Source organism: Podarcis gaigeae (genome assembly GCF_964106915.1).
Source record: "Podarcis gaigeae genome assembly, chromosome: 14".
NCBI classification, from domain to species: Eukaryota; Metazoa; Chordata; class Lepidosauria; order Squamata; family Lacertidae; genus Podarcis; species Podarcis gaigeae.
Window position 1 is genome coordinate 37,155,627 of NC_139690.1, and position 144,179 is coordinate 37,299,805.

The following is a 144,179-nucleotide window of genomic DNA, read 5'->3' on the forward strand; positions in this document are numbered from 1 at the left end:
CCCTGGTGCATTTTTCAGAACTGCAAAGGATGGATCATTAATGAAGAGCCTCTCTGCACATGTTCCTCCCTGTTACCCCATCTTCCTTTACGAATCCACACCCATCCACCCGCCAGCATTCAGCAGATGAAAATTAAAAACTTACTGTACTTATCAAAGTACAAAGATAGCCAGATGTTAGCAGATTTGGCTCAGCTGAAGAGAAAAAGACAAAGGCACAAACCCTGCCCCTAAAACAAAAATGTTTTGCCTTTATTATGGGAAGAGGAAACCCATACGTTCTGCAGGCAGAGCAAAGGAAGGAAGTCTTGCAGAGTTCCTGGAAACTTGTGGTGGGATGAGAAAATGAGAAAAAGCTTGCAGTGGAGGTGTGCTGGTGCACAACAACACAAAGGAGCTAATACATTGCTCCGCCTCATGTCTCTTTGTGGCAGGGAAGGGTTTTAGATCTGACTCCGAAGAACTCAGGCTGATCATTCTGCTGGTCAAAACATTCTCCATTCCCTTGCTGGTAAAGGTAAAGGGACCCCTGACCATTAGGTCCAGTCGTGACTGAGTCTGGGGTTGCGGCGCTCTTCTTGCTTTATTGGCTGAGGGAGCCGGTGTACAGCTTCCGGGTCATGTGGCCAGCATGACTAAGCTGCTTTTGGTGAACCAGAGCAGCGCACGGAAACGCCGTTTACCTTCCCGCCAGAGTGGTACCTATTTATCTACTTGCACTTTGACATGTTTTCGAACTGCTAGGTTGGCAGGAACTGGGACCGAACAATGGGAGCTCACCCCGTCGCGGGGATTTGAACTGCCAACCTTCTGATCGGCAAGTCCTAGGCTCTGTGGTTTAACCCACAGCGCCACCCGTGTCATTGCCAAATGGGCTTGCGCTGCTCTGGAGACTGGAGCTCGTCCCTGCCTGCCTCAAAATGCAGTCAGCAAGGTTTAATGTAATCCAGGGTTCAGCCCTGGGGCTACCGATGTAGTAACTGAGGTACCTCTGAGCATGTGCAGAGTGCATTTCTCCCACGAACAGGAAACCTATCCTCAAACGCATGTGGGCTTAGGGGCAGGTTGTCTAGATGAGAGCAGATGGCATCCTAGGAAGCCTCAACTCCACCTGCCCAAAATAGCCATCCTTTTACAAGGTCCCTTCAGCTGGAGCTTCTCCAGTCTGGTTGGCCACCGTGAGAGGGGATAGGGCCATAGCTCGATGGTAGCACATCAGTCTTCCATGCACAAGGTTACAGGTTCAACTGGCACCATCTCTGGGTTGGGCTGGGAGATGGGAGATCCATGTCTGAAACCCTGGAGAACTGCTGCAAGTCAGTGTAGATGACACTGAGCGAGATGGACCAGTGGTCTGACTTGGTATTAGGCAGCTTCCTGTGTTTCCTATAGATTAGATGGGCCTTTGGCTCTTGTTAGGTTCTCAGGGCCCCTGCTGAAGCAGATTGAAGCTGAGCTCCAGCTTCTGATACTGCTAGTGCCACCTTTTGGGATAATTTGTGTTGTGTGCCTGCTGGCACCAAGTACCAGTTGAACATAATCACCCCTCTTCTTATCATGTGTTTCTCACATTTATGATTGCAGGCTGATTTCATTGCTTATTCCCAAACACTTTATTGGGAAGGCTCATCACAACCCGTTTGCCTCATTTGAGAAGTGACGCTCTCGGATTTGCCAGGGAGTGCTGAACTCTCTCCCCAATTCTGAAATGTGTTAACAGTTTGGAGAGGGGGAGATGTTGTGAGATGCAAAAGGGGGTGCTCCGAAATGAGAAAATGGACCCTCTGGGTTCTCTTTTTTAGAAGGGCTGTCATTCCGTGGAAGAGCTACCAAGCATAAACTCCAGTTAGGACTGGGAATGTTCAGGGACAGAGAGCTGTCCTCTTCCTAATAGTGTGAACAATGATGGTTATTGAAATAGAGAGCAAAATCTCCACACATTTAAATTTTAAGGTGGACATTTTGCAGCCAGGGTGAGAAATCTGTGGTCTTTCAGATGGTGTTGGACTCCAACTTCTTTCCCCATGATCTGTGGTCCCAGGGAAGATTATGGTCTTCTGTACCTAGTGCTATTTAAAAGAAAGAAAGAAAGAAAGAAAGAAAGAAAGAAAGAAAGAAAGAAAGAAAGAAAGAAAGATGCATTTTATTTTATTTTATTTAACAAAATTAATATACCGCATGATTGCAATGAAACCTCTACGTGGTTATATGCGTGTGTGAGAGAGATCACTAAAGCACAGTTTAAACAGGTGCAGGCGGTGACAATTTTGCGTGTGTCCCATTGATGTGCAACCGCTGACATGCGTGGCGTTTGTGGCCCCGGAAGGGGACGGATCAGAATGGGCTTACATGTGACCGCTGACATGTGCAATGACCTGGAACGCAACCCCTGCACAAACGGAGAGTTATCTATATTTTAAAACATTCAAAAGATCATTTAAATTAACAGAAAGCTAAAAACACATGTCAAATTCCACATCCCAGGATAACACTTAAAAAGTGTTTTAAGCAGGTGCTGAGAAGAGTGCAGCAAAGGCAGCTGTCTGGTGTCAATAGGCAAGGAGTTCCAAAGTGTGGGTTCTACCAACACTAAAAGATTGATTTCTTGCAAGTACAGAACAAGGATCATGTGAAACTTGTAACAGTGCCAGCTCTGCAGATTGAAGTGGTAGAGTGGCTGTGTATGGGGTAAGGCAATCTTGCAAGTGAACTGGTCCCATGCTATTAAGGGCTTTATATACTAGTACCAACACCTTTTAGTAACACATCTGGGTTTAAAACACAAAAACAAAACCCAGATGTAGCTGCCAGCTACACAATTAAAGTAATATCTACTTTGTCCCTGAGAGAGACAAGCGAGCCTTTGGCGATGCATCTACCACCTGAGCTAGCATCTGTTGCAATTGTCCTTGCATCTGGAAGCGAGATAAGTGGATGGAAAAGGCCCCCTTGGCACTAATCCAGCTGCTGATTCATCTGACAAAGATAAGCACTTAGGGGAAAGGGCTGTAGCTCAGTGGTAGAGCGCATGCTTCGCATGCAGATGGTCCCAGACTCAATTCCGGGCATCTCTGAGTTAGGCTGGGAAAAGACTCTTCTTGCCTAAAGCCCTGGAAAAAGCCACTGCCAGTCAGTGTAGACACTACTGAACCAAGTGGACCAATGGCCTCACTCAGTATAAGGATGCAGTTGTGTACAGCCTGCAGACGTGTTTGGTGCAATTTTTGTGGACACTGTGCAGGAGCTGGCATGTGAACGTCAACAAAGGCATTGTGCCGGCTAAACGGGTAGTCAGTTCACTGGCTGATTTGAGATTGGCTGTTTCCCTGCAATATGTCTTTCTTAAAACAGAGGGAGCCAATGGGCTTTCTGAGGCTGGTTGTAATTGCATGGTGTTAGGCTAAAAACACTCTGTTGGCGCTCAGAGATGCTTTAGTCTTAAGTAGTACTTCAGAAACCAGTGGGGTGGGGGTTAGGGATGGGGGATAAATCTGGTCTAGTTCACATTGAAAGTCAAACCTACCTAACCTGAACATTCTGAAACATTATGTGAACTGAACCACAGCTATCCTTCAAAATTCGTACTTCTCCAAACCTTGCAATGCCATTCTCCAGCCAAGTAGTGGGCACGAAAATCCACACAGTAGGGTCAAGTGTGCATAAAACTGCATTCTATTGGACAAAAGAACAAACCATAATGCCTTGCGTTAGAGGAAACTGCATTGCAAAAAAGCGTGTATATTAGGTAAAACAGCATAGGGATATAAGGGCACTAGGAGAAATTTGTACTGCAACGCTGATTAATTTTCATGAAGACTGGAAAAAAAAAAACACAAACTGATGTGGAAATGCAGATAATGTGCTTGGAGATTAGAAAACCAAGAAACCGAAACTGACAGACTTCCTCATCCCTACCTGGAAAGGACTGAACTTTGTAATTAATAAAGCTCTGGGCACAGGAGGGATGTTTTGCCCATGGAAATAGCTTGGTAGGGACAGGTGAGTTACCAAGCAAAGCTGTTGGAGAGTGAGGAGACCTGAGGACATCATCGTGATGATGATATGCAGGCACTGCTAGTCAAGTGGGACTCTGTACCTCAAACAGTCTGTTTCAGAACTGTTAGCAGATGCAAAGTCCATGAGACATAGCTATCCTTGGTACAAGGGAGGCAAGCCTGGGAGGATGGGGCCCTGACTGACTCTAGCTACAAAAATTGAGGCTGCTGAACAAGCTCTTAGGTTTTTCTTGGGGGGTTATTGCTGCTGGGTTTTTTGTATCTTTATTTTAGATATTGTGATTTATGTGGATATCGTTCAGTTTGGTGCTGCTTTTTTTACAATCTTTTATTTATAGTTTATGACTACTTTTGTTATGTTGCAGTTATGTGCATTTTTCATGTTGCAAGCCGCTTTCAGCATGGTTTCAACTGTGGAAAGGTTGGATAAAAATAAAATTATGTATGTATGCGAGGAAAGTGCCTTCCTAGCCTCTGGAGTGGCAGAAAACAAGCTTGCTCCATCATCCGTGTGACAGCCCTTTAAACACAGAAATCCACATTGTGTCCCCGGCATCCCCAGATAATAGGGCTGCTCAGGTATGTGTCAGGTGTGATGTTGGTGGACACACAGAGGTCCACCCAGGGACTGCACCTGTTAGGTGGGTTGTTCAAGGAGGTTTGCAGGCAGATTTGGGATTCGTCACGCTGGCCATGTGACCCGGAAGTGTCTGCGGACAGCGCTGGCTCCCGGCCTCTAGAGTGAGATGAGCGCACAACCCTAGAGTCTGTCAAGACTGGCCCGTACAGGCAGGGGTACCTTTACCTTTACCTTGGGATTTGAGGTTTTCCTGTAGTGCTGCTTTTATAGAACAGAGGGAGTCAATAGACTTTAAGATTAGACTTAAAGTCAGTAGACTTGCTAGGTGGGATGGGGGGGTACAAAGAGGGGACAATCCCATTAGGGAATTTCACAGTCATACCTGGAAGCCCAATGACTAACCTGGGTCCTTCCAGATATGGCTGAACAGTCAACATGGCCAATGGGCAGTAATGATGGGTGTTGCAGTTCACCAACATCTTGAGAGTCACAGGTTTGGTGAATCAACAAATGTAGAACCTATGGCGCACCAGATAGTTTTTATTTGCTCATTTGGTGTTTTGGGATCCTGCTGTTCATCAGGGAGGACTTCAGAGCAGCATACATTTTTAAAAAATCAACGTGTTGATAAGTTTACAGAAATCATAAATAAAATTAAAAACTCTAGCTCTCATAAGCCCCAGGCAATGAGAGTTGGAGTCCTGTAACATGTGGAGGACCAGAGGTTTCCCCATCTCTGCTATTAAAATACCTGAGGCGGTGGCTGCTAGTTGCATGGTGTGGGATAGGAAGGCACTCTGCATGTGCTCAGAGATACTTTGTCCTTTGCTCCCCCCCCCTAAAACTGTGTAGAATAAGGGACCATTCCCAGATTCTGCAGCACTTAACAAATCTCTCTGCCAAAGTTGCTTTTTTTTGGGGGGGGGGGTGTAAAAAAAGTGCATGATTTCTCTGTGAAATATATTCTGGATATTACAGTCTTGGCTGGCATTCAGACACAACATAAAGCTTAGCAGTATAGTTTAAGTGATATCCGTTGCCAAGAACTGGACTGCAACATATGAGCATTTGTCTCTGTCTACCAGCTCAGTGTTGCTGTGTTCTGCAAATAAGTTTTGCTGCATGCCCTTTTTGAAAACTTGCAAAACATTAATCCTGTTCCTCTTCAAAACAAACAAAAAACCCTATCCCCACGACTTACAAAACAGCACTAAGGACTTTTTTATAAAGCAGATTGCTTTGTTCCAAGATTGGGACGGTAGGGCAAACCACTACAGGAGTTCTGTGGGGCTGTGTTTAAAACAAGACACACACACCCCCACAACAAACCTCACATGCAGCCACGCCATGTGGAATCAGATCAGTGGTAATAAAGCTCTTTGCATACCAAGTGCTATTCCCCAGAACACGTGAGGCAGCCAGACAATGCAGCAGGAATGTGTGAAGGGGTTTAGGATGCCTAGGCAGGGATTAAGGTCCTGTAAAGCAACAAGTTGGATGCTATTAAATGTTAATAAAGGGCTTACGGCTGGGGTGGATGTGCCATTCCAGACCAGGTTTCTTAAAGGTACCTAATCGCCAAGTGTCTCGGTGGGCTGCCGTTGGACTGCTAAGCACTTCGGTCCGCAAACTGCAGCAGGGCTTAGATCTGAAAAACATCCTCTTTTGAAAAGCCACATCCTGCATTGCACCCTTCATCATTTCTAGGCTAATGCAGGTGACCAAGGGAAAGGAAAGCCTCCTTGCTTGCTGTCTGAGGGTACAGATGCCGTAGTGGCTTGAAACACATCAAAGCTGTTCCTCCCCACCTGCTCTGTGTTTCAAGCTGCTTTCTTACATTGTCATACACACCAGAGAAGAGGTGGGCATGTCTTCACTCAATGGCCATTGCCTGAGTTGTTTCTCTGCACTAAGGCTGTCATCTGCACCTGTGCAACGGCTGCCTGAAATGTTTGCACAGTTAAAGTGGATTACTCTGTCACCGCTGCCCACGTGTGAGGAACTTTTGGTCCTCCAGATGTTGTTGAACGACAACTCCCATCAGCCCCAGCAAGCCTGGTTAGGGATGATGGGTTTTGTCGTTCAGCAATACCTGGAGAGCCAAAGGCTTCTCTGTGAAATATATTGCCCTAGCTCAACAAATCCACTTTTAAAAAGTGGACATTTGTGGTTAGGAAAGTGAGCAATGCACTGAGAAATGTGACCTGAATAAATGATTATTGAGAAGGCATGTAAACATCCTGCAAAAAAATCAGGATGAAGCTTATTGAATACTCAGTAACAGTCTAACATCTGCAGAAGCTTTGTGAAAGGAAATTGGGATGGATGCGCAATGAAAACAGGTTATCTGGAGGAGTCCTAAATAGTTTGGGAGCTGGATATCTGAAGGGCCCCCATATGAACCTGCCTGTGTGCAGTCATATTTGGGAGAGATCCTGTTCCATATTCCTTCTGTGGGTGGGTCGTCTTGTACTTGGTATATTCCGTGCCACAGACTGTGGAACTCACTTCCTGCAAGACCTCCCTCGGCTTGCTTCCTACATGATATGGTGACTATTTATGCATTGCTAAAACAGAGAGAGCACAGGTTTAGGGAGGCGGCATACATTTATATGGCACTGCCCCCCCCCCCCGCTTCATATTGCCATGTGGTGTTGCAGCAAGAATGTCCATCATTTTGGTATGAACTGTGTCATTTCAGTGTTCCATACCAGGGGCCACCAACCTTTCTGGGCCAGTGGGCACATTTGGAATGTTGAGAGAGTTCCGTGGGCACCAGTCTCAAAATGGCTGCCACGGGGTGTGATGTAAGACAAAATGGCTGCCACAACAAAATGGCAGAAAAAAGAGAGGACCACAAAACAGTATGGTGAGCACAGTCCCCTCAACGAATCCATGGGGAAAAGGTACCTACATCAGCAACTGTTGCACTCAATTACTCTGTTCACAATGGAAGAGTGGATGAGTGCGATTTTAAACATTATATTCAGACAAATTCAGGCTTCAGTTGTAAATTGTTTTTCTTGGAATCTTTTAAAATATTTTGAGATGTGACAACTCAATAGCACAGACTTCCCTCACAGTTATTTGGAATTTAAGAAATAAATTTAATCCAGTGACAACTGTTAAACATACTAATTTTTAGCATGCCTGAAGGGTGAAGCCTATAAATAAATGTTTCCCTTTGGAATAACCACGTGAAAAAAAACCCACGTGAAAACCAATTACAACTTTGATTTTTGATTTGACTGGTATGGTTTCTATTCCCGTTGCCCATTTTGACTTGTAATCCTTCATTAGGTTACTAACTAATCTTATGAAATAATGCACTTCTCAAATGAGGGAAATTCCCCAGTGAAAAAGCTTTCCATTTCTTGACAAGCTTCCTTGGAAAATTTTCTACCCCAAATCACTGACTCTGCATAAATGTAGGTTTAGCTGCATGGCATGAAATACAAGAGATGTTACTAACAAGTTTTACTAAATTTAGATACCGGGTCTCAAATTCTACATAAGCCAGCTTCAGTGTGTGTGTTTGTGTGTATTGGGGGTGAATTATAATGGTAACCAAAAGCATCTAGGAGTCAGAACTACTGCCTCATCTGTTCTGTTTCTGGTGGGACACATATACTAAGCTCAATGAGCCCACAGCCTAATTTCAAGCAGCCCTTGATGTAATTTTCTGCGGATGGCAAGGAGAGAGGAAATGGCGGGAAAGTGGGCAGCTGAAAGAGGAAGAGGGTGCTTTCAGACTGCTGCTAATTTCAGGTGGGATTCAGTCCTATACCAGCAAATTCTTTTCATGCAATTGAAGCTGATTTGGTGCTCTTGCACAACCCTCCCCCCTACTTTGCTACCTTACTTGTACTTTTGTGATAAGCAAAGTGATAGGAAAATGCACTTGAAAGTGTGGGCTAATAATTTTTTGATTCAATGTCATACAACTTCCCCGCAAACCAGATTATAATGGATGCTCTGTAAATGGCTGACACCGTTTAACCTCCCCCTAATTTGTTTGCACGAAGGTCACTTCCATACCATACATACACCATATGCTTAAAGCACATTTAAAAATAATTGGCTTCCCAAAAAGAATGCTGGGAACTGTAGTTTCCCCTCATAGACACGCAATTCCAAGAGCCCTTAAGAATCCTGCAGCTCCCAGGATTCCTTGGGGGAATGCATGTGCTTTGAATGTATTGGATGAATGTGATATTTGTGCAAAGAAATCAAGATAAATGCTCAATAAACAGGACTTTTGGAAATGATCAGAAAGAAAAAGGAGGGTGACACTGGGGGTGGGGCTGGAAGGCAGAGAGAGAAGGAGAAGGAGGGCTGCTACGCTTTTGCCTTTGGCCCCTGCACCCGAAAGGATTCCCAACAGATTCCCCCAAGGGAATTGAGCCCTAGACAGAAAATAGGTCCTGTCACCCTGGTTGTTGGTGCCTATTGTAGGATCCCTTGGCCCTTCTGATGTTGCTGAACTAGAATTCCCATCAGCCCTGGCCATCGCCCATGCTTACCTGAGCAACATCTGGAGTTCCCCACACCTCTTGCAGAAGAACAATGTTTTCCTAGCACACCTTTACCCCAAAAGAACTAACAGCTTTTTGACTTTTATGTCTGCAGTGTAAATGAATAGCACATGCCGAAGAGTAATGTGTAATTCTGGAGGGGATGGGGACTGGGAAGTGATCCTTGGCATGAGAATAAGATCCCATCCACATCATACATGTGGTGCTGTGGTGTAAACCACTGAGCCTTGGGCTTGCTGATTAGAAGGTCGGCATTTCGAATTCCCCCCCCCCCCTTCATTGATCATTGCCTTGCCGTGGCGAAGGGGCTTGAATAACTCAGAGAATATGAGCTATGCCGTGCAGGGCCACCCAAGATGGACAGGTCATAGTGGAGAGTTTTGACCAAACGTGATCCACCTGGAGCAGGAACCGGCAAGCCGCTCCAGTATCTCTGCCAAGAAAACTCCATGGACAAAGACAACAGGCTTATAAAAGTTATGACGCTGGAAGATGAGCCCCTCAGGTCAGAAGGCATCCAACATGCTACTGAGGAAGAGCGGAGGACAAGTACAAGTAGATTCAGAGCTGATGAAGTGGCTGGGCCAAAGCCGAAAAGACGCTCAGTTGCGGATATGCCTGGAAGCGAAAGGAAAGTCCAATGCTGTAAAGAAAAATATTGCATAGGAACCTGGAATGTAAGAACCATGAACCTGGGTAAGTTGGATGTGGTCAAAAGTGAGATGGCAAGAATAAATATTGACATCCTGGGCTTCAGAGAACTAAAATGGACGGGAATGGGCGAAATAAGTTTGGATGACCATCATATCTACTACTGTGGGCAAGAAACCCGTAAAAGAAATGGAGTGGCCCTCATAGTCAACAAAAGAGTGTCAAAAGCTGTACTGGGATGCAATCTCAAAAATGATAGAATGATCTCAATACGAATCCAAGAGAGACCTTTTAACATCACAGTAATCCAAGTTTATGCACCAACTACTGGTGCTGAAGGAACTGAAATTGACCAATTCTATGAAGACTTACAACACCTTATAGAAATGACACCAAAGAAGGATGTTCTTCTCATTATAGGGGATTGGAATGCTAAAGTAGGGAGTCAAGAGATAAAAGGAACAACTGGCAGGTTTGGCCTTGGAGTTCAAAACGAAGCAGGGCAAAGGCTAATAGAGTTCTGCCAAGAGAACAAGGTGGTCATCACAAATACTCTTTTCCAACAACACAAGAGACGTCTCTACACATGGACATCACCAGAGGGGCAGCATCGAAATCAGATTGATTATATTCTCTGCAGCCAAAGATGGAGAAGCTCTATACAGTCAGCAAAAACAAGACCTGGAGCTGACTGTGGCTCAGATCATCAGCTTCTTATAGCAAAATTCAAGCTTAAACTGAAGAAAGTAGGAAAAACCACTGGGCCAGTAAGATACAATCTAAGTCAAATCCCTTATGAATACACAGTGGAAGTGAGGAACAGGTTTAAGGATTTAGATTTGGTGGACAGAGTGCCTGAAGAACTATGGATGGAGGCTTGCAACATTATACAGGAGGCAGCAACTAAAACCATCCCAATGAAAAGGAAATGCAAGAAAGCAAAGTGGCTGTCCAACGAGGCCTTACAAATAGCGGGGGAGAGAAGGCAAGCAAAATGTGAGGGAGATAGTAAAAGATACAGGAAATTGAATGCAGATTTCCAAAAAATAGCAAGGAGAGACAAGAAGGCCTTCTTAAACGAGCAATGCAAAGAAATAGAGGAAAACAATAGAATGGGAAAAACCAGAGATCTGTTCAAGAAAATTGGAGATATGAAAGGAACATTTCGTACAAAGATTTCCATAATAAAAGACAAAAGTGGAAAGGACCTAACAGAAGCAGAAGACATCAAGAAGAGGTGGCAAGAATATACAGAGGAACTATACCAGAAAGAAATGGATGTCTCGTATACCTCAGGTAGTGTGGTTGCTGACCTTGAGCCAGAAATCCTGGAGAGTGAAGTCAAATGGGCCTTAGAAAGCACTGCTAATAACAAGGCCAGTGGAAGTGATGGTATTCCAGCTGAACTATTTAAAATTTTAAAAGATGATGCTGTTAAGGTGCTACACTCAATATGCCAGCAAATTTGGAAAACTCAGCAGTGGCCAGAGGATTGGAGAAGAGCAGTCTACATCCCAATCCCAAAGAAGGGAAGTGCCAAAGAATGCTCCAACTACCGCACAATTTCACTCATTTCACATGCTAGCAAGGTTATGCTTAAAATTCTACAAGGAAGGCTCAAGCAGTATGTGGACCGAGAACTCCCAGAAGTGCAAGCTGGATTTAGAAGAGGCAGAGGAACCAGAGACCAAATTGCAAACATACGCTGGATTATGGAGAAAGCTACAGAGTTCCAGAAAGACATCTACTTCTGCTTCATTGACTATGCAAAAGCCTTTGACTGTGTCGACCACAGCAAACTATGGCAAGTTCTTAAAGAAACAGGAGTGCCTGATCACCTCATCTGTCTCCTGAGAAATCTCTATGTGGGACAAGAAGCTACAGTTAGAACTGGATATGGAACAACTGATTGGTGCAAAATTGGGAAAGGAGTATGGCAAGGCTGTATATTGTCTCCCTGCTTATTTAACTTATATGCAGAATTCATCATGCGAAAGGCTGGGCTGGATGAATCCCAAGCCGGAATTAAGATTGCCGGAAGAAATATCAACAACCTCAGATATGCAGATGACACAACCTTGATGGCAGAAAGTGAGGAGGAATTAAAGAACCTTTTAATGAGGGTGAAAGAGGAGAGCGCAAAATATGGCCTGAAGCTCAACATCAAAAAAACGAATATCATGGCCACTGGGCCCATCACCTCCTGGCAAATAGAAGGGGAAGAAATGGAGGCAGTAAGAGATTTTACTTTCTTGGGCTCCATGATCACTGCAGATGGTGACAGCAGTCACGAAATTAAAAGACGCCTGCTCCTTGGGAGCAAGGTGATGGCAAACCTAGACAGCATCTTAAAAAGCAGAGACATCACCTTACCAACAAAGGTCCATATAGTTAAAGCCATGGTGTTCCCAGTAGTGAAGTATGGAAGTGAAAGCTGGACCATCAAGAAGGCTGATTGCCGAAGAATTGATGCTTTTGAATTATGGTGCTGGAGGAGACTCTTGAGAGTCCCATGGACTGCAAGAAGATCAAACGTATCCATTCTTAAGGAAATCAGCCCTGAGTGCTCACTGGAAGGACAGATCGTGAAGCTGAGGCTCCAATACTTTGGCCACCTCATGAGAAGACTCCCTGGAAAAGACCCTGATGTTGGGAAAGATTGAGGGCACAAGAAGAAGGGGACGACAGAGGACAACATGGTTGGACAGCGTTCTCGAATCTACAAACATGAGTCTGACCAAACTGCGGGAGGGAGTGGAAGATAGCAGTGCCTGGCGTGCTCTGGTCCATTGGGTCACGAAGAGTCAGACACGACTAAACGACTAAACAACAACAACAACATTTCGAATTCCCACGACAGGGTGAGCTCCCGTTGCTCGGTCCCGGCTCCTGCCAACATAGCAGTTCAAAAGCACGTCAAAGGTCAAGTAGATAAATAGATACCGCTCCGGTGGGAAGGTAAACAGCGTTTCCGTGCGCTGCTGTGGTTCGCCAGAGGCGGCTTAGTCATGCTGGCCACATGACCCAGAAAAACTGTCTGCGGACAAACATCGGCTCCCTCGGCCAGCAAAGCGAGATGAGCACCGCAACCCCAGAGTCATTTGCAACTGGACTTAACTGTTAGGGGTCCTTTACCTTTACCTTTACACCACTTTAACAGTCATGGCTTCTCCCCAAAGATTCCTGGCACCTGTGTTTTGTTAAGGGTGCAGAGAGGGATTGCAAAACTACAATTCCCAGCATCCTTAACAAACTACAGTTCCCAGATTCTTGGGGGGACACGCCATGACTGTGAAAGTGGTACAAGAGTAGGTTGAGCATATGGTGTGTGTGTGATAGGAGATGAATGCTGCATCCATCCGCCTGTTTTCCTATGTAAAAGTTTGGAGGGTATGCCATTGGGCAAGATTTGACCAGTGATCTCACCCCTTCGGGAGGCAGTTATTGTCACCAACTGGAATGGCTTTGAAATAGGATTAGATGAATTCCTGAAGGATACGTCTGTCAATGGCTACTAGCCATGGTGGGGGCTGTTCTCTGCCTCCACAGTCAGAGGCTTCTGAGTACGAGTTGCTGGAAACCGCAGGAAGGGATGGTGCACTTGTGCTTGGATTCTGCTTGCAAGTTTCCCACAGGCTCACCTGGCTAGCTGCTGTGAGAACAAGATTCTGGACTAGACTGAGCATTGGCCTGATCCAGCAGGGCTGTTACTATGCTCTTAATTGACCAAGAGTGTTCTTCTTCCTTCCTCTTTGACTAGCCAAATACCAACACTCATCTCATTTTCCAGCTTTAACAAACCACCTTAATTCCCGAGCTCTCCAGCAGAAAAACTGGATTGTGGATTGGGTGACCTGAGTAAACAAGGATTGTGCATCAAACAGGGCGTCAAAAGTCAAATAGTCTCAGCAGCGCAGTGGTGGGTCCCCATAAGCATTAAGGGCAGATAAATCATATCACACTGAACCATATATGGAGGTGTTTTTGCCTTCCATTCTGGTGAGCAAAACTTGAGTCAGTAGGCCCCAGATTCATGACAGCTATTGTGGTTTGCAGCAGATGAGTGCTGTGGGTTTGTGCCTGCCTGTGTTGTTGTTGCTGCTGCTACAGAAGCACGCAGCTAAAGGCTTGATTCCTTGGCGAGGTCCTCACTGGATGAGCCCTGCTGAATGAATGGGAGCTGCAGCTGAATTGTGGCTTTAAGGAAGAAAAAGTTGCTCCTTCCAAGATAAAGCACAGATGGCAAGTGGACTGAGCATTGACAGCCCTTTCTGATGCAGCTTTTTCTCTCTCCAACGCCTTTGTGCTGATTCTGATTTCTTTCCTTTGTGTTTTGTAAGTCAAGAAATCTGGCCTCTTTTTCAGAAGATGCTAATTTCTCTCCCCACTGAGGGTGGGCAGCGGATGATGTTAATTTAAGTCAGGTTCTAAGACAATAGGGTCAGGCTCTGGGCTGAAGTTACATCAATACAATAGGCAGATTTTCAAGGCTCATGCTTTAGCCAAAGTGTTACAAGCAAAGATTTGGTGGCAAGTCACGCAGAACACATCTGCCCTTTCCTTATTAGAAACAACTAGTCAGTGTTGCAAGCAACTGGGTCATTGTATGGTCTTGAGTCCAACTCCATTACAACGTGTGGCTTCCCCCGGGGCACAGGCAATGGCTACAGTTCTGCCCCAGAATAAGGGCTTGACAGGCAGCATAGTGCAGTGGTTAGAACACTGGACTGAATTTTTTAAAAATCCACAATCCTGTTATCTCTAACTGGGAATCAATGGCTTTAAAGTTGCCTGTGTTTTGGCTTAAGAACCATGGATGCTGCATGTCTATTTCATACCCACATTTCTGCTTAGCTTTCTCCTCTAGGCCAGGGAGGGGGAATCTGTGGGGCTTCCAGATATTGCTGAACCCCCGGCCATCCCTAAAGATTGGCCATGCTACTGAGCCTTCTGGGAGTTGGAGTCTGGCAACTGGAGGGCTCCTCATCTCCGCTCTGGACTTTGAGTCTTTGGTGCATATGCATTACGCGTTTCCTGCATTGCTGTCACACAAGTTGCCTTATATATCTAGCCTGATTGGCTACTCTGATGGGCAGTAGCTCTCTATGGTCTCAGGCAGGGATATTTCCTGACTTTCTGAGATGCATTTCATTGCCAGTGCCAGGGACCTGAAACTGGGGCCTTCTGCATACTGAGTATTGCCCTCTTTAGACTCATTTCTTGCCTTGTGGGTCCCCCTCTCTACCACACAGTTTGCTTTTAGCTGTTTGTCCATGTTGTGTGTTTTTCTTTTCTTTTCCCCCAGCGACACATGGAATGTTTTATCCATGTCCACAGCTGATTTTTATTTTTTATTTTTTTGGTCTTGGCAAATTGTTAGATGACGGTAGAAACATTCCCCAGCTGGATCAAAATGTAAAGCAGGACATGTGAACCTTGGGTTGTCTCAGATGTTCCCATCTGCCCCAGCCAGTATACAGCCTAATATCGGGAGCTGTAGTTCAGCAACATCTGGAGGGCTGCAACATTCCCCAGTCCTCATGTAAAGGAGCCGCAATTGAACTACGGTCCCAGCAGAGGAAACATGAAGGTTTTTGGTGTTGCAGTGAGCTGGAACCTTGTGTTAGGAGAGACAAAGAGAGATACTTCTCAGTCTGCATCCATATTGGAATTGTTTTTAGATGCTTTAATTCTTTTAGAATTTGTGTGTTTGCTGCCATGGTGTCAGGTTTAGCGCTTCTCCCACACAAGGCACGGAACGCTGGCAGTTTAAGTAGCTGAGGTTTATTTCTCAATAACAGGCTTACAGCAACCCAAGCTTCCACAACTCATCCTTCATTGTCGGAGTCAGTTTATTCAACTGGCTTCTGACCCCTCCCAAGGCCAGATATACACCACATCCTCTCTCGCCTCCTGCTGGCCCACCTCTGCTCTAATCGCTTCTTGGCGACTCTGCTCCTACTTCTTGGCGACTCAGGTGCAGCCACTTCCTCCACCTCTGGAGATTCCTCTCTGCTGGTCATGTTCCTGACACATGGGCTCCTTTGGGAGAAAGTGGAGGATATATATTTGAATAATAATAATAAGGTCCTTTCTAGTGTAGCCAGCTATATGTGGAGTCCAGGATGCTAGATGCACACCAGCACCTAGGCCTGGCTGGAGCCACCAAGTCACAGCTGCAGGCGCCCAACAATTGAGTGATAGTTAAAGTTCTGCCCTGAAACAATGAATGTTAGACTCTTTAAAATATGTAAATTTTGTTGGGTCATTTATTTAAAGGTATTTCTCTCCACTCTTTAGACTTGGGAGTGTGGGGAGAGATCAGAAAGAGCCTCTGAGCGGCTACTGATCTCACTAATAGGACTGAACCTCCTTGACATCAGGCTTACCATCTAAAAGACACAGCACAAAAGGAAAGAAGGATTGGCAGGGAGAAGGAACCCCACCCCCAGTACCTAGATCTTGGTTACACCTGGAATGGAGAGAATTCAATGAGAGGAGGAGCCAAAGAGGTGCTGGTTTCTCAGCTGAGTCAATGTAGAGTCTCTCCTGCCCCACTTCTCCCTCTGCTATGGGCCTGGTGGCATCTCTGCTGCTAGTTGGGGGGATGTACCTGAAGAAGGGGATGTTTCGGCAGAGCTGATGGAGAAGCTCTGCAGTCCCAACTCTGAAATAGCCTCATGGAATGGTGGTGACTATTTTAAGAGTTTGAGTGTATATCTTCCTTGCAGTAACTATATTTATACTTGCACTATTCAGCTCTCTAGGGATTTAAGAGTGCAATCCTGTGCATGCTTGCTTAGAAGTAAGTCCCGCTGTGTTCAGGGCAGCTGGCTTCCTTGTAAGTATTCCATTTGCAGACTCTGGCTTTTAAAACTCAAGAATGTTTACTATAATGTTTTATTTCACCATGGACCTAGTTGCCTCTGCTGTAGAATAGCTGCAAATCAAATGCATTCCATGACATTTATGGTTATAGAAGAAAGGGGGAGAGGAGTGCATGCTCATGCTCTAAATTTGTTTCAAATGACATCTTGAAAATTGCTCCCAAAGGCAGACTAAAGGGCACTGGTTTACCTGGGACAGGAACCAAATGGTGCTTTAGGGGAAGAACATCTCCATTCATTCAGTTTTTGAATACCTTGCCTTCTGGTTACCTATTCAGCTCATTCTCTGGCTTTGCAGTATGACTTGAATGCAAGATCTATCCCTGTTAAATTAGAGGAGAAATTTGCATGTACAGATCTCATTACAGTAATGGTCAGTTGCATGCACACTGTTTGAAAAATGGGCGCTGATTATGTAAATAATAATAATAATAATAATAATAATAATAATAATAATAATAATAATTTATTTGTACCCCGCCCATCTGGCTGGGTTTCCCCAGCCACTCTGGGCGGCTTCCATAGAAACCAAAAAATACACTAAAATATCACAGATTAAAAACTTCCCTGAACAGGGCTGCCTTAAGATGTCTTCTGAATGTCAGGTAGTTATTTCTCCACATATTAAAAGGAAAAGTACGCAGTCTATTTTTCAAGTGAAAACAAACCATTAGTACTATTTACTTCGGCTGTTGAACAGATAGATCAGGTGCACGGGAGGGGGGGTGACCTCAGGTCTAGGGGATGAATGTGGCCCTCAAAACACTCCCCAGGCCACGTCTATCACTGTCCCTGCTTTGTACCCTGACTGTTTTTGCCTGGCTGGAAAACTGTTGGTGTTTCTTGCTTGGAAGATTGAGAGTTGTATGTGTGTGAATATGTGCAGAAACTTGCCAACTGTACAAAGGTAAACTTCCTATCCACTGCTCTTCCCACTTTTGCATCTGCCCCCACCCACTACTGACAGGTGGCCCCCAGAAAGTTGTCCAGAAAGTTATGTGGCCCTTAGGCTGAAAAGGGATCCCAGCCCCTGAGATGGACAATTCCCAGGTCCAGAGATTATAAATGCAGGCCTTTCTCTGAGTGCCTTTTCCAGCTGAGTTTCGGCAGGTGGCCACAAGAGACAGGGACTTGTTAGTAGCAGCCCCTCCATTGTCAACTGCCCTCTCCAGAGATGCTTTCTGGGTGCCTACATTAATATATTTTCAGCACCAGGCATGACACTTTTTAATTTTCACACAAGCGTCTTAAACTCTATGTGTTTAATCTCTTGTATGACTGCTGTGTTTTAATGAAATTGCTTAATCCTGTGGAACTTGTCAGGTCTGGTATTAATTGTTGCTTGCCATGATTTTTTTATTCCTGTTATTTATAAGGATTCTTTTTTCTTTTTTTCGTGAAAGTGCTGCTCTTTAGAACTTTATGTGAATTTTGTGGTCTTAAAAGCATCTTTAAGCATTCTCTCCCCCCCTTCCCCCCTCCAGGAGCATGGTTGTTATTGAGCAACTGATAAATAGAAGGAATAAACAGATAAAGAGTTAAATAGATATCCTGTGACAGTAGATACACCCTCTCTAAGTGTTCCACTCCCCCAGCATCTGTCTAAGTTACTTGCCTCTAACTCTGCCCCTGGATCTGGTAAAGAGGGGAAGGTGGACTCTGCGCATCTTCTCTACCTTTCACAGAGTCTGCCTCTAGCATTGCAGCTCTTCATTTTGCTCTTGTTATCCAACAAGAGAGTATTTGGCTGCCAACTTGGATCACTTCAAAAGAGAACTAGACAGAATTGAATTGAATTTTATTATTACGGTCACAGGCCAGTTCTGGGTCACTTACAATATCAGGGAAATCATAAAACACAACAGGGATACATTGAATTGCAGTTGTGTACAACAGAGACAATTCAGATATAGCGGCAGTTAAAAATAAATAAATAAATCTTGATCACTAAAATATAACCTAAAATTATCATTTAAAACCTTAATCATTTTGGTAGTACCTTGATCATTTGGTAGTACATTTTGGTAGAACTAGACAAAATAATTTGCTAGGGGTGTTGGGAATTGCAGCTTTGTGAGGGTGTAAACTACAGTTCCCAGTTCTTTGGTGTTGGGGAGATGTGCTTTAGATGTATGGTGTGGAAACAGCCCGAGGGTATTTGTAGGCAAGAGCATCTTCAGGTCACTCTGTGTAATGTATACGATTACGCCATGCCCACCAGACTTCATAATACACACAAAGGCATCTCTTAATTCTCCATTACAGACCTCAGGCTCTTCTCATCATCCTTCGTCCAGCTGCTCTTCAATTCTCATGTTTGCTGCCCCAGCAGAGTATTTGAAATGATGGTTAAGTGCATCTCTGGCAATCGTTGAGCCCATTGGGATAGACAGGGGTTGGCTTCCAGCTACGCAGTGCCATGTTTTAGCTCTCTTTGTAAATTTAATTCTGCCACCATGCAGAGCAAGTTAGCATCTATCGAGCAATGTTTCTTGGAAATTAATCTGTTGCACTTGTGAGGGGGCTGGGGGGAGGAGAGGGAGATGAGCAGGGGTGCATTGCCAGAGGAGATACCAGATTTTTTTCTTCTCCTCTGTCATTTCCAAATAAGGCAAAGAGTCTCCCAAGAGAGACACAGGGAGGGAGAGGTAGATGTGAAAATATACAGGAAACTGAACTTTCCTCCCCAGCTGACTAGGAAGGAAAGGGGACGGCCGTGGCTATCGCACTCGGAGAGCATTAGAAATGATGTTGCAGGGCATAATTCTGATCCACTTGGGATGCATAGAGGTCACCCAGTGGCCTTCTCCATCTGGAATCTCTCTAGGCTGGTATCACTTAACAGTTCTGTTATTGTCCGGGTTGTCATCTTTTATTAATAATCAGCCACAAACTCTTTTCTACAGCTTGGGGTAAAAAAAAAAACCACCTCCCTTTTTCTTTTTTTTTGAAAAAAGAATGGTGGTTGATTGAGAATTCATCTTGGCCTCTTAGCAGCAGTACCTGTTTGAAGAACAGCTATTTTCTCACCACAGGTCCGGATTGCTTATAGAATCACAGAACTGTAGCATTGGAAGCTACAGTCCAACCCTCTGCAACAGAGGGACTATAACTAAAGAATCCCTTTCAAGTAACCATCCAATCTCTGTTTAAACCCCCCCCCCCAATGAAGGAGAGTCCAACACCTTCTGAGACAGTCTGTTCCACTGTCTTCCTGCCAGAAAGTCCTTCCGAATGTTTAGTCAGAATCTTCTTTCCTTGATTTGAATCTATTAGTTCAAGTCCCATCCTCTGGATCAGCAGAAAACAAGCTTGCTCCATCATCTGTGTGACAACATTACAGATACTTAAGATGGTTATCATATTACCTCTCAGTGTTCTTTTCTGCAGGCTAAACATACCCAACTCCCTCAAGTGTTCCCCATAAGGCTTTGTTCCCAGACCCCTGATCATCTTGGTTGCCCTCCTCTGCACACATTCCAGCTTGTCAATATTCTTCTTAAACTGTGGTACCCAGAACTGAACACAGTACTCCAGATGTGGTCTGACCAAGGCAGAATAGAGTGGTACTATTTCTTCCTCTGATCTGTTGATGCAGCCCGGAGTTGCTTCAGCTGTTTATTTATTTTTGCTGCTGGATCACACTCTTGACTCATATTAAACTGATGGACCACTAAGACCCCCTAGATCCTTTTAACATGTGTTGCTGTCAAGCCAGATGTCTTTCATCCTATATTTGTGCACCTAATTATTCCTGCCCAAGTGCAGAGCCTTACATTTGTCCCTACTGAAATTCATTTTGTTGGTTTGAGCCCAGTCCTCCAATCTTTTAATGTCATCTTGAACCCTGAGTCAGTCTTCTGAGCTATTAGCTACCGCTCCCAGCTTGTTGCTGGTGTCTGGAGAATCTGTACTTGGCACTGGAATTTTCTTGCCAAGTGTACCTTTTGTACAATCTGCCTTGCTTGGAACACGTTTGGCACTTTGCAACATTGGTTTTTGTTTTTTTAAAATAAGTATTTCAGCTGTGAAGAACTGCGCAGCAATGCAAATATAAACATCTGTGATGCCAGATTGTAGACGCAGGGTGGATTTCAAGGAAATGTATATTTTTGGAGTTAATGTATTGCCAAAACATAAAAAAAAACTTGTTAAAGCAAGGAGTGCCACCCCAGACCATGTGGAAACTGAACTGAACTTTATTCACTTAAAATATCAACAAGTGGACTATTTTTCTTTCCTCAAATATTGGAGGATTTTGGGGGGGGGGGTGTAAATTGCTGGTTTTTAGAATTTTTAATTGTATTGCTTTAGCATTTGACATGTTTGCCACCCTGGGCTCCTTTTGGAGGAACGTGCAATATATAAATTTAATAAATAAAATAAATAGCGAAGGCACATGTGCCAATGACTATAATAGCTTCGTTTTATGTTGTGCATGAGCCTCTGGCGTGGCCATGAAGAAATTGGAAGTGTTTGCTAATCCACATCATCTCCAGCTAATCACAGTTTGTGGTTAATGTCCAAACCTGGACAGACTGCATTGGGGTTAACCATGGTTTGTTGAAACAATCCATACCATTGTTAATGAACCTGACTTATTTCAATAAACCATAGTTACAATGTCTGCTTGTCCAGAACACTAATGACGACTTGGGTTTCTGACGGTAACATCTTGAACAACTCCTTCCTTCAGGGCTCTTAACCCCAGCTTTTCGATGGTCACTTAGACTTGATTCAATCAATCCCCTCAAGGTCTCAGATTCAAACCCCATCATCTTCATGTAGAGCTGGGAGAGAACCCTGCCAGAAAGCCTAGAAAGTCACTTTCCATCAGTGTAGACGCCACAGAGCTAGATGGAACCAAGGATCTGACTCACTTTCCCTTTGTGACTTCAAAACATAAAGTAGAGCATAGTTGCAACAAGGATGTTCTGGCTCAAACCTGGCTTGGGTGGTGGTTGAAGGACTTATCCTTGTGTCTCACTGCTGAACAATGCAGTGAAATCTGTAGTGAACTTTTATAAAGTTGGCTCAAAGGGATAGGAGGGTAACACAAAAGGGAAGGAGAAGCCACTCAGTTCCAGGTAGGATGCTCCTTGATCCAGGCCCTGATTTCTAACTTCCATTCCCAACCTATTAAAAATGATACTGAAACCTCTGGACTGTATCCTATGCTAGTCCTGTTCAATGTAGACCCACTGAAACTAATGAATGCAACTAATGATGGTCTGTTAATTCCAGTGGGCTTGCCCTGAACAGGACTTAGCTGGATGCAATCCTCAGTTCTGGACCCGGGGCCCAAAGGTTTCTGACTAATGTGGCTTCTTCCATCAGAGTGAAAGGAGGTGAGTCAGCCACTGAGGAGTGGCTCCTAGGGTCACTCTGGAGAAGGCATTTGGGAAGAACACCATGGAGTTGTTGTTCTGTATGCTCCAGTGCTAAGCATTTGGCGATACTGAAAACACATGGTGCTCTAGTTTTAGGAGAATGGTATGCAAGTTCTGTTACGTACAACTGAACTTCAAGGAAAATACAACCTAAGTCACTCTGAAAGAAGTTGAGTTGGAGCATCCCCAGTCATTTGCCCATATATGTGCACAGAAAATAGTAGATCTAGATGAAAGGCAACACATGAGGCCTGCACTGATCATTGAAATGCATCCCTAATTATTATTTTTGTATAATTATAAGATTGTTGTATTTTTTTAGAAAGTTGCATAATCTTTGAAGAGGATGTAGCTGTGAAGGGTGTGATGGTCAGGGGGCCTGGCTGTGATTACTGTGAAAGGACACGGTGCTTCTGAATTTGCCACTGTACGAGAGCTACAGAGTTAAGATGCTTCTGTTGTGTTTATAAATGATACAAATACAGAGACACTGTGCTTGAGTGTTCACATTGCTCTCATGCTGGAGGTGTGATTTTCTACCATATTTTTATCCCACTCTTTGTTGCTCAGGAAAAGTCCCAGCCTGAATTGAAAGGCTGTTGATGCAGCCCCACTGGTTAACTTGGATAGGACCAGTCCAGTGTGCCTCACTTCACTAAAAGGGTCTCCAAACCCCACAGCTTTGATGCCTTACTAAAATGGGGACAGGCAAACACTGAGCTGGAGGTTCCTTGTTCTAGATCCAGTGGTTCCTGGCATCCCCACGCTATGCTCATTCATCTGGGAATTTGGACTTGAAATCAGTCCCTTCTGACTTCTTTTCTGTTGGTGGGGACTGAGCATCATTCAGAATCTTTCACTCAAAGATACCATACTAAGCAAGTATCCCCCACTGAGGCTCTTTGGCTGTGTGCAGAACCTATTTTTCACATGACTCGGCCTTCAGGTTCAACAGCTCCACCACCTATTAGTGACCCATTTGTGGTCCAACATGTTGGATCTGATACTACGGTTCCGTTTTCCCTTCCTGTGCTTCTGGCACTGTTGCAAGGAGCCAAGGAGCCACAGAATACGCCTTTCTCCTCCCTTTCTGTATCCTTCCAATTAGGAAATAACGTGCAAGGGTGCAAGGAGAGGGATGTGTCTTTTCTCTTCCAAGCATCCTGTCTCAAATTCCACTGTGGTAGAGGAAAAGGCCCTTCCACCAGGTACCACTTGCCTAACCTCAAAAGATAAGCCAGACGCAGTGATGTAATTAGGTAATTGTAGACTCATAACAGTCTTAAGTGGAGACCTGCTTAGGTTGGCAATGCCTGTTATTTGACTGTCTCTGGAATGTGATAAGCCAGTTTTCTGATTTTGGAAACTTGTGTGTGCATTCCGCTGTGTTGGGCCCTGAATTTGTAGCTTTAAAGTCCTGCCCGGAGCTCACTGCTACATACAAGCAAGACCTTGGTATTTGAGAGGTGTGTGTGTGTGTGTGTGTGGTACTTAAGGCAGCCAGATCTCTTCCGCTTAATAGAATCACTATATTGGTGTACAGCTCAATCATACCCAGTCTGCTTCAAGTATTGGTTTTTTTGTTTTTTGTTAATTACCCAGGATCACAATTACTACAGACTCATCCCTGTGGTGATGTACCTTACTGGTGTGTGTGTGTGTGTGCACAATATTTGGGACATTTCAATTTTTTTTAAAAAAAAGAGTAAGAGGTGATGTTAGGTAAAGGTAAAGGGAACCCTGACCATTAGGTCCAGTCGTGACCGACTCTGGGGTTGTGGTGCTCATCTCGCTTTATTGGCCGAAGGAGCCGGCGTACAGGTTATGTGGCCAGCATGACTAAGCCGCTTCTGGCGAACCAGAGCAGCGCACGGAAACACTGTTTACCTTCCCGCCGAAGCGGTACCTATTTATCTACTTGCACTTTGATGTGCTTTCGAATGGCTAGGTTGGCAGGAGCAGGGACCGAGCAACGGGAGCTCTCCCCATCGTGGGGATTCGAACCGCTGACCTTCTGATCAGCAAGTCCTAGGCTCTGTGGTTTAAACCACAGTGCCACCCGCGTCCCTAAGAGGTGATGTTACAGAAGTCTATAAAACAATGCATGGCATGGAGAGAGTAAAGTCCCCCCCCCCACCATAACACTAGAACTTATGGACATGAGTTGAAGATTCAGGACAGATAAAAGAAAATATTTCTTAACACAGGGGAAATGAAATTTATTCCCAAAGGAGGCAGTGATGGCATGTACCCTCATAGAATCATAGTTTTATTTTTTGAATGATGGACTGACTGTGAATGATTATCAGTTAAACATCTGACTAGTTCAGATGACAACCTTGAGCTGGACCAAGAACTTTGAGAACCTAAAAGAAGAAAAGTCACTTTATCCAGGGACAGTCCACATACTTACTGACATTTTCCTACAGGATGTGGAATTAGTGGTGATCCCATGGTGCAGATCCCATGACCCCCAGGCATGCACCTCCAGATGGTGGAGATGTCAGGCTCCATCCTGGAGCCTAGGCATCTTCACTTGGTCACAAGTGGCCGATAGCAAAATGTGCCTGGCCCCTGGCTAATTTCAAACACTGCATGAGGGTTATCTAGTCCAACCCTCTGCAGTGCAGGAAACTTTGCCCAACCTGGGGCTCAAATCCATGGCCCTGAGATTAAGAGTCTCCTACTCTACTGACTGATCTATCCCACCAATTCTGTATGACTTTAAAAGAAGGTTGGACTAATTTCTGAAGGATAAGGCTATGAACTAGGCACAATGGCTATGCTGTTTCTTCACAGTTGGAGGCTTCTGAGTACCAGTTCCTGGAAACCACAGGAGAGGAGAGGATTCTTGTGCTCTCATCCTGCTTGCATGTTTCCCATAGACATCTGGTTGGCCACTGTGAAAACAGGATGCTGGACAAGATGGGCCTTTGACCTGATCCAGTGGCTCTTCATATGTTCTTATGATCTTAGGTGTGTTGAAACCTTTCTCCAGGTGGCATTTATCTGTTCTAACTCACCACCCTTTGCCCCTGCAGGGATCTAGCCATGTACCCATGAGAGTAAATGTGTTTAGTACCTTAGCTGGGGTGTTTGGCTGGGGGAAGGCAGAATGGAATGGAGAAGTGGCAGGAGGAAAGAGTTAAATACCTACAGCATTGCTTCTCTTTCCAAATCCCTCCCTCCCAAAGCAGCTTTCCTCTTAGAATACCACCGCCAAAAAAATAAAAATAAAAAATGCCACAGGGATTTTATTTCACATTGATGTTTACTTAGGCCCTTGGATGCATATCTGACCCCCGTTCAAAAGCTCCACCCCAGGAAGATATGCCCAGCAATGATTTGTGCTTATGTAGAGCATTGGCAGCCCTGATATTTTGGTCCCCATCTGTTGGCTCATTGGCCAAGACCTGGGTAATAAAAACAGAAGCAGGGAATCAAAACAGCAGGAATTTTTGGGCCCCAAGGGCTCAAAGTCTGTTGCTGATTCATCATCCCGCTACAGAGGGATTTTTTAATTATTTTTTTTAAAAGCCACTTCTTTGTTAACAGAGAAAATATTGACATAACATGACTCAACTAAAAGAGAAAGAGAGATACAACAGGAGAGAGAAGGAAGGAAGAAGCACTGGGCTCCTTGAGGGTCACTCAGCTGCCCCAAGAATAAAGGCCAGAACCTCTGCTGCAGATTCTGACATTAATACACCTAGACAAATGCCGGCCCTTTCCTCACTTATAAACTGAGCGCCTCTCCTCATATAATAGAGGTAGAGAACATAAGAGGAGGCCTGCTGGATCAGGCCAGTGACTCATCTAGTCCAGCATCCTGTTCTCACAGTGGCCAACCAGATGCTTGCAGCAGAACTGCAGGCAGGACCTCAGCACAAGAGCCCTCTCTGCTTTCCCATGGTTTCCAGCAACTGGTATTTATCAGTTGCACTGGCTCCCGGTGGAGTATAGGGTCAGGTTCAAGGTGCTGGTTTTGACCCTTTAAAGCCCTTTGTGGTTTATGGCCCTCGTATCTACAGGACCGCCTCTCCTGGTATGCCCCGCAGAGGACCTTAAGGTCCATGAATAACCATAGTTTAGAGGTCCCAGGCCCTAAGGAAGTCAGACTATCCTCCACCAGGGCCAGGGCCTTTTCAGTGATGGCTCCGACCTGGTGGAATGCTCTGTCCCATGAGACTAGGGCCCTTCAGGATTTAACCTTCTTGCATCGGGCCTGCAAGCCCCGATTCTGCCTGGCCTTTAATTTGAATTCAGCCTGATCTTTTATTTCCCTTCTCTTCCCTCCCCCTCCCCTTTTATGAAGATCATAAAACCCCACAACTAATTCTCCCCTGGCCTCCTCTCTGGCCCAAGTAGGACCAATTCAGCCAGCTAGCCTGGGGATTATCTAATTGATTTTTGAATTTTATTGTTATTCATGTTTTTATACTGTATTTTATGCTGCTTTTATAATTAAGTGTTTTAAAGTGTTTTAAATTTGTTGTTAGCTGCCCTGAGCCCAGTTTTTGAACTGGGAAGGGTGGGGTATAAATAAAAATTTATTATTATTATTATTAGATTATTATTCAGAAGCATTGCTGTCTCCGACTGTGGAGGCAGAGCATTGCCATCATGGCTAGTAGCCATCAGTGACCCTCTCCTCCATGAATTTGTCCAGTCCTCTTTCAAAGGCATCCAAGTTGGTGGCCTTCTCTGCCTCTTGGAGCGAATTTCATACTTTGCCTATGCACTGCATAAGGAAGTATTCCCTGTAATGTGTCCCACATCTTCCAATGTTCAGCTTCATTGGATGTCCACAAGTTCTAGTCATATGCAAGAGGGAGAAGAACTTTTCTCTCTCCGTTTTCTCTATGCCACACCTAATTTTATAAACCTGTGTCCTTCCATAAGTGGCTGATCTACAGCTCCCATCACCACCACTGCCCATTGGTTAAGCTGACTGAGGCGGATGGAGATTCAAGTCCAGTGACTTCTGGTGGCCCTCAAGCCAGCCCACCCCATATAGAATGGGCACATATGAAGATCTCATATAAAATGGGCACATATGGAATGAAACTCCATCAGCCCCACCCAGCATAACCAATGGACTGGGATAGGGATAGAATAGCAGGTTCATACCAAGGGCATGATCCAGCCAAAGCTGGATGTCATCACTTTCAGTAAAAGTATGCTTAGTTGTAACCTGAGATCTTGCTGCATAGTGGTTAAAGTAGTCAATGAAGACTGCCCCTTCATAGCTCTAGCAATACTGGAGCCACATCATTTATAGCAGAGGTGGGAAAGCTGTGGCCCTCCAAATGTTGCTGGACTCCATCTCCAACCATCCCTGACCACAAGGTTCCCCAGCCCTGTTGTAGATGAACAACATCTGGAGGACCACAGCTTCCCCATCTCCACTCTAAGCTTTTGGTCTATGAGTGTGTTGGATGTTTTCACCATTCTATAAATACTGTCTGTCCTTAGCAGCTAGACATTGTTTGTGGTCATCACCCTGATCATTTCTCCTCCCCACTCTGCCCCAGTTTTCCAGAGGGGGAGCTCAAACTCTGATCTCACACTGGTCTGGGAAAATATTCAAAAATGGCAGTTTTTGCTGTTTCCATGTATTTCCTAGCCTGGTGCAAAGTAAGAGGCTCATCCACTCATTTTTCATCAGGCTGTGGATGACATTTTATCTCTCTGTGTCTATGTAAACCAGAGGGAAGGGGTGTAGGACAAACATGGGCAAATCAAATTATTTCTTTAGGACCCTCCTAAAGAAGGGGGTTTGTGTGTGTGTGCGGTACTCTGCAACTTGTCCTTGTTGCAATAATAATGCATTACTGGTGGATTTTGACTGAACTGGCTAGACATAATTCTACTTTGTTAGTTGTTCTGTGATGCTTCTCCAATGTTACAGCATCATTGCTATCAGGAGGGACGCTCTGGTGCTATAGCATAACATACTGTATGGAGGGCAGAAATGTCTGGGGAGCATTTGCAGTACAGTGGTACCTCGGGTTAAGAACTCAATTTGTTCCGGAGGTCCGTTCTTAACCTGAAACTGTTCTTAACCTGAGGTACCACTTTAGCAAAGTTCTTAACCCGAGGTACTATTTCTGGGTTAGTGCAGTCTGTAACCTGAAGGGTCTGTGACCTGAAGCATCTGTAACCCAAGGTACCACTGTATAACAAGTTGCAGGATTTCAGCAGGGAGTTTTGGGACATGCACTGATTGGAAACTAAGCAGTTTTGTGGGAGTAGCTTTGCCTGGAAAGTTTTGCGGGAGCTAACAGTATTAAAAGCGGGACTACGTATAACTGCCCCAATACTATCCTGAGCACAAATCAGCATGAATGCAGAATAAAAAGGATGTCTGGAGGGGCCCTGTAACAGTTTCAGTGCACACTTTAAGCTTTTGTCAGCTGTGGTTCCCGTGAAACGTCTGCCATAGGAGGTCTAAGCTGCTCCTGTCCACCTTGGTGAGATAGGAGGATCAGCTGGAAGACCCTTCCACAGTGTCCTGGGGTTAGGATTCAGCACTGCTCTCCTGTGCTCTTTTGCTGGACAGTTCCCAGGGAACATGGGGCGGAAAGCACAGAGACAGCATCACACCCACCTTGGAGCAGTTTTGAAGGAGGAGGGAAGACAAGAACTTCATGCTCTGCCATTCACTTGCTGCTCTCTCTGAGACCCAAGCGCAGACACCATTTGCTGCCTGGTAACTAAAAACACCAGTGGTGAAATAATGCTATATAGCCAGGTTGAAGCTCTGTTGCTGGACCTGGGCAAACACGATCAAAATCTCTTTACACATAATCTAGCCGCCGCTGCAGTATAGTAATGCAGAGCTTGACAAACTATCTGCTCTTCTCCAATGTTTCTCAAAGAACTGTAGGATAGATGTGGATAGTTAGTCCTACAAATGAGTGGTGGGAGCGCATTAAATGCAGGGTCAACAGGAGTGTGTACACAGCCCCAATTGCACGCACACACTAACTTTCTCACTGGTATGTGTAGAACCACCTCAGTCGTCGTTTCCTGCAAAGTCTTTGGAAACAAAAACCCACAAAGTCACTTGCAGATTAGTTTTGTTTTGCTGCTTCTGCTCCCAGGGCTCTGACTACATGGTTCTACATCTAGCACTGGGGAATTTATAGTTCAGTGTCCGCTTGGTGCTTGAATTCAGTGGGGCTGGTGCTCAGTCTTTCTCTTTCTTTCTTTCTTTCTTTCTTTCTTTCTTTCTTTCTTTCCTGCTTCACATTGCTGTCAGACCAAGGCAATTCAAGGACCATACCTGCATCACAAAACATTACCATACCATTTTCATGGCTTCCTCCAAAGCATCATGGAAAAGCTGATTGACGTTTGTTCTGATTCAGCAGTAAACAGTAGGTTTTCCTGGTGGGACAAAAGAGGAAAAAAATGCTTGGACCTGTGCCTACAAATCATGACCCATTTGGAAGTCTTCATGAGGCCTGGGAGTAGTTAGGAGACCCCTATTCTCCTCACACAGCAACAGTTCCCAGGGTGCTTTCGCATCCAGTCCCTCTACCCAGGGAATTCTGGGAACTGTAGCTCTGTGAGAGGAATCCCACAGTATTGAAAGTGGAATCGCAGTATAACTGCCACGATACCATAATGAGCGCAACTCATCATGAATGCACAATATAAAGGGTTCCTGAATGGGGCTCTGCCTCCTTCCATACCTATTGAACTACTAGCCCATGCGGGGGGAGTTGGATGTCATCTCACTTTGTTAGCCGGTATTGACTTTTTAAGCTCTGCATCATTCATCTTTGGGGAGTGAGAGAGATTGCATGGCCATAAGAATGCACACATTTGTGACAGCTAAATGGAAAGAAATCCCTCACACTTTCTTGGCTTAAAAGGGGGAAATGTATATTTTGAAATTAATATTTCAAAAATACTTTTCTGGCGGAGCTGGGCACAGAACCCAGCTCAGTGGCTTGCTTACTTGGCTGGCTCACTTCTCTACTAAGGACCCCTTGTTCTTTTAATATAAAACAAGTGTATCTATTTTCCCCCTTCAAATTGTTGGAATTGATTCAGCACCACTCAAAGCAATCTGGCGCATCCAGAGTTTAGGGCATCCTTTGGCTAAGAATGCACATCATCCCGGGCGCCAGGGAGAGACATTTTGCCTAGACCCAAACTATAAAATAGGAGGGCTGGATGTAGCTTCCCCCATTCTCCCTCCCCACCCGCTTTGGTACTGGAGCGACAGTTGTAGACCTGTTGCTGGTTGTTATTTCAGCCAGCAAAGCTGTGGCTGATTTCCTTATGTGTTATGACATTCTGCACCAACTGCACAGAGATTTGCTGAATAGGTTGCCAGACTAATGTGTCTTTCTCTGTGTGAGAGAGATATGTGACTCGATGGGAATTCAAGAAGCTGCCTTATACCGACAGATCATTGGTCCATCTAGTTCAATTGTGGCCCCACATGCACTATACATTTGAAACACAGTCATACCACTTTAAACAGCCATAGCTTCCCCCAAAGAATCCTGGGAACTGTAGTTTGTTAAGGGTGCTGAGAGTTCTTAAAGGTAAAGGGACCCCTGACCATTAGGTCCAGTTGTGGCTGACTCTGGGGTTGCAGTGCTCATCTCACTTTATTGGCCAAGGGAGCTGGCGTACAGCTTCCGGATCATGTGGCCAGCATGGCAAACCAGAGCAGCGCACGGAAACGCCGTTTACCTTCCCGCCGGAGCGGTACCTATTTATCTACTTGCCCTTTGACGTGCTTTCAAACTGCTAAGTTGGCAGGAGCAGGGACTGAGCAATGGGAGCTCACCCTGTCACAGGGATTCGAACCTCCGACCTTCTGATTGGCAAGTCCTAGGCTCTGTGGTTTAACCCACAGCGCCACCCACGTCCCACTGAGAATTCTTAGGAGACCCCTATTCCCTCCACAGAGCTGCAGTTCTCAGAGTAGTTTAACAATCAATCCCTCTTCCCAGGGAACTCTGGGAATTGTAGCTCTCAGTGGGTCAACTCTGATTAGGGGTTGGATGCATCCCCTTTAATTTATTGGAAAGTGGGTGGGATACAAATTTTTCACATGAAGCAAAAAATGAATGCATGTTCTGAACATATATACCAAGATCAGGTGAGATTTTCCAAGTGTTGGTGCTTCTGTAGCCAAAATGGCACCTTCCAAGAGGGAGGGATTAGCCTGGTTAGGTTTGCAGAAGGGCAGCAGAACTTTAGGAGGAGGGTGACTCTAAGGGAGGCAAAAACCTCTAAACAGAACACTCACTGATTGATGTACAGGACACACAGAACCGGATTGCAATAAAATGGAGCACTTGGGTTCCGGAATCCAAGAGCTCTTCATTGAAAGATTTAGTTACAGACTGCATTTGGGGAAAGGCTGTAACTTAGTGGTAGAGCATCTGCCTTGCGTGCAGAAGATCCAAGGTTCAATACCCAGCATCTCTAGGTAGGACTGGAAGCATGTCTCCTGCCAAAAATCCTGGGCAGCTGCTGCCAGTCAGCATAGGGCTGCCATATGTTCAGATTTTCCCGGACATTACCAGGATTTCAAAGGCAGAATTGATGTCCAGGGGTGATTTCCAAAAGGTGGTGCTTTGTCCTGGATCTTAAGCAATTCAACTGAAAAACTCAACAATTTTGGTGGTTTCGGGGTGTCCCGAAAACACCTAGATAGACAAAACAACTAGATAGACCAAGAATCTGACTCAGTGTTACGCATCTTCTTTTGTTCCTGATGAATGAAGCAAACTGAACAGTGGTTGATAGGACAACCTAGTCACTTCCTGGGTCCTTGTTCTCCACCCACAACCACACTCTCAGTTGTTATGATCAGGTGTGATCCAAAGCAGCCAGCCCAAATGCCTGCCATATCTTGGTCTAGTAAGGGAGGAGTTTCCAAGGCCATTAATGGTTTTGGCATGGAGAAGAGAGCAAACCTGTACCCAAATTGCAACAGCAATTCTCTTTTGCAAATGAAAAAAAAATGCAGACAATTTTTTTTCAACTGGCTGTCCGCCTTCCTTCCTTCCTAATCCAGGCAGGCAGTATGCCTCAGGTTGCGTTAGGTTGTGCAATTCATTTTTCTTTATTTATCTATCAGATTACTGTCTCAGCTCAGGGCGTAGACTGTGGAAATCCAATATTTTCCCCTTACAACAAATTGGCAAGGTAGGTTAGGCTAGACAGAGTGGCTGGCCCAGACCTGGCACCAGCACCTCGCACACTCTCAGGTACCTGCCAGCACCTCGGAAGGGTCCACAGGCTAGCTAACACCTGCCATCAGGGTCCCTGTGGTGGGTGCCTGCCTGGTGGCTACAAGCTGTGATTTTTAATCACCCACAGTGTCCCAAAGTGAAAACAAGTTGTATCTAACTAGGGCCACATTCACACCATACATTTAAAGCACTATGGTGTCACTTTAAACAGTCACAACTTCCCCCAAAGAATTCTGGGAGCTGTGGTTGGTTACAGGTGCTGAGAGACCCTTCCCACTGCCACCCCCACCCCCGAGAGCTTCCATTTCATGGGTGGCTTAACAACCAGACCCTCCTGTACTAGTTTGCTGAAAACTGCATTCTGGAAGTAACATGCATCGGGGGTTGAAAAGACTGTAGGCATTTGGCAAATGTATTTTGCTACTGACAGCTCTTTCCTGGACCAATTGGGATCCACCCAGGACTTGGTAGATTCTGTTTGTCTGATGATCCAATGTGGTTCCGCCCCCTGCTCATCCTTCACTCTGCTTCCCTGGCCCCGCTCAGTGGGCCAGGCCACTATGCCTGAAATCAAATAATAATAATAATAATAATAATAATAATAATAATAATAATAATAATTTATTTATACCCTGCCCATCTAGCTGTGTTTCCCCAGCCACTCTTGGCAGCTTCCAATAAAATATTAAAATACAGTAATGCATCAAACATTAAAAGCTTCCCTAAACAGGGCTGCCTTCAGATGTCTTCTAAAAGTCTGGTAGTTGTTGTTTTCTTTGACATCTGGTGGGAGGGCGTTCCACAGGGAGATATACTGGAGATAACCAGAGCATGAACCACTCTGGTGAGACAGTCCATGAGCAGACCCTATCTGCCTGCGGACTGCCTCGCCACAGTGGTGCATGCTCTGGTTATCTCCAGTGTATCTCCCGCTTATTGTTGCTAGCCGCCCTGAGCCCAGCCTCGGCTGGGGAGGGCGGGATATAAATAAAATTTATTATTATTATTATTATTATTATTATTATTATTATTATTATATCAGTATATCTCCCGCTTGGACTACTGCAATGCGCTCTACGTAGGGCTACCTTTGAAGGTGACCTGGAAACTACAACTAATCCAGAATGCAGCAGCCAGACTGGTGACTGGGAGCAGCCGCCGAGACCATATAACACCGGTCTTGAAAGACCTACATTGGCTCCCAGTACGTTTCTGAGCACAATTCAAAGTGTTGGTGCTGACCTTTAAAGCCCTAAACAGTCTCGGTCCAGTATACCTGAAGGAGCATCTCCACCCCCATCGTTCTACCCGGACACTGAAGTCCAGCACCGAGGGCCTTCTGGCAGTTCCCTCACAGCGAGAAGCCAAGTTACAGGGAACCAGGCAGAGGGCCTTCTCGGTAGTGGCGCCCGCCCTGTGGAACGCCCTCCCACCAGATGTCAAAGAGAATAACAACTACCAGACTTTTGGAAGACATCTGAAGGCAGCCCTGTTTAGGGAAGCTTTTAATGTTTGATGTATCACAGTATTTTAATATTCTTTTGGAAGCCACCCAGAGTGGCTGGGGAAGCCCAGCCAGATGGGCGTGGTATAAATAAATTATTATTATTATTATTATTATTATTATTATTATTATTATTATTAGGTCTCAGCCTGCATACTAGATGGAGCTGGTAAACAGCTGCCCTGGACACAAAATTGACCTGTGCCTCCATGGACAGCTGTGAGTCCAAAATGATTCCCAGGCTGCGCAACATGTGGATGCATTACTCCTCCTCCATATAGGAGAAGAGTCCTGCTGGATCAGACCAAAGGCCCATCTAGTCTAGCATCCTGTTCTCACGGGATCCCTCCAGGAAGCACACAGGCAAGGAAGGAACGCAAGAGCCCTCTCTCATTACTCAGGACATAAGAAGAGCCCTGCTGAATCAAGCCAAAAGCCTGTCTAGTCCAGTGTCTTATTCCCTCAGTGGCCACACAGTTGTCTATCGGGAACCTGCATGCAGGACACGAGACCAACTGGACTCTCCCTCTCACGATATTAGAAGTAGTACATACAGCAGCTAGAAGCCAACTGAGTAGCCTTATTCCCCCTGAATTTATATAATCGCCTTTGAAAAAACCCATCACACTTGGAGGATATTGGCTGGTCTGCAGACATTTTGCTTTGCAACTCCTTCCTTTTTGTTTATTTTTTGAGCCCAAGGCACGAACCACAGTCTGCCTCTAACTTCAGGTTGAAGACAATGTACCAGAAGCCGTCTTAAGTGCTGCTAGGAAGCCTGGGATCTCCCCACCCAACCCAGCCTCCTCCATTAGTAACTGTCATTGCTCCATAATCTAAGGGACAAGCCGCTCAAAGGGAGCCCGAAGCAGGATGAAGGCGGGCGGGAAATTGCCTGATTAGCATCCCATTCAGAGAGTAAACTCTTGCCCTGGCTTTGCAGTGGGTGGGAACAAGCATCGCTTCTTCCAGAGAATAGCTGCCCAGTGGGGTTGGATCAGCCCCGCTGGGCTCACACCTTCCTCCTCGGCCTTTGATGTGGGATGCTGGGTTTTGGAAGCTGGCTGGCTTCCCTACTGGGGGCATTAGGAGCTAATTAAACCTTTGAATTTTCACCCGGCATGTGGCAGGAACACACTGTCCTCTGGAAAGGAGGAGGGCACCTGGAGGAACTGAGGAGGGCGGGAGAGTTAAAAAGAAGCAAAGCCAGGAGAGGAATGTGCAGGGAGGGAGGGAGGGAAAGGGGGGGGGCACTTAACTAGAGCCCTGTGCAAGGAGCAAGCCAGATGCATATAGCAAGAAAGGAGTTGGAACTCAAGCTCAGCACGGTTTGCACTGACTGGCAGCAGCTCTCCAGCACTGACAATGCAGGAACAAAAGAAGCCCCCTTATACAGAGCCAGGCTATTGAGCTATGCCTCTTCCAATTATTTGAGGTTGCAGTCAGAGGCACAGACTTGAACCACATTTGGGGCTTCTGTAAGGGCCGTACGCAATGAATTCCATGCATATCTATATGCCTGTATGTGGGTTCTTATGGTTTTGTACCAATTCTTTCCCTCACCTGTTCATGATTCTTGTTGGCCCCCATTACCCCAACATTTCCAGCTATAATTGCCTGGGGGACCATCCACTTTGCCTTGCAGTTGGACCTCGGAACTGAGGAGCTTACTTGCAGGGTCCTTTTTACAGGATCAAATGTGCTCTGATTTGCAGCACCCACAACTGCGGCAGGAGGGGCAGGATGCCTTGAGCTGGGTCACCTTATCACTTATCACAGACAGACTGTCTGTCTGTCTGTCTGTCTGTCTGTCTGTCTCCCTCCCTACCTCCCTCCCTCCCTCCCTCCCCAAACTGTGCTATCATCCAGAATGAGAGAGTGAGGATAATGGTAGCAGTTGTTCATTTTAAGGCATGCCTCTGCTTCCACACTTGGAGATGTAAGTCTTGAGTCTTGGCCCTATAGTGCCAACTGCTGAGGCCATCCCAGCTGATCTGGATCTGATCCCCACAATCCACATTATACCCAGCTTCACCTTGTGCCTATGTAGACATTCTTGCTTGGCTGTGCACAGCCTACATCTTTTGCAAAAGCAAAGTTAGTTTATAGTATTTTATTTATTTCTATTAGTATTTGTTTTGCTCTTCTTCCAAGGAGCTTGGGGCAGTGTACATGGTTCATTCCTTCCCCTATAACTCATGTTGTCCTCACAGCAACGCTTTGAGGTAGGCCAGGCAGGGAGAAGGTGACTGTCCCAATTGCACTTTGTGGCATAGTGGATACTTGAACACAGTTCTCCTCAGCCCATCACCCTAATCACTCCTAACTGGCTCTGATAGATAACTGGCTATGAGACAATCCTGGCCTCAGTTAAACAGAAAAGCAAGATGCAAATAGTTGTCTCCTCACAAAGAAGTAGGATTTCTTCCATTCCCTCTGTGGCTCACAGCAGGAATGCAAAGACTCTTTCCCCCTAGCTTATGCAGATAAACTCAAAAAAGGATATCCTTTTTGTTCTGCAACATCCTAAGGGGGGGCATCAAAAGAAGGGGGTTCTACAATCTCCCTGAGCTCTTTGTGATGCTGCTGAATTGCCTTTGCAGGTGCATAGCATTTTTTAAAAAAATGTTCAACCTTCCACTAGTCTGAACCCATTGCTTCTTGTCCTATCCTAAGCAGAAGAAGATCATCAGCTACTCCTCCAAATCTTTGACATTAGCTGAAAATGTTTGCAAGCTTGCCTGGCTTACCTCCTCTCTAGTGTTTCCCTCCTCTAGAACAGAGACATATTGCAGCCTGAGCTCCTGTCCTCTCACCACCCCCCATCCCAAGTGAACAACTGGAACCATTTTAACACAACATTTGCTTTTCATTTAGAGAGAAGCTGGTTTCTGTGACTTTTGAAGATCTCTCACTGGGAGGATGGACCCCTTGTCTATGTTGTGGTTGCTCTTGACTGCCTGCGGACTAGACTTGTCTCAGGCTGTGAACCCCTTTGCGGTCCAGCAGATCCCGCCTGACCCTTGCTATGACGAAAAGGGGGCACCCCGCCGCTGCATCCCAGAGTTTGTCAACGCCGCCTTTGGGAAGGAGGTCCATGCATCCAGCACATGCGGGAAGCCAGCGACCCGCCACTGTGACTCTTCAGACCCCCGGAAAGCTCACCCAGCATCCTACCTCACAGACCTCAACACTGCTGCAAATATGACCTGCTGGCGCTCAGAGACCTTGCACCATTCACCCCAGAATATCACCCTCACCCTCTCCCTGGGCAAGAAGTTTGAGGTGATCTATGTGAGTCTGCAGTTCTGCTCTCCCCGTCCAGAGTCAGCTGCTGTTTTCAAGTCCATGGATTACGGCAAAACGTGGGTGCCTTATCAGTACTACTCTTCGCAGTGTCGGAAGATCTATGGCAAGCCCAACAAAGCCACCGTCACCAAACAAAATGAGCAGGAGGCTCTGTGCACTGATGGGCACACCGACCTCTACCCCTTGACAGGAGGGCTCATTGCCTTCAGCACTCTGGACGGGCGTCCGTCAGCCCAAGATTTTGACAACAGCCCCGTCCTTCAGGATTGGGTGACGGCCACGGACATCCGGGTCATTTTCAGCCGCCCCCATTTGTTCCGGGAACTAGGGGGCCGGGACCACGAGGACGAGGATGGTGGGGCTAGCTCTTCTTCGTACTACTATGCTGTAGGCGAGTTTCAGGTCGGGGGGCGCTGCAAGTGCAATGGGCATGCCTCACGCTGCGTGAAGGACAAAGAAGGAAAGCTGGTGTGTGACTGCAAGCACAACACGGAGGGCCCTGAGTGCGACCGCTGCAAACCGTTCCATTACAATCGTCCATGGCAGAGGGCCACCGCCAGGGAGGCTAACGAGTGCCTAGGTAAGAGAGTTTCCTATCTTTCTGCATCTCGTCGCCTCCTATGACCTGGTGCTGTACATTGCTATCTGGTTTAGAATGGTTGCAGCCAGTCTTCTGGTCAAGAAGAACAAAGCAAAAACAAAAAAAACTAAAAACCTGGGTCAGGGAGATCACATAGGAACAAATACTGCTGATCTCCCCTGCCCTGGCCCCCGCAAAAACCCCAACTTGTTGCACAACTGGCTCTTTGTGACATGAGCTATCGTATGCAAGAGCCCTCAGCCTATTTTGTTAAGTCAGGGGTGGGGAACTGTTCCAGACCTCCCATGGTCTGGATGCCAGCAGTGGGCGGGGCCAGAAGCAAAAGTGGGCGGAGTAATGGATGTACATTCTACCTTAGTACAGAAAGGTAAGTTTCTGCACACACATGCACTCCCCTGTCTTCCCTCTCTGGACTTCAGAAGGTACATGTGAGAATTGTCTACCTTGAGATGGAGGATTCTTTTTCAGCCTGAGGACCCCATGCTTTCCCAGAGAACTTTTCAGGGATGGCATATCAGTACTGGGCAGGGCCAGATGTGAAAGTGACCCAAACGACGGGTGTAAACACCCCCCTCTCCATCCAGACAAGACAGAGTTCTAGGGCACATTCCAGCCAAGAAGAAGGGTAGGAGGGATGGTGAAATGTGTTGTCTGGGGAGAGGTTGTGGTCTATAGAGAGTCCCAAGCACCCAATAGAGGAGCCTGGAGGAATGCTTGCCACCCCTGTGTATGGTGAATTAAACAGCCCTGGGAAATAGTAGCTAGACATGGGGAGAGGTACAAAGGAGGTTGAAACCAAATGAACTCAGTAATGGGTGCCACAGAAATGGCATGGACTGGTTTTTATTCATTGATATTGAAATGCAGATTATTTTTAAACCGTTAGGGGACCTGTAAGTATTACAGCTGGCTCCAGATTTAAGAGGTTGCTGCTATTTCCTTCCTGAAGGCTCACAGTGAGGGCTTTTCTTGTAGCTCAGTGGTGCAACAGGCTCCCCACCACCACCACTTTTCTTTCTTTGTAACATTATAGAGTAGCCTAGCACCTGGGTGGCTGCCATTTTGTTTATCCGACGATGCACCAAATTGAAGCCTCTGGTTCATTGTGGAGAAAAACCAAAATGGCAGCATCAGCCAAATTGCAGCAATCAAAGTTCAATACAGTGGCCTGGGGGCTGGAGAGCAGCAGGGCAGGCAGTAGGTAGGTAAGTGGGTAAGTGACAGGGCAGTGCTGACACTCTATTTACCTTCCTTGCCACCTGAATGAAATTAGACCAGGATCTGCATGGAAACCAGGCCCTTGGACCACAGGTTGCCCAACTGAGTCTTACATACACTGATGTCACTGAACCTCTGTCCAGACTGCTAAGTACTAAGGAGGACTGAACTGTAGAATCAACAGCAGGAATCTCTGGTTCATGAAACTGTACTAAGTATTGCCTGCACCTCTGTCAGCTCTCAGATGAATAAAGCGGTTCAGCAGAAAGCAGCTCAGGAAACTGCAGGAAACTCAACCTCAATGCAGGGAAGGCTGAGGAGTGTGATAAATTTCAGCAGAGACCTGGCCCAAAGTCTCTCAAAGTCATTGGTGCTTCCCTCAAATGCCCCTCCTAGCTAGTTGAACAAACACTTTGGGGAGGATTTCCCCCTTTAGCATCCCTATGGGGGTCAACCCTTTGGCAGATGGGACTGAAAAGGCGAACAAGAGGAGAGAAAAAGGAATGCAGGCGTAGGGCTTTGGGGAGGAGGGAGGCAGTGTCCCTTTAAGACACCCCTGACGAGTCCACCCGCACAAAGGCGGCTTAGCGCAGCTGCCGTGTGAAAGTTTTTCCTGTCGGCTCCATCTCCTATTTCTCCCTTTCCTCCTGCAGGCTTTGTGCCTTCTGTGAAAGAGCCCCTCTATCACACGCCTCCGAAAGGGGGCTTAGCGGCTGAAAGCCGGATTAGCTCCTCCAGCGTTCCCCTCTGTGCCTTTCAACCATGACATCTCCCCGGCCAGCAGGAACAGACGCAGCAATTAGCACCAATTAAAGGGAGAGGGCCCGCCTGGGAAGTCCCCATACCCCACCCCACTCCACAACACTGTTCTGCAGCTAGCCCAGGCTACCCTGTGCCACACACTGTACAGGCCGAGGGATCGTTTGTCATAACCTTGCAGGACATTCTGAGAGCTGTCTTCTGGGTTCCAAAATATATTAGCCAGCCCTTTTTATTAGCCAAGGGAGGCAAACTGATGGGGATTGCTCTACAAATGTGGTACGGGCAGAGACACTTGTGCTACAAAGAGCTGTGTGGCTCTGCAAATGTGGCTACTACAGAGATGTTGTGGCTGCAGGGCTGTCGCCAGCATCTAACACCCTCAGGCGGCTTCTGGGGCCTTCCTGCCCCAGGAGGACACAGTGCTGGTGCTTGTTGTAGATCCCCATGCTTTAAAAAAAAAGTGTGTGGCCTGCCTCTCTGAGCAGTGCCAGGAAGCTGAGTCTACTGTAGGGAAGCTGCCTCATGCAGTCAGGCTACTGAACAATCTAGGCAGACAGGCAGTGGTTCTCAAGGGTTCCAGGCAGGTGTCTCTCTGAGTCCTAATGGTAGATGCTGAGGATTGAGCCTGGGACATTCTGTGTGCAAGGTGGATCCTCTTCCTCAGCCCTTCCCCTCACCTGTGATTCCAAGTCTAGAACCTTCTGCCTTTCTTGGTGTTTCTACCTCAGTTTCTTGACATATGTGCAATGGGGTCAAGGGTCGGGGAATGTAGGAAGCTGCCTTATACTGGGGCAGGCCACCAGTCCATCAAGCTCAGTATTGTCTACTACACTGACCGGCAGTTGCTCTCCTGGTTTTCAGACAGGGAGTCTTTTCCAACCCTACCTGGAACTGTTAGAACAACTGCTCCCCCATCACCCAGCTTTCATTCTGGAGGAGCACCATCTTCCATAGCAATGAGAATGTCTAAAACTTTTCTTTTCCCTCAACCGCACTGCTTGGTAGATTCCATCATAATTTAATTTCTGACTGGTGTGTTCCATACTTAATTGTTGGAATTTGTTTGTTTGTTGTCACTGATGCTTGCTTTTCACTCTCAAGGGTGAGGTGGATGCTTCCAACTATTATCTCATGTAACGTGCATAATCACAAATTCAATAAAAAAAATATGGAGGGAGAGACCTTCGCAGATCACAGATAGCGTGAAATGAATTTCAACTCCTAAAAAACAAGAACAACCATAGTTTCTTGCTTGGTTGGAAGGAAGCAGATTCTTAGAATTGTATCATTGTAGAGTTGGAAGGGACCCCAAGTGTGATCTAGTCCGAATCCCTGCAATGCAGGAATCTCAACTAGATCATATATAAGAGGTGGCCCTCCAACCTCTGCTTAAAAACCTCCAAGGAAGGAGAGTCCAACACCTCTCATGGGAGTCTGCTCCACTGTCGAACAGCTCTTACCATCAGAAACTACTTCTTGATGTTTAGTCGGAATCTCTGTGTAACTTGAATCCATTGGTTTGGGTCCTACACTCTGGAGCAGAAGAAAACAAGCTTGCTCCATCTTCCATGTGACAGCCCTTTAGATATTTGAGGATTGCTATCTCCGGCTCCTCTTTTCCAGGCTAAACATACCCAGTTCCCCCAACCGTTCCTCATCAGGAATGGAGAGTCACAGCCAGTGGACATAAAGAGGAGCTGCATTGGTTGCAATGCTCTCTGTGTGTGCTTGATTTCTGCTTGCCACAACACTGCCGCTTTGCACTCTGTGCAGAGTCTTTGGACCATGAGCCTTGACATCTGGCACTCATGTTCTGTGGCTTATATTTATATTTTAGGGTTGCTACTCATGCAAGGGTGAATTTGCTTGCCTGCCTTTTCCATCTCTGTCCTCTTTTCCTTGTCAGTCATAAACCTGCAGACAGAGACGCTTGCATTTCCTTATTCCTTGTGCAGCACCTAGACAACTGAGACAGGTGTTAAGAAAGGTGTTAAGGCTGGGCACAGAGGTTGAGGTATCCTGTCAACACAGTTAGGATTGTTGACATGGATAGTCTCAGCACTCCCCTATCCTGCCTTTGTCATACACACCCTCTCTGTCTGCATTTGACTTGGAATAAATGTGTCAGTACAGTTGCAAAATCCTGGGTTGCTGTACCTGTGCAACTTCTTTCTCTCTGTCTCTCCAAAAGAAAGATGCTCAGTGGTAGAACATCGGTTTGGCATGCAAAAGGCCCCGTGTTCAATCCCCAGCATCTCCAGGTAGGGTCAAGAGAAAAGATGGGGGATAAATTTGATTCAGTTTGCATTTAAAGGTGAACCTACCAAATCCACACTTTGTGAAACAATGTGAAACAATGTGCCAACAAAAATGCAGGCATCCTTAAAATCCACCTTCCTTCAGATTTGCAGTGCGGTTCTACAGCCAAGTGATGTATAAGAAAATGCATATCGAAGGTAAAGTCTGCATAAAAATGCATATATTAATAGAAATGCATTATATTGTGGCAAATTGCTTTGCAAAAATGTGTATAATAGGCAAGATTACATACAAATGTGTGTATTAGGAGAAATTAACACTAAAATGCTGTTTTTTCCCCCCATGAAGATTAAATTCATTTCTTTATTGCAAATTACTGCAAAAATGTGGAGAACCGAATTTAAGATTAGAAAAAATAGAAATTGAGAAAACTCAAATCCATCCCTAGTTGAGAGTAAACCGCTGTCTAAAGTCTTAGGGAGTTGCTGCCAGTCAGTGTAGACCATATTGAACTAGATGGGCCAGTGATTGGACTTGGCATAAGGTTGCTGCTGCCTGCGTTCCTGTGTTTCTTCACATAAGAACATAACTGAAGTAACTGACTTTGTGCTTTTTTTTAACAATCAAGTGGTGTATACTTTTTTTTGGATCAAACCAAAAGTCCATGTAATCCAGCATTCCATTCTCACAGCATTCAGTGCATCAGTGGAACACTGTGGCTCATGACAGGACATTAACACAACCAGCCCTTACAGGCAGTCATAGCCTCTTTCTCTCGTGCATGGAGCTGTGGTTTCCTAGGACAGCAAGCTGTGATTATTTATCATTCCCAGGTCTTTGGGATGGTGTTTGTGTGAGGCTTCTGAGAGAGAGAGAGAGAGAGAGAGAGAGAGAGAGAGAGAGAGAGAGCACTCATTATTTTATTCTGGGACAGCATGGCAAACTCTGTGTCAAAGAGAAACCGTCCCAATTTAATCAAAGATTGGTGGGTGGCATGAATGAATTTTTGTGTGCATGTTTTCCTAAAACGAAAATGTGTCTGGTTACTGAAACAAAAAACACAACTTGGATCTGAACAGTTTTCAGGATTCAGTACATTTGTGGTTTGGGCACATTTCCAAGTTGTGGGTTTAGTGTGTTTGGCACAAACCTTTGGTTGTCTGCAGCTTAATTTTCTTTTATTATTATTATTATACTGAAAAAAAGGAAGACCGGATGAGTTGTTCAGCTGGGAACGTTTAGGGCTAAGGAAACTTGCCAGTGCAAGGGATAGTCTAGGTGATCATATTGTCCCTTCGTGTCAGGATGCCTGAATTTTTTCTGCTAGAATCTTTTTTTTAGAAATCTCTTTCCCTCCCCTCCAAATCACTTACAAAGATGTTCCAATGGAATATGTCTTTTTAAAGAGATGCATTTTCTTTTGTTCTGAATATTTTGGTCAGCTCAGATCATTATAATAGAATGTCATACTTATCGATGAAGAGTGCTAAGTTCAGATGGGATTTGCTCCACAAATATGATGGAGACACTTTCTGCCACAAGGAGATGAATGCAGACAGAGAAGAGAGATGATACAGCTACAGGGCAGGTGTCAGCAGCTGGCATCTTTGGGCAGATGCTGGGGCACCAAGGCCCTAGGATGTCTGCACTGGAACCTCACCCCCACCCCCACCCCCGGTAGCGCAATCCCAGTGGGGCGCCATCGCGGCTGTCCCCCACCCATGCTGGGCGCCCCCACAGGTGGCGCACCATGCTCCCAGGACACGCGCTACACCCCCGAGATGCGTGCCAGCCATGCCCCCCACCTGCTCTCCGCCCCCCGGTGCCGGAGCATGAAGCCCTGCCATTGGCACCAGATAGCTAGATCCAGTATCTCTCTGAGGCTACAATATCCTGGAGCGATATGTCAAGGAAACTGAGAGGAAATTAAAATGGCAGTTCAGAGCCAGTTTTTTCTGGTACTGCTCAGAGCACTTCACAGAGTGGTTGCTTCACTGCCACCACCAGGTAGGTCCACAAGGGCCCACCAACTGAGGACATTCAACCAGGACAGCGTCGAATCTGAGGCTGGCCAAGCAACCAATCTTTACCTGAGAAGGGGGCCTTTATATGAGTGGGGAGCCTCAGACCTAGAGGACAAATGTCCCCATCCCCCTTGGCCTCTGTGTCTGGCCCTCAGAACTCTCCCCAGACCTCACTTCTCATTGGCTCTGCTTCATGCCCTCCTTGAGTGTCTTTGCCTGGTTGGAATGGGTCCTTGAACTCTGATCATCCCTCTTACTTGCCTGCATGGGGAAGAGATGGGCGTTTTTGTGTGAGTATGTATGGACGCTGACATTCTGAACAAAGGCAGAATTTAACAGGGGCAGCAGAAACTAGGGACTACTGGAGAGGCAGGGACTGAACAATAACACACCTCCCCTAATGCAGCACTCATTTGCCACCTAATAATACACCTCTAAGTCTTGTAAGAACACGCTCTCCTCCTCCACACTTATGGCATGAGCCAGATATGTATCAAGAAAAACAGCCTTTTCCACTGCGGTTTGATGCTCCCTGTTTTCTGTGGAACAAGGGCTTGCAGATGGGGCTGCAAAATTAAAAACAAACACAGCTATTATACCTTCAGACATTTCACAGATGAAAATGGAGACATTTATAACCCAGGTCACCTCATTTCCGCTGGTTCGTTTGCTGGTGGCAAAGATGGGTGTTTCCCATTCTCATCCTGGGATGCCCTCTGTGAACAAGGCGGTGTACTATATGATCACATACTGTTAGTCCATGATTATATAATGTTATTCTAGTTAGAATTCAGGTTGGGTGGGGTGGGGAAATGGTTGCCATTAGGAAGGTCACCACCACCTTAGCCAGGGGAAATGGAGTCAAGGAATATACGGAAGCAACAGCTGAAGAAAAGGTAGACCTTTCTACCAATTTTCCCGAAAGAGGTGTTAAGTTACTCAGCCTGTAATTTCCTGGATCCTTTTTTAAAAAATGATGTTACATCGGCCACTTTTGAGTCCTCAGGTGTGGAGGTTGATCTTAGGCACAAATTGCTTATTTTTCTTAGCAGATTAGCAATTTCACATTTGAGTTATTTTAGAACTCTCACGTGGATGCCATTTTGATGCAGTGATTAGCTGATAATGCCTAGAACTCCAAATTTCACCACCACGATTTGTCTCAGTCTTACTTAATGAGAAAGTTAGTTCAGGTGCAGGTTAGTTCAGGTTCTGTCCCACATCTTCTGTTATGAAGACAGATGCAGATAATTCATTCAGATTCTCTGCAATCTCATTATTCTCCTTTAGCACACCTCCAAAAGTCCACTCACCTTGTAACACAGTCCTCTGCAGCTTTACTCACATGTAAGCCCAGCTAAATTCAATGGGGTTTACACCCATATAAGTGTGGATAAAATTTCAGCCTTTATGGGCTTGGGTATTCACTAGAGTCAAGATGCACAGAACATAGAGGTATGATAGAGATGCCCCTGGAGTTTCCAAAAAAGTTCAAAGTATCATTTTTCAGTATAAGCATGATTAAACTGAAAAAGCAAAACAGCAGAAGTAACAAATGTAAAACAAGAAATTATTATTATTTTTTTAAAAGCAAATGAAGCTGTGGCAATTTTTTCATGATCTGCTTTAAAAATTAATTTTAGGAATCTTTCCACTTAGAATTCAGAAGGAATGGGATACAGCACAGAGCTAGCCAGAGAAATTATTACACACATACACACAGCCCAATCTTAGCCATAGTTTCAGAATGCAACTTGGACTGTGCTAGAGAGTTAAAAATAATTTAAAATGAATTTACTAAGTCAGGACTGTTCACACTAGTCAGACACCTATATTTAGGTATGATCTGCTTCCTGCTTTGATATCTGATCCCTCAACTTTATTTTAATTCTGGTCGGTGTCATCCTGATATTCATTAATATTTCTAAATTGGCAGTTAAACTATTTGGGCTGCTGAGCTTGCTGAATCAAAGCACAGCACTTTGCAACATTGCTCTTTGAAAACCATTCAGAATGTGTTCAGTTGCAAAGTCCAAACTCAGCCTGCACCAGGTGACATTTCATGCTGATGCTTCTGGACCAAAACACAAGGTTTGCAGAGCCAGAAGTGCTTAACCAGAGTGCTTGACAAGATCTGAGAATACTTTGCAGATGATTATGGTAGCCATTGTTAAATCTGAGCTGCTAGATAGCTCACATGTATTGTTTTGCAAGCAAAGGTTGCTGGAAATGCGTAGCTCAAAGTTTACAGAATAAAGTCATAAAGATTTAATCTATTAATCAACATTGACATAGGGCAAGATGAAGCCTGTTTTGTGCCTAGCAGTTATCTAGAAATATCATCAAAATACAAATGTTAAAACACTGCAATTTTCTTGGAACAGGTTGACCAAACAGTGAAAACATTCATGGCAGGGACGGAACCTAAATCTCCCTCACTTTCAGTTTGGCAGGTCTGTTAATTTAGTTGCTCATGCATTTGCTTTGTGGAGAATCATGTGGACACACAAAGCTTCCTTATACTGAGTAAAAGTGTTGGTTTCTTTAGCCCAGTTTTTAGAGTGGTCAAGTGGGAAACTGGACAGGACTCCTGAATCATCATCTTCATCATCATCATCGTCGTTGTTGTCATGTATTAAATCTATATACCATCCTTCATCCAAAGATTGCAAGGTGGTTTACAGTATAAAAAATGTCAGAAACAGCAACTTGTACCCCATGTTCCATGCCACTGATGCCCTGCTCATAGTCATAGTGTGTGTGTGTGGAAGTTAGCAGTTAATTCCAACCTTCATGTTCAGTGTCTTGCATGCAGAAGGTCCCCAGCACCTTCCGGTAGAGCTGGGAGAGAACCATGGTTTGCATCCTAGACTACCAGTCGGTATAGAAAATATTGAGCCAGATGGAGCAATGGTCTGACCATAAGGCAGCTTCCTATGTTCCTTTGGTCAGAGGTTGTGCTCCTCTGACTACCATCAGCTGGGGGCAATGAATAAATGAGGGGTGTTTATTTGGGGTCCTGGAGGCATCTGATTGAGCACTAGAGGAAACAGGATTGGTAAATGGACCATCCAGTGATGCAACTAGATTATTTTAGACCCTGGACTTAGTGTTCTTATGAGCGTCTCCTTTATAGAAAACCAAGGGCATGGGGAGGCACACAACATTTCCCTCCCATTCCAACCACGGTTCCATGCTTTGCATCTGCGTCTACATTCTTGATAGGTTCAAACAAAAACCAAGCAAACAGAACAGCTTGCCAATCCTGTAGTTTGTTCAGGTTGCTGAGAGCTGTTGTTGTCGTCGTTTAGTTGTTTAGTCGTGTCCGACTCTTCGTAACCCCATGGACCAGAGCACGCCAGGCACTTCTGTCTTCCACTGCCTCCCGCAGTTTGGTCAAACTCATGCTGGTAGCTTCAAGAACACTGTCCAACCATCTCGTCCTCTGTCGTCCCCTTCTCCTTGTGCCCTCCATCTTTCCCAACATCAGGGTCTTTTCCAGGGAGTCTTCTCTTCACATGAGGTGGCCAAAGTACTGGAGCCTCAGCTTCACGATCTGTCCTTCCAGTGAGCACTCATGGCTGATTTCCTTAAGAATGGATAGGTTTGATCTTCTTGCAGTCCATGGGACTGTCAAGAGTCTCCTCCAGCACCATAATGAGAGCTGTTAGAAGGCTCCTATTTCCCTGAGAGAGTTGCAGGTCCCAGAGTTCCTTGGGAAAAGGGGTTAACTGTTAAAGCATCCTGAGAAAGGTAGCTTTGTAGGAGGAAAAGGAGGGTTTCTTAACAACTTTCAGCACCCTTAGTGAACCACAGCTCCCAGAATTCTCCAGGGGAAGCAATGCCCTTTCAGAATAGTATCATGGCACTTTAAAATGCATGGTGTGACTGTGGCCTCTCCTCACTTCGACGCCACCCCTGAAATGACTGCTCTCTCTGGTGCGATCAAGGCAGCCCCTGGTAAAGGGGCCAAGCTAAACATGGTGTGCAGCTCCCAACCTGCTTATTACTGAATGGTTTCATTAAGATGGTTTTGGGTGGTTGAGGGAGTGGTGGCATTTTCAGGACCTGGATTGCCCTCCTACACGGCGGAAGTAGCAACCCTGCCCTGCAGGCATTGCAGCCAGGCACTTCTCCAGTGAAGGCATGGGGTGTAGCTCTGATCTGTTGTGGCTTTGGCATTGAGGTCGGCTCTAGAATTTCATGGAGACTGTTCCATTGACTAATTGCTCCCAGCCAGTTCGCAGACAGTAAGTGTGCTTAATGCTCGGTAATGCTTAGAGGAAGACGGCAGGTTACGGATTCCTGCGGGAGGAGGGTGGCGGACGTCGGTGGCCTCTAGAAACAGAGCGGAGAATTGCAGCGTTATGTAATTGGCCCATTATTTACAAATTAATTGAACCTGTGATTGTTTAATTGGTCATGTGATTTTTGAAAGGCGGGGTGAGGTGAGGGGGGAGAGAAATTGGCTGCCCTTGTGTGAGGAAGGAAGCGAGCTCCTATATAATTAGCCTGAAACTATGCAATTAAATTCTTATTAATACCCTCAAACAGCAGGGACCATTCAGGCCTTTAATTAGTGATTAACATGAGACAGGGAGAGATTGAGCTGTAACAAAAACTGGCTCGTGGTTGCAGCACAAGTTTTTAGCTGCTCTTCCTCCCCTCGACTTGGGAGGGAAAGGGAAGAATATGCAAACGACATGCTTCGTGGTGGAAGATCAAGCGCAGTCATGTTGAGGAAAGGATCTGAGGGAGACATGCCAACCCTACCGCGTAGGCTGAATGTTTTCTTCTGCAATCTGCCTTGGGATTTAATTTGCTCTTGGATGCTGACAGTCGGGTCTGGTCGTCTAGAGCAGGTACGGGGGACCTTTTTCAGACACAAGGGCCATACTCCCTACTGGGAAAAGTTCATGAGAGTCACACATGCCAGTGGTGGGCAGGCCCCAGGGATGCCAACTTGAATAAAATATTTGAGGGGGCAGGTAAGTCACACCCCACATAATCTTATCACATGATGCAGTGCACACACACCATTTGAATGGCAATGCCCATCAACTTTTGGGGGGCCTGGCCCCCTCAAATATTTTATCGGGGTGGCTGAAGACCCCTCAGCCCCTAGGCGTTGGCTCCTATGGTAGGGCCAGAGGCAAATGATGCATCTTCAGAATTAGTGACTAACATTTAAATGAGAAGATAATGCACCTCGACATAAGTAAGGGAGATAGCAGGACCCAGGTGACCTGTTCCTTGATTGAGCTGCTCTCTGGGTGCAACAAGGTCCTCTCCTATTCTCCCTTCTTATGGATCTTTATATTGAAACCACACTTGGACCAGGCAGCTATTCAAGCAGAGATGTTGCTTGCTTACAACTCCCATCAGCTCCCACCTGTACCACCAATAGTCAGGGATGCTCAAAGATCAGCAGCATCTGCTGCATGCAGGTTTTCCACCTTTGAAACGGAGAACTGTGGTCTGTAAAGAATGAGACATGGTCAACCTAATTCTGCCCTTCATTTTTATTAGTTAAGGTTTTTTGCCCGTATCATTTGCAATTGTAGCTGGTCTTTGCAAAACCATCCATCTTCTATGCACCAGCTGAATTCTTGAAAGGATACGTGTGTACGTTACATTCTCTCCAGGGTCTCATTAGGCCTCGATTTCCAAAACTTTCCTAGTGGTATTAATATCTATCCACATGCTAGAGCAGGAAAGTTATTTTTCTGCTACTGGCTTTACCCCAACCTTGGGAGCGATCTTTCAAAAAACAGACAGCCGAACAAAAAGCCTTTGACTTCACTGATGGCAGAATCTGGCTGCTTTGTGCTTCGTTTGAACAATGCCTCCCACATTGTTTGGCATTTACTAGATATCTTAAATACTTTGGCTTCGACACTGCTAGCTGCCACAGTCTTGCTCCACAGGTGTTATCAATTGTATATGTGGTTTAGCAGTGGCAACCTTTTAACTGCCAGTGCAGCCACATGCATGATGTGGACTAAAATCTTATTTTTTTCATCAAAGTTCATAGATTTAAAACTGGGGGAGGGGGAATCTACTGTTTAATGATAGCAATTGTTGAGAGAACAACACAGTGGTTAATGACCAATATGATGCATGGAAACATCTCTGCTGGATTAAACCAAAGGTCCATCCAGTCCAGGGGTTGTAGCACCTTTTCCAGTTTGAGGGCCACATTCGCTTCTGGGCAACTTTCTGAGGGCCACATTCTGGTGGGAGGAGTCAGAGGCAAAAGTGAGCAGAGCAATATGTGCAATTTTTACCTTTGTATACTAGACTTAAGTTTTCCACATACCCCTCTCTCTTCTTATAAGCAGTAATGAACATGTACATCCCAAGAAAGACTCTTCTTTCCCACTCCTTCCTAGTTTCACCTCCCTACATTACAATCAGGCTATTTTCAACTCATCACCTTCATCTTATTCAGGACACACAAGTGGGTGGGGGAAAGAATGTCCGAAAGCAGCCATTTCCATTCAGATCTGTCTCTCTGGCACAATTGGGATTGTTTCTGTTCCACTACAGTTCAGTTTCTGCCAAATACCGCAGTATTAATCTCTCACTGTCTGCTGTTAACATAATTTCAGAATTATTTACGTAAATTACAAATTTAGCATAATTAATGATTTAATTATTCCCATGCCATTCATTTAAATGCAAACACAATTTAAACTGGAAGTAGGGGGTTTAACAATCACTTATTATTTGTGGACTGAAAAACAACAACAAATACCAATACCAATACCAATTCCCATTTGGTAGATTGATTTCCTTTCTAGACATCGGACCAATAAGGGAACATTGGCAATTTCCACTTCCGTTTCCATTTAGGGCTAATGGTTGCATTATCCACCAACCTCAGTCTGCCCTCAGCCAACCCACATCTACCTGGAAACCCACCATCATCCCTACTAGTTCCAGTGGGCACCTGCCACCACTGCCTGTACTTATGGGGCTCCCACACATGGAACCCGGAACCTCCACAAGTTAAAGGAGGATTCCCTGCCTTAGACAGTCTCTCTTAAACACACAGAGGGCACTAGGGATGAGGATGGAGCTCGCACCCTCATGCATTCTCTCCCCTTCTTGCACATTCAATTAAGGCTGGAGGAATGCTTGAGTAAGATTCCCATTGATAACCATTCATGAGAACTGGCCTCTGCATCTTCCATTGATGGTACTGTGGTTCCTTTGAGGGACTCAGGATTTCGTCCCTGGCTACTGTCGTTGTCTGAAAACAAGAGAGGGGGGTGAGCGGAGTAGGCCATATGCAGAAGCTTAAGTAATTTTCTGGAACAGTTTCTTTCCCCTCTGGGAGAGAGTAGCAGCCAAAATGGAAAATATCTCCTGCACAGGTTACATGCAAAGGTTGCCAGTGCAAACTGAAACAGCGGGAGCTCTAGTTAGCTCTAAATACTTGTAGCTGTCCAGACAGAGTGGATCCAGAAAGTTAATTGGATATCTTTATTTCTGGCTTTATTTCTGTTCCAGGCAGATCTGTATAATCTGTCTTCAAGAATCAGATGCACTCGTTTGCTTTATCTGATCTGTGATCATTAACATGGAGCGGGGAGGCCTTAGATGAGCAGTAGAGTGTCTGATTTGTACACAGATGGTTCCAGGTCCAGTCCCCAGCACCTGCTGCTAAGGCTGAGAACAAATGCCCATCGGACACCCTGGAGACCCACTTCCTGGACAATCCTGAGCTAGATGGACCAATGGTCTGATTCAGTAGATGGCCACATCCTGGGTGTTAATATAGGTCATTATATTAATATACAGTCATACCTCATGTTACATCCGCTTCATGTAACGTTCTTTCAGGTTATGTCCTGCAGCAACCCAGAAGTACTAGAAAGGGTTACTTCTGAGTTTTGCCACTTGTGCACGCACAGAAGCACAAAATAACGTCATGCGCATGCGTAGAAGCGGCGAATCACAACCCGTGCGTGTGCAGACGCGCCGCTACAGGTTGCGCTCTTTTCATGTTGCGAACGGGCCTCCGGAACAGATCCTGTTCGCAACCAGAGGTACCACTGTATAAAAGTTGTGGATTCTAGCACAGTCTAGTTGCTTCCATATTCACCCTCGTTTACATGGTTCCATCTGTTCAAAGAGTAGCCATCAACATGTAAAAAAAAGGAGGGAATGCATCACTGAACAAGAGGATGGAAGCTTGCCTAAAAGTTATTCTCTTTTATGGGTACGTCCAAATTTAGTAAGGAGAACTTTGATGAGGGGACCTGTGTGTACCTGCTTAGTTTGCTGTCCTGGTGCTGCTCCCTGTTGATAGGTGACTTCAAGGTCCCTCCAAATATTTATCTTTAAACTGGACTTGGACAACAATTCATGTGGTGGACACCTCCAAGCAGAGGACTGTCCTCGTAAAGTGCTTGTCTTTCTTTTCTAGCAGATGATAAGTCTAGGAGGTGCAGGGACTTGTCAATAGTGGTTCCAAGGCTTAAGAATTACTTACTTGACGACGTAGAAATATCTTGTTCCTGCAAAGTTTTATGTGATTGCGATGTGGTGTCTTCATTGGGACTTTGGGGAAACAGAATCTCAGGCTAGATACTCCTTTGGTCTGGGAGGAAGCTAAGTACAGAAAGAACCATGGCTCAGTGGTGTCAAGGCACCTCTCTTACATGCAGATGACCTCCAGTTCAATGCCTTGTCTCTCCAGTTAAAAGGGTCAGGTTATAGGGAATGACTGGAAGACCTCTGTCTGTGACCCTGGAGAGTTTTCGTCAATCAGAGTAGACAATACTGAGCGATATGGACCAACGGCCTTACCTGGTATGAGGCAGCATCTTCCAGTGTTGGTGCAACTGCAATGGCGCTCCTGTTGCTTAGGTGCTGCTGTGAGTAGTTTTAAGCCTCTCTTTGGCCTCTGGCCTTGCTAAGCTAAACTGTTACTGATGAAGTCAGAGGCAATGAGACAAGCCTGGGCAATTATTTACCCATGCTTCCTTCCCATCTCACCTCTTCACCTCTGATGAATAGTCCTTGAGGGCTTCCCTAACAAAGGGAGCAGAATGCGGAACGTCCTGTACATGGGAACTTCAGGTCAGGAGGAGGGATGTGCCAGCTGCCGCTCCCCAAGCAAGCAAGCCAGCCATCGGTGGAGCCAGCGTGGTGTTGTGGTTAGCGAGTCAGACTTGGACCTGGGAGACCAGGGTTCAAATCCCCATTGAGCCATGAAGCTCTCTGACCATGACCCAGTCAGTGCCTCTCAGTCTAACCTACTTCACAGGGTTCTTGTGAAGATAAAGTAGGGGAAGGAGAGAACCGTGTATGCCCAGTAATAAATCAATGGTGAGCCAGAAGTGACAGTGGGAATGGACACATCTGTCTATTTCGGTTTTTGTCAGCTTCTCATTTTCCCAGCCTTAAGTTCTGTTTGCCACATTTCTGCATCAGTTTGCTATTTTTTTCAGTTCTCATGAAAATTCACCAGCGTTTTAGTGCACATTTCCCCTAATATACACATTTTAGAATGCAATTTCCCTAAAGTTCATTTCTGCAAGCAATTTTCACCTAATGCAATGCATGTTTGTATGTTATTTTTATGAATGTATACATTCTTATGCACACCTTCCCCTAATATGTGTGGTTTGTACATATTTTGCGGGTGGAGAATAGCAGCGCAAAATTCAGAGAAGTACAAATTTCAGAGGGTTGTGGCATTTCAGTTCATGTATCGTCTTGGGAAGTCTGATTAGGTGAGTCCGCATTAAAAATCTGAAATGAGCCAAGTATCTGTGAATGACACTGTTATCTCTTCCCAATCAAGCTCTCCCTATTTAAATCCAGGCCCATTAAAAGGTAGGCATGGAACCTCGCCCAAGCCAGAGCTAAAGAGGCCACTTACACATCGCCCAAAAATGCATCGCCAAAAGGAAAAAAGGACGAAAGAAGACAGAGATTTGCATAAAATTTGCACATGCTAATTGAAGTTTATAGTTGCAAACTGAGAACTGTTGAGTTGTAACCAACTAAGCCCTTCTCAGAGTAAACCCCTTAAAATTAATAGACCCGTGTTAGTCATGCCCATTAATTTCAGTGGGTCTACCCTGAGTAGGAATAACATGAGATACAACCTGCTTTCTGTAAGTTAAATAGAAATGCAATTCGGCTTACCATAGTGGGGAAGATGGTGGCCTACAGTATGTACCTGCTCACTCTGTTGTCCAGGTTGTACTACCTGTAGATGGGCAATGTGTTGCTTTGTCCTCCTTCTTTGACACGTGTTAGTGGCTGCAACATACCTTAATGGTTTGAGATCAGGGTCAACTCTAGAGGACCCTCTTTTGCATCCTCTCCTTCACACTCTGCCCCATAACTTTTACTTGGTCAAATTTAGGAGCTGGTGGAGCTGCCCTTCTAATGGCAGCCTCCATCAGTTTCCCACAATGCCCCAGAGGAGTCACGTGGGGAATTTAAATGGTGGCTCCGGCATGCCCCAGTTCTCAGTGGAGTCCCTGAAAAGGGTGACCCAGGGCAGGCATCACCAAGAGCAGAGTGTTGGCAAGCCCTGGCCACAACCTGAAGATCCTGGTTGCTGCTGCCAACTCAGGATTGAATCCCCTTTTGCACCAATTGGAGCCTGACATTTAAGAGAATTCATTGTCATGTTCTTTCTGATTTGCCTCATGGGTTTTACGGAGGTGTTTTCTATATATACGGGCAGGTGGGTGGGTGCACTATGAAAATATGTTTATTGTTATTGTCCAGGCAAAGCTTGCTCTGTAGTTAGGATGGAGCAAAGGCTCCATCCTAACTAAAGGAAGGGATATGGGGAACGCTGCTCTTAGCCAGCGTGAAGCTATTTGAGCCCCCAGAGTCTCCCCCCATGTGCTTCGGAGCTGTTTGATCTTCAAGGGGTTCCCCATCCCCTGGCCCTCCCCACTTTCTTCTGTTACAAAGAGAAACAGCGAGGTCTGCAAAGCACGCCAGGATGCCGGGTGGAAGGGGGGCAGTGAGTTAGCCGAGAGGAAATTTCATGCAAATGATAAGCAGGCCCAGCAGTTAAATCTTGGGCTGACACATTAATGAATTTCACAGCACGCCTGGAAAAACTCTCACCCTGGCCAGGATTCGTTCGGGGAAGGGAGGAATAAGGGCAGGGGGCGCAAGGGCAGCGGACGGCGGCGGGGTATAGCCAGGGGGAACCTTGTTCCCATTATCTTTTTGTGATTATGTTGAACAGGAGCTGGCAGTATGTTTTCCCTTTAAAAGAAGAAGAAGAAAAAAGTTTGCACACAAGAATCCTGTCCACTCCCCTTCCAACTTTGGTTTCTGTGGTTAATGGGGAGAGGGACCAGGGGTGCAGAAGGAGGGAGAAGGAGCAAAATGAGTTTAGCAGCTTTTTCTGTTGTTGCTGCTGCTACTGCTGACTCTCTCCCCGCACTGCACCCCCCCCCCAATTTCATAACCTGGTCCCAGCTGGTACAATTCGTGCTCCTTAATAGCTCTGGCAGTTAGTAGCAGAGAGAATGTCCCTGCCGCCCCCCCCCCAGACCAGTTCAAGGTGGGTGGTCTTCTCACGGGCACTGGGCACGGGCGTGGGATGGAACAGGTATTGCATGGGGGTGGGGGAGATGCAGGAGTCAAGATGAGTGGAGTGACCATTTTCTCTCCATTTTATTTTTTGGGATGGGGAGAGGGATGGGTCAAGATAGAGGTGTATAAAATGAAGGCCGGTGTAGAGGAAGTGTATAAGAGAGGAGCTTTTCCCCTTCTAAAAGTTGTTTCCGATGTTGATCCTACTCAGAGTAGACCCATTGAAATCAATGGATATAATTAACTTGGGCCCATGAATTTCAGTGGATGTCATCTGATTAGAACTTAGTTAGGTACAACCTTGAGTGTTTTCTATTAGTGAATTTTTGGTGGCCTGGGATGGGTTAGAATAGTTTTAATCAATGTAATAAATTTACAATTTTTTTCTTTTTAACAGAAGTTCAGATGCCCCATCCCAACAATGCATTAAGACATCAAGCACTTGTGCCTTGGAGTTCTGAACTCCTTTCTTCCCTTCCTCTCACACTCTGTAGTTTCCCTCCCTCACTTTCTGCTTGGCGATAACCATAGTTTACTGTGATGTCAAAATAGACCAAACCATGGTTACTACAAATGGTAGATTTATTTCTTTATTATTACGTGTATATCCAACTTTTCCTTCAATGAGCTTAATGTGGCATACGTTGCTCTCTTCCCCATTTTATCCTCACAACAACCCTGTGAGTTCGGTTAGGCTGCAAGAATATGACTGGCTCAAAGTCGCCCGGTGAGCTTCATGACTATGTGGGGATTTGAACCCTGGTCCTGATCCAGCCCCTGAACCACTACACCACACTGACTTATTGGGAACCACGGCCTTCACTGGGATGCCAAGATTGGGCTGGAGGCAAATGGTGTGCCACAGAAGCCATAATTTGTTCAGTTGGGACATAAACAGCAAATTGAGGAGTTGACTTGTATGACAGAGAAGAGGAGAGTGAGTGGGTCTTTCAGATCTTCCTTTGACCTATCCCATCTCTTCTTTGCACAGCCTGCAACTGCAATCTCCATGCCCGCCGCTGCCGTTTCAACATGGAGCTCTACAAACTCTCGGGACGGAAGAGTGGGGGCGTCTGCCTGAATTGCCGCCACAACACTGCTGGGCGACACTGCCATTATTGCAAAGAGGGCTTCTACCGAGACATGAGCAAATCCATCACTGACAGAAAAGCCTGCAAAGGTAAGGAACAAGAACATCTCCCAACCTTCCTTGTGAGAAAGGATGAGGTTAAGTCCCTTAGGAGTTTGCCAGTTTACTTAGTTATGGCTGGCAACCATTAGGACTGGTACGGCTGAAGTCAGGGAGCCTAGACAGGACATGTGGTGCCAGGGACAATGACAGGCCGAGTCAGCTCCCCTAGTTTTGTCCTCTGCCTCCCTGCTGAGTTCTACATGGACCACACTGAGGCCCAGGAGGAGGCAGCTGACTGACTGGTCCATCCCTGTGCCAGATGTAAGAAGGCAGGTATGTGAGGGCTGGCTGGGATCAGAAGAAGAAGAGTTTGGATTTGATATCCCGCTTTATCACTACCCTAAGGAGTCTCAAAGCGGCTAACATTCTCCTTTCCCCCCCCCCCCAACAAACACTCTGTGAGGTGAGTGGGGCTGAGAGACTTCAGAGAAGTGTGACTAGCCCAAGGTCACCCAGCAGCTGCATGTGGAGGAGTGGAGACACGAACCCGGTTCCCCAGATTACGAGACTACCGCTCTTAACCACTACACCAAACTGGCTCTCTCAGACTGAGGTTGGTGGGGAATTTGCCCTAATGGGAAATAAAAATGTACTGTTGTTAATGATAATAATAATAATAATTTATTATTTATACCCCGCCCATCTGGCTGGGCTTCCCTAGCCACTCTGGGCGGCTTCCAAAATAAATAAATAAATAAAATACTGTAATGCATCAAACATTAAAATCTTCCCTAAACAGGGCTGCCTTCAGATGTCTTCTAATGATAGTTGTGAAGGTCAAATTACATTGAGAAACACACCCCAAAGAGCGAAGTAGTGACCCCAGTGCCTCAACCAAACCTGATAATCGCTGCTTTACAATCCAGTTTAATTAATTTCAGAATGCACGTTTGCATTCCTATCCAAAGGTGAAGGAGACGCACTCCCTAGTTTGGTGCTTCTCTCAGGCAAGAAACCATGGCTCTGTCAGCACTGAATAATTCCTTCCCCCGTCACGGTTTATTTATACTAATCTGGAGTCTGGGTTTAAATGAGAAGCAGGCTTCTTGCATGCATCATCAGCTTTTAACCCACAGTATAGCTTATCCATGGGTTAATGTGTATCCACCGCAATTAGCATTTCTTTTCTTCATTCAGGCTTCTCAGCATCCTCTTTCAAAATATATATCTTTCTGGAACGCTTGTTAGAACAGCTGAAAGGTGCATCCAGAACCATGGTAGCTGTTTATTTTATTTACTTATTTATTCCATGTACAGTGGTACCTCGGGTTAAGTACTTAATTCGTTCTGGAGGTCCGTTCTTAACCTGAAACTGTTCTTAACCTGAAGCACCACTTTAGCTAATGGGGCCTCCTGCTGCCGCTGCGCTGCCAGAGCCGGATTTCTGTTCTTATCCTGAAGCGAAGTTCTTAACCTGAAGCACTATTTCTGGGTTAGCGGAGTGTGTAACCTGAAGCGTATGTAACTTGAGGTACCACTGTATAGCCCATCTTTTCCTCCAAGGAACTTAAGGTGGTGTACATGGTTCCCTTCCTCCTCAATTAATGCCCACAATAGCCCTGTGAAGTAGGCTGGGCTGAGAGGCAGTGGCAGACCGTGGTCACTCGGTGAGATTCATGACTGAGTGGGGATTTTAACCCTGGTGTTCCAGGTTCTAGTTTCTCACTGTAACCACTACACAACACTGGCTCTCAAGGATGGTTTTGCACTCAGGGACCTTCTGGACTGGCAGGTGTATTCTGCAACATGCAGTTGGCACAATAATAGTGCATTGGTGGTGGGTTTATACTAGGCTGTCCACAGAATATTATTATTATTATTATTATTATTATTATTATTATTATTATTATTATTAGCTACCCTTCATCTGAAGTTACCGTATTATTGCAATGTGATAAAGAGGAGTACTCTTTTCTGTTGCCCTAAATGCACTGAGATGTGATTGAACATGTTTATTGGACTCTCATTCGGGCTTTAGACCTGGTTTTGGAACAGAAATTGCCACAGTCACTCCCTGCTGAAAGAGAGATTGGGGACTGCAGCCCCATTGCTCCTCTTGGACATCCCAGTGGCCTTTTGAAACAATCAGCCATGCCCTCCTTGTGCCTAGCATGGGAGGTGGGTGTCCTGCATTGCGCTAGCTTCTGTCTGTACTCGGGTGGATGACTCCAGAAGGTGATGCTGGGGAATGTTTCTCTGTCTCTTGCAATTTACACTAGAGTGGTACCTCGGTTTATGAACTTAATTCTTTCCGGAAGTACGTTCTTAAACCAAAACCATTCTTAAACAGAGGCGCACTTTCCCTAATGAGGCCTCCCGCCACCGGTGCCCTTCCACCGTTCGTATTCCATTCTTAGACCGAGGTAAAGTTCTCAAACCAAGACACTATTTCTGGTTTTGTGGAGTTAAGAACCAAATCGTTCTTAAACCGGACTGTTCTTAAACTGAGGTACCACTGTACATGTTCCTCGGAGCTCTGTTTTGGCTCCCACACTATTGAATATCTACATGAAACCACTGGGAGAGGTTCTTCAGAGGTGTAGCCTGAGGTATCACCAATACACGGATGACAGCTAGATCTACATCTCCCTTTCATCTCACTCAGGTGAGGCCCTTCACACAGTAAAGGACTGGATGAGGGCCAATAAACTGAGACTCAGTCCAAGCAAGACAGGTATTATTAGTGGATGGTTCATCTGCCCAGTTAGGTGATGTTCAGCTTGCTCTGAAAGGAGCTTGCATTCTCCCAAAACCGGCAGGCTCACGGTTTGGAATCTTCTATCATGATAGGTTTGAGGCTCAGGTGGCCTTGGTGGCTCAGATGATGTTTTATGAGGCTCAGCCGATAGGTAGATCTACAAACTACAACCTCGCCATGCAACACTAATGCAGGATCTAGCAAGAACTTGGTAGTATTATTGCTTGGGTTATGCATGAGGTTCCTTTGAAAATGGACTTGAAAACTCAACTGGTCCATGGGGATTGGTAAATACAGTGGAGGCTGGCCCATTGGAATGAATGAGGCACTGCCCCACCGGCCTCATTCTGGCCTCTGCCAGCCCCCACTTGCCTGCCTTCTTTCTCAACCAGGGGGTGGCACAGACTGTCTCAACTTCCTTCTCCTTAGTCTCAGTATTGGCCTTCTAGAACTCAGTAGGGAGGAGGAGGATGGGTTCAACACTAGAATTATTTGACTCTGCCACTTGCCTCTCAATGGCTCTGACTCCACCTACTGTCAGTCTCCCTGCCTACTTCCCTACCAGTCCTACTGGGCACCAGTGTGGTGAAGGCGGGGGCTTTCTGGTGCTGGCTCCCTATTTGTGGAATGCCATCCACAGAGATGCTGGCCTGGTGCCCACTCTATGGACTTTTAGGGGTGAAGCAAAGATCTTTGTATACTTCCAGGCCTTCTAATTTACAACAGGGATTTGGCATTTTAAAACTCTCGCACCAATTTATTTCCCCCTTGCTGTTATTATTCTGCTTTTAAATTGATTGTATGCTGTTGTGGTTGCGCTGACTTTTATCCGTCAATTTGTACTGTTTATAGCTTTTTCAATTGTTTTCATTTTTTATTATATATTGTTTTGTATTTTTAATGACTTTATAAACTGCCAGAGGATTGTGTTAATGGGTGGTATAGCATTATAATTAAATAATATTTAATAAACTGAAAAGCTAATATTCTGTCCTCTTTAAAAATATCAAAAGTTTCCCAGCACCAATAAGAAGGGGAACTGAAATATTTAATTTAGGGGTGGGGTGGGGTGAGGGAGGAAATTCAGTAAAGCACTCTATTGGTGCAATCCTGTGGATATTTACTTTTTCAGTGGGACTTGCTTCTTAGGAAGTATGTTAGGATTCCAGCCATATAGTGAAATGCTGTGCACACCTATTAAAACAAGTTCAAAACTTTACACAGAAATATTTTTTTTATTAAAATACTTGCAATACCATATCAATAGCCTGCACTCCATTAGCATTATTCAAACTTAGACAACATAAAAGCACTGAAGATGGTTAACCTCCGCACTCCCCTTGCCAATAATTGCAATTTTGATTCAGAGATTTGACTGGCATTGCACCCATCCCAGATGACCAACTTGACTTGTCTTGTGTTCGTTCATTATGTTACTAATTAATTCTATGAGCGTCACATTTCTAAAAATAGGGGGTAAAATTCCATGGAAAAAGAGTGCAATGGTTCTGACAACAATTTTCCAACCCACACCACTGCTGTCAGAGCCGGGCCATGTGCAGCTGGACCAGGAAGCAGACTTGGGGCGCGTGTTCTCCAACCTAAAAGTCCTTATTTGAGCCAAGAGTGTTTCCGGCGAGAAAGTTTCTTCTCTTCACTGTCACAATGAGGTGGCTGAGATTCCACAGCTTATTAGTGGAGGGTCCATGTCTCTCTTTCAGTGTTTGTGTTTACTATGAATGGCCTAAGTGGTGCCCAACATCTGGAGGGCCACAGGTTAGGCACCCATAAGCTCTGCTCTGCATATGAACAAGCTCTCTTGCATTGCTGGAAGGACCCTGACTAGCATCAAACCTCCAGCGGGTGGGAAAGAAGCCTTACTTCTCCCCCTGCCCCCAGAAACCCTTCCTCCCTGAAGCAGCTATTTGTGTCCATAGGGACAATTCCATTAATGCCAGTTAATGCCCTGGAGGGAGTGGCCAGTTTTCATCAGGATGATGGCTGCAAGGTATGTGTATTGATTTTTACCTCCTCAACCTGTTGCAGTCCAGAAAAAGTTCCATATGAATAAAAAGGTAAAGGGACCCCTGACCATTAGGTCCAGTCGTGACCGACTCTGGGGTTGCGGTGCTCATCTCACTTTATTGTGCTGAGGGAGCCGGCGTACAGCTTCCGGGTCATGTGGCCAGCATGACTAAGCCACTTCTGGCGAACCAGAGCAGCGCACGGAAACGCCGTTTACCTTCCCACCGGAGCAGTACCTATTTATCTATTTGCACTTTGACGTGCTTTCGAACTGCTAGGTTGGCAGGAGCAGGGACTGAGCAACAGGAGCTCACCCTGTCATGGGGATTCGAACCACCGACCTTCTGATCGGCAAGTCCTAGGCTCTGTGGTTTAACCCACAGCGCCACCCACATCCATATGAATAAAGCATTTTAAAAAATAAATAAATGGGGGGAACAGCAGTGAAGCAAGTGAACAGTTAGAGGGGCTTTTTTGCTCTCAGCATGCATAGCGAAGGAGCAATGATGGCTGATGCTCACGTTTTCCGTTTGCATTTTCAATCTCGCACTTTACATTTTCTCTCGTCTCCCAAGTCAAAACGTGAATTTTCAACATTCGAAGCACGGCTGTATGCAAAAGAGCATTTCAGTCATAGGCTGTTGTTTTTAAGTGCTCTTAGTGTATAAGCATTGACCCTTAGTCGGATTTTGTAGGATTGGGGTGGGTGGTGCGGCGGCGTTATTTTTGCAGTAACCGAATATATTTTAGTTTATGGATGTTTTGCACCTGGAAGAAATTCTCTGGCAGGTCATAACAGTCTGTAGCTGAGACGCACCCTGGGCCAAAAGGAGCCGCACACTTTCTCTTTGAAGAAGTGCCTTGTGCTGGCTGCATTGGAAACCCCTTTCCCTCTCTGCCTGATTGCATTACCTAGAAAAATCCCGACCTGCCCTCGGGGTTTAGATGGAACGTGGATGATGCAGCGAGGAGAAACTTCACAGTTTTAACAAGCGCCTCATAAAGCTGAAGGCAGAGCTGGCAGACGGTGTGTAGCAGGGGTCTGGCACAGCCAGGCGAGCGAGCCAAGCCTCCCAGCCAGGTCATTAGGAAATAGGGAGCTAATCATTTTTAATCACCCAAGCAGCTGAGTTGGCAAGGCGTCCCATTCATGTGCGCCTCGCTTCTACACCGTCCCGTCTCCCCGTAGCCTGAAGAGTTCACACTCTTTCCCCCCAGCGACCGCGTGCTTTTTGTAGCCTCGCCATGGCAGCTGCGTTGGAAGCAAGCAGGTTCTGACATTCCAGGAGCTGCCTGGGATGGGTTGGGTGATGGGTTATGAAAAGCAGGGTGGGTGAGTCTCCAGCAGGAAATTGCCACGGGGAAGGGTGGAATATGGCAGTCCAACGCATGAGCTGCTTGAGTACAGATGGTCAAATCTGCTGATTCCAGATTCTCCTTTTTCTAGTCTTGGTCCTCTGCATTTCTGCATCAGTTTGCAAACTTTTTTTGATGTGGCACCCCACCTGCCCCCATCACCTCTAGTGCCAGCAGAGAAGCCGGCGCCAATTTCAGGCAAGGTGTGCCAATTTCTAGCAAGATCTCCCTGAGACCTTGCGCAATTTTGGTGAGCTATCACTAGAAATCGGGGCAATCTCACCCAGAAAATCAGTGCTGATGCTGGCACCACTTCTCCAGTCCTGGTGGAGATGGTGCAGGCAGTAGGGGCAGAGCAGAATGAGGTGAAATGGGACACACCACCCCTGCTTCCACTCTGCCTTCAGTTCAAGCCCTGGCTCAGAGTGAGCTCCTGATAATTCCTTTGAAGTTGATTCAACTGACGTCATGCACGTGACCTGCCTGGGACAGGTGGGAGAGAGTTTTGGCTATGGCCTGCCAGGTGAATCCAGTGTCTGATCCCAGCTGCAGGAGGGGTCAAGCAGGTGGTCATTCTCAGCCCTACCTGGAGGTGGTGGCTAAAGCTGGAACCTTTTGTAACAAAGGCATGTACTCTACCATGGAAATGTGTCCTTTGTCCATTTGGAAAACCATTTGGTTTTGCCACGGCCTTTCAACTTATGGTAACAAGGATTCAGGTTTTTCCACTGGTGGTGCCAATGTTGTGGAATGGCCTCCCTGATGAAATATGAGAGGCCCCATCCGTGTTATCAGTGTTTCTTAACCATTTTAACTCTCGAGCTTTTAAATTGTCTTTTTTATTTTATATTTTGATTGAGGATATTTTAATGCCCAAATGGATTTTTTTATTGGCTATTTTAATTATGTAAACTACTGAGAAGCCATTTTGGCAAACAAGCGCTATATAAATTAATAAATTGTCATTAATTAATTAATTAGTTAGTTAGTTAATTTGGGATGAAACAGATCTTCCTGAGATTTCAGAGAACTCTTAAGAAAAGAAACCCAGGTATACCTCTCCGTGCTGAGGATTCTTGGAACAAACCTGGAGGAAGTAAACCCATTCTGAGTGAAGATGAAGAGAAGGGGGGTAGTCTTTGGTCATGAATTCAATTTGGTTCTCATTTAAAAGTGAGCCCTCTTAATTTGCATTCTCCAAAACAATTTGCGAACCGAAACAAAGACACCCTTTGAGATTCACCCTTCTTCAAATTTTGCAATGCAGTTCTTCAGCCAAGTAATGTGTACAAAAATCCATATGCTAGGTGTGTAATTATGCATATATTCATGAACATAACATACAAAAATGCACTGTTAGGGGAAGGTGCTCTGCAAATATGAGTATATTGGGCAAAACTGAGTACAAAATGTGTATGTTCAGAGAGATTTGCACGGAAATGCTGATGAATTTTCATGAGGACCAGAAAAAACCCCTGAGACTCACTAACTGATGTGAGGAATTGAATTTAAGATTGGGAGAATGAGAAACTGAGAGAAAGTGGAACTCACAGAATTGCCCATTCCTACTTCCTCTCCCCCACCCCACCCCTTTGGACCCATTCTACTTTGGAGAGAAAGAGAGAGATGCATAGCTATCTGCTTGCAAAGAGGATTTTTCGCCCCCTCCCCTGACTTTTCCTGACTGCTTGGACAATGCTGCCATAGCCATTGTGCTTTCAACCTAGTTTTTCATTCCTACTTTCTTCATTGTTGAGGTCTAATCTCAGCCGGGCAGCTACGCCGGGCATCTTCCTACCATCTGCAGGCACCCCGGCCATTGCGAAGCCCAGCCTGCTGTGCTGATCCCCCTTCCTTCGACCCGCCGTGTTTCCTGGAGAGCAGCTGGGAGGGAGACATGTGCCCTGAATCTTGCAACCCAGCACAAAAGTGGCAGGGCAGGCAATGAACTTGTCAGCTTGTGGTTTCTCGAAAAAATCCTGAGTCATTTCCTCTGTGGGGCTGGGAAGGGAGTTGCTGGAAGCCTGGAACCACGGCGGCTGTGAAATTTCCCCTTCCCTTTTTCCCTTCCTCTGCTTGCACTTTCTCTCTCTCTCCTCCCCCCCCCCTCACATTTCAGAGGATCCATCCTCTCCCCCATGCTTTTTACCATCTACATGAAGCGACTGGGAGAGATCATCAGGGGGTTTGGGCTAAGTGTTCAGCAATATGGGGATGATACCCAGCTCTACCTTTCCTTCAAATCGGAACCAGTGAAGCCAGTGAAGGTCCTGTGTGAGTGTCTGGAAGTGGTTGGCGGATGGACAGTGGCTGACAGATTGAGTCTGAATCCTGACAAGACAGAAGTACTGCCTTTGGGGGACAGTGGGTGGGTTGTTGTGAGGGAGTCCCTGGTCCCAAACGGGGTCACCGTGCTCCTGAAGGACCAGGTGCGCAGACTGGGAGTCATTTTGGACTCACAGCTGTCCATGGAGACGCAGGTCACTTTTGTGTCCAGGGCAGCTGTCTACCAGCTCCACCTGGTACGCAGGCTGAGACCTGCCCGTGGACTGTCTTGCCAGAGTCATGCATGCTCTAGTTGTCTCCCACTTGGACCAATGCAATGTGCTCTATGTGGGTCTACCTTTTTTTTAAAAAAAAAAAATAATATTTATTAATTTTCACAACTAACAAAAGACAAAAAAGAAAACAACAACACACACGAAAAAAAGAAAGAAAAGAAATAGACATATACAAAACACAAAAGGTGTGACTTCCCCATACCTCCCTTACACTGCATCCTTGTTTTGCAATTTTTTAGCAACCCTTTGGTCCTTTTTTCTATTTGTATCTCTCTATGTGGGTCTACCTTTGAAGGTGACCCGGAAACTACAGTTAATCCAGAATGCGGCAGCTAGACTGGTGACTGGGAGTGGCTGCTGGGACCATATAACACTGGTCTGAAATTACCTTGGCTCCTAGAATGTTTCCGAGCACAATTCAAAGTGTTGGTGCTGACCTTTAAAGCCCTAAATGACCTCGGCCCGGTATATCTGAAGGAGCATCTCCACCACCATCACTCAAGCTGGACACTGAGGTCCTCCTCCAAGGGTCTTCTGCTGGTTCCCTCACTGCAAGAAACGAAGTTACAGGGAACCAGGCAGAAGGCCTTTTCAGTCGTGGCACCTGTGGAACGCCCTCCCTTCAGATGTCAAGGAGATAAAGAACTACACAACTTTTAGAAGACATCTGAAGGCAGTCCTGTATTGGGAGTTTTTTGATGTTTGGTGTTTTTATTACGTTTTTAGATATGCTGTAAGCCACCCTTCCCTCCCTTGTTTTTGTGTACTGGAGGCTGGTCCTATTAGAGCAAAGGGGGTACTGCAGCACCTGGTTATATATGGAACTCACACCCAAAGGAAACAGCGAGAGCCACCAACGTGGATGGCTTTAAAAGAGGATTGGACAAATTCATGGATCATGAGGCTACCGTGATGGCTATGCCTATTGTGGTTGGAAACAGTAATGCTTCTGGGAGCCACAGGATGGAGGAGTGATCTTGAGTGCCCTTGCAGGTTTCCCACAGGTACCTGGTTGGCCACTGCGAGAACAGGTTTCTGGACTAGGTGGGCCATTGGCCTGATCCAAAGGGCTTTTCTTATGCTCTTATGTATTGCCCCACTGGCCTCAGCCAGTCCCTACCTGCCTGCCTCCTTGCAACAAGTCTAGGGGGTGGCACTGCCTATTAGTTTCCTTCTCCGTCTCCGTGTTGCCCTTGTACAACTTCACAATGTAGAGAAAAGTAGAACTAGTGGTCTTTGCCTGCCTTTGTCTCTGGCTCCACCTACTGTTGGGCTCCCTGCCTTTCGCCCCACCAGTCTTAATGGATGCCAACCACTGCTGCTTTTATGTACTTGGTTTACCTGCAGGTAAATAGTGGCTATGGATGGATAAATCGGTCAATTTTGGTTCCCCTCAAATTCTCACTTTCCCAGTTCACTCCATTTCTGCATCTGTTTGAATTTTTTGTGTGTACTAGTGAAAACTAACCATTTTAGTGTACATTTGCCTTCACTGCTTAATGCAATTTTGCCAAATATTTTTCAATGAACTTCCCCTAATGTAATGCATTTTTGTCTGTTGCTTGCACTAATATTTGCATTCCTCTAATGTACATATTCTTCTATATACCTTCCTCTAATATGCACATTTTTCTGTGCAAAATTCAGAAAAGTGTCCATTTTTTAAAAGATAGCTGCATCCCAGTTTGTGTGTTGTTTCAGGAAGTGCCGATTAGGTACCTCTAATGTCAGCCTGATCGCTGGAAGTGGGGAGGGAATGGAATTGGGTTGCAGGTAGCAAAGTGTAAACTTGAGAGACACAGAAGTCAGAGTAGTGGTACCTGGTTAGGATGGCCACTGACATGTTAACCCTGCCTCCCCCCAAAACAGGACAAAGGCGAGTGTAGATTTGCATAAAATGTACATGTGCTGATTTATATGTGTAGAAATCACTGCTATGATTGAACAGAAATACAATGCATTCTACCATATTGGAGAAGATAACTGTGATGAGGCACCTGTGTCTTCCTGCTCAGTCAGCTGTCCAGGTAGTCATGATGGATGGGCAGCTTCAAGGTACCTGCAGCTCTCACTTCTTAGAATTCTTTATCTTTAAACCAGATTTGACCCAGACAGCCCTTCAAACAGAGAATGGTCCTCTGCCTTCTGGCAGATCCAGACCTTAGTACTGTAGCTCCCAGGCTTCCTGGGTGTCTGACTTGGTGGTTCCAAGTCTGCCTGAGGTTCTGGAGAGACAACCGGGTAATTAGTTCAAACGAGCTATCTCTTTCTTATCTGCTATTGATAATTTGGGAGCAGGCCAAAGTTATTATCAAGCATCTCCCCCCGGTTATTGAGTCTGCCACATTTCAACTCCAGCAATGGGATGTCTTATCTATGTTGGCTATCTGTTCTCAAATATAGGCAGTCTTTTCCCTTGGCACGGTTTAACATTTTGCCTTCTAAGCTTTTAGAAGGCGGATATAACAACGTCTCGGCAAATGATAGATCCTGCCTGTGCAACAGGGATGAGGTGGAGACAGCCCTATGTCTTCTTTTTAACTGTACTTTTTACCAGGAGGCTAGAGAAGTTCTCATATACTGCCTTACGTGATTTCTCCCCCCCCCCCCCGGCTTCAAAATGTCTGGAGACGATTGTGCTCCAGTATTTTTATTATGGAGCAAGTTAATGACATGTAGAGATGTTGCTTAAAGTCCAGTTTAAAGCCCGTGGCCCTCCAGATGTTGCTGGACTCCAGCACCCATCAGCCCCAGCCAATGAACAGCCAACGGTCAGCGATAATGGGAGTTGGAGTCCAACAACATATAGAAGGCCCCAGGTCCCCTACCTGGCTTAGGCCATCCATGATTACCTCATGCAGTGCGTAGTTAATCCATGGAATTCACTTCCAAAGCAGGTAGTGAAGAAAGTATGGCAATTGACTAACAAATTGACTTAAGTTTCTGAAAAGTTTGAAATGAAAGGGCACATTTGCAGTGGATTGGTATACCTTTTATTATGTATACGGCTAAAGGGAATCAGCAGAACCTCCTTTATGGCTAATGTACTTTTAAGCTGCAATGCGTTCATTCATTTGAGTAAGTGGCTGGAATTGTGTTGTTCTGGTAGTGCTGACTTCACAGTAATCTGTAATCTCATCTACTGGAAAGCGGGTGGGGTGATTTGGTTTGCTTCACTTTCTTGGTGATTTGTAGCACAATAAAACAATAAAAATAGGGGGAGGGGAAAGAGGATTGGACAGATTCCTTGAGGATGAGGCTATCAGTGGCTACAGCAACTAGATATAGGATTCTGGGCTGGATATCTCATGGGCTTTATCCAGCAGAGCTCTTCATGCGTTCTTCCTGGATGTGGGTTAGTCAGATACATTCTGGTCCCAGACGTTTTCTGAATCAGTTATTTACCTTCCCACCCACCCCCATCTTTTTGGCACCACTGTAGCCAGGCGCAGTGGAAACAGAAGCTCTTGTCTCTTAGCTTATGTTCTTTGCTCAGGATTTAGGAGTCTTCCTAAGAGAGATCCTCTTTATCCTATGCCACACACGCACACGCAAGCTGCTGTTTGTGGAGAGGGGTGGCGGTGTCAAGGAATCCAGTCAGGGAGACTTCAGGGCTGTCTGTGCAGGAATATACTCAAAGGGAAGGAGACTGGGCGCATTTCCACCCACCCACTCACTCCCCCAGCCCGACTCTGGCAGCCGTTCAGTCTTCTTTCCTTTGCAAGGAGAGCACTGAGAAATGCTCCCCCCACACACACACACACCCTCTCTTCCTCAGATGAAAATATATTCTGGTTTCAAACTCTCTAATCTCTATCGCTGAAGCAGCAGCCAGGCGTCTGTCGAGGCAAGTCCTTCCTTTGAGATCTTCCCAGAATGTAAATGCAGAGCATTAGGAAGTTACGAAGCATCTCAATTAAGAGGTGATACGACTGTGATGGATGGCCAAACCACAAACCAAGGCGGGACAGTGGTGTTTCGGCTGCCACTCTTTCTCTACCAGGATAAGCCAGTCCTGAAGCCTTGGGCGACCGCTCATCACCTGCCTGCAGAGCCAGAGAAAGATGTTGGTGCCCTCTGCCCTGTTTAGCTCTTTTCTCTGTGGATCTCCAGCATTGCTCTCCATGAGCTCCTGGGTGCTGGCAAGGGTGCCGCTTGCTATTTTGTGGCAGCCTCAATGGAGACCCAAAGGTGAAGAAGTGATTGGAATCTGTAAACACAGCACACAGGTGGTGCTGTCAGTCTTGCTGCACAGAAGGCTGCATTGGTCCAGCAAGAAGGTTTGGGAGGTTCAGAGATCCCTCAATGGAGATCCCTCAAGAGGAAGGATGGGCAGCCTTTTGGGATTTGAGACCCATATCCTATTAGACCACCGGCTTTACTGAAAGGAATTCCATACAACCAACTGGTCTGCTTCTGTCGATACAGCATTGAAAGAGTTGAGCATATTTTACCATACTGCTTATAGTATAAGGACATTTGTTCCTTATTCGTCACACCTATTTTAATCAAATTCCCAGGCGCACTAGATAATTTTCACACTTCCCTCCTTTTGTCAGACTCCACTAATGAAATCATCATCAATGTGGCAAAGTTCTGCGCCATCAGCATGCATTATTAGAAGATTAAACCTCTCTACCAACCACACTAGCATCCAAAAATTCATTCAAGTGTGATTGTGCGAGAACACATATCCTAGTTTTTTTGTCGTGCTGTTAATCCCAAACTGTCTTTTGCCTGTAAACTGTAAAATGGTATGTGCTTGGCTGTATTCTAGTGGCCAATCTGATCAAGTGATCAAGTGATTCCCTTGGAGGCAGAATGGTCAGGAGCCAGTGTGGTGTAGTGGTTAGAGTGTTGGACCAGGAGACCAGGGTTCAAATCCCCACTCAGTTATGAAGCTCATTGGGTGACCTTGAACCAGTTACTGTCTTGTAGCCCAACCCACTTCACAGAGTTGTTGTAAGGGTAAAAAGGGAGGTGGAAAAGCATGTGTGAAGCCACCTTGATGGAAACATGAGATGTAAATCTAATAAATAAACACAAGTGTGACAAATGGGGCTAAATCAAAAGTGGGTCTCATAAATGGGTCTTTCATTCTTGGCCAAATAAGAAAGATTCAAGTCAGATAGCAAAGTGGCAATATTGCTGCCAGAGAATTATTACTATTATTTATTCAATTTATATACTACCTGGAGAAAATGGACATCCCCATCCCCACCCTGACTTGGTAAGTATCTAACTAGGATGCTTGCCAGGTCTATGTAAGGCAATTTGAGGACTGCTTCCATTGTCTTCTTATGGTCCACGCTACTGCTGCAGAGGGGGCCGTGGTGATCCCCTGCTTCACCTCAGATAGTGTAAAAGGGGAGAAAAATGGTTGCCTGTTTTATACATCTGCATAAACTGCTCATCAACCAAATGGCTCCCAGGATACTGAGTATATTTTAATCCTTGTCTGATCCTTGCAGGTTCGGTTTGTTAGGCGAAGATCAGAGAAGCCATACTAGCTGAAATTTCTTGATGTTGAGCAACTATTAAAGGAACCAAAGGCTCTTTCAAATTTACATAAATGTAAATAGATGTGCAAATAAAGGGGGGCAACTGGATTTGTATGGGCAAGAAGGCACCAGGGCTTGTGTTTTGATTTGTTCTTAATGCCATTAATGTCTTTCTCAAATGGTAGCTCTAATGCATTTTCTGTGCTAGAGCCAGGAGCTCAATCTACTCTGAAGATAGTTCCAAAATGTGCTTTTCTACAAGCTTTCTATAATCACACATCCAAAGCGCAGGCAGCATCCCATTGAGCACTTGTACAGCATCCCAAGGATGTCTGGGAGGCAAAGGCCATATTAAAGTTGACAGGCTAATGCCTCTAATGATCCCTCTGCCAACGGATAAAGTATGAAGTGAACTTGATAATATGGAAAAGCAGGGCATATGGAAAACACAGGAGAAATGCTCAGGGTGGGTTAATTGAACGGTTGTAACTGAAAAGCCAACTAAGGCACGTCTCAATATTAATCCCCATAATTTAAGCAAAGCCATAAAATGTGCACAGTACCCAATGAAAGCCAGGGAAGCAGCAGCAGCTAAGCTCTTAGAAGCAAAAATATCCTCCCTTCGAGGGGCAAGGGCAGGCTCTTTGGCAAATGAAACGTGATGATTTAAGGTCTGTGCTGGCAACTTAATGGCCTCATCCAAGGTATTGCTGTTATAGGGGCATGTCCAGAGGCAGAGCTGTCTACCCAGCCTAAATCATCCACATGCACGGAGAGCTCTAGCCTCTAGTCTCCACTAGGGATGTAAGATGGCATCATTTTCTGTTCCACTCACTCTCTGGTGCATGCAGCCCTGTTTCCATTCTGCTGCAGTTTGTCTTCTGCCAAATTGACAATCTTTGTCCCTCTGTTCCTGTGCAGCAAAATTAAATAGCTTATGTAATCAATTATATATTATAGGGGGTTGCACTAGATAACCCTTGGGGTCCCTTCCAACTCTATAATTCTGTGATTCTGTGTTGCCGTTACCTTATTCCAACCCATTCATTTCACTGCAAAGGAAACACAATGCAAATGTAGTGGGGACATAATCAGTTATATATTGATTGAGGACTGAAAACAAAAGCAGCAAATACTGATTGTATTTGCTTGCTTGATTTCCATTGTATTGACCTTCAGAGACACAGTGCCTCTGATGGTAGCGCATGGCCATCGTGAATGGGAGCAACTGATAGCCTTTCCCCCCACAAATTTGTCTAATTCCTCTTTAAAAGAACCCGATTCAGCATCCGTCACCACATGCATTGTAGCAAATCCAGTAGATCCACTACACCGGCTTTCCAGCAGGTGAGTTGGCATTCCTTACTGGGAGGGAGAAGGGTGAGAACAGGCAGGTCAGCACGGTGCAAATGCACTGGCAGAACCAGACCTTCTCATCCCACTAACCAACAGGGACCTACCTGCCACAAAGCTAGTGTAGCAGCTTTGCCCAGTCTGGGAAGCCACTTCTTAGCACATCCCATAATTTGCTGTGTGATTAAATGGGCAGTGTTTGTAGCAAACACCCTTCAACCTTTCATTCTGAGGGTTAGATCTGAGCACTTGAGAAAGCTTGACACCCCTCACGCCATCAGAGCAATGTTTCGACATCTGTCCTTTTGATGATACTTTACCAGCTTGCTTGAATTCCTGCCTAAGCATCCAAGTGCCAAACATTTGAGTGTCAGAAGTTGCTGTCTTTTTGAAATGCCTTTGTACAGGGATGTGGGTTGCAAAATTTCCTGCAACAAAATAATATTCCAGAGAATTTTCCACTACCCGCTTTTTCCATGGAAATTTTTCAACATCTAAAAATATATTTGTTCACAAAAACAAATTGGTAACATAATATATGGATCCTAGTGTACTATCAGACAAATTGAGCAGTTTCAAAGATGTAATTAATTATTTTCAGGCTACTATCTGTAGAAAATGTGTGTGAGATTTCTGTGTATGTGTGTGTTTTCATTGCCCCTTCTCCCTTGAAACTTAAACTATGTATGGAGAGTACATGCTATTAGATTGTCATGTCTTAAAAGTTATTTACAAGTATTCCAATAAAAGTAATTTCCAAGTAAAGCTTTGAAACATAAGATTTTACACCACATTAATTATATTTAATTGAATTTTTAATTCCAAATGAAAAAGTTCAACTACTTTTGACGATTGGAAAAATATTTGAGATATTTATATAGCATATAAAATTAACATGCTAGCTTTAAGGCACCAGGAAAATTCCTGATTTGTTTTTTTTTTCCCTCCAGAGAACCCACATCAGTGCATTGAATACAGTTGGTTTTCAGGGGGCTGGTTGACTCATGACAGCATTATAGTTCATACCAAGGGCTGGTGTCAGAACCTGGAACCCTTGCCAACACCTGTTCTGGCACATTGGCCTGCCTGTTCACCTGGTCCAGTGGAGGCTGGTGCACATTGAGACTAGTAGGGTGGAAGACAGGGAGACCAACAGTAGGTGGCGCTAGAGGCAACGAGAGCTAACTCTTGTTTTGTCCTCACCATCTTCCCTGCTGAATTCCATAAGGGCAACAATGAGACCAAGGAAGAGGAAGCTGGCAGGCAGCTCCACCCACCCTCTGGACTGGTTGTCGGTCGGAAGGAAGGCAAGTGGTGGCACACTGGGGTTAGTAGGGCTGTGCCCCATTTCCCAGAATGATAAAACTAAACCAACAGTCTAACTCACCTGCTTAAAACCACCACTCAGCAAGGTGATTCACAAGATAAAATAACCGCTAAAATGTGATCGCCTCTCCCTGCTCCTCCCAAACACATATTTTAAGGTTCCATCTATGGATGGGGAAGGATGGTAAATTGCAGAAGTATTACAAATAATTATTGCACTTAACGGAAATGTCCAAAACTCCCATGGTTCTAGGTGCATTTTGTGACAGGGCATTTCATTAGCACGAGCAGTTTTTGAACTCCAGGCACAGTACTGCGCCTAAGATTTCAGATTAAAACTGCAGAGTGGAAGAAAAGGAGGACCTTTTTCTGCCTCCCCACTTCCAGCTACTCTCTGAAGACTGGAGAAGAGACCCTCTTAAGAATATTAGGGGGGTGGGCAGGGGAAGGACTAGACCATGTGAAAAATAAACATAATATTTTAACTGAAGTTCATTCATTTTCAGCTTTATATTCTTATTATAAAAAGTGTGCCTAGACATTCTGTCGTTGCACCCATAACCTAGGTTTAAGGTGCCATTTAGCTCCTAGCTTTCATACATCAGTTTCTAACACTGGTTAACAGTGCAGTCCCCATACAGTTCTACTCAGAAGTAAGTCCACCTGAGTTAAATAAGGATTGAAGCATAAGAGGGGGGAAAGAGAAAGCTTTGTATCAAATTGCCGGTCCTTAAGCCATTGTTATGATTTAGATCTAGATCTATTGCAGTCTAGTCACGTGGTGAATATTTCTCATGTTTCTACCCACTGTTTATATTTGTTATAGTTCAATGTTCGGATTGCTGATATTTGTTTAAAGTAAATAAAAGTGATTCGGAAACCCAGTGCTAAAATGTGTGTGGGGGGGGGGTGTCTTAAAATTAAAACTATCAGATAAAGCAGATAAGATCAGCACTAAACAGCAGGGGAAAACAATTGGCGATAAACTTGGTAAACCACCAGCAATAAAACCAACCTGAAATGTCAACTAATCCATAGACCTTTGGGAAATCATTAATATTTAAAGAAGTGGGAGACAGGGAGAGAGAAAGGACCTCCCTGAGCAGTCCATAGGGCAGGGAGAAAGACTGAGAAGGAGGGTGAAAAGGGGTAGAACAGAGTGGGGGGGTAGGAAGTGACAGAAGGATGGAAAGGGGCGTCCCCAACCACTTTTGGTCCTTCTGCCCATCACTGGATGTGGCCCCACCTAGAATTGGGCTGCTGCCCCCAGACAGATATGGCCCACTGATGGTTTGTGGTTACCTTGTCATCCTTGTTGGTGTTATCATGCAGACTGACTGCTGGGACCTCTGAAGGGTGGGATTTTTGGTTTGGTGTTTTGTGACCATGTTAAAGCTGCTCTACGAGGAAGAGAGCAGCCCAGCTCACTCCGAGAAGTGTTACGCACAGCTTCCCAGCATCAAAGCATGTTGTGACTGAGGGAAGGCTCAACATCATCTGAGGACTCCGCCACCCGCTGCCATGTGTTATCACAGCTGAGCCCCTCAAATACCCTCATCAGAAACACGTCCGTTTCCAATCCTGGCTAGGATCTGATAAGGCCCATTGCATCTGTTCCCCATTAGGTGCTGTGTGCTTGCTTCTTGCTGAGTTGGAGAGGGCCTGTTGCACTGGGACATGGCGCATTGGCAGGATCCCATCTGGTGAAAATTAGGGAAACGATAACATCTCTTTGGGGGGGGGGATGTGCGCATATGTGTGTTTTTGTTTGGCATTGGAGTCATGTTTGACTGTTGCACTGATGGAAACCATGATACTTTCCCCCCATCTTTTAAGCAGGCCCTTGTCCAAGACTTGCTGATGGAACACTCATCACGCTTCGCTGCTTCTCTCCCTCCTTTCATCCAGCAAAAACTGATGCCAAAAGTAACGTTACCCTGGACTCAGGGCTGTGAATCTGCTAGCCATTTTATTCACTCTCAAGGGGGATCCTGAACACATTTTGGGGCATAGCAAGGATCCCAGTAGCAGGGAGAGATGGAGCCCATCCTGATCTCTTTGGCCTCGCCTTCTCCTGTGGCCAAAGGAGAAGGTCCCTGGCTTAACTTCGCTCACTTAAAAGAATAAGGAAGCAAGAGATCTCTGTCCGTGAACATGAAGAACAGCTAACACTCAGAGTAGACAGCACTGGGCAAGGTAGACAGACTGACCTAGCATAATGTCACCATAATTGAATGAGTACATGTACCTGCTATGCATACCAAAGGTGCAAGATGATGATGATGATGATGATAATAATAATAATAATAATAATAATAATAATAATAATAATATAATTTATTCTTTATACCCCACCCATCTGGCTGAGTTTCCCCAGCCACTCTGCGTGGCTCCCAGTTGAGTGGTAAAAACAATACAGCATTAAATATTAAAAACTTCCCTAAACAGGACTGCCTTCAGATGTCTTTTAAAAATAGGATAGCTGCTTATTTCCTTGACATCTGATGGAAGGGCGTTCCACAGGCTGGGTGCCACAACCAAGAAGGCCCTCTGCCTGGTTCCCTGTAACCTCACTTCTCACAATGAGGGAACCGCCAGAAGGCCCTCGGCGCTGGATCTCAGTGTCCGGGCTGAACGATGGGGGTGGAGACGCTCCTTCAGGTATACAGGACCGGATTGAATCCCTGGCATCAGGAAGCAAGTGGCGTGGCAAGCTGGGCTAGAATTAGAGCAGACATGCATCCAACTTTGCAAATGACATTCATCTATTTGAAGGTGTACTCTGTTTGAAGGGATGGCTCATTCAGGTCCAAGATAAAGACTCAGATTCAGTGTTCTCAAACTGCCGGCGCAAGGGCTGTTATGCTATAACATATGGGCTAGAATAATGTTTGTACGATATGATGCATTTTTTTAGTGATGGTTCCTGAGTGGCCACCCTAGCTAGAATCCTTGTCCTCAATGCACCCATTTTCTACTTAGGAGAAATTCTCACATATCATGAGCCGTACCCTACACTGCAAGAGGAAAGTCTGGTGAGAAAACCAGCCAAGCCAACCCATTACCTCCAAGGGGATAGCTTTATGTTTCTCTGCCCACCTCCTCTAAGCAGCCCCTTAACCGCCTGAACTTTAACTGACCCAACCCACTCCCCAAACTGGGTAGAGTAGTATGACAATTACATGTGGGGTAAATAACAAGGCCCCAGACCAAAGTTTTCCAAAACAAAATATGCTTTTACTTAAGGCTTTGGTAAGGAAGTGTTTGAGAAAATTGTTTTAGAAACAAAGTAATTTTGTCCTTTGAGTAGTTACCCACAAGAACAAATAAATAAACAGAGACAAACTCATCCAGCTCTACCTTTTCAAGACTGCTTTCCTAATCATGCAAATACTTATCAGTTTACATCCCTCACTTTAGAGTCGTGGTCCCTTCGTTGTCCTCTTCTGGTGCCTTCCTCCTAAAGTGCCCAACTGTGATCTCTACTACAGTGGTACCTTGGGTTACATACGCTTCTGGTTACATACACTTCAGGTTACAGACTCCGCTAATCCAGAAATAGTACCTCAGGTTAAGAACTTTGCGTCAGGATGAGAACAGAAATCGTGCAGCAGCGGCGCGGTGGCAGCGGGAGGCCCCATTAGCTAAAGTGGTGCTTCAGGTTAAGAACAGTTTCAGGACCTCTGGAACGAATTAAGTACATAACCTGAGGTACCACTGTGTGTTTTAATGCTCTCTTAAGTGTTTCAGCCCTTTTTCTAATTTGTCAGGTTTCCCACTCTGCAACCTTCTGACCACCTATCTTAGTTTCTAGCTTAACATATTCAATATTTTCACATACTCTCTTCCAACTTTTTCACCAGTCAGGAGAAGGGCACAGTATTGGGCACTTTTCTATTTCCCCTTCACTGCCAGGTTTCTAGAATGAACCTTTGAGCAAAACTTCCTGAGCAAAACATGCCTTCTTAAACACTTCACCTTCTTGTGCACATTAGACTTTCCTGTATGTTAGAGCCTTTAAAGGGGAAAAAAAAAATACAAGCCTAATGTCACAACCAAAGAACCAACACAAAACAGCTAAAATCCTTATTTCCTTCACATTAGCTTTCAGAAATGGCATCCCCTGACTGTCCACTCTGCCCCATTGTCTTCCTACCGTCTTGTTCCACTTCTTGGGTAGAGCAGGCTCAAATCGTGATGGCCACATATCTTTGGGCTTTGGCCACAGCTACCCTGCACTTCCATTCACCCCCTGCCGCTCCTCTCTCCTTCCCAGAGCCCAGTGGTCACTGTGTGTTCATCCATCAATGGCTCAGACAGAGGACATACCTCCGTCACATTTTGATCTAATTTTGACCGTTCCGCTTTAAGAGCCCCTGGCGGTTGCAAACTGCAGATTATATATTTACAGGGCTGACAGAAATGTCCACCACAATTGCAGTGTAATAAATGTGGTCTTAATAATATTTCTCCATTTTATTAATCTGCAGTTACATGGTTAACATGAATCTTATTTAATGCACAATTTTTCATGGCGGGAAGAAGCCAAGGTTCTTGATTCCTTTCGGGCCAAGGACCGTCAAGATTGGTTAATTGGCCCCAGCAACTTGGTTGTGCAAACCACCCTCACTGTTTGCTTTTCTGACAATAAAAAAGAGCAAAGCATTGTAAATAAATTTAGCCCCTTCCCCCCTGACATAAACCAGATCTCCTTCACTACACATTTTTTCCAAATTTAAAGAATCCCCACTGGAAGCTACACTCTGTAGTTCTTTCTGGATTACCTCCCTCTCCCTCTCTGTCTCTCTCAAGGTTGCAATTCGTTACCTTTAATGAGCCTTAACGCACTTTCCCTTCCACTCTGCCCTGTCACTTGCTCATGATCGGCAGACCGCTGAGAGCAGCGTGGAAATTCCTTCCAGTTTCCGTAGGAGACAGAATGTCCCCCTGATGCAGCTTACTTAGCCCTGGGGTGGCAGAAAGGAAAGTTGGCTGTTTCTGGGTGCCCAGAGCTTAATGCTGGAAGGCAGCTGTGAGTGCTGGTTTCAAACAGTCTGATCTCCAGGAGCTTAACCCAAGGAGCTGAGGCTCAGGCAGGGCAAAGTGTGAGTGTGAATAAATATAAACTAAAAATAATACAGTGGTACCTCGGGTTACATACGCTTCAGGTTACATACGCTTCAGGTTACAGACTCTGCTAACCCAGAAATAGTACCTCGGGTTAAGAACTTTGCTTCAGGATGGGAACAGAAATCGTGCTCCAGTGGCGCGGCAGCGGCAGGAGGCCCCATGAGCCAAAGTGGTGCTTCAGGTTAAGAACAGTTTCAGGTTAAAAACGGACCTCCGGAACGAATTAAGTACTTAACCCAAGGTACCACTGTATAGGGGTTTTTTTTTAGTGGGGGAAGAGGCAGGACATCTGGGGCCTTATATAAACCATATATTTAAAGCAGTATCATACAACTCTAAACAGCCTTGGGCTTCCCCATTGAATCCTGGGAACTCTAGCTTGCTAAGGGTGGTGTGATCCCTATTCTCCTAACTGAGCTACGATTTCCAGAGTTCCCTGTTAAACCATTCTGTTTTAAGTGGTGTGATGCAACTTTAAGTGTATGGTGCAAATGGGGCCCGAGGCCCACTACAAAAGACCCAGGGATACCCCAAAATGCCTCACGTAGATGCCCAGGATTGCTGGGTGCTTGTGCCAGACCTCATCTTCGCACACCCTTGCCCCATGGCAGCAACCTCCTCACTTCTCAGTGATAGTGAAACAGGCATGGCTGTGCCAACACACCTGCATGTGATCAAACTGCCAGTGACTTGCCAATACACTTGGGCAAATGCGGCAGTGGCCCACCAACTCCAGTGTGCTATCAGCCAGCCATCCCACCCACCTGCTTGCCTGACCTACAACCCATCCCATAGTCTCAGTGCTGCCCCTTGTAGAGCTCAGCAGGGAGAAAGGATGTGACAAGTCTAGTATTAGTTGGTTCCCCCTGTCATTGGCTCTGGCGCCACCCACTGTTGGGCTCCCTGCCTTCCACCCCATAGGTCTCGATGGGCACCAACCACGGCTGCTATAAGTGCTGCCCAAAGTGGCAACATATAAGGAGAAGCTGCTTGCTCCTTGGTGCTGTTACCATCACGCTGGCTCCTGCTCCAGCCCACTTGCAAGTCCCACAGAAGTCCTCATTTGCACAAACAGGCTTCTATGTGCCCTTGAGTGTTTCAACTCAGAGGGTGGCTGTTCTTCTTCCCCCCTCCTCAACCCCCCCCAACCGCCTGCTCCTGTTTGTTATTCATCAGTTTACTCTTTGCCATGTATTATCCATTATTCTCCTGCTTTCAAAGAGCGCAGAGTCAGATGTAAATTGTGTAACTGAAAACATATCACAGATAGGCTGCATGCAATCCTCCTGCAGGACTTGTCAAGCTTTTTGAAAACGAGCAAGGGAAGGGGAGTGGGGGACCCAAACATCAAGGCTGGTTTGCAACTGAAAGGGGAAGAGAAAGGAAGAAGAGTTTCCCATGGTTTGTATTGTCACATTATGGCAGATTTACATTCCCGAGGAACAGCTGCGTGTTGGTCTATAGTTGGGTGATTCCTTAAGGGCCAGCTTCTGCAAGGGACTCACAAGCGACAGTGAAGTTTAACAGATACAAGAAATAGCCTGAGCAGACCGGAAGACCCATTGAAGACAATAGGAATGATGTTAGCATAGCATAGCTTAGTGCCAGTGTAAGTTTCACTGGATTGCTGGTCACCTATCTGAGATGCAAGGAGTTTAGAATAGGGGCCAGTCTCCCCCAGACCTCACCATGTTCTCCTTTGGGAGGACTTCCTGTGGCCTCAGTTCAGCCAGCTGCAGATGAACTGGGATGAGTGACATAAGCTGGTTTAGCGCAGGCTCAGCTGGAGATCTGCCTTTTGCAAACTCTGCTCATCCCGGCAGAACTCGGGTTTGGATTACCCATTAAGTCTGACTTGGGTGCTTTGAGTGAAGTTTGTTTATGGCTTGCTACCAAGTTTTGCTGATGCTCTTGAATGCTTAGAAGTTAAAAAGTTGTCTCTGCCTCCCTCCCCCAAGGCAAAAGGACTGAAATAGGACAGCTATCTCATAAACAACTAGAGGTTATGTCCACAGGGCATGATTAGTACCCAAGCTGGAACTTCTAAGCTTTCAAGAAGGACCATTTGTTCCTCCTTGGCCAACCTCCCTTCTCCCAACCCAAGCCTTATACTATGGCTCCGCCTTTGTCATAAATATATGAACCTGTCCATCTATCTCAGCTTAGTCTATGCAGACTTCTGCAGCTTGAAGCACTCCAGATGGTGTTGACCTCCAGCCCCAGCCAAACATGGCCAATGGGCATAGCCAGGGGAGGCTAGGGCAGCTGCTTCCCCCTAGATCAAGGGTCGGCAACGTGCGGCCCATGGGCCGGATGCAGCCCACAAAGACCGTTTTACTGGCCCACGAGCCAACCGCTCTGTGAGTTCCCCGTGCGCTGCGCTAAACCAGCACAGTGTAGCGCAGGGACTCGCCGAGTGGCGCCAGAAATGGTTCTGCACATGCGCAGATACCAGAAATCGTGTCTGTGCATGTCCAAACGCTGAAAATCGCTTCTGTGCAAGCATGATTTTCGGCATCTGGGCATGCACAGAAGTGATTTCCGGCGCTGTGGACATGCGCAGACGCGATTTCCCGGCATCGCGCTGCTCCAGTCCGGCCCGCGCTGCTCAGCGGACGATCTCTGTGGGAGTGATCCAGCCCATGGCCGGTAAACCTTGCCTACCCCTGCCCTAGATCAAGTAAAACAATAGTAATACTTAACTGACGGACCAGTCACGTCAGTTCTGCCCCCTCAACAAAACTCCTAGCTACGCCCATGATCAGAGATGATGGGAGTTCCAGCCTGACCACTTCTGGAGAGTGCCATGTTGGCTACTCCTGGGCGAAGGATCCTTCTTAAAGAATTCTGAGCTCCCACATTAAACTGTGTTCAGAAAAGACAGAAACAAAACTTTATGAAGTTAATATACTCAACACTGCATTATTAAAGGCATCCATAAAATGCAACATTAAACTCTGGTAAATGCAAATGTTGCAAATTACTGTGTGTGACTAAAACTGGGTCACAAAAACACAAGTTTGCAGAACTCCTTGGGGGATGAGTTGAGTATTAAGCCAAATTACGGTATGTGTGATAGTGCAATTATATAGGAAAAGAGAGAGAGAGAAAAGAGAAAGCTTTTGGAGAAAGAGGGTGACAGAGTTGGAGCTTGCTAATAAATCTAACTGTATTTTGCAGGATTAGAGCAGCTTCCTTTATTACAAAAAGCTATTGTCTCCCATTTGGTACTGCAGTCTATTGAGTGCCATGGTAATAATTTAGTATTTTGCATTTGATCCACAAACAGATATTTAGCCCTTGCATTGTATTCATGTTCAGGACTGAGCTGAAAGTGAGGAGGGGGAATGATTTTGCAAACAATTTGAAAGATACGTCTCCTTTTAGCGATTTTTTTCAGGGATTGCTTATTCAGGATTGTTTATTCAGGAAGCCCTGTTATCAATTGGAATAGTCTGTGTCTGTCCTCAGATGATCGGCTATGTGGTGTTATGTGAGATCCCTGATGGGCTGGGATCATAACTCTTGCCCTGTAGCATATAACTGCCCTGTTGTACCACGGCAGTTTGAGCTAGGTCTGGAGAATCTGGAAGAGTTTTTGCTCATTGTTACATGTGTTTTGAATTGCCATTTTGTCCATGCATAGTTCTGCTTCCCCTGGCATGTCGTATTATGAAATGTATTTGTGTGTTTGCAACTTGCAACTTTTAACCTTTTCTCCTCTTTCTCTCTGCTCTCCTCCACTCCTCCCCCACCTTTTTAGCCTGCGACTGCCACCCTGTTGGCGCAGCTGGAAAAACTTGCAACCAGACCACTGGACAATGCCCATGCAAAGACGGCGTGACTGGGTTGACCTGCAATCGCTGTGCCAAAGGTTACCAACAGAGTCGGTCACCAGTGGCACCATGCATCAGTGAGTACCACCACCAAACTTCTTGTGCTTTGCTGTCATGGGCTTCTCTGATGGCAATGACAGCTTCTGCAGCTCGGACGATGATGACAAATTAATCAATTGGATGCCTATCCCACACATGGCATCAAATGCATTGGTGATAAAACAATGCAATCAAAAAGAAAGTGAAAATAAAATGCAAAAGTTAAAAACATTTTAAGAGCATTAAAAAACACACACACATTAAAAGGATGATAATTAGCATCGCCATTATTTATTTTGTTTATGAATCACATTCCATCAGTTATGCCGATGTGATTTACAATGTAATAGCATGTATATAAAAAAATTTACATCTATAAAACAGTTGAATTGGTTGCCTATTATATGGTTTAAAGCAACAGGGCATATATAAAATCTGTTAAAATCCAAGACAGATACCAACTGGGATAAAGTTTTTAGAAGGCTTGTTGAAGGAAAGACTAGCAGGTGTTGAAAAAACAATAGAAAGTGTCTGTGTAATGGGAGGAAGCATGAGAAGGCAGGTGTTGCAACGCTTAAAGCATGGGTAGGCAAACTAAGGTCCGGGGGCCAGATCCGGCCCAGTCGCCTTCTCAATCCGGCCCACGGACGGTCTGGGAATCAGCATGTTTTTACGTGAGTAGAATGTGTCCTTTTATTTAAAATGCATCTCTGGGTTATTTGTGGGGCATAGGAATTTGTTCATTTCCCCCCTTCAAAATATAGTTGGCCCCCCACAAGGTCTGAGGGACAGTGGACCAGCCCCCTGCTGAAAAAGTTTGCTGACCCCTGGCTTAAAGCCTGATTCCAACATTGTGTGGCATGAGCCTTCTGATAGGGTAGATTCTGCAGGATGACCTCTCCTGCAGAATGAAGTGATTGGTTGGGTATGTAAGGGATGAGGTGATCTTTTAGGTAGCCAAGTCCCAAGCTCTATATCACTGTGTACACCAATACAGTCGTACCTTGGTTTTCGAACAGCTTAGTTTTTGAACGTTTTGTTTCCCGAACACCGCAAACCAGGAAGTGACTGTTCTGATTTGCGAACTATTTTTGGAAGCTGAATGTCTGATGGGGCTTCCACTGTTTCCTGTAGCCAATCAGAAGCAGTTTGGTTTTTGAACATTTTGGAAGTCAAACGGACTTCCAGAACGGATTCTGTTCGACTTCCAAGGTACCACTGTACCAGCAACTTGAACGTAACCTGTTAGCTAACTGGCAGCCAATGAATCCCAGAAGAATGTAATAGAGACTGGCAGTTTGATACTGAAAATAAGCATTCAACCAAAAAGTGACATTTTAGAGCTATTTATTTCAGATGTTTATAGCCCACCTTTCTTCTATCATGGAACTCAAGGTGGCATACATTTATTTTATTATAATTTATATTTAATGCCCGCTCTCCAATGAATGTTTCCAATCCCCGAGCAAGGAACAAAGTAATAAAAATAAACAGTGAAAAGCAATCTACTAAAATTACGAAATCATATAAACACGTCCAATAAACAACTCCATCGTAAGGTAAACAAGCAAAACTGCAGCAACAGAAATTAATATTTCCAATCGAACCAAATACCTAGGAAAAACAAATGAAACATTCAAACATATAGAAACAGCTAAACAACCAGTGATCTTAACAACCGTATCTGACCCATTTTTCATTTACGGGAGTCCACTAGAGTGGGGTGCTCTTTGTGTGAGGCCCCCACTCTATGCCAACAGACTCTCACTCTGTTCACCCCCACCCTCCAAACCACCCAGACTCTCAGTCGGAGGGGCCTAAATTGCTACCCACAAGCATCCACAACAAGAAACTCCCACCCCTTACCCACAGTAGCAACAAAGCAAAAAACGGTCCTCAGACAGCCTTCTATCTCAGCACTGACCAGACCTACATCTGCTTAGCTTCAACAAGGTGGTGGCTGCCTTTGGACTTGTTTTTGTTTTCAGCATCCTCCTCGACATTTCCTTTGCATGGGTCCCCTTCACCCTGAGGTCTGGAGCCTGCCTCGGGGACTGTGCGGTTCCTAGAGATACAGGAGAAATTTGGATCAGCTCACAGCTAATGTGCAAATTTGCAAACTGAAGCACAGCTATCCTTCAAGAGCCACACTCCTCTAGATTCTGCAGATGTAGTTCTCAAACCTGTCTGCTGGAAGTGGGAAGGGACGGTGGCCAGGCGAGCACACACATGCTCAAGCCAACTAAGAAATTCCACCTTTTCTTTTCCAGAGATTCCTGCCATCAACCCCACCTCTGTGGTCACTAGCACAGAAGAACCAGCAGGTGAGTGTTTATTCTGTTGAAACGCAAAAATGGGAAGACTGCCCTGGTTTTGTAAACTTTTTATTTTTGCCTAACTTTAGGGGATGCTTCAAAAAAAAATTATGCTTGCATGAATGTCTGCCCAGATTTCGGAGATTTGAACAACCTGGATTTGTTTCTGAAGTGGAACTGATGCACTCAGAGCTCTTCCATCGTTTTCTCTCTCCAAATGTGTGTCCAAAACTTCCTATAGCTTTCAGTTATGGAACGTAGAAAGCTACCTGCCTTATATGTAGTCAGACATATTGGTCCATCTAGCTCAGCATTGCCTACACTGACTGGCAGCAGCTCTCCCAGATTTCAGACAGTACATTCCCATCCCCAGCTGGAGATGCTGAGGATTGAGCCTGGGACCTTCTGCATGCAAGGCAGATGATCTTCCGTGCAACTGCAGCCATTCACTACATCTGTTCCTTTGCTCCCTTTGTATCTTTCCATCACCGCCTCCACATAAACTATGTATTTATTGCATTTTTAGACACTATTGAACTAGATGGAACAATGGTCAGACTCAGCATAGGGCCGCTTCCTGTGTCGGTCAGGCTGGCTGGGGCTAAAGGGAGTTGGAGACCAAAAGTATCTGGAGAGCCACAGGCTCTGTGTCCCTTTCTCAGGTTGTCAGCTGGAATTTTGATGCCAAAACTGCTCCTAGCCTCAGAGTTTGCTCGAGGGCAAAAGTGACCAGGTTTCCACCAGCTAAATTGCAGGCCGTAGGTGCAGATGTGGTTCTAAATCCACTGCCTCCTGCTGCATTTCTGGGGATCAAGTGTTGTCCATCATCCCCATTTCTTCTTCCCAGGCACAAGAGATTCCTCTTCTTTGTTCTTGGCTGTCACATTAGTTACCTGTGGGAAAATATTTCTGTCTCAAAATTCTGCTGCTACTAGGGATGGCTGGATCCTTGTTTCTCTGTTCTGTGCCTCAAAGTTTTCAAGTTAAATTTCATGCTGTTCGGCTCCTATCAGGCGGATTGCTGCAAACTATACGTTTGCAAAAACACACCATGCATTTTTCTATGCTATTTTCATGAATGCAGTCATTATTATGATTATTATTAAGGCGTGCTTTACCTTACTATGTGCATTTTTGTGCCCGTTAATCGAACGGAGAACTGCACTGCAAAAATTTCAGAGAAGTGTGAATTTCATAGGATAGCTATGTTTCAGTTTGCATATTGTTTTCAGAAAGTGTGAATTAGGTTGATTGGCTTTCACATGCGGACTGAATCAGACATCTCCCCCACCCCCACCCCTCAGCCACAGAGCAGAATGATGCGCCACGGGGGCCTCTTTGTCTGGGACTTTGAACATGTAATCAGACCTGTGCGTAGAAACTGCAGGTGGAGGGTGCAGCTGAAACAATGTGGTGGGTGAGACGCGGTGAGAAGCGGGGTCACAGAGCTCTAAAAGACCTGAAGTCTTTCTGAATTAGGCCACCTTCTCGTGCCCCATTTGTCCAATGTGGGCATACGTACAGCCCCACATCCTACCTAGAACAACAACAACAGCCAAACAAACCAAAACCACCACTTGCGTTTAGCAGTCTCTCCTTATCCTCCACCCCTTCTCGCCAACCCTTTAGCACAATTGCTCTTTTGTGCTAGGAATTCAGTGGGAATGTTCTTTCGCTTTGCCCCATTACGTGGACTTCTTGCTGAATTGCTTGCGAAAACTTTCCCTTTGCCATTCGCTTCTGCTCTTCCTGCCTGCCCCTCCCAGCTTGATACAAAGGAAGGTAGTTCGTCCTCACTCCTGAACAGAAATGTCAGAGAATTCCAATGAAAATGGCCGCGGGGGCAGAAATTGCTAATGTCTGTGTATTCATCCTATGTCCAGAAAGCAAATCGATCCGGTTGTGGTTGCTTTCAGTCTGCAAATGATATGTAATTGACTACATTCCCCCCTATTTTGCATTGCATGTCCTATGCCCTGATGGAATAAAATCTGGGGAATAAAATCATGGCAACTCCCTACTTTCCTCCAAAACAAAACTCCCCCCCCCCCACTTTTTGGCTGTTAGGCCTCTTAATTAGGCACATCAAAGAAGGGACACTTCAGGAAAGGGGGTGGAGGTGTGGACCGAGTTTCTGTATATCTTCATTCCAAGATACATTTGGGAAGGAAAGATTCAGATTTTGTTTAAAATATATTGAGGGCTCTTATGAAAAGTTTTAGTTGGAAAAATATAAAAGGAACTTGATGAAAAACCTCGGCTCTTTATTTTTACTTTTCAGCAGAGGAAGTCTGCTTAAGTGGTCCATAGAATTATCTGTGGTTTTCTTTTTATAAACGCCTGCTTCTAGTTCAAATATGTGCAGAGTATGCTGCTGTTCCCCAGAATACACTTTGAAGAGCCATATTCCGGGTCCACCCTGGGAGAACCTGGGTACTTGGGACAGGAAAACCAAGGCGGGGGTGGGGGGCTGCTTCTTGAAGAAATTTTAAGCAAGGCCGCTTTCAGAAAAGGCACTGAGTGCCCACTCTCCTGTGATATGCAGTAGCTGCATTCCTAACCATGTCTACGCAGAAGTAAGACCTATTGGATCCAATGGGGCTTACTCGCAAGTAAGTGGGTTGCAGCCTCACTCTGTGCTGGGAAGGTGTGTGTATGTGTGTTGTCATTTGTTTATTTTTAGAAAGGTATAAAAAAGGTAAAGGGACCCCTGACCATTAGGTCCAATCGTGGCCGACTCTGAGGTTGCGGCGCTCATCTCTCTTTATTGGCCGAGGGAGCTGGCGTACAGCTTCCGGGTCATGTGGCCAGCATGACTAAGCTGCTTCTGGCGAAACCAGAGCAGTGCACGGAACCGCTGTTTACCTTCCCGCCAGAGCGCTACCTATTTATCTACTTGCACTTTGACGTGCTTTCGAACTGCTAGGTTGGCAGGAGCAGGGACCGAGCAACAGGAGCTCACCCCGTCGTGGGGATTCGAACCACTTAATCATAAAACTATCTAAGCAGTGTACTTAATAAGATTGTTGGTATCAGAGGTGCAGAGGTTAGATTGTTGGGCTACGATCTGGGAGAACAGGGGTCAAATCCCCACTCAGCCATGAAAATCATTGGGTAGATTTGGGCCAGTCACTCAGTTTTAGCCTAACCAACCTCACAGGGTTGATATGAGAAAATGGGGGGGGGGGAGGACAACTATGTATATACCATCTTGAGGTTCTTGGAGGAGGCAGCAGAGTTGAATCCTAGAACTGTAGAGTTGAAAGGGACCCTAAGGTTGGTCATCTAGGCCAACCCCCCAAGACCATTGCCTTGCCTCTGCTGTGCTGAATTAGTGCCAAAACATCTAATACGAACAGAATCCTGAGAGTGTGATACTCATTTCCCAAAGATGGAGGTGGAATTTCTCTAGGTGACTTGGGAGAGCCTCTTTGATGCTGAGTTTCATCATCATATTTGGGCCCTTTCTTTGAGGCCTGAGATCACCTAGATATTATGGCTGAACCGTTTCCACTTCCGTGCCCCTCTTCCTCAGGCTCGAACTGGGAATTGTTTATTTATTTACCAAGCATTTGCAGTATCTGACAAACCAGAATACAAGTGTTGACAATAAAATCCATATCATTTTTAAAAAAAATCCAGCCAAAGACATAATCCTTTAAAAGTCTGTTTGTAAACATGGCTCTGCAAGATTTCCATATGCTACTAATTCATATTCATAGATAATAATTATAAATAAAAATACAGGGTTGTATCCTGAGCTATATACAGAAATGAAAAGGGAAATGAAAGAACCTAAGTTAGGCCTGTCGGTTAGTTGCAACAGGTCTACTCTGAGGCAGATTAATATTGGCTATAACCCGCAGTATTTTAAGCAGGACATCTGGGAATTACAGAAGCCATCCCTGCTTCTGATTAGAACCTGGAATGTCCAGTTTTTTGCTCTGGCACTAGTCAGCTGGCTCGCACCAGATTGCAGGACGCAAAAATTTTTGGTTTTGCGCAAATCAGCTGGCTTCCTTCTGATGAGGGATTGACTGTTAGCAACTACTGTAGGAACTGTAACCCTGGAAGAGGAATAGGGGGTCTCCTAAGAACTCTCAGCACCCTTAACAAGTTAATTAATTTTAAGGTGATATCATAGTGCTTTAGAGTGTGGTGTGAATGTGGCCTAAATCTGGAGAGAGAGAGACTGGAACAATCAACAACAAAATGACAAGCAAGAGCTGTCTGAACTTAGGATCTTTCTTTCTTTCTCTCTCTCTCTCTACATAAGGAGAGGGGGAGGGAGAAAGCTGTTGCTTGGGCTGGTCTATGTGGGGAGTGGGGAGCTAGTAAAGGGAGTGAGAGGGGGAGAGTTGAACACCTGAAAGGCAAGGGGACTGAAACAAATAGAGCACTGTTACCAGACACCTCAAAGAATCTGACACACCTGCTGTATGTTTAGAAAGCCTTTAGAGATGAAATAACTGGTGTTTTGTTTTGTTTTTTTGGTTTTTAATAAGGGGAAAGGGCTGCACGGATGAAGAGGAATGATTTGGGCTCCCAACACCAACACCACCCACCTTGGCTTCTATTCAGGCTCAGGCCCCATCTGACTATAAATGTTTATAGCTGAAAATGGAAGCTGCACGTCTAGTTCCTGCTCTGTAAATGTCAAGTTACAGGGCAGGGCTGGCAACTGTGCCCTCTCCAGATGTTTTCGACTGCCCCAGTCAGCATGGCCAATGGATGGTGGAGTTGTAGTCTCCAACATTAAGAGTGAGGCACCATGGTGGCTGTTCCTCAATTAGAGAAAAGGGAGGTCCTTCTCCCCAGTGGAAAATGATGAAAAGAGCATCGTTTTCCCACCGGCAATGCTGGGGCTTAGGAACATAGGAAGCTGCCTTATAACAAGTCAGGTCATTGGTCTACCTAGCTCTGTATTGTCTACACTGACTGGAAGCAGCCCTCCAAGGGCTCAGGCAGGGGTCTCTCCCAGCCGTACCTAGAGATGCTAGAGATTGAACCCTGGACTTTCTGAAGGCAAGGCTGATGCTCTGCCACTGAGCTATGGTCCTTCAAAGCTTATGCAGTCCCTGTCTCCTCCCTGGTGTGGAAGAATGCTCCCCTGAGGAGTTGGGGGGTGTCTATGCTGCCTGCCCAGGTAATGCTTCAGGGCCCTTTGTGGGAGGCAGTGGCAGGGTCACTTTGATCACTAGTGAGCAGTGTGCACAGAGAAGGAATCCTTTGTAAACTCTAGCAGATAGGGCACGCAGAAGATTGTGCAGATTGTGCACAGTGAGCAGAGGGATGTTCAACTGTCTTCCATAGGAATCTCTTCTGTCAGGTCACCATCTGTTTCCCCCATCAGGTGTTAAGAAGGTTGAGAGCCACCAGCCCCATCCAGGCGTCCTCACTGTGTCTGTTTGGGAACTGGCACAGTGGAATTGCGGCTTCTACCAGCCCCCTGACTTGTGGCTACGCTGTTTCATTAAACCCTGCTGCTGCCAGCCAGGGATTTAGATGGCTCTGCCCATGCCAACTCAAAACTGTTTTATCTTCTAGAGGTAGATGACCTTTCCTCCCACCCCCACTTAATTGCTGTTACCTTATTGCTGCTGCAGTTTCTTTTATCCATTTCCACCGCCATCTGTCACTTTCCTATATTCCCATCTCCTATATTCATCTACATCTGGGATGGGGAATTTGTGGACCTCTAAAAGTTGATGGGGTTGTTGGGAGTTGAGGTCCAACAATATATCCCCACCTCCAATCTCCAGCATTGGCAGCTAGTGCCCTTTGGGACTCGTAAGGCAGGGAGCCAACAGTACACGGCGCAGGAACCAGTGACAGGTGGAGACAATTAATTCCAGTTTTATCACCATACTTCTCCCTGCTGAGTTCTGCAAGGACAGTACTTAGACCAAGGAAGAGGAAGCTGACTTGACTTGTTGAAAGCAAGAAGGCAACCTGAGATTGGTGGGGCAGTGCCCCATTTCACCCTAATGGACCATCCTCCATTGCATTCTCCAGCTTTGTCTCTTTCTCTCTCTGATTCCTGACATTTCTGTCTAATATAAACCACAAATAGAAGTAAGAATTCCCATTTCACAAGTATGAAAAGCCCAGTGGCGTAGCGTGGGTTGTCAGCACCCGGGGCAAGGCAAGTAATTTGCACCCCCTAACCCGTGGATTTGCGCCCCCTAACCCTAACCCCCAGATGTTGCGCCCGGTGCGGCCGGCCCCCCCTGCACCCCCCACGCTACGCCACTGGAAAAGCCACTTAGAGACTTCCCTTATAAGGCAACTAAGAAACCGAATATTGTAACAACAACAGCCGCAATAACAACAACAACCACAACAACAATAGAAAGAAGTTGATGTTGTTAAACGGGGAGTAAAATTTGCATGAACTATCTGCATCATCCCAAATTGGATGACCAGGGGCACATTTCATAGAAACATAGGAAGCCATCTTAGAATCATAGAGTTGCAGAGTTGGAAGGGTCATCCAGTTCAGCCCCCTGCAATGTAGGAATCTTTTGCCCAATGTGGGGCTTGAACCCACGGCTCTACCAATTACTGAGTCAGATCATTGGCTCTGTCTAGCTCAGTAGTGTCTACACTGAAGGGCAGCAGCTCTCCAGGATTTCAGATGGTGATCTGTCTCTCTCTCTCTCTCTCTCTCTCTCTCACACACACACACACACACACACACACACACACTCCTCAATGCTTTGTTATGCCCACAATTCTACCGTGTATGGCTCTTGAAGGAATTCGGCAGTAAAAAGATTTGCAGCCATAACACCTAATTAAGTTACATCTCTTTTTAAAACAAAATATTCCTTTAAAAGAAAAAAGGCAGGAGAAATAAACCAGATGTGCAAACTCACTCGGACTTTCTTCTTTCATATTATACAAGCAGAGGAGAGACACACATAGAGAGCCGGTGCCAAGTTCAAAGAGTGAAAAACATTTCATGAAAGTTAATGGAAGTGGAGCCCAGCAGCCTTCCTGTTATGCCAACTATGGATCTCTTCCACTTTCTCTTTCACATCCACACTTACTCAGCTGCCGCTGATATACACACGCTAGGCCTCTCTGCCTCTCACCTTTTCAATCTGCACCACCTGCATGTATGCTCACTTGGGCATGCTGCTAACTTGCCGATTGTTGAGCCAGCACACACTTTTTCCACAGATGAAGGCTTGCTTAGGAATCTGAATTTTTCAGAAGTCCCCCACAAACCAAAGTCCAGAAATTACTAGAGGCTGTAGCTGCAATTGCTGCCTCAATCTGCCACCTCATTTTACCTTGTTGAACAGCTCACACACAAACACACAATAAAGACACGTTTAAAATCTGCAGGACAGCCATAGGTAGGACACCTCCCTCAGAAAAGAAAAGAAAAGAAAAGAAAAGAAAAGAAAAGAAAAGAAAAGAAAAGAAAAGAAAAGAAAAGAAAAGAAAAGAAAAGAAAAGAAAGGTTGTGCACAGTTTCTCTCTCTTGCACCCAATCCCACACACCATTTCCTTCTCAAGCACCAGCTTGCACACTCACACAGGCCTTATGTGTGAAAAAGAAAAAAAGAAAGTGTACACACACACACACACACACACACACACCAGTCTTCTGCCTGTGTCTTTTCCTTGCTCATACACCCTGACAGCACCTATTTCCTTTCAGTGCCCACCTGGATGCATGCCACAAAATGGGTTCTCCCCACCAAACGCAGTGCTGCATTCATATCATTCCTCCGGTGGTGGTGAAGGTGCCTAGCTAGGCCTCTGAGATTTGCTTAAGTGGAAAAAGGAGTTTGGGTGCTATGGAATAAAGGTGCTAGGCAGGTTGTAGGGGAGAGACGCAGATGTGGAGAGCATGGTTTTTTAGGAGAGAAAAAGGCAATTTGGGAGAGGCTTGCTTTGGCAGTAGGTTCACGGAGGAAAGAGTTGGGGCGGCGGGGTGAGGTGGGGGAGGGCAGCCGTTTTATTGACGTCTGTTTCTAATCTTATTTTCCCCTTCTGCTCCAATAAAGCTTTTATGTTACAATACAGGTGAGCAGCACAGACTTAGCAAATGTTAAAGAGCTCCCCCCGCCTCCCACCCCCCAATGCAACCTCTCTGATGTGTGCCTGGGGGGGGGGGGTTCCCTCCCTGAAGAGGAAAAAATGAACAGGGCACCTTGAACGTCAGACGAATTCTATAGGAGCCCAGAATATACATGATGGCATGTTGTCCCCAGTGCTGCTGTTCAGATTTCCACTTTGCAAAGCAATTCACAAGCCAAAACCAAACACAACCTACAGCAGCATAAATGTTGTTTAATCACCCTTATTAAAGTGTCATGTCTTCACCAAGTGCCTGAAGTCCACCTTGCTTGGCAGGGCATTCCGCAGAAGCCTAGTTAACGCTTGCTTTGTCTCGCAAGGTTGGGGAAGAAACATAGCCCAGTGGTAAAACAACTGCCTTGCATGCGGAAGATCCCAGGTTCAATCCCTGGCATCTCCGGGTAGGACTGGGAGTGAACCATGGTTGACATCCCCGAGAGTCACTGCTGGTCAGTGTGGGGAGTACTGAGCTAGATGGACCAAGGGTCTGACTCTGTATAAGGCAGCTTTCTATATACCTAAGGCCACAGGATCTGAGCAGGGACTCAGTTAATGATCAGAGTCTTCAAAAAGGACCCTATAGAAGTTGTTGATGCTTCAGATAGCCAGGCCATAACACCAAGAGTTGAAGGTGATGCCCACAGTGCTATGTTATCCTTTGGAACCAAGAAGACAACTTTAAATTAGCCAACAGTGAGCTAGTCTACACTTCTGCTTGTCCTAGAAAGCATGGGTCCAAGAGGTTTTCTGCTTGTCTTGTGTTTGCTAGGCCCAAGTCTGAGTGGGTTTCTTGCTGCTTTCACCAGGAAAATCCACTCTTCACTGCTGAATCAGAGCAAACGTCAAACCACGAAAAACCCAGCTTGTCATTTCCTCAAATTCTGTGGTAAAGAGGAGTTTTTCCTGGGGCGCGGGGGACGGCAAGACAAGTGGAAGTGTGGGCAAGCCGAATATCAGATCACCTTGAATGAATGAATCAGTTTTCTTAATGTTCCAGCCTGGCAACCATTGCATTGGAATTGCCGCAAATGGGCAGGATAGAATCTGTAGAATTGAAGCAATGGCATGGTTTTCTGAAAGTTTGAAAGAATCTTGAATGGGGGCAGGGAGGGGAAATTTGCCAGACCAGCAGCTGGCAAGGGATCGTGGTGCTTACGAAGCAGCTTCTCTGATGCCCATCCAACCCCATTTGACACTTTTATAGGGTTGTACCTCATGATGGATACACTAGCGTGAGTGAGCTGATCCTCAGCTTTCCGCATTTGGAAATCTGTTTGATTTGAGCTTTCTCTTTGCAATCTCATCGCATTGCCCCTTTAGCTCATTTACGGACTCTGCTTTTAATTTATAGACCCTTGCTCTCCTCCTTTCCCTTCACATTCAAGCAGTCTTAGACCTACCATGCTGGTGCAAAAAAAACCAAAAAACAACTTTCTGCCTCATTTAGCACAGAGGCGGGCATCTGTCTACTGCTGCCCCTAGACAAGGCAACAGGAGAACTCATCCCCATCTCCATCCCCTGGGCTTGGTGTTCCTGCATTGCTTCAGGTATAGTTCTTACAGCAGCAGCACCTTTGACGCCCGCCAAGATCCAAGGTGGCCAAAGTGAAATTGCCAGAGGGAATGAAAGGAACAAATCCTCTGTGTAGTTAGCAAGCTGTTTGATTAGGTTGGCAACTCAGTAAGCTAGTGGCACACAGCGGTGAGTCAATCCATCATACCTGAAAGCAGCAAAGTGGCTTGTAAACAGAGCCATGTGTGCCTATGCTGAGAGAAGAGTCGTCAATGTTGTGCCCTTCAGGTGTTATTGGACACTGTTAACTCTCATGAGCCCCAGCCAGCATGGCCAATGATCAGGGATTATGGAAGCTCTAGTCTGAACAACTTCCCAGAAGGCACCATGTTGGCTACCCCTGGATTGGCTACCCCTGGATTAAGACCTTTAGAGGCCCTAAGCACTTAAAGGATTTTGGTACCCCCATATCATTTCTAATTCAAAATATAAACAATAATAAGCCGTGAAATAAAATTTTATTTTTTGAAATGAAACCATACAAAAGTCTTTGATCAGATCCTCAAAACTAATCTTATGTATCCCATCTGCTTCTATACTCAGTAGCGATAAGGCATCCAGCCAGCCTTGTTGCATAGTTGTTCTGTTGGGGTTTTTTAATATATTTCTGCTGAGAAAATGAATGCTCAACCGAGCAATTCGTGACCATCAACGTTAACAATCCGGCAACTGAAAAATTCTGTGGTGCCCCCCTTCCCTTGATACCCTAGGCACATGCTTATTTTGCTTAATGGTTAATCCGGCCCTGCCCACTTGCTAACCATTGGTCATGCTGGCTATAGCTGATGGGAGTGGAAGCCCAACCACATCTGGAGGACCAGAAGTTCCACATCCCTGGTTTACACAATGACAGGTCCTTCTTCTTTCATAATTGACTTGTATGAGAGACGTTCGGATTCCTTTATTTCTAGTCCTTAGAGCACTGCAATGCAGAGTTTAACAATATAACAGTGAGACAAGGTAGCAGAAATAAATATAATAATTTTATTATTTATACCCCGCCCATCTGGCTCAGTTGCCCCAGCCAATCTGAGCAGCTTCCAACATGTCTAAAAGCATGATATAACACCAAACATTAAAAAATTGTTCAATACAGGGCTGCCTTCAGATGTCTTCTAAAAGTTGTGTGGTTCTTTATCTCCATGACATCTGATGGGAGTGCGTTCCACAAGGAGGGCGCCAGAAAAACTACAAAATAAACGAACAGAAAGCTGAATTTCCTGGACAAATCACACCTTGCCCCTTAAGAGGGAGGGGTTATTGCTCTTAACAAATATTAGAGGGACTAAAATGAAATAAAATCTCATAAGAAAACAAAATAGAAATTATAGAAGTCTGAATAAAAGTATGTAAAACCAGAGAAAACTTAAAATTCTGAATCTCCCTGGTAAAGCACAGCATTCTCTGGGGATTCCGTTGCCTTGAAATGTGGCCCCTGAAACAGGGCAATTAACCCACCTCACCCTGGATTCATCCCCAAAACAATTCAGGGAGCATTTTTCAGATGTATGGTTGAGCAAGTATTTTCAAATACCCAAGGATCAAGGGATTCCATATAGTACTTGGAACTTGGAATACATGTGAACACACCAGCCTCAAACTGTCTTGCATGGAAAACTATTACTACCCTCAACCTCCGGCCACATCAGATGAATTTTGGTTGCTCTTTTTCCATTTTCTCTTTCTGCACTTCACAGAAATGTGGAGTGAAATTAATTTTACAGTCTGAGAAGGGTACGTTGCACAAAACTGAGCCTTCTAAAAAAAAAAAAGTTCCTTACGTTACTAATTCCCCAAACTATTTCCTGCCTTTCATAGGCATATTTTTATTAACTGAGTTTTGAAAATCATTAGGCCTTTTCCTTTCTTTCCTCCCCCCTTCTTTTGCTCTCATAGTCTTCTTTCCTTCCTTTTCAACATCCTTCCTTTCCAAATCCTGGATTGAATTCCTTCCTTCCTTCCCCTTTGATCACATTCTTTCCATTTTTCCATTCCCCCTTTTCTTCCTTCCTCCTTTCCAAATCCCAGACCATTTCTCCCTCCCTCATTCTTCTCCTTCCTTCCTAGCTCTCATCTCTACAGCACAAAAGTGGGAAACATTTCCTCATGGACAAATTTCTGGGGGCCGCATCCCAGTGGTGGGTGGAGCCAGATTCAAGAGTGCACAGAGCCAATGGCTGCAACCTTTAGCTTTGTACAGTAGGTTGCATTCCAGTCATACAAAAAGCAGAGGTTTCTGAACATACCGTACATCTCCGTCCTCCTTCCAGGCATGCAAGAGGCAGGGCTTATCCACACTTACATTTTGTCCCATGCTTTCCAGGCACAGGTTCAGTCTTTGAAGCTCTTTCTGTTTGCTATGGAGATTTCCCCATGAAAACCCACTCTTTACTGCTGAATTGGAACAAATGGCAATTTGTGTTTTCCACGGATTCCCATTTGCTCCAATTCAGTGGCAAAGAGCAGGTTTTCACAGGGAAAGCTCTGGAACACAAAAAAGGAGAGAGTCTAGTATCATGTTTTCACAGTGGCCAGCCAGATGCCCTAATGGGAAATCTGCAAACAGGACCTGAATGCAACAACCTTCTACCCAGTTCTGTGTTTCAAGAAAAAAACTCACCATAAACTCCTCTCTTGTTCTCTTGGAATAGTAATGGCCAGTGCTTTTTTTCTGGGGGCACGCAGGGGTAGGCATACGCCTAAACATTTTGTGAATCTAAGTTTGGCCTCATTGTGGGGCAGTATTTCAATATGAGTAGGAAAATGAGAGTACCCCTAAACATTTTTTAAGGAAAAAAAGCACTGGTAATGGCACCCACCTAAGAGGTGCCGAAACTGAGCTTCGGTGAGCTCCGGCTGGGAAAAAAGCCCTGCATCTACCCCACTTGTGACCCCCCAGCAACTGGCACAGTGGTACCTCAGGTTAAGTACTTAATTCGTTCCGGAGGTCTGTACTTAACCTGAAACTGTTCTTAACCTGAAGCACCACTTTAGCTAATGGGGGCTCCCACTGCTGCTGCGCCGCCAGAGCACAATTTCTGTTCTCAACCTGAAGCAAAGTTCTTAACTTGAAGCACTATTTCTGGGTTAGCGGAGTCTATAACCTGAAGCGTATGTAACCTGAAGCGTATGTAACCCGAGGTACCACTATATTCAGAAACATACCATCTCTGTTCATTCACGAGTCTTTTCCATCCCAATTCCACAGCAATATGCCTTTTTAAAAAATACACACAAAGATAACATTGTTTTGGCACACGTTTTATCTCAAAACAAATCAAGTCAGTTTGCAAGCAACCCAGTTTGGAAGGTGGTCTTCTATGGTTAGTCTATGTGTGGACATAGGCCCACACAGAGGGTGAGAGGTAGATGGGGGGAGAGCAGGGCTCCCGTATCTTTCATTTATATTTTATTATTCATTTTTAGATCCTGTTCATTTTTAGATCCTGATTCCAAGCCAAAGGCTTATTACAGTCCACTAAGATAAAATACATACAAACTTTATAAACAGAGAAATGGAACAGCCACCAAAGACAAATAAAACAACAGCTTGAAGTATCACTATAAGACGTAGCCAGCTCTAGTAAGCTGCTCAAAAAAAGCTCTTCCTAAAAAGGAGGGCCTTGGGACTAAACCCACAAGAGATGACATTAAGAGATCCATGGGTCATTTTTTTTAATAGTAAATGAAACCGGAGCCGACGCCACCCATCTAGAACTTTGCAACCAGGGAAGGGGGGTTAACCCTTTCTCCCCCATGTGATTTTCCTCGTCTCTATTGCCTCCCCCCCCCTCCACTGCACACAAACATACACACCCCCGGAGCTGCTTTTTAGCACTTAAATGAAGGAAGTAAAGGTATGATATTGAATACTAGTTGCTGAACATCACTGAGAACAGGGTGCTGGACTAGATGAGTCTTTCGGCCTCACCCAGCAGGGCTCTTGCGTTCTAAGAACGCAATACAAAACCTGAGGGCCATATAAGAAAGGGGAAATGGAGTTGGCTTTTACAGCCCAGTATCCCCAAAGTTCATTATCAGTCAGAGAAGAATGAGTAGAGGCAGGAACCAATTGAAGAATGCAAGGCAGGTCTTTATTTTCTGTTGCAACAGAGTGATGACCCAGAACAAAAGTGTGTATGTGCTGGTCCCGGGGGTAAGGTACCGTGGGCGTAAGCAGAATCCACACAAAGAGGGGCGAGGTCCGAGGCGGAGAGCCGGGCGGGGAACAGGAACGCTGGAACAGGAGACCGAGCAGGGAACAGGAACACCGGATGATCAGGAACAGGAGGCCGAGCAGGGAACAGGAGCACCGGATGGTCAGGGACAGGAGGCCGAGCAGGGGTCAGGAACACAGGACGGTCCGAAGCCAACAACGACGTTGCTCCCACAACCTGGGACCGGGCTGACTAGGCTTTTATCCTCTTCTAAGGCCGGGGGCAGTCCTGGCCCCCAGGAGCCCCGCCTCCTCTGGCCTTAAGGCGAGCACTCCTCCTGGGAGCAACCAGTTCCCTTCGCCTCTCAGCCCTAAGCCTCTGCAGATCAGGAGAGGCCGAAGGGTTACTGGGCCCTGGAGGAGGCTCACCTGACGCCACTGAGTCCTCAAGCACCTCTGGGGCCAGAAGGGTTTCACCTGGGGCCAGCTCCTGGTGCTCTGCCACAGGTGCAGGCTCTTCAGCATCTAGGCCTTGCCCCAGTTCAGCCGGCCCTGGAGGCGGGGACTCCTGTGCAGGCTGGGATTCCTCTGGTTCATCCTCTGAATCGGAATCCCAGGCCATCACAGTGTAACAACTTTTAAAGACTTCAGAAATTTCCCAACCCCGTAGCCAAAGGTCACCCCAAAGCATCACACGAGCAAGCGTCACAGAAAGAGGCCGTCTACAACAGAAATTTGATGGTGTGGCTTGTCTCCTGTCTGTCAAGATACCTGAAGTTGACCTTCCAAAGTTAGTACCTAGGGAGACAATCCTTCTTCACAAGGAACTCTCAGTGTATATTGCAGTGCTTGATATTTTATGTATGGGCCTTTGACTATATGCCAAAAAGCACCAGTTACCAAATTCTGTGGCTGCACAGTGCAGTTGTAGAATCACAAAACCTACTCAGTCGTGACCTTTGCTACTGGAGCTTGGTATATTGTTGGGATGCAGGACCTGTGCTCCTCCAGATACCACTGGAGTTTAACTCCTGCCATCCCTGACCATTGCCCTTCCTGGCTAGAGATGATAGGTGCTGTAGTCCAACATCCACTGGGGCTCTATGTTCTACCATTATCTTTATTGAATGGTGGCACAGAAGGCAATTGACAGGTGCACGGGAGACTTGCCTGCTTCTGCTTTTGTATTCAGTTGTACAGTCTTCTTTTGCAGGAGAGTTGGACAGAAATGCATCAGGGACAGCCAACATGGTGCTTCCAAATGTTGCTGGACTACAAGTGCCATCATCTCTGACCAACTGTCATGCAGACTGGAGCTGATGGGATTTGGAGTCCAACAGATAACTTGAGAGTCGTTCCTGAACAACGTGAAAATCTGACACGAGAAGTTCAGGGGCAAAGGTCTCATACTGAAAGTAGGTTTGGAGAGCCTTGCTTGGTGCTGGTAGGCTCAAGTGAAGCCCTGGTTTTCTTGTAGCAGGTGAAAGTAATTCACCCATCCTGATCCCCACTGCCTCAGCTGTCCTTGCGATTGTAGTCATCCTTCTTGTCAGAACCATCTATGTTCTTCGCTGTCACGTTCCTGCTGTCTGTTGGGAAGACTTGCTCATTTCTGGTGAGAGGGTGTGAATAGGAAGGCAATGCAGAGCTCTGGATTGGGGGAGAGGAGGGGGTGGTGCAGACTTTACACTCACGGGGGGATTTTTATAGCTTTTATAAATAATCATCGTAATAATTTCCAGTCCTTTTAAGAACTTTCCCCCCCTACTGAAACCCTTTGCCAAAGATTGCCCCAGTCCCCGCCTTTTATATATATATATATATTTTAAAAACCCATGTTTTTCTAACTGAGCAGATTAGTTTACATCTTGTGGCACTTAAAAAAAATTATACAAAACAGGGACAAAGATTTATGGTCGCAAAGAGTTCTGGCAGCGTCTCTTCAATTTGGATTGCTGGCAACTCAGTTTGGCTTGGTCTTTTGGTTTCTGAAAGAACCATTTCAACTGCCAGGTCCGTCTTTCTCCTGCTCCCTCTTTTTAACCTTCTGCACATCTTCCATCAAGCAGGGAGTTCTGACAGTACCTGTGCACACTTTCCAGCTTTGGCAAATCCAAAAGGAGGCGATTTAGGTCACAGTTTGCTGTGGTCCTAGGAAGCTGCTGTCTCCATCTGGATAAATATTCTACTACAGCAGAGATGGAGAATCTCAGGTCCGGAGGCTAGATGTGGCCCTCCAGTCCTTTTTGTCTGTTTTTTGGGACTCTCTCCAAACCCCCACCCCAGCCTCAGCCCACACCATGCACCAGCCCTGCTTTGCACCCTCCTTGTGTCTTTTTTTATCTATTTAATACTTCACTCATTTGTGTGTATGTGTTTTTAAAAAGTGAAAACATAACAAAAAGAAATAAAACAAAGATCCTGAAATATAAACCACAAAGCATCACAGTCTGGAAGGACAAAAGTATGAAGATGATAAAATATTAACTCATACAAATATTGTCTTTACAAAGAATAAAGATCTATAGAAATAAATGCATTATTCACTAGGGAAGCGGGTGGCGCTGTGGTCTAAACCACTGAGCCTCTTGCCAATCAGAAGGTTGGCGGTTCAAATCCCCACAACAGGGTGAGCTCCCGTTGCTCTGTCCCAGCTCCTGCCAACCTAGCAGTTCAAAAGCATGCCAGTTCAAGTAGATAAATAGGTACCACTGCAGTGGGAAGGTAAACGGCATTTCCGTGCACTCTGGCTTCCATCATGGTGTTCCGTTGCACCAGAAGTGGTTTAGTCACGCTGGCCACTAGACCCGGAAAGCTGTCTGTAGACAAATGCCGGCTCCCTCGGCCTGAAAGCGAGATGAGTGCCACAACCCCATATTCGCCTTTGACTGAACTTAACAATCCAGGAGTCCTTTACTTTTACCTTGTTCACCTGGGAATTCCATCTTTATTGAGAATAAAGATTCCATAAGGTATTCGATTTGCCACATGTCAGGTGGTACTGACCATGTGCCTCAATGTTCATACAAGAAGTAAAATCCATCTTTTAGATACTTTTAGTTGATGAGATATCTGTTCATGGAGGGCAACTGGTGTGTTTCTCCTGGGCTATAATGTGTCCTTGAACTCTGGTGATGGTTCTTGCTTGTGTGGACAGAGAGAGTTGTGAGAGTAAACTTGTTGCTTTGTCTACTTCTGCCTCTGGCATGTGCCACCCCTGGAGTTTGCCCAGAAGGGAAGGGGGCCCTCAGGTTTCAAGAGGTGCCCCCCACTCCGTTGCTGCTGTAAGCTCTGAAATCTGTTTGATGACACCCACATCTTCTGCTGCTTCAGAGACATGCAAAATAAAAACGATGAAAAATGGTTTCTCTATCTGGGCGTCTTTGGCTCGGAACCTCTCCCTCTCCCTGCAAAACTAGACTAAGCAACTATCTTCGTAACTCCAAATATAGTCAGCCGTTTGGAAGAAAAATTTTAGTCATAGCAAATGGAGACTCAACAAAACATAACCTCGCCTTTGCAGTGCCTACAACTCCTTTCTTATGCTCTTCACTTAGGCTTTATTTATGCTAGACACGTTCCCTTGTCCTGATCATGCTACAGCAGCCCACAGCTCGAGGGCGCCACGAATGTATCAACTCATTTGTCAATGACTTGGTGGATATGAATAGACGTATTCTCATTTGTGATAACGTGGATCCTTTCTGTGGCGAGTTAACTTCTTCCTGACAAAATGACTCTGATGCTGCGTTTACTGTCTTCCATAAACCGTCTCATTCTCCTACCCCGTCAGAAGAACACCCTGTTGTAGGGCAGTGTAGGCAGGCCCCTTACTTTATGGAGGACAGTCCTCTTATATGAAGGAGTCCTCTAATTTGAATGGGAATCCCTGCTTTGGGGCCATTTAAAAGACCAAGTGGTTTCTAGATTCTTGGGGGACTCTCTATGTAGGCAACAGCACTAAGTTTTTAAATCAAAAGGGGAAATGATATTATTGTTGGTTTTAACAGGCCTGACAATGACCTGTGAGCTTCTCTAGAACATAGGTCTTCAACCAGTGGGTTGGGACCCACAGGTGGGTCATGAGGCCCTCCTTGTTGGGTCATTACAAAGCTTTTTTTCACTCCAGCTAAGACTGACCATATCAAAGGAGCACTACATGCAGTGGCTGGGCTAGAACGAGGAGTTTGGCATAGTGGCTGAGTAAGCAGCAGCAATCAGCTTTATTCAGGGACTGTGAGAATCTCATGGAGTAGGACAACAGGAACTGGAACTCAGCCACTCTTTCTTTCCTGGCCACATCAAAGAAACAGCCAAAGTCTGAAACAGAAGCAAGGAGCTGATAGCTCATTGTCCCAACCAGGAGTTTCAAAGACAGCAACAGCTTGTGCCCTGAGTTCTCACTTTGCTGTACAAATTCTGTAGAAGTTGGAAAGCTTGCACCACTTTGAAGCTACTGTAGGTAGGCCTGCTGAAAGATAGTCAGCCTCACAGGATTCTGTGCCTCATCTCCCCCATCTCTCTGTCAGTCAGATTTTCCAAATCTCTGAGTACTTCTTCAAATGGTCTTGAGAGTGACAGGAGGATGAGTGTGTGTGAGTGGAGAATTATGACTTTTGGACTGCCCCAATTAATGCTTTTAAAAGAAAACATTTTGTTCCCCCTCATCTTTCTATCTCCCCACCTTCCTTCCTCCTCTTTTTTCAATCTGACTTTCCAAATCTCTGAGCACCACTTCAGAAGATCTTGATGGTGACAGGTGGATTGTGGGGAGGGGGCAGTCAACTTTTTGGACCGTCTAGTTCAGCATCATCTATGCTGAATGGCAGCAGCTCCAGGATTTTTTATGTGGGTCTTTTCCCTGCCCTACCAGGAGATGCTTGAATTGAACCTGGAACCTTGTGCATGCAAAGCAGTTGCTCTGCTACTCAGCTACAGCCCTGAAAAGAGGCAAGAGGGGGAAAGTGCTATGAGAGAATGAGGGAGGGAGAAAAGGCAGAGTGCACTGATCCAGCTGCCGTCATTCAGCTCACTGGCGTTTGGCTCGGCACTTTTGCCCCATGAAAACAGGAGCTGGGAGCAAAAAACAAAGCCAACAAAGGGCCGGCCATTGCAGGCCTGGACGAGGTGGGAAAGGGGCAGTCTGGATTGTATAGCTTTACTCATTCTGCTTTGGGGCAGAATTAGCTCCATGCTGAGTGGTTTTTAGCAAAGACAAATTTGGAGCAGGCAGCATAAAAACCGGCATGAAAAAAGGGAGCAAAGTGGAAATGGCAAGAGCAGCCGAGGCCCAGCTGGGGCCGCATTTCTTTCTGGGACCCTGCCCTTTCTCCTCAACAAAGTTGGCATGCCCAAGAGGTTGTGGGTATGTAGATAAGTGTATTTTCTCTGTCCCCCACCCCGCCGTCCCCCGCAAACTTTCTTTCTCCAAAGCCTCTGGCAGTTCACAAGCACCAAGAAAAGAAAACCCCAAAAGGGAACTTCATTGACTGTGTGCCCCATCCCAGAGGAGATGGTGCCAGCCGTCCCAGAGGAGGAGGTGCCAGCCACAGCCAAGCTGGCCAAGGAACCCGAGAGAGAGGAAGAAAAGAAGGAAGAAAAATGGGGTTTAGAAAAAAGATGGGGGGGTGAAGCACAGCCAAAAAAGCGGAACCTTTGAAGAGAGGCAAATTGAGACGTTCAAAGGATAGGCGACAGGGAATTGGGGGAGGACAAGGGGGAGGAAATGTCTCTGTCGCTCTGCTTTTTATTACTAAAATAATGTTTATGGGGGAAGGGAGGGAGGGGAGGTTTGGGGTTGGCCAAGAAAGGAGGGGAGTTTGGATCCTGACTTGGACAGGCTGTTTAATGCCAGGTGCCTGTGTTGCTTGTAGGTAGGGATTTTGTGAAATTCCATCAGAAACAGGAGCAGAAAATGCAACATTTCACATGTTCACCCAAGGACAGAAATGGAAACCACGCAAGTGAATACAAGCAATAGTGGTGGGGGGTTTTTTGGGTTTTTTTTTTAGTCCGCAAATGTTGCATAAATAATTAGATCATTTTCTACTTTGCTTTTGATACATTCCTTCCACCGAAATGCACTGAAGTTAATGAGATAAGTCATTTCGGCCATAGTGGATAGTGAATAGAGTAATGTAGGTTTTAGCAGAAGCTGAACTGCAGCAGAACAGAAGCAGCACTGGTTGCGACAAACATAGGATGGGACTGAAACCACTGCCTCCTTAACTCCCTCCTTGTGGGTAAGGCAGCAGGGCCCACATCAGGAAGGCTGCTGCTAAATTTTCCTTGCTCTTCTGGTGTCAAGGCAGAGAGGCGGGAAAGTGTTCCACAAGCTTGTTTTCCCAGATGAGCTCCAGCTTAGAAGCACTTAGCTATATGCATTGTGATGGACTGCCATTGTGGAACTTTATTCAGAGGTGATGTTGTCTATCAAAACACCAGAGCAACTGATGAACTACCCTTGCTATGGCAAGGGAATGAGCTGATGGCGAGGCTTTCAAATTATACTATTTTTAATGAAAGTTTAGTGCAGGAAGTCAAGAGAATGATTTAAAATCAAGCAAAAGCTGGGTACTTCTTTCATTTTCTTTGGCTCCTACTTCATGCCAACAGTTTAAGATTGTTTGCTTTTCTAACTAAAAACTAAGGGTGGTTTTCAAATAAGTAGACTAACTGAAATAAACGGAGCTAACTTAGTCATGTTTCATTGGGTCTACTCTGAAGAAAAACTTAGTTGAACATCACTCTAAAGGCTGCATTTCAGCGGTTTGAAGAGCTATTTTTATTTAATACTGTGTAGTCTCAACTACAAGGGCATTTGACCTAGCATGACTAGGGTCCAAAGCAGAAATTTCCTTTTACAGTGGTACCTTGGTTTGAATATGTCTTGGTTTGCATACGTTTTGGATAACAAACATGTCAAACCTGAAAGTGCGTGTACCGGTTTGCAACCTTTTTTTGGATTACAACCCATTTTTTTGGGATTACGAACAATTTTTGGGGGGAGGCCCCATTGCTGCCTTGGGTTACAACCTGTTTTGGTTTAGAAATGGACCTCTGGTACAGATTATGATTGTAAACCAAGGTACCAATGTACTCCCAACCCCATGGGTGCTGAGGGAATAGGGAATGGGGGGGGGCTGGTGGGCAAGGAACATTGGCAACTGATGCAGCAATATAGAGAACTGTGGAAATGACCAGAAAGAATGAGAAATTGATAATTTTGTCCATCCCTCACTATGATGTTGCTGCCGCCCTGCTGACTTCTTAGTTGTCATCCTAATTGTATTTCCCCCTTGTATTTTCCTGCAGACTGTGACTCCTACTGCAAACCAGCCAAAGGAAACTACAAAATTAACATGAAAAAGTACTGCAAGAAAGATTACGGTAAGGAGCAGCTCTCCTTTCTCTAATGCAAAACGGTTTCTCAGAATGTAAAGGTCAAACCAGGAATTTCCTATCTGGGAACTTGCCCTACCTTCTGGTCAGTGTTTTCCAAATAAGTATTTAAGAAGCACCAGCTGCAGAGTGTAAGATCTCTGGGCTCAGAAGTCCCAGTGGTGGAAGAAGGGAGGTGCGGTGGAGGCAGCACACCCTGGGTGACATCCCTGAGGGGGGTGACATCGGCGCCCCACCCCCAGACACTCATTGCTGGCAGCACCCCCCTGGGATGCTCGCCACAGGCACAGGCGGCACCCCTGTGGACAGCTAGCCCCCCCCCCCCCCAGGTACACAGCATGTGTGTCTCTCCAGGTGCTGGAACAGTTAGCTCCAAGTCCTCCTGATACATGTTTAGATGAGATCAGGACCTCAATCTCTCGTCACTTTAGATGAGATCAGGACCTCAATCTCTCTCACCTAAATATATTAGAAGCAGCAAAGGGTCATTAATCAGATTGGGGCCACAGCACAACACTGTTTTCCCAAACAAACCCATGCCCTCAACACCCCACAGACAAAAGAGACAAAAGAGACAGATAACCCTTCTTGCCGGATGTCATGCCCCTGATCCTATTCAGGGGGCCTACAGCCACTATTAAAATTTTAAATAAAATTTGCAGGAGATTCTGAGCACAATTTTTAGGCAGTATCTTGCACAGGTGGTAGCTGTTGCCCATTGGCAGTGGGAGGGTGGAAAGCAGGGAGGTCAACTGTAGGTGGCACCAGAGCCAACGACAAGCAGGCAGATCCAAATAATTCTTGTTTTCTCTCCATCCTCCTCCCTGCTGAGTTCTACAGCAGTAACAGTGAGACTAGAGAGGAGGAAGATGATGATAGGCAGTGCCATCTGATGGACTGGTTCTAAGCAGGAAGGCAGGCTAGCAGGTGGGGGGGTGGCTTAGGCAGATAGGCAGATAGCGGTTGGGCTATAATGGACTGGCTTCTACTGCCTTAAGTAGGCCAGAAAGAGCCTAGATTATCATATGGAGTACTAATTTGGCTTCTGATTCGGGTCTTTGAACAAGCTGCTGATCAAATGTCTGTGATGGAGGTGGGGGCACTAATCACCAGATCACTGAAATCTACCTTTTGCTTCATGAGGTCATTTTAACTAGATGTGTTGGACTCCATCTGCGTTTAGAATGGTATTATACCACTTTAAGCAATCATGACCCCCCCCCAAAAAAACCTGGAAACTATAGATTGTTAAGACTGCCGAGAGTTGTGTTATTCCCCCACACAGAGCTAAATTCCCTGAGAAGAAGATTGGCCGTTAAGCTACTTTGGGAACTGTAGCTCTGTGAGGGGACTAGGGGTATCCTCACAGCTCACAGCACCCATAACAAACTACAGTTCTCAGAATTATTTTTGGGGAGCCATAACTTTTTAATGTATGACTGTTTCGAATGTATCGTGCAAATGCGGACTATATCTCAAGCTCAGATATGGCCTTTGGGTGCTCAGAATGCTGAAATCAAAGGCCACCCAGCTCTTCCATTTCTCTTCCCTCCTCCTCATATATCCCTGCTGGCTCAAGCTGACTATGGTGGAAAGTCGTGGCAGAGGACGGATGGTTGCTACAGCAACTCCAGGGCTCTGAGGATTGGGCCCTGGACATTAGCCACCTCCCAGTGGGATCTGCACTGAATTCAGTGGATCCAAACCTACCCATGCCCTGCTGTTTGTTACACAAGCAATATGACACGAGCGAAGTTGTTTTGCTGATTCCTGGTGATCAGATTCCAAACAGGGATTGACATAACAAGAGTGACATGGCAAAGATGACAAAAAAATTAGTACAGGACGGCTTCCCCATGTTTCCTGTGCTTGTTATACGCTCCTGGCTTCATGGGTTGCTGATCTTGCCCTATTTCTCCACTTTGAAATTCTCTCTCTCTCTCTCTCTCTCTCTCTCTCTCTCTCACACACACACACACACACACACACACACAACTAGGAAAACTTGCTGGACCCTCTCCCCTTCTTGCCTAAACCCACAGTCACTCCCTGTCTGCCAAATATGTTAAAAAGTACCCTCTCTTCTTCCCAGTCCCCTTGTTTTGCAAGGTGTGTGGGGTGAGAGGGTTTGAATGGGATGGGATGTGTGTGAAGTTTGGACTCAGGACATCCTGACGGCAGGTTGTAAATCACCCTGACACAAGCACATTCACTCTTTGGAGCAGAGGGAGGATCCCTAAAAGAGGCTGTGGTTTGTGATTGATCTCCCACAGGAACTCCTTGGCTCAGACAGAAAAGATGTTTTTGGCAAGGTGGAAGGGAACGGGAAGATGGACGTGAGACGGGGTGGCAGCTGAGAAGTGTTTTGGCTTTTAAATGATATCTTCTGCAAAGGCAGTTAGCCTTGCAGATAATTGTGATCAGAGATCGTTTATTTAAATACATTTGTGTTCCCTGCTTTTCGGTCTATCAGGATCTACAAGGCATCAATATAAACAAAACATATGAATCCTATAATTTAAAAAAAATCAATGCTGTAGCACAAAAAAGTTAGTAACAACAGTAGTGTAGCATACCCTCCAACATTTCTCCAATGAATGTCCTATCCCATAATAATAATAATATCAACAGTAATAATATTTATACCCCACCCATCTGACTGGGTTGCTGCAGCCACTCTGGGCAGCTTCCAACCTGTATAAGACCAGAATAAAAAACTGAACATTAAAAAACTTCCCTATACACAGCTGCCTTCAGATGTCTTCTAAAGGTTGTATAGTACTTATCTGCTTGGCTCAGGGGTTGCATAACTCCAACATTTCTCCAGTGAAAATAGAGATGACCTAAGGAAAAGTGGAACATTCCAGGATGGCTTCTGTAAATCCGTGACTGTCCCTGGAAAATAGGGATGCTTGGAGGGTTTGGTGTAGAGACATGGAGATGATAACAGATGATCTACCACCTTGAGAAGGCCACCCAAAGCTGCATTCCTTGACTCAGAGTGCAAATCTCAGAAACATGTAATGCTTGCCTCTGATATGACTATGAATGGAGTAAGAACAAGTTGCTGCGAATTGCAGGTTGCTGTGCTATTGCATCGTTGACCACCTCTGTTTAAAGAAGTGCTTTAAGGGGCTGGTCAGTTCAAACCGGGGGACGCAGGTGGCGCTGTGGGTTAAAGCCTCAGCACCTAGGACTTGCTGATCGAAAGGTCGGCGGTTCGAATCCCCGCGGCGGGGTGCGCTCCCGCTGCTCGGTCCCAGCGCCTGCCAACCTAGCAGTTCGAAAGCACCCCCGGGTGCAAGTAGATAAATAGGGACCGCTTACTAGCGGGAAGGTAAACGGCGTTTCCGTGTGCGGTTCTGGCTCGCCAGAGCAGCGATGTCACGCTGGCCACATGACCCGGAAGTGTCTCCGGACAGCGCTGGCCCCTGGCCTCTTGAGTGAGATGGGCACACAACCCCAGAGTCTGTCAAGACTGGCCCGTACGGGCAGGGGTACCTTTACCTTTACCTTTACAGTTCAAACCCTGTTTAAAGTTGAAGAGCCATCAGTAGGGCTTCCCATTGAGGCATCTGCTTGGGCACTGTGAGAACAAGAAGGTGGGCTAGGTGGACATTTCTTCTCACTCAGATCTTCTGCTGGTGGGACTCAGCGGAGTCCCACCCGCAAACTATAAAATCATAAAATCCAGAATACAGTAATTGATTCAAACTAATTCTCTAAAAACAAATGCAGTTTTGGCGAGCAATGAGATATCTGGATTTTACACACCTGTCTGACTTCAGTAGGAACAGAGTTGCATCTTTACTTGTGCCCCTATGCTGCTAAAAGCTTTGATTCGAGTAGAAACTAAACAAATAAAGAGATAACTGTGAGACAGACAGGAAGGCTTCTCCAAATTATTGCAGTGGTCTGGCCAGGTTAGAAGGGACAAGGCAGGTAACCTTCAGGCAAGCTGGTCCTAGGCCATTAAGGGTTTATGCACTAACAGTAAGACTTTCAACTTCACTTGGTAAAATATTGGCAGCAAGTGCAGCTTGTTCAGAAACAGCATACGAAACTGATGCATGGGGCATGACTATGAAATCTCATGATTGCTCAACAACTCTTTGTAAGTTTAATTATAATACATAGCTTCACATATTCAGCATCAGTTCCTTGCCACCTGTGGCCTCACTTTCTCTCCTTTCTTGCCCTGCAGTTGTCCAAGTCAACGTCTTAGACATGGAGACAGTGGCCAACTGGGCCAAGTTCACTGTTAACATCCTCTCGGTCTACAAGTGCAGAGACGAACGGGTGAAAAGGGGCGACAACTTCTTGTGGATCCACATGAAAGACCTGGCGTGCAAATGCCCCAAGATCCAAATCAGCAGGAAGTACTTGGTCATGGGAATCAGCGAAAACCCCACCGACCGGCCAGGACTAATGGCTGACAAGAACAGCTTGGTGATCCAGTGGAGGGATGCCTGGACTCGGCGGCTCAGGAAACTGCAGAGGCGGGAGAAAAAGGGGAAGTGCTTGAAACCATGATTGGTTTAGGCTCGTGTCTGTTAATACATGCCTCCCTTCTCTCTGGTCCCCTGTGCACTGCACCCAGCAGACTGTTCCTAGAGACTCTGTACATATACATATCATGTGAATGGATGGACTCGCCTGTGTATAGTGTATATTTTGGCAATGATTCCTTGGGGGTGGGGGTTGCGTGCATGGGTCCTTTTTTTAAAAAAAAAAAGTTTATTAAGAGTAACACAGTAATGACAAACCTTTAACAAGGAGCGAAGTGAAGGAGAAGGCTGGTGAACTGAAGAGACTTTCAAAGAAGACAGCTCAGAATGTCTCTGAGCAGGAGCAAAATTCCCACCCTGTTTTTTTAAAAAACAAAACAAAACAAAACAATGACAGTGTTTCTCTGATCCTGCCAAATTCCAGAGGGGCAACCACAGGAGCTGTCACTTACTGGGAAGGGGCGAGGTGGTGGGGAGGTCAGGACGGCACATGTGCACTGACAGAGCCAGTCTGGTGTTCCCATCTGCACACCCACAAAACGTTGACCTTACTGCCATGTTATGCTTCCTGCTTCCGGAAAGTGATGCCCCTTCCCACTAATCACTCCTAGGTAGTCATATTAAGTCTGTTAACAGTAATCTCTCTCTCTCTCTCTCCCTCTCTCCCTCTCTCTCTCTCTAACACACGCACACACATACACAGGCCACATTCACAACATACATTTAAAGCACTACCATGCCACTTTAAACAGCCATGGCTTTCCCCCAAGAAATCTTGGAGCTGTAGTTTGTTATGGGTGCTGAGTATCATTAAGAGGCCTCTGTCCCCCTGCCAAGTGCTGCAATTCCCTGAGTTTCCTGTGAAAAGGGATTGACTGCTAAACCACTCTGGCAATGTAGCTCTGTGAGAGAACTAGATGTCTCCTAACAACTCCCAGCACCCTTAGAAACTACAGCTCCCATAATTCTTGGGGGGGGGGGAGAGACATAATGATTTAAAGTAGTATCATAGTGCTTTAAAGGTATCTTATGAATGTACCCCACCCCACTCCCACAGAAAACCCACCTTGGGACACCTTAAACAGATCTGTGGTAGGATTGTGGCAGGAACTCAGAGGTGCCTGAGGTGGTGTTATCAGTTTGGAATGGCTTCCAAAAAAGCTCCACGCTGTTCACCGAGGCAGAAAATGGGGTGTTTCCTCAAACATTCTCCCGGGGGGTTGGGATTCACCAATAGTCTTTTTTGGAGCGGGGTTCCTTCTTTTGTTCTGCAAGCAGCAAAAGCATCAAGAGCAGAGCTTCTGTGATGGCATCCTGGTACCCCCTCATAATGCCCCAGATGGTCTCATTGTCCCAGGGTTTTGTGGTTTGGGGCAACAGTGGGGGAAATGGAGGCCCTCATGAAATAGCGACAGAGAATTTTAATCAAAATGGCCCTCCGTTGGGAGAGACGGGCAAAAATGAAGATGGTCTGCTGAGAAGTATTGCCTCATTGCTCTCTGTCTCTCTGACACACATACACCGATAAATGTTCCCTTGCTTAATTAATCAGATAAGTTTTAATTGAGCCATCAATTCAATCTGCACAAAATTGCTTACGAGAAAAGCAATTGTCCTAAATAAACTTTCTTCAGAGATCAAGGGTGGGGAACCTCTTTCAACCTGAGGGCAGGCTTCAGACCTGGCCAAGACTCCAAATGGACAAGGTCAGAGGCTAAGTGGGTGGGACTTAAAAGTTAAAAATAAAGTGAAGCTGAAATATTGAATACAGGTGGTGCCCATGTGTCACAGTGGGTTTCCTTTTTAGAACAGTCCTTTCTCATTTGTTCTCACGTGAAGAAATGTAAGGTAGCATTTTCTATCTGCAGGGTTTAGCACTGTTTTTACAAGTGATATAGGCACCTTTTCAGATGCTCAACGTATTTTCAGTTGATTCATGTCTCTAACGCAGCCTTACCTGGTTGCCTGCATGTGGCTGGACTACAGCTCTCATCATTCCAGATCAGTGACTATGTTGGCTGGGACTGTTAAGCAATGAAGTAAAGAAGACAACAAAGAAGAATCTGGAGAGCAGTAGGTTGAGGGAAGACTGATTTAAGCTGTCAGATGACTAAGATTAAGGCTGAACCCAGAGTTCTCAATAGAGAAATTTCTGTTTGAATTTGGGAAGGCTGGGAGGGGCATGGGGACAAGTGCTCACCCCATTCCACATCTCCACAGGGAGCAGCTGTGACAGTCATTGGTCATTGAAAAAAGCAGTAGTGGGAAGATCTCCATTTTGTGCCCTTTTGGATCCCTCCTCCAATACCCATAATGCACCTTACTCCAATTTTGCTATCTACTGTTAGAACAGAGAAAATAGTTGTAAGCATGGGGCAAATGTGTCAGAGACTCTACCATTTGCCTTCCACCAACTTTGGGCTTCACTGTGGACCACCCCTTATACCTCTGTGTCTCTGTGTGGGTATCTCTTGTGTATGTGCTTGTATTTTCCACCTGATGTATTGGTCTCTGGTCCATAAACACTTAAAGCCACAATAAGTCTGCTAGTCTTTAAAGTGAAACAAGACTCCTTCCCGCTTTTGTGCTCTGGTTTTCCCTCAGGGTTGCATCGAGTGCTAGTCCTAATCAGAGTAGACCCATTGAAATCATTGGACACGGCTAACTTAGGCTCATTCACTTTACTGGTTCTCTGAGCACAGTGGTACCTCAGGTTACATACGCTTCAGGTTACATATGCTTCAGATTACAGACTCTGCTAACCCAGAAATAGTGCTTCAGGTTAAGAACTTTGCTTCATGATGAGAACAGAAATTGTGCTCCGGCGTCACGGCGGAAGCAGGAGGCCCCATTAGCTAAAGTGGTGCTTCAGGTTAAGAACAGTTTCAGGTTAAATACAGCCCTCCGGAACGAATTAAGTACTTAACCTGAGGTACCACTGTAGAACTTAGTTGGAGGCCATCCTGACATGCAAATTGTGAGGTGGGCTGATGCTCATCTCCCAAGCTCACCTTGCTGCCTCCTGGCCTTCAGGACTGCCAGTTGGCGTCGTTCTTTCACTGGGAACCTGAGCTGCCTGCCCTTGTAAAGTTTGCATTTCTTGGTGGTCAGCGCCACCCCAAGACATTTGCCACCTGAAGCAAACAACAAGGTGGTGGACCCTCTTTAACATACAGAAGCTGTTTGAACTAGCAGCTGAGCCTTATTTTGACACTGACAGTGGGACAGTGTCTTCCTGAGAGGAGCAGGCTGGCTTAGGGGACACAGGGCAGGTTGTACTTCAACACCTTGCCGCCACCCTCTGCCCCTCCCCCCAGCACCCAGCACCTAATATGACTTGACTAAGCTCTGCCTAATTGTAGAGCTGGCCTTGTTGGTTGAGGAACCACTTGGGAGTAACATGACAGCCTCAACAAACCTTCTCTTTTTTTAGCTCTTCTGGGTGTCAAGGAATGTCCACATCTTGTATCTAACTGCCATATAAATTTGGATGGGTTGAAAAACATGTAAGCTGCATGGCTCATTCCCACCAAATACTGAACAGAAGATAGACCTACCCACAGAGATGCACACAAACCATAGCTGTCAACTTTTCCCTTTTCTTGCAAGGAATCCTATTCGGAATAAGGGAATTTCCCTTTAAAAAGGGGGAAAGTTGACAGCTATGACACAAACAAGCTAAGGATCTTTTAATGAATGTTCGTATCTCACTAGATGCTTAACTCATCTGCTCTGATTAGACAGTAAACTTCTCATACTGTGACTAACAAATTGCCAGCCAGTCCTATACTTGCAAGCTGTTTGTGATATCAGAAGCCCCAAAGAAGGTCTAAGGCATTATGTCTGTCATTGACTTGCTTGAACAATCTCACATCTGCCTTCTGGATTCCATTGGCTCAATGGTTCTGATGTCACCGAAGGCTTTTCCTGAAGTGTCGCCATGACTGCCTACTGGTTGCCATTGGCTCAGCTTTTCTGACATCACAGAAAGTGGACTGCCTGGGGTGTCATGGCTGCCATTGGCCCAGTTGCTCCAATGTCACAGAGGGTTTGCACACTTAGGTCCAAACATTTAACTGCTTATGGAAAGTGGGGGAAATAGTGACATATGAACTCTGGAGCACAGAGACACTTAAACCAAACAGTGTATCACATGTATAGCAATGGCTTTCAATTCTTAAAGCCATTCTTATCATTGTTTTTAGTACTTTGGTTTAAAAACAGCTGCTATTTAAAGTCACCAACAGATCACTGCAGAGGGTTTGTAGGTACACAAGGTTATCCTGCCATCTGTTTGGTGCAAAGAATGATGATTTCATCCGCTTGAACAAGTGCATGATGAGATGATGAGCACCTTGGCTCAATGCCAATGTTAATTCTTTTTAGCAGCAGTTTCAAAAGCCATCTGGCTGCCGTTTCAGCATAGTCTAAGCACTTTCATTGTTATTTTGCCCACATGACTTGCAAGGCAGGTCCAGCCAGGGTACATAAGGCCACAACATTGTCATGTCTGGTCTGCCCAAGCTTTTTCCTTGAAGAGCATATCTCCTCATTTCCCATCTGGACTGACTGAAGCACCTTAGGCCACCATTTTGTCAGCTGCAGGGGCACGTGGAGGTTCAGGGAGACAGCATCCAAATCTTAGAGGGCCCAAATGTCAACACCTCCCTTTGGTGTGTGGGAATTTTTTAAAAACTGCTTTCATACACATTTTTGAAGAAACATCAAGCCAAGCAGCTGCAGATACCACCACCTTAATTTTCCTAGAATGCCTCTGGGCCTCAACATACAGTCTAGAGGCATTCTAAAGAAATTAAGATGGCGGTAGCTTGTCTACCCCCTGGTAGGTTTAATGGGCAGACACCACACCAGATCAGTTATGTGGTCTCCACCAAGGTGGTTCTTGTTCATAGCCCTCTCACACCTGTTGCCAAGTCCCCTGGTTAGTGGGAATAATTTCAGTGACATCCTCCTTCATATTTTCATCTTGCTCATACTTGTAGCTCAGTCAGCCAGCTTCCCCTGCTTGGAAGGATATCCTTTCACAACTGTGAAAGAACCTCCTGAGATTGAAAACCCACCCTACGCAGCAAAAAAACCCCACTGCTGCTACTCACCCCCATGCAAAGATTGGATAAATTTTTTATGATCCGTAAAGCATCGCTGTTTGAAGAACCATAAATGCTACTTCTCATGAGATGTTGTTGATGTTCACTTGCTTATGATAATGTGTGTTTCAGGCACAATTTCCTCTTTGCAATGCATGAAAGCAAGAAGGATAGCTTACCCTTCTTCACTTTAAATGTACAGAAGCAATATACCTATGAATACTCAATACTCAGCAGAATGAACAACTAGGGGAGGAGGATTTCCTTTACGTCAAGACACATTGGCTTTCTCTCTGTTGTAAATAGAATGTTGGAGTAGGTCTAGGATGATGCTGGACTCAAACTCCCATCAGCCCCAGCTAGCTTAGCCACTGGTCTGGAATGGTGGGAGTTGTAGTCCAAAATATCTGGAGAGCCACCTCTAGACAAGATTAAAATTGCGGTTGAATCCAGCAAGAGTATTCTTACTGTGCCAATGAGAAATGGAACAAAGAGTACTGTAATAGATTGACTGTGGCATACAGCAGGTGTGGACTTTGGTAATATGGTGCCCTGAGCTAGGACAAAAATTGGCATGCCTCCTAAATATTTCTTATTTGCATCCCCTCAGCTCAGCAACCTCCCACACCACCCTAAATCCAGGGCTGTATATAGGCTGTAGATCTAAGAAGCATACTGTTAAAGGCAAATAAGTGGGTAGCCCAGTAGAGATAAAATAGTAAGGCTATTTTTTTCAAAGCTTTGGTTTAAGCCTTCCTTGGTAATCCAGCTAGGTTTTCAAATGAGCAGTGGATGCTAAGGTGACAGTCTTAAGAACACAGTCAGGATGGGGAAAGTCTTATTAAGAAGGGTAGCTTATATGAGAGGGTTTTTTGTTTTAAGGAAATAATTAAATGTCAGCTTTCAAATTAAGTTAAAGTGCAATCCTGAACCTGTCTACTCAGAAGGAAGTCCCATTGGGTTCAAGGGATCTTACTCCCAGGAAGATTGCATATAGGATTACAGCCTTAGTGTGTTAAGTGTATAGATCCAGAAGTATGGATGCTTTTGGAATCCGATAACTAAGGAGGCACCCAATCAAACATGCTGATTTGAATGTAGGTACTCATCAGATTTTACATTTCCCCAAATATTGTCACACAGTCCTTGGCTCAAATCCCGCTCCCATCCCACAAGCATTTTAAAATGTATATTTTGAGGTAAATTTAACATTCAGAAATGTGTATTTTGAGAGCAAATACATTCAAAAATATTTACAATTTTAAACACGAAACTTTTGTAAAGTTTTTTTAAAAAATGTTGCAGATTAATGCAAATAACAGGATCAAAAGTCCTTGTGGAAATGGCACACGTGAAAATGGCATGGACTGAGTATAGTAGACTAAATCCTCTATCCCTGCCCAGAAGTTTTCCCTCTCTTCAAATATCTCCAGATTTGTTGGTTGTTCAGAGGGACATTTTCCCAAGTCAACGAGGTGGCAGCCATCAAAATTGAAATATTTTGAAATGGATTGTTGGAGCTTCTTTATCAAGGATTATTTCTTTGTGGGTTCTAAATCATCTACAAAGCCCTATTGTTCCAGCATACCAGATGTCACACCCAGAATGTTTGCATTCAGTATACAGTAGTACCTCGGGTTACATACGCTTCAGGTTACATACGCTTCAGGTTACAGACTCCGCTAACCCAGAAATAGTGCTTCAGGTTAAGAACTTTGCTTCAGGATAAGAACAGAAATGGGGCTCCGGCAGCACAGCAGCAGCGGGAGGCCCCATTAGTAAAGTGGTGCTTCAGGTTAAGAACAGTTTCAGGTTAAGAACAGACCACCGGAACGAATTAAGTACTTAACCCAAGGTACCACTGTATATGATATTGTTCGACTTGCACACAATGGAGGCTGATCCATTAGGGCACATGAGGCGCTGCTACACCAATCCCAATCTGCCCCCAATCTGCCCCCACCTTCCTGCCTTCTTACAACCAGTCCAGCAGGTGGCAGTGGTACTTGTCAGCTTCCTCCTCCTCCTTAATCACATGGTTGCCCTTGGAAGAACGAAGGAGGATGGGAGCAAATCTAGAATTAGTTGGCCCCACCTATCATTGGCTCTGGCTCCACCTAGTGTTGGGCTCCCTGCATTCTGACCCACCAGTCCCAACGGGCACCAGCCGCCACTGCTTGTGCATGATGTTCTAATGGATCGTATCATACCACCTTTTTTGCTCCTAAAGCTTTTTCAAAAGTGTAGTTGATGCACACAGGTAACACTTCATGCATCCAATGAAGTGGGATAGAAGTCCCTGAAAAGTTTATTCTACAATAAAGCTGATGCTACAAGACTCTTTGCTGGTTATACTGCAACTAAAACAGTCACTATTATACAGAAAAGCCATACTTGAAACATGAATGCATCCTTCAGAACTTATAGGGTAGACATGTCTTTTGTGCTTGAATATCCATTCCAGAAAAGACAATACATTTTGAGCAGCAGAATTAGGACATTTATAGTGATGTGTTTACTCCAGCAGTTCATGTGGACGGAATCCGCATTTGAGAGCATCTAGGACAATGCTTTCTTGAGAATGTGTTCCATGGTTGTTAATGCAACCATTTGCAAGCCACCTCTCTCTGCACGGAAACATATATCCTTCTATCACAAGATCCAGGGGTCACACACTTCAAGAGTACAGTAATTATGGGACAAGTTACTGTGGGAGTAACCATTTCATCATTTGAATGAACCATCAGCAAAAGAGTAGATGGAGAAAAACAAATAGTGCTTTCCAATAACAGGGCGTGAGCTAATGTTATTAGCTTACTGATGAGCTTTAGTGCTGGTTTGTAATTGTACATTTGCAAAGAACTCCTGCTTTGTTTATGAGAATTAAATAAATAAAAACTTTTTTTAATAACTGAAATAAAAACTCCTTCATGTTTCAATCTGAAATGCAAAAAAATAGTTAATGGGTGATCAGTTTATAAGAGCCTAATAAGTGTACGTTATAACACATTTGTTCCAACAAGGTGTGTACATGTGTAAGAGAAAGAGGGTGTGTTGAGGGGGGCTAAGAATTGTATCAAATATCCAATGTTTAATTAGAGAATATCCCACGGATCATCACTATAAAAAATATTGTAAAATCTGTAGTCATGCCACCTTTTCTATATACGGTACTTACCATGTCCATGCTGTGTATTTTCCCTTCCCCTTAGTTTTTCCCCTTTTCTCAAAGATGTAGACCTGTTAAATAAAAAATAACCAGTTGAGAGAGGGAGAGAGAACATACCCTAACATGGGGTAGTCATTGGAGCTACACAGTAGTCTGATCTGATTACCAGGCCCCAGTGAAACTCAGTAGTAAGGCTTTATAGTCTTAAGAGTCATTCTGCTGACTGTGGGCTTGCGTGGTTATACCAAAGACCTGCTCTGAAGGCACCAGTGAACCAACCACATTCTGGTCTGTGATGTTAATAGCCTCACTTGACTTGCCTGAATTTCCTTCTTCCAACTAACTGGTAACTTGGATAATTAAACATCCAAGGCTTGCAACATGTATTTCAGTTTGCATTTAAAGGCAAACCTAATTCATACTTTCTGAAACAATATGCAAACTGAAACATAGCCTTCCTTCAATATTTGAGTTCCTCTGAAGTCAGCAATGTATACAGTATTCTCCAAACAAGCAATGTGTACAAAAACACAAATGCTAGGGTAAAGATTGCATTAAGATGTATATATTAGTGGAAATAACATGGCATTAAGGGAAAGTGTGGCGTTTGGGGAAACTGCTTTGCAAAAAATGCATTTGTTGGACAAAGTTGCATATAAAAATGTGTCCTATGGAAAAAAATTGCACTAACATGCTGATGAATTTTCATTAGGGCTTTTTTAAACAAATGCAAACTGATGTGGAAATGTGGAGAATGGAACTAAAGACTGGAAAAAATAGGAACCTACTGAAATTTGAAAGAAATTCTGAAGTGCCCTGCCATTTAGGCAGAAAACAGAGGCCTCTTTCGTAGGGGGAATAAAACGTTTGAGAAACTGAAGGACAGCAAGCATTACTGAATATTCTCCTGTTTCTCCATTTACTAATTATGGGCAAAACTGAGGGTGGTTATGGCTGTTGCTCTACATGGACCAGCCACCTGTTGAGGTTTCCACACATACTGTATTTTCTTTACCTCCACAGCTGTAGGGTCAAGGAAAGAGTTTGGTTTCTTCTTCTTCTTCTTCTTCTTCTTCTTCTTCTTCTTCTTCTTCTTCTTCTTCTTCTTCTTCCTGTTTTCATAATTTTTCTTTTTGCACCATCTCCATGAATAATCCAAATTCTACCGGCTGTTTTACAGGCACCTATAAAAGCAATACTCTACCCTCAGTCCAGCCAAAATAGAGGATGCTGGCCAAGCAAGACGGAGTTAACAGCCAAAGAACATGGTTGAACAAGAGGAAGCCATAAACTGATTGGCTGGCCCGCTCCTTGTTTTCTTAAGGAAGAGTTAAAGGTGGGGGAATGGTTGGGGTCAGCGCGGTCAGCCATCTGGCAAAACCTGCTGGCTTCCTTCTGTGAGTGTTTTCCCAGTGCTGTGGTGATGGAGAGAATGAGGTTAAAGGGACCAAGGCTATAGGACCTCAGCTTGTCCCAGTTGACACTACCTCACGGCTCAGCTATGCTTCCCTGTCCCTCAACTTGCACACTGTTGACCTCTCCCTGCTCTTACATACTTCCTCAAGAGCACCAAGGCTTACAAGAAGCTGCATCTGTGCGAACATATGACAGTTGAGCTTTTGAGGACACAGAAGAGATGCTGACAGAGTGTTCCACATTTCACAAGGTGTGGATGAGGCAACACAGGTGGGAGCAAGAGCCTACAGGGCTGGTTCCCTGTGACAGAATGCAATTCTGTGTGCAGTGAATTTCAGTCCAATTAAAACAGGGCTTCTCCTTCCCTTCTAATTGGTAGAGCTGGCCTGCAGCTCCAGGCCCTGGTTTCATTACCCCTCTTCCCCTTCTTGTGCTCTGGAGCAACAGAAATCTGGATTTGAGACTGATCTCTTATGATTCTGCACATCACCAAACTGAAGTGTCACTGACAGCCTAACAGAGGCAAAGGGGCCTAACCAGATTTTACTGGACCTGTGTTTCCCATCAGTCTGAGCCAGCATGGCCAATAGCCAAGGATTATGAGAGATGTAGTTCAGCAGCATTTGGAGGCCGAAAACTTAGCCACCCCAGCCTAAAAATGTGGCCCTCAAAATGTTTCTGGACTCCTAACTCACATCAGCCTGAGCCAGCATGGGCAAATAGTGAGGGAAAATGGGAGTTGTAGTCCAACAGCATCTCAAGTATAATCAAGTATAATCCTGGATTCTCCTGCAGTTGGAGAAAGATACAAACAATGGATTGATGGGTGCTTGGGACAAGCCTGACATTGTCCCACAAGGTGGATTCAGTGAGTCGCCTCTCAACATGTGAAATTTTCCATCTTCCCTTGAAGACCCCCTGACTGGGGCTGGCAAACCTGGCCCCTCTAATAGTGTAATAAACCACACTGCCTTTGTAAGAGCACATTCTGTATTTATACAACAGCCCATGTATACAAGGGATTAAAATAAACCATTTATTCCTTCATCTTGGACAAATCACATTATCCAGAAACTCCAAGAAGCAGAGCTTTCTGTTGTCAAAATAAACACTAGCCTGTTCCCCCACCCCTTTCAAGAACCCACGCAGTGCAAAATAAATGGCTTCGGCCTACCAGATGCACAGCACGTAGGGAGGAAAGTTAATGGTAATAAAGCATTGTGGGGTCCAAGACAAATGGAAGCACTTTGCTTATTGGATTCACTTCATTATTGTGTCTGCCCTTCTTGTCCACTCTTATTCCATGACCTAATTTCCCCCTCCAAATGGCTAATGATTTTGAATGCCTGAATGCCACAGCTTTCAGAGACAACCCGGTTGCCAATTTCATCTCATTAGTAAAAATGAAAACTCTTGCAAAGAACAGAGCCAAACCCAGCCAAATATTTCTTCCTGAGACAATGGCATGGACCTCCACTGTAGTAAGACTTTTCTGTTCAATGTCACAACACAGTCCGCTAAGCTGCATGTTCTTCAGTGGGTGCCGCAGATCACATCTTGAGGAAGATAGTCATAAGAAGAATGGAAGAAGAGCCAAAGATCTAATCTAGCAGTAAGGAAATATTGCCCTCCATAGGTCACTGAAGTACAACTCCCGCTATCCCTGCCCATTGGAAATGCAAGCTGAGGTTGATGGGAGCTGTAGTTCAGCAACACCGGGAGCCCCAAAGGTTCCCCACCTCTGCTCTAAGTCATCTTCCTGGTTCCAAGACTGGCTAACTCTAGGAAGCCCATAAAGAGAGTTGGAAGCAGTAGCCTCCTTGTGTAGAAATGAGAGGATCAGTCTATTTTCAGTCCATTTCCGTTTTGCATGGGCAGAATGAGTCTTCTGTTTGAAGGCCTGTCCAGTTTAAGGATAAAGAACCCTAAGAAGGGAGAACAAGGACCTTGAAGTTGGTTATCAAGAATTAGCACAGGTCACTAACAGGGAATGGCATGGTGGAACAGAGACACTTACCTGACAAGTGGAGTGCTACAAGGCTCATTGTTATTCAACATCTGTATAAACAACTTCGATGAAGGAATTAAGGGGATGCTTATCAGATTTGCAGATAGCACCCAACTGGGAGAAGTAGCTAACACCACAGAACCAGGATTCAAGATGACCTTAACAGGTTGGAGAACTGGGACAAAACTAACAAAATGAATTTCAACAGGGACAAATGTGAGGTTCTACACTTAGGCAGGGAGAATCAGCTGCACAAATATAAGATGGGGGACACCTGACTTGCTAGTAGTACATGTGAAAAGGTTGTAGGTGTCTGAGTAGACCACAGTCTTAACGTGAGTCAACAGTGTGATGCAGCAACAAAAAGAAGCTAATGTTATTCTAGGCTGCATCAACAGAAGTTTAGTGTCCAGTTCAGGGCACCACAATTTAAGAAGAATATTGACAAGCTGGAGCTTGCGCAGAGGAGGGCGACCAAGATGACCAAGGGTTTGGAAACCAAGCCTTATGATGAATGGTTGAGGGAGTTGGCTATGTTTAGCATGGATAAGAAGAGACTGAGAGGAAATATGGTAGCCATCTCAAATATATAAAGGACTGTCACATGGAAGATGGAACAAGCTTGTTTTCTCCTGCTCTAGAGGGTAAGACCTGAACCAAAGGCTTCAAGTTACAAGAAAGGAGTTGTTTTTTTTTATTAAACATCAGGAAGAACTTTGTGACAGTAAGAGCTGTTTGACAGTAGAACGGACTCCCTCAGAAGGTGGAGGACTCTCCTTCCTTGGAGGTTTCTAAGCCGAGGTTGGATGAACATCTGTCATTGAGGCTTTAGCTGAGATTCCTGCATTGTCGGGGGTTGGACTAGATGGTCCTCAAAGTCGCTTCCAACTCTACGATTCTATGATCTCCTGGCAAGTGAGCTGCTGCAGAATTCGAAGGGGGAGAAATGGGAAAGACAGCAAAGAGGGTGGCTGCACTGGTGCATTTGTACTGCAGTGACCTCACTGCTACCTCTCCCCTTCCTCTCTCAGTAATAAGCCAAGACTTCCCTTCCGGGAGGTCAGATACAGCTTCACCCCCACTATGCCATCTTCCTGCCATATTAAATGTTATAGTAATTATTCCTCAATTTGCATCTGTACATATAAATTAGAACTTGCAAATGTATCCTCTGTCCCCCCTTTGCAATGCATAACCAGCCACCTACTCAGTTTACCGTACTTACTGAAGTGTTTGGAGGCCATCTTCAAACCAATAAATTGTCTTAGTGAAGGCATATGCCAAGAGGCCTGTAGCCAAAATTTTTGTAGTAAGGAGGACCAGTTGCCAAGGAAGGAGGCAGAAATCATTGCAAAACAGAAAATACAGATACCTAATATCTTTAATTTTTTTGATTGCATTCAATGTTAATAACATTTTAATTTTATAAGATATAAAAATAAGGACCTACTGCTTATCAGTTATTATAGTGCTCTTGTCCTTATTGTTGATTTGGGATCATTTCCAGTCTGTTTGTGTTGTTCATCTTTGATTATGGTGGGGTATGATTTGTACTTCTTATAGGATGGTTGGGACATGCACACACACACACACACACACACACACACACACCATGTTTTATTGTATTTCCTTTATCCATCTATATGTGTGTTTAAATGTTTGTAAGCTTCTGTGTCTTTTATGGATCTGTAAGTTGGTTTGAGAGAAAAAGTTGTACAGCGAGCAACAAATAAATGGCATGATGATGATGATGATATTCATGGTGTAGTGGTTAGAGTGTTAGACGAGGAGCTGGGAGAGCAGGGTTCAAATCCCCACTCAGCCATGTAGTTCACTGGGTGGCGTTGGGCCAATCATAGGATTTCAGTCTAATCTACCTCACAGGGTGGTTGTCAGGATAAAACTGGGGATTGTGTGCCACTTTGAGTTCCTTGAATGAGATATAAATGTAATCAATCAATCAGACAATAATTGACCAGAATATTAGAAGGAGGGAATGGTTGTGTTCAATATCCATGGGTTGTTTTGTAAGGAGCAATTGGGTGGCATATTCCTGTCCATTTCTGCCTTATATCTTTACAAGCAAAGGGTCTAGAAACTTAAACAACAACAAAACTAACAGTTGGGAGACAGGGTAGCACATTCCCCCCCCCCCCCGTTATTTCATTTTATTCTGCAGCCTGAAAATTTTATTGAAAACTGAAGGGATATGATGTAAATTAAACTAAATTAATGAATTCATTACATTTCTGAGAAGCCTGACTCATTTAAGTCACCCCATCAGCCCTAGGGTTACAGCCCTGCATGACCTCGACTTCCCTTTTGCTTAGAACAGCTACCAGAGATAAACATCTGGTGTGCTCACCTTTTCCCATACATCTCCACTGGCATCCTCTTTGGCTATAAACCCCAGTGACTCTGTTTGTACATTTCCTCCAAGTCCCATTATTAATATTCTGGATGAGGAGATCTCATAAACTCCCATCTGGAAAAGCAGGTCAGGGAGGGGTGGGAGATACGTCCCAATGTGCCATAAAGCACATTGACCATTGCTTTCAAACGCATGTGGCGACATGCAGAACATGCATGGGGGAAGCTGAGCCAGTTTTAACGGCATTTAAAATAGGTGGCTGTGATGTAACTGGAATTTTAGGAGCAGCCCGAAATTAGGATCTGATTATGCTTCATATATTTTGAACCTTGGGGAAGGGAGACTGAACCAGCTGTGCACTAAATACCTTTTATACTTTGTCATCTTTGTTTTCAAAGGAGGTGGGTGGTTGAGACCCTGCTCCTTCTCTGAAATATAACCAGAGGGAAACCCACACACACAGAGAGAGTATACATGCATCTGAATGTAGCAATCTCCAAAGAGGTGGGATTTATGTAGCCATCAGTTCTGGGGGAGGCAGGATGCAAAGGACCAGTGGAAAAGCAAATAAATAAAGTTTGGCACAGTCTTCCATGCCTAGGTCTCCACCTCCCTCCATTGCAGCAAAGAGATGGCACAATAGCTCAGTCAGTAGAGCACAGGACTCTTAGTCTCAAGGTCTGGGTTCGAGCTCCACATTCAGCAAAAGATTTTTGCATTGCAGGGAGTTGGACTAGGTATAGGCAAACTCGGTCCTCCAGATGTTTTGAGACTACAATTCCCATCATCCCTGACCACTGGTCCTGTTAAGTAAAGGTAAAGGGACCCCTGACCATTGGGCCCAGTCGTGGCCGACTCTGGGGTGCTCATCTTGCTTTATTGACCGACAGAGCCGGCGTACAGCTTCCGGGTCATGTGGCCAGCATGACTATGCCGCTTCTGGCGAACCAGAGCAGCGCATGGAAACACTGTTTACCTTCCCACCAGAGTGGTACCTATTTATCTACTTGCACTTTGACGTGCTTTTGAACTGCTAGGTTGGCAGGAGCAGGGACCGAGCAACGGGAGCTCACCCTGTCGCGGGGATTCAAATCGCCAGCCTTCTGATGGGCAGGTCCTGGGCTCTGCGGTTTAACCCACAGTGCTACACGTGTCCCTATAACTGGTCCTGTTAGCTACAATATAATTAGATATCAATTCAAATATAAAGAAATGGTATTCTCTCGGAATTGAGAAAGTACTTTAATTCAGCTTCATAATGCAATCTCCCAAGTCTTAAACAACCAATGATCAAAAGACGGAACCGGGGCAGGTTTTTCCAAAATATAGCCATCCACAACACTTGTGCAACAACTAGTCAGTTGAAAATCCGGCCCTTTTCTTGTTTCTTTAAAGACGTTCTTCAGATATGCCAGTAATATGATGATGTGATTTGACCACAAGTTCATCCTTCCTCCCACACCTACAAGATTCTGGAAAGCTCTGCCCAGAGCTGAGTCAGACTATGTTGCAAATGGCCAATGCAAACAGTGATGGGCTAGGCTGAGCCAAACAAGGGATGGCTTATGGCCCATTGAAAACTATGTCTTGCAACAGGTTCTTTCCACCACCACTTTCACAACAGCTTTTTACTCTGGTTCTGAAATCAGCAAAGATTTGCTCTGGCTGCTTGGAGAGAATGACATTTATTTAGCAGCTGTATCTAGTCCCCATTGAGAATGGAAATGCAGAAATATCAACAGTAGGCAGACACAGAGCCAAGTAAGTCCCCCTTTGCACTATATATTTAAAGCAGTATCACATCACTTTAAAAATCCATGGCTTCTTGAAAAAAAATCCTGGGAAGGGTAATTTGTTAAGGGTGCTCAGAGTTTTTAGGGCACCCTTATTCCCCTCATAGAGCTACCATTGACAGAGTTTCCTGGGAAGAGCGATGGACCACCAAGCCATTCTGAGCATTGTAGCTCTGTGAGGGGAACAGGGGTCTCCTAACAACTCCCAGCACCCTTAACAAACCACAGTTCCCAGGATTCTTTGTGGGGAAACTATGGCTGCTTAAAAGTGTATGATATTGCTTTAAATCTATACTGCAGATGGGGCCTAGTTCTAGTTGTGTCTCCATCCTCTGTAGTATCAGGTTCTACAAGGTCAACACTTAGACTGAGGAGGAGGAAGCTGGCAACCGGTGCCGCCCAATGACTGGGTGTAAGTAAGAGGACAGGTGGGAGCTGGCTGGGAATGGGCCAAGGCTGGTGGGGCTGTGCCCTATTTACCCTAATAGACCTGCCCACACTGGAATGCTGAAGGGGAGGGGTTGGGGAAAAACTGTGGTGGGGATGGGTACCAGGGTGGGTGAGGTTTAAAAAGGGGTAGTTTCTGTCAGATATGGGAGAAGTACAAAGGGGTAGACAGGGTTGGTAAACAGAGCAAGCAAGGGGTGGCAGTACCTAGTGGGTATGCAGATATAGATATAATCTACAGGAGATAAGTTCATCAAAGACGCAGAACCCTGTGTACAACTTCATAATAATACAATTGAAATAAACAGTACAAATTAAGAAAGATGCTCATTTAATCAAAACATCTGCATTTTAACACTGTAACAAGCATTTAATATTAAATTGTGACAAAGCAATTAGTGTTAGCATTACATCTCGTCTTCTAGAATTCTACGAAAGGTTGTCACATAGTTGTGAATTTTACTTTCTGTTGTCCTTACTGTTGTGTATTGCTAAGAGGAGGCCAGAAAGAGGTTCCACAAGGAATTAGCCAGGAAAGGCTTACAGAGAAAAACCCCATACCCAAGAATTGCAGTGAAGGACTCATCTGTTAGGGCAAATCGGGCACTGCCCCACCAACTTGAGTCTGCTCTTAGCCAGCCTCCACCTGCCTGCTTCGTGGGCCTGTGTCTTTCCATGTCCAGCGTTTTTGCAGAGGACTTGGATCTCATTGAAGAACTTGGATGTCAAGGATTGTCAAATTGCCCAATGACAGCAAACTGAAAGATTTGTGTCATCAGTCAGCATGGGATCATGGATGATAATGTGTTGGTTTTGGATATAGATGACTCAGGATTAAATCCGGTGTTTCATTTGTGCCATAGTTCCCCAGGACTTAGCCTTGGGCTTTTCAATGCAAGGGCTCAGCTTTGGATGTGCTGAGAAAAATAATAATAATAATAATAATAATAATAATAATAATAATAATAATAATAATAATTTTTTAAAAGGTCTGCTTCTGAGCATTTGCTGCAAAACCAATAATCGCAAATTGCCAATTTCCTACCAGGCGAGGTTCAAGGTCCTTTTGTTGATGCACAGAGCCCTAAGCAACTTGGCCCTCAAGTACGTTAAGGACAATCTGAGCCACAATTCCAAGCACCCTTAACAAATGACAGTTCCCAAGATTCTTTGGGGAACCCATGAGTTCTAAATGTGCATTAAATGTGTTTCAAATATATGGCGCAGATGTGACTAAAGTTTCTAGGCCTGCTATTTACAGAAGCTTGTGAATTGGGCTGAGCAGGATTTCCAGTTAACCACTTGGAATATTTTATTCCCCAACCCCAGAGTACTCACAATCTCCAACTATGAAATGCTCAGCCTTAAGATTCCTGAGCTCTGGAAATCACCATCACTGTCTGCTTGTGAACCTTTACTAAGGCACCTTTCTGTCCACTGCCTGAGTGCAAGAGCCACTAGTATGAGCAACCATGACTGGAGGGTCACATTCAGCCCTGGGCCTGAGGTTCCTGATCCCTGGAATAAAGCACGGCAGCATTATTCTTTTTAACTGATAACTCAACAACGCTTTTGCATCAGTTTAAGAAATGCATCCCACACACCTTCCTAGGAATGTCCTATATACAAGCAAAATCCCCTCCTCTTTACCATTTCCACCTCTGAACCAAGTAGAGTTGGTAAGAATTAGCAGACAAGGTGGGGAATATGCACTGAAGCCAGCCCGGCATCAGCTGGCCACTTTTCTGAATATAGTGGTACCTTGGGTTAAGAACTTAATTCATTCTGGAGGTCCGTTCTTAACCTGAAACTGTTCTTAGCCTGAGGTACCACTTTAGCTAATGGGGCCTCCTGCTGCTCCATGCCGCTGGACCACGATTTCTGTTCTCATCCTGAAGCAAAGTTCTTAACCCCGGGTACTATTTCTGGGTTAGTGGAGTCTGTAACCTGAAGCATCTGTAACCTGAAGCGTCTGTAACACGAGGTACCACTGTATCTTTTTCTCCATCTCTCTTGCCCAAGCACCAGCCTTTCCTTTCCATCACTTCTCGGGAGTATCAGGATTGCGGTTTGTTCCTTTCAGCTCATGGCTAATCAACCTTGCTCAAAGGTTTAGAAGCACCCTGCCATTCCTCTCTCACCTCATTTGGCGGGGGGGGGGGGCACATCTGCTTATTTGGTTCCAGAGAATTCATTTCATCTTGCCATTGGGCCATTTATTTATTTATTTCCCCTGGCCAGCTTTTCTTTAAAAAGCCTGTCTCCCTTGATTTAGTGAGCCAATAGTGGCGGGGAAAGAAAAGGAGGAAAGGAAGAAAATGTAATGAATAAAAGGTTTTTGGAACATCTGGAGTTGCTCTTAGGCAACGTGCAATATCCCAGCCCAGATGTTGGGAGACGGCCTTCAGCTTGTGAACATGTCAAAATGTAGAATTCCATTCACACCACTTTTATTCCTCTTTTTTTTGCCTGACCTATCTTGGCCACTTGATTGGCACCTTCCAAAGTTGGGGGGGTGTAATTTCATTCATTCAAAAAGGCTTATAAGCCTTTGAAGAAGACTGTCCTCTTATATTACTCAATATACCTGTGCCCCTCCAAATGTTGCTGCCATCAGCACCAGTCAATATGACCAATGATCAAGGATGATGGGAGTTGGGGTCCAGCAACATCTGGAAGATTGTACGTTCCTCAACCCTGCTTGATGGAGTTTACAGCAGGGGTGCAAAATCTGTGAGTTGAATCCAACTAAGTTATACTGGCATGCTCTGGTCCATGGGGTCATGAGGAGTTGGACACGACTAAATGACTAAACAACAACAAAGTTATACTCACAGTAGACCAACTGAAATTACTAGACCTAAGTCATGAAAATCCAGACTTATTGGTTCTGAGAGACCAGTGTCTTTTACCTAATTTTGATCCTTTTTCACTATATCAGCGGGTCTCAGAGTCTCTTTTTCCATTACTTATAAACACCAGGCCTCCCAAACAACATAACAAATCGGGGGTCTGGTTTGACAAAGACTGCCGGAAGCTAAGATCCCTGCTTAGGAAACAACAAAACAAGGTAAAACAGGAGAGGACTTTGGCATCTATGGTAAACTTCTCTTACTATAAAAACACCTTAAAACTCAATAAATCCCTTTATAGGAAGGAACAATGGAAGGCACTTGATAAGGCGATTAAATTGCGAGACGATAGAAAATTTTGGGCAATAGTAGCACAGGGAGTCTCATCCAAAGGAAAAATTGTAAACAACAGTATTCCATCCGATGTGTGGTTTCAACACTTTTCCCAGCTATACACACCCTCAAATACTGCTAATTCCAGTCCGTCCCTCCCATTGAAGAATGATCATCTAGCAGGTTGGGATCCTGTTATGGAATTAGAGTGCCTACAGCTAATTAAAACATTAAAAAATGGCAAAGCTCCTGGTGAGGATATGATCCCCCCTGAGGTATTTAAATCAAATGCCCAATGGTGGGCCATCTTTTGGCCAAACTTTTTACGGCAATAAACAACACATGTAAAATTCCAGCAAACTGGAAACTAAGTGTGGTAGCCCCTATCTACAAGAAGGGAGATATTCAAGATCCAGCAAACTACCGCCCTGTAAGCCTTCTGGACATCGCATACAAACTTTATACCCGGTACTTATTAAACAAGTTGGTAGACTGGGCGGACCATTCTAACCTGTTTAACCAGGAACAGGCAGGATTTAGAAAGGGCCACAATATGATAGGTCACTGTATGGTACTACAGACTCTGGTAGCTAAATATGCAAAAGCGTATAAGAGCAGACTCTTTGTGGCCTTCGTTGACTTGACATCTGCCTTTGACTCAATCTGTAGAGATAGACTATGGAAAAAATTATATGAAACAGACATTGATAGACGGCTTTTAAAAACAGTCAAAATCAGAACTGGCCCATCGGGAACTCTTACGGACCCACTGCCATTGGGGAAAGGGGTCAAACATGGATGCCTGCTAGCCCCATTTCTTTTTAACTTCTATATAAACGACATTGTCCAGTACATGGCAAAGTACAAGTCATCGGCTCCAGCCCTTGAAGGTAAACGTCTGAATATATTGCTATATGCCGATGACATGGCTTTAATGGCACTCACCCGAAGAGGCTTACACAGCATGCTGGAGGGGATCGCAGCCTACTGTTCCCATAACTCACTAAAGATAAACTATGACAAAACAAAAATTGTGGTGTTCAGTAGAGCTCGCCACGCCTTTAGATGGTCTTTAGACGAACATGTGATTGAACAGTGCCCTTTTTTTAAATATCTGGGTGTTACATTCCAGGCTACATCTAGTTGGTTAGCCCACTTTAAGGCTGTAACCATCCGAACATGAAGAACAATTGGTGTCCTGCTTAGTTTCTTCCATACCCGGGGAGGTCAATTGGTGATCCCGGCATTAAGAGCTTTCGTTGGGAAAGCTATTCCCCAGATGTTATATGGGATAGAACTCTGGGGGTGGAATCAGAGACTGTTGGAACAGCTTGAAACTTTGCAAAATTATTATCTCAAGAGGATTCTAGGCCTTCCTCAAGGAACCCCAGCAGCTTTCTTGAGGGTGGAGGTTGGATTACCCTCTGTGTCTGCCAGGGCCCACTTAAGATTCCTACAATTCTACATCAACCTTGCAAACACTTCAAACATCTTATTGGCCAAACAAGCCTTTGTATCTCTTCAAAAGAACACCACTTGGCGTCAAAACCTATCTGAGATCCTGGTTAGATACACCCTACCGGAGTTTAATATTCTCAAACTGTGGAGCCCGGACAAAGTTCGGGAATGGATCCTGGAGAGAGACGCTCTGTTAGATATCACAAAAATACAGAACCCAGGGTCCTCCCACTGGTTTCCCCGACTGAAAACAGTCAAAACCTGCGCCAATTACTTGGCGAATATCACCAATCCCACCCTTCGGAGAGCTTTCACCATGGCCCGTTTTCAAACCATTCCCACGGCCTATCTGTCAGGCAGATATGCAAAAATCCCAGTAGAGCAGCGTATATGTCCTTGTCATATGAGAACCAAAGAGGATCTCACACATTACATGTTGTATTGTCCCATCTATTCGGCCTTCAGGGATGCGATGTTACAAACTATTCCCAAATCAATAGTCAACTCTGAGGACCAAGTAAAGTTTTTACTGGTGGACGCTGATCCACGGATTTCTCACGTGGTAGCGGTCTTTGTGGTGAAGGCTATGAAAACTAGAGTATGGTTCCTGGATGAAAAGGTGAGGTCCCTCCCATTGCTCTCCTAACCTGTTGCTGTATCTTCTTTCCTGAATGGTGGGGGTTTTTTGGGTAGTGTGATGGCCTGGGATTCCGATTCAGAGGATGAACCAGAGGAATCCCAGCCTGCACAGGAGTCCCCGCCTCCAGGGCCGGCTGAACTGGGGCAAGGCCTAGATGCTGAAGAGCCTGCACCTGTGGCAGAGCACCAGGAGCTGGCCCCAGGTGAAACCCTTCTGGCCCCAGAGGTGCTTGAGGACTCAGTGGCGTCAGGTGAGCCTCCTCCAGGGCCCAGTAACCCTTCGGCCTCTCCTGATCTGCAGAGGCTTAGGGCTGAGAGGCGAAGGGAACTGGTTGCTCCCAGGAGGAGTGCTCGCCTTAAGGCCAGAGGAGGCCGGGCTCCTGGGGGCCGGGACCGCCCCCGGCCTTAGAAGAGGATAAAAGTCTAGTCAGCCCGGTCCCAGGTTGCGGGAGCAATGTCGTTGTTGGCTTCGGACCTTCCTGTGTTCCTGACCCCTGCTCGGCCTCCTGTTCCTGACCATCCGGTGCTCCTGTTCCCTGCTCGGCCTCCTGTTCCTGATCATCCGGTGTTCCTGTTCCCTGCTCGGTCTCGTGTTCCAGCGTTCCTGTTCCCCGCCCGGCTCTCCGCCTCGGACCTCACCCCTCTTCGTGTGGACTCTGCTTACGCCCACGGTACCTTACCCCCGGGACCAGCACAGGTAGTTTCCTTGCTGGGACAGCATGGCTTGAATTTTAGCTTATTTTTATAATTTTATTGTTTATCTTTTAATAATGTTTTATGGTATTTTGTGTAAAGGCATGGACCTCACAAATTTAATAAACTTGATATTGATATTGACTAGTACTGGCTCCAACCCCACGGTCCTGCAGATGTTGTTGGACTATATTTCCCATCATCCCTGAACATTGAACTACAATGTCCATCATCCTTGGCCACCGGCTACAGTGGCTGGGGCTGGTAGAGTTGGAGTCCAACAAAATCTAGGGGACCCAAGTTTCCTCATGCCCATTCTAAAGAAAGCATTTAGTGGCCTGCTTCAGCATAAGTTTATGAACAAGATCAGGCCGCCTGCCTTGCAGTGTGACTCCCGCAGCACAGCTGGCATCTCTGAGATAACACATCATGGCGCAGCTCAGCTTCACTGCATCACAATTTGACAGGAATAAAGAATCACAGGGGTAAACTGCAAAGTCCCTGTAGACTGGCGCAACTTCACTTCCTTCAACCGGAGTGTGCAAAGATGATTTACATCTTACTGTGGATCTGGCCCAGAGAGTGGAAAAGATGCTGGGAGTGGAAGAAAGATGGTCCATCAGCAAAAACTCCTGCATAGCACAGGCAATGACGTCCTTTGCAGAGCGGACACGCTCCATCACCTTCACCGCCCCAGCGTGACAGCAGCCGAGGGGGGCGGGAGAGATGCAAACGGAGGCTAGGCCGCTGGAGGTGTCATCCCTCATGGTCTGGACACGCTTCATCCGTCAGCATATTGGACAGCTCAGCGCTCTTGGCGAACCCCCGGCACACTCCATCTGCCCCCAACATGGTGCCCATCAATCATCTAGCATAGGCACACCCAGGAACATCACAAGAACTGCCTGTGAGTGAAATGTGTGGTGTTCGTTCTCTCTCTCTCTCTCTCTCTCTCTCTCTCTCTCTCTCTCCACCCGCCCTTCCTCACACATAAGTGTGCTATGCAGATAAATTATGAGCCACTAAAAAAGGTGAATATAGGAGTGTTCATCAAAGGGACAGTTAAATAGATTGCAGAGGGTAATTGTGGATGAGGAGGAAGGCAGCTACAAAAGATAAACTACAGCCTAGACAGTATGTGACACTGAACTAGCCCTCCCACTACGCTCCACTGGCACTGTTGCAAGATCAGAGGTTAGCGGAATAACGTGGGGGAGCCTCTGCTCTTGCCCCCGCCACCATCTTCATTGCTCTTCTGTGTAGCTGCAGGGAAATCAAAAGACTTTCAACTAAACCATAGTTTCTCATTACATCCAAACCGGGACAAACTGTAGTTAGCATTAACTGTGGTTTAGTTTCAAACCATGGTTTACGATGCTGGCTTTTTTCCCTAAACCATCATTACCACTAACCTCAGCTCTCAGTTTGGATTAAACAAGTACCGTAACTGTGGTTGGTTGAAAATGAGAGTGGAGATCCTGATTTCCTTTGGGGCATGTGTACTGGAGGCTTTCCTGTGATTATACCTGTACACCTGCATGCAGCCTATATGCTGTAGATGAAAAGGGGACAATAATAACAGGATGCCCAGAGATTAGACATTTATGTCTGAGGCATTAAGTGCCATTAATGATGACATGATCAGCAATAATGCAGTGTTTATTAAATACTAGACGTTGTGGGTGGGAACTATAGTCAAGATTGCATTGTGTAGCTAGGGGCTCTTGAAGCCTTCCTTCCCCAGCAACAACCTCCATCAAAGTCACCCCTCTCAACGTGCAGCAATTATCTTTTTTTTTTTTGAAAATTATTTTTATTGCTTCATTCCATAAAAGAAATAGAGACCAAAACACAGATAAACAAAAAAGAATATTACACAGACAAATAACAATAAAAAATAATAAAAAGGAAAATAAAAATAAAAAAGAAGATACACAAAATTATAATTTTCACATCAGCAAAATTACCTAATCTTCCCTTTCGAGGCTTCCTTTAGCTTGCCCGAAAATCATTCGAAGTAATAATTTGGGTTACACATTTCTTAGCATATATTGTCATTGTACCTTTCTCTATCTCCTATTTTCTTTACACAATAACTCCTAGTCTATCACAGTGCATCTCTGAATCCCTTTAGCGTTGTTTTTCCCTCACTGATAGATTCCAGATAGTCTACGTACTTTCCCCAATCCTTGATGAACTTTTGGTCTCTTATATACCTAACTTTTCCTGTAAGTTTATCCAATTCCGCGTAGTCTAGCAGCTTTGATCTCCACTCCTCCACCGTTGGTGTTTCCTGCTGTTTCCACATCTGGGCTAGCACTACCCTTGCAGCTGTGACTGCATAGTATACTAATTTACAGTCTTCTTTTTTTATCTCGTGGCCTAGTATCCCTAATAGGAAAATTTCTGATTTCTTTGTGAACGTATATTTTAGGATCTTCTTTAGTTCAATGTAAATTTTTTCCCAAAACTGTTTTACTTTTCCACACTCCCACCACATGTGGTAAAAGGAGCCCTCTTTGTCCTTGCATTTCCAACACTTATTGTCCACCTTATACATTTTCGATAGTTTCATAGGTGTTAAGTACCACCTATAGAACATCTTCATGACATTTTCCTTTATCATTATACACGCCGTAAAATTTCATCCATCATTCCAAAGTTTTTCCCAGTCCTCAAATAGTATACTATGTCCTACATCCTTTGCCCAGCGGATCATCACGGATTTTACTTCCTCGTCTCACAAGTTCCAATCTAACAGTATTCTATACATTTTAGATATAATTTTCTCTTCATTATTTATAATCTCCGTCTGATATTTGGACTCTTTCTCTGCATAGCCTCTTTCTTTAATATCTTTTCTGAACATCTGTTCAGATGTTCAACGTGCAGCAATTATCATTTTGAAACAAAGCTCCCATTTGTGTCAGTGCTGCCCCAGATGCTGTTTTCTGCACTGCAGAAAGAGAAGATTCCATGGACATTGCAACTGGGAAGGGGCATCATAAACTTTTCCTCCATGCAAGCTGCTTTCTTGATAACATCTCCCAGCAATGCCTGGTATTTAATTTCTTAAAACACATGGTGTGATCGCTAATCACATAATTAACATCATGCGTAGTTATGCCCTGAGATGCATCTGTTTATCATCCTGCAATAAATGCTCCTTCCTCACCCATTGCATTTATCTTCCTCTGCAAGAAGGCCCATATTTTCAAGAGTAGGAAAGGATTAACTAAACATGAATATCTGTACCCAATGGATGGCCTCCAATGCAGCTCAGATAAAAATAGGTACATGTGCTTTGCATTAAGAAAGAAGGATCACCTCCTCACGTTTGTGAGGCAATGAGCAAGAAGTATGAGGCAGTCAGGTAGGGAGTCTCTGGTGCAAGCTCTATTGAAATAAAAAGGAGTTGTGCAAGAACTTAGCAATGTCAGTAATGCATATGGAGTCCAGAGAGAAAATAAATCCTGATAACACTTTACTCAGAAAATTGAACCAAAAAAATATATAATAAGAGAATAACAGAGAAGTTTGTCTTTCTTGCTTCAGGCCTTGCACATAGCAGGGAGATAGTCAACCAAACATAATGAGGAAAAGCTCCCTCGGAACTATGTAGCCAATCAGAGCATGTGCTACCCCAGCAAACATTATGCCATTCTATCTTGTTGCTAAGCCGCACCTCCACGCATCCTTCTCTTGGCTAGTTAACTAAACATTAATAGAATTAACTCTTAAGTTACAAACTGAATGATCCCTGCTGCTGCACTTCCAGCAATTAAAAGATTTGCCATTGTGGTGTCATGCAGATATGTGCTACTGAATTTGAGTAATAAATGGGCTCCACAAGTAGATTTGTGAATCCATCTGTAAAAGAAGTGGTCCAAAGTTGCTTAAAGCTCCCAAGATCTGGTGGGCTCTACCAGCAGTTCAGAAGTTTCACTACCATTGTAAGACTTTGCTTGAGATACAAAAAAGTAATGTCAAACTAATGTCATTAGGACCAACTGAAATGTCAGACAGTAGAAGTTGCAGAAATCATAGAAACATAAAGTTGGAAGGGATCCCAAGGGCCATATAGACTAACCCCCTGCAATGCAAGACAGAGTCCTGCCCCCAGTCCCTGGGTGGGTTTGAACCACCAACCTTCTGGATAACAGCCAGATGCACTGACTCACTGTGCCACCTTCTGCAGGGTCAGCTCTACTGTTCTGCAGAACTGGACCACTCCACTTAGCAGGTGGAGATATACTGCAAAACTTTGGTGCAGATCTTATCAGCAATTCGTCTATTACTGTAAGTGGCAATTGGCTGAGTCACTCTGAAGAAGGAGAAATATCCCACTGTCTGTCACAGGAACTGCTTTTGTTGTTTTTTTCACTGGTCCTGGGCTATAATTTCTTTACCTATAAGAGGGGTGGGGGGGATAATAAGCCTGGGCTGTTCCTTCGACTCTTCAGATTTCTGTGCCTCTAAGCACAGCACATCCAATGCCCAAGTCTTCGAAAACAGGAGAGGTAGGGTCTTTAGGTGTGGCCACCATTGCTGTTTCCAAAGGTAAGGCCCCAGCCAATTTGCTTCCCATTTATTTGGTTAGTTCCATTCATTTATTTTCCTCACCTGTGTCTTTCGTCAGCTGTATCCCAGTCAGGAAAACCGCAGGAGCAGCCATCTCTTATGAGGAAGATCCAAAGCACACAAGAGCAGCCTCCAAGAAAGCAGGATCCCCAGGGAACCTGACTTTCAGCCCTGCTAAATGCTTTGCCTGCCTCAGCAACTCCCATTCGACTTGGCTGTTTCCTCCTTTCCTTTCAGCAGCGCCAGCTCTCCTGATTCTTGTCTGGACTGTCCAGCAATGTTCTTCAATAAAGCACACACATGTGCAAAAGTGTCCCGGGTTTCTTTTTTTAAGGCTGATATAACAACAACAAAAGAATTTTTCGGTTACCTGCCAGCCTCTTTATTACTTATTCATTTACACATCGCCTTCCATGTGAGTCCCGAGGCGACCTACGTAAAAACAATTAAAACACAGGAACGTAGAAAGCAGCCTTATACCGAGTCAGACCAAGATCTGTCTATTTAGCTCAGTATTATCTACATGGGCTAGGCAGAAGCTCTCTGGGGTTCATTCTTCCAGCCCTACCTGAAGATGCCAGGGATTGAACCTGGAATCTTTTGCATGCAAAGCAGATGGTGTACTACTGACCTACAGCCACTTTAAAACTTGAAAGAAAGCTTTGAAAACAGTACAGTGGTACCTCGGTTGTCGAACGTAATCTGTTCCAGAAGACCATTCGAGTTCCAAAACGTTCGGAAACTGAGGCGCAAAGGGCGGCTTGCAAATTTAATAGAGAAAATTGAGAAAAATAACAAATACACTCAGCGGAAGCCATTCGACTTCCGAGGCATGTTCAGAAATGGAAGCATTTGCTTCCGGGTTTATGGCATTTGAAAACTGAAACTTTCGTCAACAGAGATGTTCGAGAACCGAGGTACCACTGTACCAAAAAATACAGCTAATGATAGATTTTAAAATGATACAGAATGAACACCTAATTTATTATTTTATTTATTAAATTTCTATACAAGGAGCAGAGGGCAGTTTACAATATAAAAATGCATACCATTGTAACAAACAAAAACAATATCCTCCGTATAGTTTAAAAAGCCATAGAATATTTAATTAGCCAAAAGTCTGCAAGAGGAAGAACGTTTTCTTCTGGCACCAAAATATATATAACGAAGGCACCAGGCGAGCTTCCCTGGGGAGAGCGTTCCACAAGCAAGGAGCCACCATAGTAAAGGCTTGTTCTCATGTTGCCACCCTCTGGACCTCTCGTGGGGGAGGCACATGAAGAAGGGCATCAAATGGTGATTGAAGGATCTGGATCAGTTCATGTGGGGAGAGGTGTCCTTGAGGTATTGTGCTGTTTAAGGCTTTATAGGTCAAGACCAGCCCTTTGAACCGGTCCTGGAAACAAATTGGCAGCCAGTGAAGTGTTGGTGTTATATGTTCAAATTGTCTTGTCCCAGTAAGGTACCTGGCCACTGAATTTTGCACCTGGTGAAGTCTCCAGAAAACATGTCAAAACAAAAATGTCATCTGTTGTTTCTGGAAAGTTCAAACAGTGGGCACCTACCATATCTCAACAGGGATGTTGTTCCACAGAACAGGGCAGCCCCAATGAGACCCCTGCTGCAAATTGCTATGGAGCGGACTTCTGATTAAGACTGAAAGAATCTGCCCACTGTAGTTCTCCTGAGTTTCTAGTTTTTCCAGTTTTAAATTCATGGAAATTTTCTGGCATTTTAGGGCTCATTTTTGTATGACATTTTGACAAAAATACACATCTTTACAAGGAACTTCTCCTGATATATAAATTTTTGTACACATTGTTTGGTTAGACAGCTCCACCACAGTGCAAATTTTGAAGGACAGGTGTATTTTGGTTCACATATTGGTTTGAGAAGTAAAAATTAGGTAGTTTCTCATTAAAATGCAAACAAAATTGACTTCCTCCACCATTCCTGCAAAGTTCTGATATTTTAGGGACTTTAATGAGAAACTTGTCTGTAAAGTCACGCATTTACTTGGACAAAGAGCAATAAAACTCAGCCTCAAAATTAGCTTCTTCGCCTTTTTGTGGCTGCGCAGTAGCCAGGAGATCAACAGGTGCCATTTTTCTCCTCATGACAGCTCCATGACGGGAAAAACTGCAGCAGTCGACTGTTTCCCTGTTGTTTTATTTTATTTCTTTACTTAACCCTGCAGCTCGCCTCATCCTGAAGGCAATCGGTTTAAAAAGAATATAAAATATCCCAGCCGAAATGAAAAGCAGCTGTTTTATGGTTTCAAGGCCCAGGAAACCTCTGTCAGGAAAGGAATTATTAGCCCTGCAACTCCTCCCCCCTCATCTCTCTGAAGTCAGTTGATACAGATGTAGGCCTGAAATTGTCAGGTGCCTCAAGGAGGGTGGGAGCCATTTTGTCAAGCTGGACATCCAATGAAGCTGAATGCAGGATGATTCAAGAAAGACAAAAGAAAGTGCTTATTCACACAATGCATAGCTAGATGATGGAATTCACTTCCTCGAGAGGTAGTGATGGCCACCAACGGGTATGGATTAAAAGGGGGATTAGACAAATTCATGGAGGATAAAGATGTCATTGACTACTAGCCACAAAATTACTATGTTCTGCCCCAACTGTTGGAGGCAATGTACCCCTAAGTACCAGATGCTGGGAGTCACAAGTGGGGAGAGGACTCAGGTGTTGCCTGGGGGCTCCCCATAGGCATTTGGTTAGTCACTGTGAGAACAGGATGCTGGACAACATGGGCCATTGGCCTGATCCAGAAGGCTCTTAGGTTCTTATGTTATGAGGCTAAAATACTGCTCTGAGCTCCTTGAGTGGAACGGTGGGATACAAAATGAATATACCTTGGATTAAACACACACATACACACATCAACCCTGCATATAGAAAAGGAAGAAAAAGCCTAGGTCTCTCCCCATATGCCAGTTTTCTATGAAAACTGGTACCAAGAAGAGTATAGTGAAGGCACCCACTTCATCTCAATAGGCAGGGAGTTCCAAAGTGCAGGCGCTGCCACACGAATCAATCAAGTTCTTACAAATGCGGAATGGGCATTATATATGGCACCTGTAGTAGTGCTGTGCTTTTTCTATGCCTTCCCATTCATCCTTGGTCCATTCCAGTTTCTGATGCATTTCCATGTGTGGCTGGAGCTGATGGTCAAAACATTGGTGAAGGTTGGGATAGCAGGTGATGGGAGAGAACCTTCTTTGCCGGAGATCCTAGAGAAGTACTGCTGGTCTTAGTAGGTAAGACTGGACTAGTCTGACCTGGTGGAAGGTAGCTTCCTCTCTTTCAGAATTTACCTTGCTCCCCCCTGCCTGGCCCTATGCCCAGTTTGTGCTCAATGTGTTGTTGTCCAGTTGGAGATGCCAAGGTGCCCCAAGACATGGTGGGTCTGTGTTCTCATACAACAACACACCCCTTTCTATCAGTTGTGTCAGAGCAGCAGTGGAGACTGGTCCATTGGGGGAAAGGGGGCTCTGCCCCATCACCTCAAACCAGTCCCCACTTTCTGCTTGCAACCAGTATGGGGTGTCATTACCTGTCACTTTCCTCCTCCTTAGTCTCCTTGATGCCCTTGTAGAACTCAGCAGGGAGGAGGATAGGGAGAAAACAAGAATTATTTGCCTCTGCTTGTCATTGGCTCTGGCTCTGCCAATCATTGGCCCCATTTGATGCTGGCCTCCCTGCCCTCTGTCCCACTAGTTCCATCAGGCAACAGCCACCTCTGCACAGCAGCGAGGCCAGCAGGTAACAAATATGGAGTGTGCTGTGAGAAGCCAAGGCAGGTGGAACCCCTGTGGTGAGTGCTCAGGCAGGGGTGCAATGTTCAGACAGACCTCAGTTACCGGAGCCTGCTGGGGTAATAATAAACAGGTGAGGCAGCCCGTGATAAGCCCCGAGGAATGCAGGCTCAGCAGCTGTGGGCAACCAGCCCATTCAGAACTTGGATGGGACAATTAAGTAAATAAAAAAGGCTAGAACACCGGATCAAAGTTGGAGAGAGCCGGTTTTATTTATTTGGAAAAGTCAGATTATATTGGCAGATGTGTATTTTTCTTTTTTCTTTTCCCCTCCCCCCAAAGTCTTTCAAAAACATTGGCCCTGATTTGAGGTTTCCTGATAGGCGCGTCATTTTTAAGGGTTTCTTATGGGAAAGGAAAAGGGCGTTGGGAAGAATATTTGGAGCGGCTGGGAGAGGGGCCCACCTCAGAAGGTTTTCCTCAGTGCACTCGAGGTTCCCTGAAACACAGATTTCAAACAGGTCTCTGAAGGGAATCAACCGTTTGTGTGGGGGGGGGACAACTTCCTAGCTGTCAACAGTTTAGCTCCTTTGCAGGACTGGAGTGCAATTTTCAAGTTTTAAGTTGGAAGTGATAACCTCTAAGCACGTGTCAGCAATGTGGAGGGCACAGGGTGACCAGGGCTATAGATACTGTACTCTTACAGTCATCACTGGCTGGGGCTGATGGAAGATGTAGTCCAAGGCATTGTGAGGGGATGGGCACCAGCTTGTTGAATATCCTTAGCTACAAGTTCCAAATTCTGCACCAGGTTGAAATGCACATGCAGATAGATCAAATCTGCATACATCTACTTATTATTTTTACATGATTTTGACTGCTTTTGCTAGCTGGTTGGAAAGTCTAAGCAATGTCCAGAAACTGACAGCTGGAAGCCCTGCACAAGGTTCTTAGATTTCATCAGACAATAACTTTGTTAGTCATGAGGACTGGAAACTTTATTGTTTGTTTTTGGAAGAATGTCAAGAGGCCGAGCATACTGATATCTGAATCAGATAAAACAGACAAAATGCACAGTCCTAGTTATGTGTGATGGAGCCCAAATAGCTTTGTTTGGACTCATATTTTGTACTTCGGCATTGCCTTCTCATCTATTAATGATCTGTTGGTAGATTGGTTACCTATTGCAACACCAGCATTTCCAGCCCATGGTCTTCCTCTCTGCGCATGGCACATTACTTCATGATTTCCAACCACAGGTTATAAAATGGGAAGGAACCTCAGAATGAATCACACACAACCTTTGTGAAGGGTTGGCTTGCCATGCAAAGGAACCCTGACAAACATTATCCATCCCCCTCTCAACAATTTGCATGAGTGCAGCAACACATTTCTCAATTGTCAGATCATGCATTTGACAAAGGGCAGGACGTAAATTCAACAAAAAATAAATGAATGGGTGAATAAGTAAACAAAGAGGTCTTAATAAGAGAAACATATCAACTTTTCAAATGGGGTGGAGGTGGGGAATCCTTGCATACCTCTAAGTTAATATAATAACCTGCCAGAACAGGTTAGGTAGAACTTCTTGAAAAGACTTCCAGCAACTGCTGCTGGTGCTCACTGCTGGCTATGGATGCATTCATCCTGTCTTGAACTCAACAGGAGCTGGTCTGCCACCAAAGCACTTCCAGCTCTTACATCCTTCCTGGCACTTTGAGCCCAGCAATGACGCCACATTCAGGGAACATCCCCTCCCCCCCAGCATAGGAGCTGCCCATCTCTGCTCCAAGCTAAATAAGGATAGCTCTTTCCATCTCCTGTCTTCCCTCATGCTTTCCATCCAAAACCTTTCTCATTTCTGTCACTTTCCTCTGAAACATCCCCATTTAATGTTTGCATTTCAAGGCCTACAGAAATGTGGTGATCCAAGCTGGATACAATATTATTCTGGCCTGAGGCATAACTGGTGCCAAGGAAAGCTGTGATTTTATCTCTTGTGTCTTCTGCTGCAGCGTGGTGATATGTCCTGCAGTAGAGAGAATAGCCACTTATTTGAAAGACTGTCAGAAGACAGCCCATTTTAATGCTCTTGCTTTTATTCTTGGAATGCTTCCTTTTAGGGAGTCTGTGACTGTATAGTAAATCATTGGTTAGTTGGTTGGTTGGTTGGCCTAATCCATCTAGTCTCTTATGCCCTTAATGGAGAGCAAGAGGGGCCTTGATGTTGCCCATCAGCAGTGAGGAGCTGGACAACAGACTGAGTCACCTTTCCTTTTTCATAAGTTGTATCCATACATATCAATTTAGGGTAGACATGTGTCCTGTTTAAGTCCTCTCTTTGAAGAGCTGTCAGTGGATAGTCCTCTATTTGAAGGTGTCCTCTGTTGAAGGGCTCTCTAGTTTAAAGATAAAGATAAGTCCAATTTAAAGATAAAAAGATTCCCCCCCAAAAAAAAAAAACACCGAGAAGGGAGACCAGGAGGGGCCACCCACAGTGAGTCCCTGGACAGTGGACTTAGCAGGTCCAGAGAAATGTTTCCCTTAAGCATCCCTGCAAAGGCTGCCATCTAGTCTGACAGCTCCACCCCCAACTTGGGCAGCTACTCTAAAAACAGGCTGTGCACTGCAAAACGGGGTATGTAGTGCGAAATTGTGAGCAGGGCTGAAGGAGGTGAATGATAGCCACCCCCACCCAGTGTTTGTTTGTTTTTTTCTTTAAAAAAATGTTTATGGGGTACTCTCATGGAAATACTGCCACTCAGTGAGGCCAAACTTAGATTCACAAAATGTTTAGGAGTATGTGTACCCCTGCGTCCCCCCAGAAAAAAGCACTGCCCCCACCCCAAAAAAGGAGAGGAAGGGACTATGTTCTTTTAGGGCAGGAAATTGTTCGGCTTCGCAAGCCCACAGCCCACCTTCTAAGAAA

At 45.3% G+C, this 144,179-nt stretch overlaps 1 protein-coding gene and 1 long non-coding RNA gene across 2 annotated transcripts; one reads left to right on the top strand and one right to left on the bottom strand.

The window, feature by feature from the left end:
* The first annotated feature begins 36,669 nt into the window (after window positions 1-36,669).
* On the top strand, window positions 36,670-113,156 carry NTN3 (netrin 3). The gene is made up of 6 exons (XM_083711109.1): window positions 36,670-37,681; window positions 56,543-56,731; window positions 82,457-82,606; window positions 84,839-84,892; window positions 106,021-106,095; window positions 110,312-113,156. Exons 1-6 carry the CDS (start codon window positions 36,715-36,717, stop codon window positions 110,638-110,640), a joined length of 1,764 nt encoding a protein of 587 aa, XP_083567235.1. The 5' UTR covers window positions 36,670-36,714; the 3' UTR covers window positions 110,641-113,156.
* A 15,185-nt stretch (window positions 113,157-128,341) lies between these two features.
* On the bottom strand, window positions 128,342-138,243 carry LOC310831532. The gene is made up of 4 exons (XR_014557895.1): window positions 138,167-138,243; window positions 137,854-137,915; window positions 137,526-137,765; window positions 128,342-128,445 (listed from the first exon to the last, which is right to left on the bottom strand). It is a non-coding gene; the product is annotated as an uncharacterized lncRNA (long non-coding RNA).
* Window positions 138,244-144,179: the final 5,936 nt, after the last annotated feature.

What these genes read in the sequence shown, in the direction of transcription:
- NTN3 (XM_083711109.1), top strand. Translation starts at nt 36,715, where the DNA reads ATGGACCCCTTGTCTATGTTGTGGTTGCTCTTGACTGCCTGCGGACTA. An exon ending in ACCAGTGGCACCATGCATCA is followed by an intron (nt 82,607 to 84,838) that starts GTGAGTACCACC and finishes TTTCTTTTCCAG; the next exon opens with AGATTCCTGCCATCAACCCC. An exon ending in TAGCACAGAAGAACCAGCAG is followed by an intron (nt 84,893 to 106,020) that starts GTGAGTGTTTAT and finishes ATTTTCCTGCAG; the next exon opens with ACTGTGACTCCTACTGCAAA.